Raw genomic sequence first — 113,867 nt, forward strand, 5'->3', positions numbered from 1 at the left:
CTTCGCATTTCTCTTCTTTCTCTTCTTTGATTTTTCATGCAGAAACGAATTGATAAAGTCAGATTTTTGACTGTGCGTCATGGTGCATGGCACAGAGGAGCCGTTACATTTGAATTTGCCCATGTGTGCTGTGGTGAATTGACTACACGTCGCGACATCTAGCACAGAGGGCAAACACTTGCTTTTTCTTCCTCTTTCCTTACCCTGGTGGCCCACCATCAATCCAGACCCACTTCTAGGGCTAAAGTTACAATAAATTACATAATTAGGCCCCTCTAGTTACACACCTCATTAACTCATTAATCATACTCATTAGCTTAACTAATAACACTTAATTTTTTCTCGGATGTTACAACTCTCCCTTCCTTTTAAGAATTTTATCCTCAAAATTCAGTATATCAAGTAAATATTACCTCACCAAAAAAGATGGGGATACTGTTGTCTCATTTTCTCCTTCATTTCTCAAGTAGCACCTCCAGGAGTCATTCCCTTTCATATCACCTTGACTAGGCGAATGGTTTTGTTTATTAGCTGCTTATCTTTCTAACTCAGTCCGATAAGTCAAATTCTCTCATAGCTCTACTTCTTCTGGTTTAATTACATGGGACAGATCTTATTGGTACTTCTTGAGTTGTGAGACATAAAACACGTCATGTACACCTAATAAATGTGGAGGTAATGCAATCCAGTACGCCAAAAGCCCAATTCTCTCTAGAATTTCAAATAGACCAATATATCTAGGAGTTAACTTCTTTACTCAGATAAACCTCCCAATACCAGTCATAGGTGATACCTTCAAAAATACATGGTTAGTGATCATAAACTCCAACAGCCTCCTTCTCTTATCTGCATAACTCTTTTGCCAACTTTAGGCAATCAACAACTTCTATCAAATTATCTATATCTTCTCTGTAATTTGATCCACCAAATCTAGACCTAAAATACTCCTTTCACTCAACCCGGTCTAGCAAAGAGGTGATTTACACTTTTGACCATACATAGCTTCATAAGGAGCCATTTAAATACTCACATAGAAGCTATTGTTGTAAGCAAACTCCATGAGTGGCAAGTGTTTATCCCAACTTTCACTAGACTCAATAGCACACGCCTGCAACATATCCTCAAGAGTTTAAATTATTTTCTTAGTCTGGCCATCAGCCTGGGGGTGATAGGCCATATTAAACTTCAACTCAGTACCCATAGCTTGGTGTTAAGCTCTCCAAAAGTTCGATGTGAACCTTAGATTGTAATCTAACATAATCTCTTTCAATACCCCATGCAACCATACTATCTGTTGGACATAGACCTCAACAAATTTCTCTAAGGTATAGTCTACTTTAACAGCTAGAAAATGAGCCAACTTCATCAGTCTGTCCATAATCACCCATATAGCATCATGATTTTCTTGAGTACGTGGCAATCCCATTATGAACTTTATAGACACACTGTCCCATTTCTATATTAGAGCCTCTAGTAGTTGTAGTAACCTAGGTGACTTCTGGTGTTTTATCTTGACTTTCTGACATGTCAAACATTTAGAGACGAACTCAATCACGTCTCATTTCATTCCATGCCACCACCATCACCACTTCATGTCTTGGCACATCTTAGTGGCACCAGGGTGGATAGTAAGCTTACTCTTTTGAGCTTCTAATAGAATAGTCTCTTTTATGTCCTTATCATCAAGAACACATATCCGGTCGTGATACAGCACAAAACCATCATCACTAAAGCTAAAAGCCGTCATCCAATTCTCTTTAATGTCTTCCCAAATCTCTAACAAGTACTCATCTTTTAACTATGCTTTTCTCAGCTCTTTCCAGAATTTACTTGTGATTATCGTAACATTCAAGTTGTAAGATGCAAAATCAGGAACATTCTTGTGCTTATTAGAGAAATTCTCTTGTATCCTTTACTCTTGTATCATCATGTAAGCCACGTGTAGCCTCTTTTGACTCAATGTGTTGGCTACTATATTAGCCTTGCCAGGATGGTACTTCAACTCAAAATTGTAGTCCTTCAAGAACTCTATCCGTCTCTGTTGTCTCATACTTAAACTCATTTTCTATAAAGAGTTGACACCCAAACCTATTTTCATAATTTTTCCACAAAAACTTGCAACAATGATGTTCAAACTCACACACAAGTGCCAAAAGCTTACCTCGACTACTCAACCACACTCAATAGACTCTAAAAGACTCTTGCTACATTCATATACTCAAACAAGTAGGACAGTCTCAAATCAACTATAGGATAATGGCTACCTCTCAATTCTAACGATTAATACTAAGGCAAGCTCCCGATTCCAACAATCGCCACCAGTACCCCATTGATTTACAAACTACTCCACTCCCTAGGCAAACTCTCACTAATAATCATGCTATGCATATTTTGACACATATTATGCACTTGTGATAAAATTCACAATCATCACTCACTTCTAATACTGTCCACATTATGCATATTGTATGTAGCATATTTTCGTGATACCATGTTGTCAATTATCATCATTAAACACAAATATACCTCATACATAAAATTCTTCATTTTTTAAAGTATTATCATGAATCAATAACACGTTGCCAACAATTGCATCAATAACTTTCCAAACAACAAACAAGTTCAAATCACAAATTTCAATAATTAACTAATTAACATACAACTATCCATATTAGGATTTCCCTGATTACCTTAAACCTTTGAGAGGTCAAGGATTTACCTCTAACAAAAACTACTTCTAAAGCTTCTTCCAAGCTTGAATGGTGCCAATTTGAATCATACTATAATCATATTACAAGAACATTATCATTGCCCTATCGTTGGTAATTTTCAATAATATAATTCCACATATCCTCTTTCATCCAAGTCATAAACTCACACCCAAACATACTCAATAGGTTCACTAGGTTTCATTGACCCATATTATCACTAATGAGTCATTAAACCACTATTAATGATTCACAAACACTCCCAACAACCTCATAATTACTAAATTTCACATATTAATGGCTACCAACAACTAATCACTCTTACAATTATTAATGTTAGGATTAAATACCCTAAACAAATTCTATTATATCCATTTTAACTAATGGGTTCATATCAAAACTCATATGGACCAAAAATGAATATCCCAACTTAAGCCCTAAGTTTACTCCTTGTAAATATGGTTGAGAAGGGAAGAGAAAGGCATAAATTACTTTACTTTGGGTGTTTGAAAGCTCTAAAAGATCACTAATGGTCTCAATATATGTGCCTTAGTAGAGCCAAGTCGCGTTCTTCATTTTCTCCTTTCCTCCTATTCTATTTTCACATAAAGACATGAACTGATAGTCTTATTTTTGGCCATGCGCCACGGCGGCTTGACCACAAGCTGCAGTGCATGGCACAACATCTTCTCATTCTATTTTCTTCTTCTTTTCACATTCAAGTGACCCGACTCGCCTTCGAACCCACGTTTAGGGTTGAAATCACAACCAAACATATCCATCAGACCTCTATAACCACATATCTCATCAATTCACCAATTACCTTGGTTAACTTAGTTAATCAAGTTTAGATTTTCATGATGTTACAATAACTATGTGCATGTATACTATTCTTTGAGTTTATCAAGAAGATGATTTTTAATGTGTCAGTCTTTGAAGTTGGTACTTGTGAAGTTGTTATTTTATAATCATCAATATATTCAAGATCAACTCTAGAGCTATAATTGATTTTTATATTCTCATATAATTAATTTTTATATAGCATAATGAATAAGGATAAAAAAAAGCTTCATAGGACCAAAAAAATACTAGAATATTTATTAACATATGTTTGGAACACAAAAATCACAAAGAAATGATAGTAGCTTTACCAAAGCAAGATGGCAAAATATAATTTCTATCTTCAATGAGAAGACTAAAAAAAATATGGCAAACAGCAATTTAAGAACAGATGGGATAATATGAGAAAAGAGTGAGTGCTTTGGGATAACTTGGTTTCAAATGAGACAAGATTGGGATGGGATTACACAAAAAATATGATGGATGCTCTAGATGATTGGTGAGAAAAAAAGATATTGGTATGATGTTATTATGTTAGGATATGCATTTATTTTATTTATTTGTGTATTCTGTAATATCATTGGTAATGTATGTGTAGGAAAATCCATCATATGAAAATTTCAAAGATAAAGGATTACCTTTTGTTAATGAATTAATCGAATTGTTTTAAGGTACCACAGCCAATGGACTTAGAGCATAGGCACCTGCAAGTAGAGTTTTACCTAATTTTTACACTAGGAATGAAGGTGAGGACGAAGATGTACATCGCCCAAGTTTGGAAAATAAGGATATTAACTTGAAAGAAGGTTTAGGAGATAGTGATGAGATTTCAGGAACTACTATTAGAGTAAGCAGTGAATTCAATAGAGTAATTCTAAAAACTTCTCAGGGAACCTTAAGTGGAGGTAATGGTAAGAGGAAGAGAAGTGAAAGTAGTAGTAGTAGGAAAAAGAACAAGGCACCTATTACAAGTCAAATAGTAGATGCAATGAGTGTGATAGCTCAAATAGCAAAGGAATAATCTCAAGAGGCCAAGCAAACATCAATTCCTCAAGTCATGTTTATAGTTAAACAAATGGAGGAAGTTGTAGCTAGCAAATGTTGGCTTTTATGATGCATGTTTCTCTTCATGTCCCGAGAGGCAAGGGTAATGTTTTTTATCATGAAGGATAATAGACAGACTATGTTAAAGTGGTTGAGATATGAGTGCTATAAAAATGGTTGAGTATGAGGGTTGTAAAACTTGTTATGAACATATTATCTTACTTAAAGATTAGTTTGACATATTTGTATTATATTGTTAAATTTGACTTATATAACTCTTTGAACTATTTATGTACTTTTTATATATACTATTAAAGTATTTTAATATTGTGGAAAAGTTATTGATATTTGTATAGTTAAATTATTTAGATATATCTATAATTGAAATTAAGTGCACATGTTATTTATGTGTTTGGTTACAGGTAGTAAGGAGTGTGGAAGAGTCCCATAAAAATAGGTTAAAGAGAGCCCAAAAAGTTAATGTTTTGATTGGGCAGTATGCAGCAAAACATTTGTGCAAAGAGCCATAAATAAATAGTGAATATATAGGTCATTTTATGGGTGAATGAAATTTTAAAAGGACATCTAATTTATTGCTATAAAATGTTTAAAATGAAACTACATGTGTTTCATCAATTATGCAATGAATTGATACATCACGGACTGAAGATGCTAGGCGAATGAGAGTACAAGAAATGGTTGCAATATTTTTAAATACAATTGGACATAAGTTAGGAAACAAGATGGCACAAGAAAGATTTCAACACTCAGGAGAGACTATTCACAGACATTTCCATAAAGTTTTAATAGCTTGCTCTAAACTTGCAATGTAATATATCAAATCACAAGACAGGTTCTTTCATCACGTATCAAACAAAAAACAAAATGATAAGTGATATTAGCCATTTTTCAAAAATGCAATTAGAGCAATTGATGGTACATATATTCCATGTGTAGTCCTTGCCGGTGAAAAATCAAAATATATTAAAAGAAAAGGAGTCCCAACGCAAAATGTAATGGATGTGTGTCATTGGGACATGTACTTTACTTTTGTCTTAGTTAGATGGGATGGTACTACACATGATGCTTGCATTTTTTAATGTGCTTTGGCAACTCAGTCAATGAACTTTCCACATCCGCCTTCAGGTATATTTGTTAGTTTAATTTATTTATATTGGACTTTTCAACTTACAACATTGATAATAATCTCTTTTTTTATAAGGTAAATATTATTTGGTGAATGCGCCTCTAACACCCAATAAATATCTTAGTTCATATAAAAGGGAATACGACCATCTTTTTAATTTTAAAAGATTCACTGAATTTGCAAATAATAATGAGGTTTTTAATTACTTTCATTCAAGTTTACAGTGCACAATAGAAAGAACATTTAAAGTTTAGAAGAAAATGTTTACAATTTTACATAATATGCCTAGCTACAACTATGATATACAAGTTCATATCATTGTTGCATCAATGACAATACATAATTTCATTAGAAGACAATCTAATTCTAATTTTGATTTTATGCATCATAAAAGAGAAGATCAAATAGAGTATGAAGATCAAGAAGATCATCACGTTGATGAATATTCATCTTTACCATCATTCATAACATCTTCATCAGATATAATTCATATCCACGATGTTATTAGAGATTAACTTGTATATTATCATCTTCATTAGTTATTATAAAATTAATGTTTGGCATTTAAGAATTAAATCTTTTTCTTTTATCAAAATCTAAACTAAGATATATTGAGTTATTTATTTACGTAAATTAAAATCTTATTATTATTATAATTTAAACTTTTATAATTAATCAAATATATAATGTAAATAATATATTTTACTTCTTAAATAAAATTTAACAAATTTAATAATATTATATAGAAATTTAATGATAATTTAATTTTAAAGAATAATGTTCTTTATGATAATTTATATAGTTAAAATTAATTTTGATTAAATTATCCAAAATATTTTTAATTATGTTAAAATTAATTTTAAAAAAATAATATCCAAACAAATTACGTTGTAACATAATTAATTATAATTAAAATTAATCATATTAATCAATTATTTTTATAATTAATTAATTATTTTATAATTAATTATATTTAACTGAAATTTAAATAAGTTAGTAGTACATGTATTTATACTTCGTTGAAAAAAATTATAAATTATTCCAAAAGAAATTTATAATAAAAAATTTGTAAACAACAATCCCGTCCATTTCTTTTTTTAAGAGATAATTTTATCTTTTCAAGAAAGGCCTCTCGACTTGCGATACTATTTTAGATTCTATTAAGCCTGTGATGCAAATAGGTTCCTTCTGGGCTGTAGTGCAATCCTCCCCAAGAAAAATAGGGTCGGCTTGTCTCCACTGACTTCTTTCTCCATTTCCTCTCCATTTCATTAAAACGCAGCATTTCACTTGTTAAAAAAAATCTGGGCTGTTTGCTTCTTCAGTTTTCCAAGTGGAACTTAGTCGTAGATCGCAAGCTTGTCTCCACTGACTTCTTTCTCCATTTGCTCTCATTTTAGGTAATCAGGTTGCAGGTTTTTTTGAAGCTAAGTCGAACAAGAACAAGAGACCGAAACAGAACAATTTCATGGCGTCATCTACATCGAGGATTGCTTTCCGTGTTGTCTTGATTGTTCTATTCTTTCTTCTTTTCTTCTATATGGGCTGCCCTCTCTACTGGAAAATCTCCTCCACCATACATGATATCCGACAGATCAAACTTGAGGTAGGCATTGTTGGCTGATGAGAGTTGTTAAGGGTAGAAAACAAAATTAAAAAGTAAAAAAAGGGCTTTGTCTTTTTTGGGATTTTGTGATCTGGTGGGATTTGAGGACATTATGTGTAAAATAAAATATCAATGTTTATTCATTGTTGATAGTTGAACAAAGGCTATTGGTTTTGAGATTTGTGCAGTGAAATAAACTAGGTGACTGCAAAATAAAACTTCTATGTGCATGTACAGACCTTTTTACTTGCTCTTCAAAATTGGTGCATATATGTAGATTGGAAAAGGATTAGAAGATGACTCAATCTTGTCTGTCAAAAATTCTCATTGCCTCTTCAATTCTTTCATCAGACTGCAATGATATATTTTAATTTGAAATGCATCCTTTAGTTTGGCAATTATGTCTATAGTAAGTGCAATATTTTGATACTGAATGTGACAGCCTCTTTTGGAGAGTATGAAGGACTATTTCTCACAGTTTTTTCATGTTTTGATAAGTTATTGGTGAAATTAGCTTGGTGCTCGGAGTTCTACCATTTGCCAAGTAGGATTCATTTTCTTAGATATTGATCTTATCTTTGCCTCAAAATGAAGTTATTGATCTTAGAGTTTTTTTATGGTCTCCACAGATTGATAATATTATGAATATTTATGATGTCCCAAACATTTGCACATTCCTCTCTTACTTAGGGTAGGCTTTCTCAAAACAATTTTTTTTTTCTTTTTGGGTTATAATAACTCTTGGCAGCATTATGTATATATCATCTGATTATCTCCTTTATGATGGGCTGATATTTTTAGAACTAAATGCACGCCATTCAATTCTAAGGCTGCTTGACCTACTCAAGTGAGTCTTGCTTTACCCTTTATGTCTAGTGATGTGAAAGCCAAAATAATATATCCTTGTCTGACATCTCATTGGTTAATCAGCATGAGATATATCCATAGTTGTGATTATGGTTGATTATACTATGGTATCTTATGCAAGATTTATGCTTAATAACTACATTGACTGTGAAAACCAAGGCTTTCTTTTCTTTGGGATATTAATTTGATGGCAGATAGCTTGTGCCACCAATTGTTCTTCAAAATAATGAAAAATACATCCAGCTTCACCATATGACATAGCTCGTTGTCTTTTTGAATTAAGATAATTCTTTACATCAGTTCTTGTATATCCCAGATTGGTTCTTCCTCCTGCATATTCACTCATCAACTTAAATGATGACTTTTGATTAATCCCAGCTTTCTCAACAGTTTCTAATTCAAAAGCTTGAGCCGATGTTAGTTCACGAAATGATGGAAACATGTGGACAGCTTCAGGGGGCTGGAGGTCATGATTATGATCAAGAAAAACTTCACTTACTTTGTATTTTCCATTTACTTGTACAACTTTCATTCTAGCTTGGCAACCTGATCTTGTCTCAGGTCTAGGATTCTTAGTGTATTTGTCTCGTTTGTCGAGTTTTTGCACCCCCTCTTTACGACAAACATATAGATAACTTAAATATGACTGATCCTTTTTACTTTTATTAAATCTCTCTTTGCGAACACCAAAACCTGTTCTCCTTCCATAATCTTGCCAAAATTTCCATGAGTCTTCTATGTTGTCAAATTCAAGATTAAGTCTAGGAGTCAAATTTATATCCATCATATAAGCCTGAAAAATAGACAAGTAGACACCCAATTTAAATTGATTGTAAATATAAATCTTATGCACAAATATTACACTAAAACTTGTAAAATAATTTAACAGAAGTTTATATAAACAATAAGAAAGAATAATATCACATACTTGAGTAGTACATTCCAAGCCACACAAAAGCAACATATATAGATTCCTACTCTTCCTATTTATCTAACTGGATACTGATGTACCATGTAATGCAAGGATTAAATCAGAGGCCTAAGAACAAGAGTCTTGTCATGAGAATTTCGTCACTAAATCCTGACCAAAAAGACTTCAATTTAAACATCCCACTCACGTTACCCGGAGGTTCTGTTGAACCCTGTCCTATGCTTTACGTATGTCTCTCACCTTTCTCCCCTCATTGTTCTTCCATTGACGTCATGCAGCTTTCAGTTTATCCTATTCTTCATATAAGCATATACAATTAACTATTTCAGTCTTCTGATTTGTAATGTATATTAAGAGCAAACTATGAAAACCAGCACCATTTAAATGAAGTATTAAAAACAGAGTTAAAGCAATTGACATATATAACTTAAGGAAGCATCTGTGCATGTGTATAGAGCCAAAGAAAAAATAATCAGCAAAGTGATGAAACCAATGAGCACGCTCGTCGACTATCTCTTCTTGATCGCACAGCACTTGTAAAGTTCTTGGTTTTGGAGGCAAATTGAGAAATTTCCTGCCCTGTTGGAGAAACATATGTAACCTAAAATGAAGTTGTAATGATGGATAATTTTCACTTGAAAAACTGAAGAAAGTGAACGGTTCAGATTTTTTTTTTTCAATAAATGAAACGCTGCGTTTTAACGAAATGGAGAGGAAATGGAGAAAGAAGTCAGTGGAGACAAGCCGATCCCAAGAAAAACGTAGTTCCGTCACATGCCCGAACGCACAGGTCGCGAACTCAGAAGTCGTTCTTCAGAAGCTCAATTTTGGTCTCTGCACCTGGGTTGCTGCTATTAACTCGAGAAATGATTTGTGATTTATGAACTGAAACACATGTAAGTTGAGAAGAATCGAAGATATGAGGAAGCGGGATTTGGCCATTCTTATGCTTTCAGCTTTCGCCATTTTCTTCTCTCTTCAGGTAACTTCTTTATTTTCTATTCCGCTGCTTCATCTGACTATAGTATAAACCCTCGTAACTCGAACCCTGCTCTCTAAAAGATGTAATTTTTTTTTGGTTCATTGTACCCATATTTTGTCAATTTCATTGGAGCGGATTTTAATTTTGTGTTTCGTTTATCGTGCTTCGCTTCCTCACTTGTCAGCACGAAGGTGGCGTATCATTTAAAGATGCGTGGATGCATCTATTTGATGAATACCCGATTAAATATGAAGCCGAACGCCTTCCGCCGCCGTTGGTTGCTGATTTAAACGGGGATGGGAAGAAGGAAGTTCTTGTGGCTACACATGACGCAAAAATTCAGGTAAATTGAGACTTGCTTGAGTTGCTTCCTCATTTCGCAGCCTCGTTAGTTCTGACAATCTTGTCCGTTGTCATATTTCTTGTTTTTCTACTTGGATTGTTAGTATTCTCCTATCTATCACTTTCAGACACTAATGAAATTTTTTCTCTATAATTTTGTTACAAGTGATATGACCAGCAACTGGGTTTAAACAATTATAATGTTTGTCTCAGGTTTTGGAACCCCATGGTAGGCGTATGGATGAAGGATTCAATGAGGCACGTCTACTTGCTGAGGTTTCTTTATTGCCTGACAAAATTCGGGTTATGTCTGGCAGACGCCCAGTTGCTATGGCTACTGGATATATTGATCGATATAAAGTTGGGCAACCACATAAACAAGTTCTTGTTGTAGTAACGTCTGGTTGGTCTGTTATGTGTTTTGATTCTAACCTCCAAAAGCTGTGGGAAAATAATTTACAGGTTAGCTCATCGTATGGTGGTCTTTTTTTTTTTTTTTGGCCGAACACCATATGGTATTCTAGCTTTACTATTTCCAAAGGCAGTTTTACAATAGTCTGTTTCAAATTATTTATTTTCTAGCTCACTAGTTCGTTTACTGGTTGATGGCAGGAGGACTTTCCGCATAACGCTCACCATAGGGAAGTTGCAATCTCTGTTAGCAATTATACTTTAAAGCATGGAGATACAGGATTGATCATTGTTGGCGGGAGGATGGAAATGCAATCTCATGTATGAGTTACTATCTTTCTTTGAAACTGTTTTTAGTTACCTGTTCTTTATTTGCTAAAAATGTATGCCCTTTTGTACTCTTTAATTGCATTATCTTTACTATCTAAAGCGGATGATGTCTTGTCATCCTCTTTCAAAACTATATATTTATTTATGTAGATCACAGCTATCTGTTCCTTTTAAATTCTGAAGTCAGACATGGAAGATTCTTAGAAATTGAGGTTGATGAAGTATGATGTATGTGTAGTTTTCCTGCTGCGTTTTGAATTTCACAATTTTCTTAGATCACGATGCATAGAGCTAGAGTAATAATGATATTGTATTTCTGCTTTTCCATTTATGAATTTATTACTATCGGTATTATCTTCCAATATAACCTTTTTGGCTTGGTAATTTTTGTAACATTGTACTGATGCTGTCTTTGTTAGTGAATCTAATTGTTTGAATGTAGGTCTGTATCGCTTCTTTATCAAGTAACTTTTTTCCGACTTTTAGATTTTTGTGGACCCTTTTGAAGAAATGGCAATGGGAGCCAGGTATGCTGAGCAGCATCGGAGAAGTGCTACTGAAAAGGAGGTATAGGCATCCTGCTGCTTGTGGATGCTAAAGTGCTTCTTTGTTTAGTAATCTAGAATAATAAGGGATGATGATATGTTTAAGCTCGGTGCAATTGTAATGGTTTTAACACTGGATTTACCTTCTGCTTTTCCCATTAAAAGGAGTTAAACTTTTGAAAGGTTATCCTCCATTTAAATTGAAAATAAAATTGTTATATGTTAGAAGACAGGCGGTAATAGTTATTAAAGATAGAGAATCAGGGTGAGAGATTTATCTGTGACTTCTCAAAATTTAGGAGTGGTTATTGTTGGGAATTAAATACATTTTGAATTAATTTTCTTCTATTTTATCATGTCAAGTTAGATCTAGTGAATTTAAGGGGAAAAAGGGAAAAAAATGAAAACTAATTCTATTATGCTGTGAATTACATAAGACTAAATTTCCCTGGAACAAGAATCCTTCAAGACCAAATTTTGTTATCAGGTTTTTGGTACTTGTATAGGAAACAGTTGATTGCTCATTTTTTGTGATTGGTGAACAAGTAAAGAACTAAGTACATAGGATAAGGAAGGAAGGCATGTATGCTTGAATTTTATTAAAATAGAAAAGGCAAACTTTTAGTTTGATATATTAGAGGCTATGGGCCTTCAGTAGTATCTGATTGTTTTGATGAATTTCAGTAATATCTCTTGTCCATCATTGATTTTTTTTTTTTGCCTTTTGATTTCAATCAAGTTCTGTGTTTTTGAATGTTTTGGTATTTTTGGTTTAATTTCTTTTCTTTTCTTTTTTTGTGTTCTTCCTTTCTTTTTAACAAATTGCTCTTTCTATTCAAAGAATGTGGCAGGTCAATTCTACTTCATTGTTCTATGCGTAGCTCTTAAACTTTAATTATTTGTTGTGTTTATCATCTTTGTAGGCTTCTGAAAACTCTGGAAATGTGGATTTGCGGCATTTTGCATTCTATGCATTTGCTGGACGATCTGGAGCTGAAAGATGGACCCGAAAAAATGAGGTATGTTTCCCCCCTTTCTGGATAGATTTAAGAGATACTAAAAATCCCATTCTGAGTGCGAGGACAAGACCTCCTAGAACAAATGCACCAGGAGAAACAACGAGAAAAGCATTAATTCAAATGAGTGGAAATGATCCCTTTGCAAATCTAAAACAGAAAACAACCCGAAAAGTTCAGGGCTGAAGCCCATAAAGTAGCCAAATGAACAAAACTGTCCAGAAGATGATGCACAGGAAGACAACTCTGTTTAAAATCACTTGCGTTTCTTCCTGGCTCATAAATCCTTCTAGCTATCAAAATTGGTTCATTGTCATGTCAAAACCTCTAAACAAAATTGCTAAAAGTGATCTAAATAGGCTGTGCACGAAACCTCTGCTCATTAGAATACCAAGAACAGTATTCCAAAGCTGCACAAAACTTCACGGAGGAAATAAAAGAGTTATTGTCTCTTATCTCAGAAAATTCCTAACAACCATCTGGAGAGACTGCATTATGAGGTGTACAATTTGGATTGTATTAATTATATACAGCGCTGCAGTCCAAACAAAGGTCATACCGGAGGAAACGGTGAACCATCAAAAAGCATCAGATATAGAGAATTTGTGGGCATTTGGATTGTGAATCAGAAAATGGAAGAAGCATGTACAAGGATACAAGTAAGTAGAATTCAAAGATCAAATCATTCCATTCAGCAAGTTGAAACACATAGTGAACAAAGGAAGTCTAGTGACCAAACAAAGTGTATCTTTTGCAACACTTAATGGTTTACAAGGAGTAAGTGAACTCATTATCATACTTAGGTTGGTGTGACAGTGCAGTCAAAAATGGCCGATGCAGCTGTCTATGTGCTGAGAAAGCATCTCAAACAGCCTCTGTGGTGCATCTGGGGAAGCCATGTATCTGATGTAGCTGCATCCTTTATTTCACTAAGATGACATTTTTCTTCGCTTACAGTGCAAACCAGCCAAAGTATATGCATGCTAAAGGGGATAGATGAGTCAAATCTGGCTGTTTGTGGCTTTTGCATAGAAAAAACCAACCATACCTTTTGACTTATTCTATGTGGTTATGTGGGAGCAGGATTGTTATGTGGGTAGGAAAGAAAAGTAAACCTGGAGGGAATTAGGGCCTTCTTCTGAGGTAGATTTTGCTGATAGACCCTCTGATATGATGATCTTATGTCTTTAGTTCTATTTTTTAGTCATTCCTCTTACTGTTTATCTCTGCTGAAGCTTTGTTGCCCTCTATTTTCCCCTTTTTTTTTCAATTGGTCATTTATTTGTAAATCCATCCTAGTATACAAAGGGAAGGGCAAAAGCCCTAATGAAGACTAACAAGGTCCAAACAAAGTAAATTTTTACAATTTTGAGGATGGTCCATCAAAACTGTAGATTCCATGTCTCCGTATTTTGTGAAGCACCTCCACGGCTCAGTCATGCAAACTACTTGGTTTCTAGCAAGTCCTTGGGACTATTAAATCTTAGGTTCTATGCCATGATAAATTTGCATTGAGGTTTTTATTTATACCCTTTATTTCTTAATAAAAGATGTTTGCCTCACACCAATGACAAAGTTACCTTACCTCACCATACCACCTTTTGGAGCTTTGGACTTTGCCACCTGTCACCTTGTGGCCACACTCTTTTGTACTGGTGACAGTTTGGTGTCATTGGTCTTTCTTACAGTTGAAACGGTATTGAATTGAGCAGCCAACATTTCTTATTTGCACCATCAATTGTCCTCTTAACTCCTTATGGAGTGATTGAGCTCAATTTTATTATGACCAGCAAACATTTTTTGTGTAGTTATTCTTATCACCCTCATAAAGGCAGTTTAGAGAAATGTTTAGATACTTAATAATTGTTTTTGCACTTTAATATCCTATTGTTATCATGAAATATGTTGGAAATTACCATCTTGCACAGGGCTGACTGAATTTGGGGTTGATTTTAATTTGGGCTGCATGACTAATAATATTAAACATTAGAGGCCAAAAAAAAATAATAAATATTAATAATTGACAGCGTTATCCTGTCCTTTGCTGTTTAGAACATTGAAGCACTATCTTCAGATGAATCACGTCTACTTCCACAACATAACTTCAAGCTTGATGTTCATGCTCTGAATAGTCGTCATCCTGGAGAGGTAGGCTCACTCTAGCTGTTCTTTCAAATCTTAAAATGTGTATGAAAGGTGCAGCATTGTCTATTGTCTGTGTTTCAAATATCCTAGACACTGTCATATGTTCATTTAAACTCCCCAGGATCAACCATTGCCAACCCCTATCCTTTGTCTGTTTGTGTGTGTGTGACACCAGACTTCATGTTGTGGTTAAGTTTTTGAGTAAATTATGTAGACTTCTCATGAGTTTTGTTTAAATTACACAAACCTGTGGTAAAACAAACCTCTTGTGTTTGTTTGTGTGTTTTTACACTTCAGTCCAATTTTAATTTTTGTTTTTTACTCTCTAAAAGATTGAAATTGGACTTAAGTGTAGGGTAGCATTTTGTTTCATGGGAGATTTGTGTATATTTTTAAAACGGAGAGGAGATATTTGTCATCTCTAATATATCTGTTATTCCCCCTCTCTCTTCAAATTTGATGTTATTGCAAATCAATGGTGTTGCCTATGTCTTGTCTTTAATAATTATTAAGTGCGTCTCCCTAAAAGATAGCTTCCGGTGACATTTGAAATTCTAGTTTGAATGTAGAGAGTTCAGAGAATCAATCCTGGGGGTCATGCCACATCACTGGGTACGATATGCTTTTCAACTTTTATCACTCTTATGTACTAAATCTTGAATTCAAATTTCCAAATAGAATTTACATTGCATTTATGCTTCAGGATAGGAGAGAGGATACTTTATTGAAGCTGGCACACTTCAAGCGGCACAAGAGGAAATCATCGAAGAGAATACCTGGAAAGACTGTGAATTATCCTTTTCACAAGCCTGAGGAAAACAATCCTCCTGGGAAGGACTCATCAAAAAAAATTTCAAACATAATTGGGAAAGCTGTAAACTATGCTGGTTCTGCAAAACCTAAAAAGGTGAAATATGCAAACGATGTGTTTGCATTTGATACTTGCTCAGAGATGCATGCCATTTAGGGATTGTTTGGTATACAGAATGGAATGGAATGAAAAAAGTGATATTTTGGATGTAAAATGCTTTTATGGCACTGAATTAAAAAAAGGGTAATAAGAAGAAATTGTTAAATAATTATGACAAGGTTATAATAGATATTGTATAATTTGTTTTGCGTGTCATGGGAAAAGAATCCTTTTCTGTAGATCTTGCAAGATGTGGCCTTGGTACAATGATAATTGTTAAGATGGCTGTAATTGGAAAATTCATTGCTTGAAACATTCTTTTTCAGCATTTTAATGTTGAGATTCTTCTCAAACATGTTCTGAGCTGGGAGCTATCATTTTGTTCATATGGTTATGTAGCTGCCTGTATGCTTGTCAACTATTGTAAATCTGTTATTTGTTTTATGTGATTTGGGTAGCATTGGCATTCATTTGGATCATCTATGGCTTTCATCTGTCGGCTTTATATTTTGTTGCAACATTATTGAGCTTTAGATTATTGATTACCAGCAATAGTGCAGTACTAGTATGACACCAATCTTTCTTTTCTCCTGTACTGTAACATGCTTCGTTCAGTTAAGATTAGGATAGTCTATTAAATATTTTGGCATGAGAATTGGAGAGAAAACATTCAGGCACATATATTCACAGTACCCTGTATTGATCCTTTTATTTGGGGTTTATTTATGCATGTGCTCATTGGTATTTAGGAGAGCAAGGTCGCTGCCAAATAAAATGTTGGCATTACGACAGATATAAGGGGCACCCCAACTTAGGATGTAGTTTTATTTTTTGTCATAATGTGTCTGCTCTTTGGATGCAGCTTCTACCTTATGTACCGACCATAACAAACTACACTCAAGTTTGGTGGGTCCCTAATGTTGTGGTGGCTCATCAAAAAGAGGGGATTGAAGCTCTTCATCTGGCATCTGGTCGAACTATTTGCAAGGTAATGTATTTGCACTAATCAATATGGACTTGGCAATTGAATTACCATACATATCTTTTCTTTTTGGCCAAAAAAAAAAAAATTGCCATGCATTTCTTTGATTTAGATAAAGTCATATATATCAAAACAACATATTATTCTGGGAGTATGGAAGGTTGTATCATAGCTTATTCCTTTTCCTTGTCTTCAAAACCTTTACTTGTTTGTCTGTATTTAATGTAATTATTTCACCGCTGCAATTTGTGTAACAATGAATTTGTCTATCCCAGCTTCATCTTCAGGAAGGTGGTCTTCATGCTGATGTTAATGGTGATGGAGTTCTAGATCATGTGCAGGTCCGCGCTCCCCACAAAAAAAAAAAAAAAAAAATTCCCTCTTTCTTGAATTCAAACAGCTAGATCATCATACTAAGCACTAAGCATTGTAGAATATGGATGTAATATATAGATTACAAGTTCCCTTTCAGGCTGTCGGAGGCAATGGTGCTGAGCAGACTGTAGTCAGTGGGTCAATGGAAGTGCTACGTCCTTGCTGGGCTGTTGCAACATCTGGTGTGCCAGTTCGGGAACAACTCTTTAATGTATCTATTTGTCATTTTACCCATTTTAACTTGTTCCAACATGGAGAATTTTCTAGAAGCTTTGGTCGAGCTTCAGATATATCCTCTTTAGAGGTGGCAACACCTATACTTATTCCAAGAAGTGATGGTCACAAGCATAGGAAAGGAAGCCACGGTGATGTTATCTTCTTGACTAATCGAGGAGAGGTATGTTATTGTCCAATTCCCTAGTGCGTGTACTGGTAATAGGGATCCGATAGAAGAATAATCCTAATGATAATGGAATTAATGACTTCGTAAACTGTGTTCCTTGCCCTTACCTATATGTTTGAAGGTGGTGGATGATGAGAGGAAGAATGTGTTGTATGTAGTTCTTTTCCACCTGTTGTGGTTTTTTAATCAGTAGTGTTTCCGTATTATTGAAAAAACAAAAAAAACAAAACTGTGTTCCTTGCAGATTACGTCATACTCTCCTGGCTTGCACGGCCATGGCGCTGTTTGGCAGTGGCAGCTCTCAACTGGTGTTACTTGGTCAAATCTGCCTTCCCCGTCAGGGATGATGGAAGGTGGTCTGGTGGTTCCTACCTTGAAGCCTCTCTCCTTGCGAGTGCATGACAATCAGGAAGTTATCCTTGCAGCTGGAGAACAAGAAGCCGTGCTAATATCTCCTGGAGGCAGTCTGTTGGCTACAATTGAACTTCCTGGTTCACCAACTCATGCCCTGATCTGTGAGGACTTCTCAAACGATGGGCTCATTGACCTCATTCTTGTAACCTCTAGTGGTATATACGGTTTTGTCCAGACCAGGCATCCCGGAGCGCTCTTCTTCAGCACTCTGGTTGGATGCCTCATAGTTGTGATGGGAGTTATATTTGTCACCCAGCATTTGAATTCTGCAAAGGCCAAGCCTCGTTCCTCATCTGGTCCTCGGTGAGAAGATTACGCACTAGGGTGCAAGTGTTTATGGCGCTATCAAAGAACATGGAAAAACTTTTGGATGAAATGAAATGTACTAGCGGAGATTCAAGAGTTTCGGGTGCTCATATTTGATGAGATTTCAAGGATGTATCTCGAGTGTTTCACTGTCGACTGTAAGATTTCTATGGAGTATGCCCGTGAATGTACGAAATTTTGGGGTCATTTTATACGATAACATACATCTTACCCTCGCTGACCGAGCTCCTCGTGACTGACGTGTTATGGTGGCTGTGGTATGGAAATGGCTAATCTCTATTTCAAGTATTTATGACTAGGGATTGAATGTCACATATTCTTATTCTAAAGCTTATGGGCTGGCTTACTTGGGCCTTCCAAAGATCCTTCCAAGCATCTTGAAACATTGTCTTATTTCAGGTCCAAAATATAAATCTCGTTGAATTCAGAGTCAGTGAATGAGCCACTTTGCGAACCCATAAGTTTATTGAGTTTCCGGATCTATAATTTACAAGGACACGGGATTAAATTCTACAGTCGATGCAAGGGCTATATTGATGTGCAAACCTCTTTAAGCACTCTAAGCTTGAAGGCGTGCTTTAATTTAAGTAAGTTCTTAGGATTTAACTCATTTTACTTTTTTTATATCAGAAAAAATTTGAAATGTGCTATAGGAAGGAAATAGAAAGTCGTGTCTGTCTAAAAGTAGAGTATAAATGACGACAACACGCGTTGAACGTGACATAATTTTGAAGTCTCATGGGGATCATTATTCTTATTTGTGAAGACCGAGTTTTGTTTTAATTCTCCTGCGGATATGATTGAAGCCGTAAAGTTGGCGTGGTTTATGGCAGAAAATCTGGATTGCCTTTTTATTTTATTTTGTTTGAAAAAAAAGAGTCGGTTTTCTTGGTTACATCAAAGGAGAAAAGGATAGGTAATGGAAGTGACCAGTGAGCCGAGGAAAACGTAAAATCAGGACGTCGTTATCAAATTGATTTCTGCGCAAGGCGTGCACCACTGAGTCCGGGTTGAGTCACACTTCCCTATCAGGGATGGTTAGAGTAGGAAAATCGGGCTGAATGTTAAATCCGTATAACAATAGGGTCAGATAGGGTCAGATTTGTAAATTGAACACTAAAATGATAAATTAAACAAGCTAGCTCATTTAAACCCATTTAATTTTGGGCTTGAGGGCTGAGGGCTGGCCCGTTCTTAAAGGCTAGCCCATTTAAGCTCACATATATTCTTTTTTTTATTTTTATAACTTTAACTCTTTATATTTGAAAAAAATTGAAATAAATTATACTCGACGTCATATGTGAGTCCATATTTGTTGAAGAAGGATGGCAAAAAAAAAAAATCTAAATCTATTAATTTATTTAGATCTCTCAATCTCATATTCCAATCCATTAATCTCATCTTATTTAGATTGTGTTTGTTGACTTAATCAATCCATTGCTTGGCGTCTTCTTGCCATTTTATTTGTGTTTTTAGTTTATTTAAATATTGTTTAGTTAGCTTTATCATTATTTTTTGATTGGGTATTATATTAAAATAAAATAATTTTTTGTTTGATAAAAAAATTTAAAAAAATAAAAATAATTAAAAGAGCTTGAAGTTCGTAGGGCCGACCCTGAGTCCATTATATTAAGGGTCGGGCTTCATATTTCAAGGTCATGAAGAGAACTCAAGTTTAAATGAACTGGTTCTTTTAAACTTGAGTTCATCAAAGGCTGGCCTGTAGGATCGAATCAGCTCGTTTTCTCAACTCTAGCGATGGTTCCTTGGGAACGGGATTTGTTTGGAGCTAATGCTTCATCTCCCAGAGCCCAGCATGGCAAAGAGCGATTTGGACTGACAGTGCCATGGCCGGATCTTCAGAATCATGGGAAAGGCCCAACTATGCCCCACACTGCCATGGCCATTCCCTTGTCTTGCATGCTCTTGCTGGTCACCCAGTCGAACAACCAATGACAAGTACGTCGTGTATTGTCATGGATCTCTGGGGGTAGAAAAACTGGGTAAAGAGCGGAACCAGAGGGCAATGATCAAGACAATCACGCAATCGTACAAGTCGGCTCAGTGATACGTGCACGTCTTACCACCTCATACTCATTCCTTCCTTCAATGACTTACCCACACTGTCTCATGCATCAAGGGCCATCCATCTCTAGCCGGCAAAGCAAAAGGCCCTGGCGGGACCACTACAATTATGCAACCACCTCGCTGAGATACGCCACCATTTTGGTTTGTTCAAGCTCTTCACGCTTTTTGTTTTAACCCCCTTCGTCAATTCAAAATCGATAACCCTAATCCTGCAATAAACCCTAATCTTCCTTTCTGTGCCTGTTTTCTTCATTGCATTGTAATTTGGACACCCTGATTCTCAAAGCTTGACAGTTTGAAAACCCAACGCCGCGTCGTCGATTAATGGTCTCTCCCTCTTCCATACCTAAATTTCATGTCGCTTCCTTCGATTAAATAAATTGTTTTACCAAGCAAACAGCGGCAGAAAGAAGGGCAACGACACGAAGGTGTGCGCGCAGTCCCTCAACAGCTCAACTTTAACAGTTCGACGATGACGCCATGTGACAGATCCTAGATTTGATTGAAGTTCCATTTTTTACTTTTTAAGAAAACAGCCAGGGCAGGTTTTCGTCGGAAGGTTTGGGCCTTTTTGGGAAATAGTTGAAAAAAGACGGGGTTCGAACAAAAGATGATTAATCAAGAGGTGCGCTGAGCTGCACGAGAGTAGGAGGAGCACTGAATTAACTAATTCGACTTGATTTTGATTGCTTTATCCTTAGAAGCTGTACAAGTCCAGCATAATTTTCCGCTTTTGGGAAGAATCCAAGAAAGGTGAAATTTTTTTTTAGGAGGGGAAGAACCGAACGACATTGAGATCGTCAGCACCATCCGCGTCTCCGGTAAGGTACTCCCAATAATTTCACCATCGGGAAAGCAGAAAATCCTAAACTGGATTCGTATTTACTTGACCTTCGTTCAGGATTTTATAATTCATGCTCTTATATCTCTTTTTTTTTTGGCATTTTCACGAAAACACAACCAAAAACTCAGCATCTGCAACATGAAATTTGCGAAGCATGATTTCCAACTGACATAACCCAGAAAAAAGTAGCTGTATCTGAAGGAATCAGCACGCATTTTTTTGGGGAAGTAATTGAAGTTAGATATTAATAAAACGAATAAAATATATTTAGTTTCAGTTATCATGATTTCATTACCAGCTGGATAATACATTTTGGGGGTTAAACCAGGAAGAAAAAACCGAGTTCAGGTTACATGGGATGGCAGGCATTGATTACAGCCCGAATCAAAGCGGGACCATGAAATTGCAGCAACTAAGCATTTGAGGATTTACAGTACAATTGCGAGAGATGTACGTAGTTAATCACACAAAGGAGGTTCTCCTTTCTGTGAGCTCGTTTTTTAAACTCTCATAGAGCAACCTTGACACACCCACACACGGTCCTTTCGGTTTGCATGATAAACTAAATATAAACGTGCCCTTGTGTACTTGATCATTAACAATTACGTAAAGGGCCGCATGCAATGCAACTCGTAAGCTCACCATGAAAATACGTTGTAAATGCATGAAGCCAATAATATCAAGGCTTGCTCTTCCAAGCAATTGACTGAATAGGAGCCGTTAAATCATATGGCCGGCAGCGTATCTCACATGTATATTCTCTCGGGTTACAATCTTGGAAGAGCGTGTTACAAGACAAGGGAAATTATGTTGTTTCCATTTCGTATTTTTATATTTAGAAGATTATTTTTTCCTGTCTGACCCAATATATGTAAGTTCTCAAACTATCCTCCGAGTAATAGATGTCAGAGTGGAAATCCACATAACCATATTTACTTTGGGGCGAAAAAAAAAAAAAAGGTCCATGCACCATAATTGTGAAGATTCTTTTGATCGTCGAAGACAACATTCAAAATACACAAAAGGGACAAACATATAACACACGCAGGCTTCCACGGCCTTATCATATGAGTGAATAACATTTACCTACGTACGAATCAGTCAGCATAATATTCACACATACACAGCATTTTCAAAACCAATCCATAGAGGGACCTATGCCATTAGAATGGTAATTAATTCAACATAACACAGAAAATGTAAAAAAGCAATTATGAAACCATACAGTGCAATAGAGTCGTTCAAGGTAGCAATGAACGAAGTCCCTGTATGATACGTACACTAGGGATATACTTGTCCAAAAGAACAATGGAGTGGCAAAATAATCCACGGCATGCCTGATGCCTCATTAACTACGGATATTCTGAGATGACATTAAGCAAACAGATTGTTTCCTCACCACACACCAAGACAGGAAAATTAATAAATAAAAGCAATAACAAAAACACGGGAAAATACAACAAAAGTAGTCAACTCTGGGTTCCAAAATGATCTTAGCGCGCTTTTCTACATTATGCATGTGGGTTTTTTCACATGCAGATATTACAGCCATGATGTCCTACTCTTTCGGATATTCATTTCTTTTCTTTCCGTGTCTACTTAAAATGTTTTATTTTTATCTTTATAACAAACACGATGGAACTTATAGAGAAATAAAAGTATTAAATAAAGACACAAAGTTAGGGTCTCCACTTCTAGCTACCAAGACAAGGTGACTTGCCTTCCTAATATCAATTTACACTTAAAAAAATTAAATTAATAGTGCCTCCGAATGATTAAATGAAGCCTAGTATCCCCAACATGAAGGTCACGATATGCTGTCTACATGTCATATAAGTGGAACATTAATTCCTTCTGAAAAATATATACCATTGGCAGGAATTAAAGGCAGTGAAATCGATAGAACAGCTATACTTTCTCCTCACCCCCTCAACCCAAACAAAAAAAATGAAGAAAGAAATCTATAAAGCTTCTCCTTAGACTATATTCGAAAAAGACCAGGTTCTGACCAAAGGAAAAAGCATAAAACTTCATATTTTTGATGCACTGTCCCTGATTTAATTTCATAATTTTTTTGTTTAAACAAAATGCTTCTCATGATAACACAAATCACAAAGTACGTTACTCATATAGACGTAAAATATATGTAACTCACATTAGTCATACAGCTCTTGACTTTAGCTGTATACATATTTGTACGTACTATGAAATGTAAAGGGTATGACGACAAATCTGTCTGTTGCTGTGTGTTTGCAGTGATATCATCACTGAAGATTAGGTATATAGAGTAGTGGGTCTCCATTCATGAGGTCGAGAGAGGACGTTGCATGGCTGCTGAAATTTCTGACATTTCAACCATTAACTTTGTTTTACTTCTTATAGTTTTTCCCCCAATAATCAGAGAACAATCTAGTATTATGCCTGCGATATGCAAAAAAAAAATATAGACCTACAGTGTTCCCCTAAATCTAGTATTACGCATGCATTGCTGCATGTGCATTAAAATATAAGGATTACATTCCTGTTTTAAATCAAACAGCATTATATTTAATAATAAAATTACAGCATCACATTTGAAGAGAATGGAAATCCATCAGCCATATGATTGGACCGCTCATATTCCGTCTTAGTGTGTGGTTAATTAGTCCCAAACCGTGTTTGCAATTGAATTTCAAACCGGCAAAGCAACCGGTAAACAGGGAAAAAGGAAGCTTCGAAATTCAAAACCAACCAGAAAGCATGATTAGTATTCAACATGAAGGATAAAAATCATTACTAAGAAATAAGTAAAATATTGTAGTCGCGTTGTGCTACCACGTTAGAATTCAGAACTAGAAATCCACCACGTCGTAGTCATACACATAGGTGTCGAGAAGGAGAAGAGGAATATCATTTTAAAATGAACAGACATTGAAATTTGCATAAAATCAAATATGGAGCAACCATCGTCCGCATTTTCTCTTTCTTTCATTCTTTCTTTGTCCCCTACTTGAATGGTTATGAAATTTACCACTACAATAATGGTATGATATTAGTTGTTCGAAGCTTGAAAGACAAAGTTGGTAATCTATCTTTATTTTATTTGGGTTTTTCAAGATCTTGGATGAGGAAAGAACTGCGTACCACTGCCAGACATGAAAGGGTTTAGTGGCGCCGCGTACATGGAAGGATCGAGGAGTGGGCCAGTGGAGGAAGCCCCGGCGGCACCACCGCTTGTCGCGGCAGCGGGAAGAGCGGAAGCGCCGGTGGCAGCGATGAGGTTGAGGGGCTGAACGGCTCCGCCGGGAGAAGTATCAGCGGTGGAGATGTAACTGGGATCGGGGCCTTGGTCATAGAGAATTCCTCTGAATACATGGCCTCCGATGTTCACGGCCGTCTGGTACGCGTATTGCTCCTCGGCCTCGTCCATCGAGCTAACCCGCACGCACCGGAACTCCGCCGAAGAACTGAACACTGCTGGAAAATTCCCAAGCTCTAACCCCTCTTTAATATGATACACGGGATAGAGATGAGCAAACAAAAAATATTATTATTGTTTGACAGCTGAATTGTATTAAGACTAAGAAACAAGGCTAATGATACAGCATCATTCGAGAGTAGGAGAACGATTTTTTAAAGGAAAAATAAACAACACAGATATCAACAAAGGAGGAATATGAGTGTGAGTGAGAATGAGGGAAGAAAGAGGAGAGTCACAGAGACACGAATAATTGAGACACACACAAAGAGAAGAAACAGTTTCTTCGCTGTCAATCCATCCGTCAGGGCTACTAAACAACAGTGTCTTTGGAAAAGGAAAAGGGAAAAGAAACAAAGAAAGGAAAAGCCTGGTGAATACGAATTTTTTTGGGGGGTGGGGGGGTGTTGGAGTTGCTTCACACGCAATCGATATACTTGAGAACTTTCTCAGTGGTGTGATAAATCTTTTCAGAGAATTTCTGGGAGATTCTGTAGTGTCTAAGAGTGGATCGCAGTCACAGAGACCGAGAGTAACAAGACAAAACATGAATGCCGAGGTACCTGCTGAGGAGGAGTGGGTGGGCATTTGGACATGAGCAGAAGTGCTGGGGTTATTATTAGAAGTATCTCTCAGCCTCTTGGGATTGTTGTCCCCTCGAAGCTCAAGCTGGTGCTGCAGTTGCTGCTGCTGGCGCTCGCGACGCTTAGCAGCGGGAACCCAAGTGCTCTTGACATGGGTCTCGCAGTCGTAGCCTCGGCTCTTGCAGCAAGTCCTGCACCGCATGTGCGGGCAGTCCTTCTTGGCCTGGTTCCCGCAGTCCTGGCAGCTTATTCCGCCACCGCTCGTCCCGGCTGAACGCATCATCATGACGCCCGATCTCGACGAGGACTGGTCATCGGAGCTCCTGCTGCTGGGCCCCACCCCTAGGGAGTAAAGATCTTGGGGGAGAAGCGGCCTGGCCTGAGGCGGCATGACATGCTGCTGCTGGTTCCAGAGCTCGAAGCCTCTGTAACAAGGCACGTCTTCATTGTTCTTGTACCAAAATAAGGCGTCCGGGTGAGGAACTCCCGTGGGTGGGTTGCCGTGGTGGGGCTGGTCCTCCTGGTTGCTCCCTCCTTCCCTACCCCCTCCGCCGCCTAGTGAGAATAAACCCGCCATTGCTTCGCGACCTCTATGCCTGACCTAGACCTCAATTGTGGCCGATAATCCATATCAGTGACAGCTCGATCTTTGAGGGTACAGTGTAGGGCAAGCAGGGAAGAAAAAGGGAAAGCCCAGGCGGAGGGGTAACTATTGGTTGAATTAATTCTCGGGTTCTGGCGAAGGTATGAGTCTGTAGTAAGTGGGGGTCTCTCGGGTTTTGTTTTAAGTAAGTATTCTCAAAGAGCGTGCTGGGCAGCTAATTGATGGGGATGATGTGGTTGGATTTTGGGGCGGGGAAGAGGATAAAATTGAAGCTGCTTGTTGGCTAAGGTCAGGCGTCCCACAGTCTTTCAATTCGCTCCTCCTCCTCCTCCGCTTTCTTCTTCTTCTCGTATCGCAGCGTGTCTGTGCATTAATACGAACAATTAAACGCCCCACCACCCCACAATTACACCTTTCCCTGCTCCTGCAACTGCAACGCCGCCATCCCCATCTTCTCTTTCTCCCTCCTCTCTTCCCTATTTAAGTCCCCCGGCTCATCTCTCTCTCTCTCTCTCTCTGATCTTCGGCAGAGTTTCTTTCTCAGTTTCTTTCTCTTTCCTTTTTTTTTTTTTTTTCAAGTTCTGAGCAGTTCCCCTTTTGTGTCTGTGGTCTGTAGCACAACAAAAACAAACTCACCCTCTCTTTCTCTCCCTCCCCATCAGGATGGATGTCAATGATCTCATCTCCGGAGGCGATCCTCATTCGCACAGCGATCCGACGGACGATCTGCAGTCCACGTGGCACAGGAGCAGCTTTCTGCGTCCTCCTCGTCCTTTTCCGCCGGAAAACCCGCTGCTTTTCCTCACACGTTGCCCTTTTTCTGCTTCATTAACTATAAACTATGTTGGATTTTTCTTTTTCCTTTCCACCATAATTGTTTTGTTCTCATTCATTCAAGGCATCCATCAGAGTCTCCGGTAGTTGATATTTTTATTTTTAGTTCAAAATTTATTAGATTTTGTACTAAAAAGGAATATCTTTTTATTTTTATTCAGCCATTAATCGGCACGCGTTTAATAATCATACATGAGAAATTATAATATGCTGAGTATTAGTTTAGAATAAAAATGAAATTCCTTGATAGTATATGTTAAATGGGTCAAGAGTATGGGGTATTAGCATTATGTTTGTCTTGCGAGTTGATTAATCTTCCTCATGTCTAATGTTGGCTTTCTAGTCAATGACATTTTCATAGGCAAGACGATGCTAACAAAATTCCCTTGTCCTTTGCGGGGGACATTTTCCGCAGCATACAGGGAAGCGAATGGCTCAGGGATCAAATGAAGAAACAACGAGACGAGCAGGATTATGAGTTTTATTTTTATATGGATAATAAAATGTCTTTTTTTCATTTGTTTAGTTTTTTTTTTTTTCCCTTTGGGGGAGGGGGAGTGAAAGGGGTTGAAGGGAGAGGGGAATGGGGATGTGGTAAATTGATGGGAAAGTGATTAATTTGGAGAAAATAAGTGGGAGAGGCAGGTAGCATGCGTATGCATGGATAAGTGGGGGATTATGTGGTGAAGTTAGAACTGAGAGGGAAGCAGACAGACGGAGGGTTTGTGAAAAAGAGGAGAAAGCAGCCGGGATCCGATAATTAGAGTGATGAATGTGGGGATTAATCATGTGGGATCCAGCATGATGTGGCCTTACCGGGGAACACAGCGCCACCACCTCCATCCTACCTGTTCATTTATTTATAATTTTTTGTTTGGTAGTATGTTGTGTAGGAGTAGAAGTTTGGATGAGTTGAATTTCAATCCCTTTTTAATTACTAGGACGGACTCTTACCGCACTACTTAAATGGCTAGGCTTAACAGTCCCAATTAATGCTCTCCGAGGGGACCATCTCTCCTGGTTTATTTCTCATCATTCCTCGTTTAAATCCCAAGTTGACTCTCTCTATCTCCACTCCTCCATCTCCTGTTTCTCTTGTTCTTGTTCTTTCTTCCTATAATACTCGTATCAACCACATTAATTAGTATTCACAATCCTATTCGGATCCTTTTTCTAAAATGGAACAGTCGATATTTAATAACTAATAAAGATATTATTATAATATTTTTTCAAAAAATTAATATTAAGCTTTGCATGAACTTTTTAGATCAAATTTTAGCAATTGAAATTTATTTTCTTGTTTAAAAATAGTAATTGAAGAATAGGAATATGATGAATATTAGAAAACTAAAAATAATAATCACAGTAAAGAAAGAAAGTAATTTAGAAGGAAGCAAAAGGAGGAGCGAGAAAGGGGCGGCGCTTGGAGGCGACTTGGTGGCGTACGGTAGGGGAAGGCGGCAGCAGCACGCCATTCACTGCCCCCTCCCCCTCCAGCGCCGCTAATGTCATTTCCATGTACCCCTCCACGTCATCTCCCTCTCCATATCTCCCTTCCCATCCAAATCGGTTACGTGACCCCTCGTCCACCCCTCCAAAAATGTCTCTAATCTGAACTAAAAAGACAAATCCAACCTTCCGATGCTTACGTGTTGTTCGTTGGACGACCACGTCACCTATGTTCGATTTTTTATAATATTAAATATCCTTAAAAATAACATACCCTAATAAAATAATTTAAACTATTTAATTAAATACTTTTTAAATTTATGTATTTATAATTATAACCTAGCTTATAATTTTTAGATGTAAAACTTTTTATATTCTAATATTTACTCTATTAATTTTATTTCCCTTTTTTTTGGCATTTTCTTCTTCTTCTTATCTAGCTTGTATTCTTTTTAGTCTTGAAGATGTTAAGTCAATTCAATTTTTTTCCTTCTCTTTTTTTAATTGCTTGTTTTTTTTATCTTTTATTTTTTTTCTTATCTCCAATCAAATAACTCATGATATGATGTTATATTTTTTATACTGAATATAAGAATAGTATACGTCACTGAAACAATGTAAGTCATTTAATTATATATTTCTTAAACTTATGCATTTATAATATATCTTTTAATTTTTAAATGTAAATTTTTTTGATATTTTAATTTCACCCCGCATTCCCTTTTCAATCATCTTCTTCTTTATTCAGGACAACAAATAAACAAACACTGTTATTCATCTCCCCTCCTTTTCCAGCTCAAAAAGAAAAATCTTCCCCCCCCCCTCCCAAAAAAAAACTTGTAAGCATTCATGTTCTTGTGTCCGATCCATCTTATATATAATGGTCAAGATATTACGACTCAAATCAAAGCACTGCAGATGCTTTGACTTGGTGGCAGCTTGATTCTTCTGTGACCCGTGACGCATCTTGGGGACAATTCCTAAAAATGACCAAATGATACAGATATATTAAACAAAAACAAAAAAAGGATCGGGAGATTTTCCCCTTTTTGCAGATTTTTCTTCAGTCCAAAGGAGTTCAACAGGTGTTCAAAGTCCCCGCACAAAAAATGAAATTGCAACCAGTTCCCCGTGTCTTGCATTACACGAGTAGTTTGTTTTCCTCTATTTTTTTTTCTAAAGTATACTATTATTTTTTTTAATTTTGTAAAAAATTTTAATTTCATCCTTTAATTTTATAAAGTATCTTTTTTATCATTTAATTCTAATATTATTAATTTTAAATAATTATTTTTTGTATCAATCATTGTTATTTTTTTAAAAAAAATAAACTTAATATGTTGGTATTTGATAATGTTTTGTCAATATTTAAAAATTCAATGTAAAAATTTGTCAAGGTAAAATTAATAGTGTTAGAATTAAATGTTTAAAAAAATATTTTTTAAAGTCAAGATTTAAGAGACTAAAATAAAATATTGTGTAAAATTAAAGAATTAAATATATATTTTATTATTTTTTTAAGTGTTTTTAGGCGGTCTTCCAATGAGAAATCTTGATTCTTTTTACCAGGTATCATTCGTACTTGGCTGTTTTAAGCAAGTTCCCCGGTATCCTAATCAAGCATGCGAAGTTAATTAAATAATACTGTTAATAAATAAAAACAATTCAACTGCTGGTCTGCTGCCCGTGCCATATTTTTCAACTTATTCCCCGACGATGCGTTTGCAGCTACGGCTTCTCGATCTGCACGCGTTTTTGGTTTTTCATTATAACAACAACAACAACGATAATAATTTCGAATCTTAGAACCGAGCGCTTGCCGGGGAATGAGTTTTATACCGTCAATATCTAGTAAAAAGTAATTTTCATATAGAACTTAGATGTGTTTGATTAACAGTTTTTTGAAGGGAGATAAAGGAAAGTGAGGAGAATTACTCCATTTCCATTGTTTAATTAATATTTAATAGAAGGAGAGAAGGAAAGTTCCTTATTTGGTTAAAAAATTGAAGCAACTCCCCTCCAATTTGGAATTTTTGGGGAGGGAGAAGAGAGATAAAATTTAAACTAAATTATTTATTTGTTATTTTAAAAATTTTAAATTATATTTGATATTGAAAAATTATGTAATATGTTTTCCCATTTCTCCTATAGTTAAATAAATTTAATTACTCCACAGAAATTAATATATAATTTTCATTGTCTAATATTTTAATATTTTTTCATTAAATATGCTGATAAAATATAATATTAATATACTTGTTTAAAAAAATGTTATTAATATAATCTCATATCTTTAAAACAATAAAGAAATATAATGTAATAATTTTAATAATAAATTAAAGAAAAAATAAAAATTAACTTAAAATTGATAAGAATAAAGTTATTAATTTATTACTATGTTACTTCTTCTTTCTTTCTAATCCAAACAAAGGTTTATTAAAACCTCCCTCCTTCTTTCTCTACTCCAATCAAACTCATCCTAAAACAAATACTGTATAATTAATCTCGCGCCCTAGGGCCTAGGCCGCCATCACGATATAGATTGGTCCGCTCAATAATTTATAGTTGGGATTCGACGCGGAGTTAAAATTATTAAGCCAGAGAGCTTGATAAATGGTCCTGGTGACGGTCAAAAATCGGTACTTACCTTAAATCCCAAGATTGGAACTTACCTTAGCACTCGCGGTGCGGAAAATGCAGTGCTAAAAAGGGTCTTGATTCCTTCCAAAGAGTGCCCCTTGGTGTCCATCTTGATCAAATATTTAAGCTGCATGTTCTTGTCGCTCTTAAATCATTTAGCAATTAAAGACATGCGATATTGAGGAATGAAATGCAATGGCTAGAACTAAACAATATGTACGGACAAAAGCAGGTGGTACTGGCTGGACCGCAATGAGTATCTGGCAGCAGAAAGCCATGTCATTAAATGACTTTGTTGGAGACCCGCGAAGACGAGAAGAAGGAGACACGCGTTGCGTTACGCTTGATTAAGAAGAGATTAAAGGAGAGGTACGTCACAGCCAGTGTCCAAAAAAAAAACCTGCTATATGGTGATTTTGGAAATTTTGAAGATGACAGAGAAAATTTTAGGGGAGTCCAAGATCTTAAAAGAAAAAAATCTGGTATGTTCTAAATTGTTTTAAAAACATTTGGAACAATATGAAAATATTTAAAAAAATTTAGAAAGACATAAAAAGTTATGGAAGAATGTGAAGATATTTATAATATTATATGATATTCTAAAACACTCCAATCATATATTGAAGATAGTCCCTAAAAATGTCTTTATAAATATTTAAAATAATATAATCTTAAACATTGACAAAAAATATTTGAAAAAAGTATTATATATCATTGAATTTGATTAATCTTCACAATCTATGAAGAAGGTCGGAGCTTTTTGAAAGATAAAAAAAATTATAAATGCCCAATCACCTCTTATCTATAGTTATTCTTCAAATAGTGGAGCTTTTAACCTCCCTCATCCAAACTCTCTGTTCTTTTGTGTGCTTCAAGTGTTCTAACCCCTGCCTTAATTTTGAGACTTTGACTGATTTAACTAAAATAATCAAGTTCAGGCTGGCACGTTTCCAAGAAGAGGAGTTCCCAAGACTGTGATAGGTAGGTACGAGATTGCTTTAGGGGAAGGCAATGATAAGGCTATGATATCCTTAAAATAAAAAAAATAATATATATTTTTATTTTTAAAGTATTTTTAAAAAAAATACTTAACACTCTAATATTTTTATTAAAATAATTTTATTTTTAAAATTATTGAAATAAAATATTTTTATTCTTACTGTCAAATTTTTAATACTGGCTTCAAGTGTTCACCTGTCAAAGATTTGACTAAAAGAAAAAAATATTTTATTTTATTAACTTTAAAAGTAAAATTATTTTAATAAAAATATTAAAATATTGGATGCTCTTAAAAAAAATATTTTAAAATAAAAATACAACTTTACTCAATAAAAAAAGGAGGAATGTAAAAACGGGCTTGATCAGAGCGTGTAATGTGTATGGCGTATATACTACTCTATATATACGTGGCGTAAAGTGAAAACTAGGGGGCAGCCGCAACCGGTCTCACCACCGCCTACAGTTATATTGCTGTCACGTGCTACAATTTATATAGCGTATCCTTTAAAAAAAAAAATCTAGTAACGTTTGGGACTAGTGCCACGTCCTCAGATTTCATTTGGAATTGATCGTTCCTGCCAGGTCCTCCCAACTTTATCGTGCTCATTGCGTGATATACACATGGGAGAATATTTTAAAGGAGAGTTTTGAAGTTGATGGTGATTTTTTATCTATGTATAAAGTCAAATGTTGATTTTATATATGTGCCAACAACAAGGAATCCATTTTGATCTTGATATCCCGTTATTCAAAAGAGTCTTCAGCTATGACCCACCTTTTTAGTGCTTCCAGAGATAGCTTGGCCGCGCTAACATGTTTACATCTCCCTTCCCTCTGTCCTACGTTCACCGGACACGAAAATAACATGATTCTATCATCATTTCATATAAATCAATGAAGTAAATTTACAGTCCGGTTCCGTTCAAATTTAAATATGCCTGTTTGGTCACCGAGGTCCGAGGATCCAACCACCCCCGCCCTTTTCCAGCGGCAATAGTCAACAGCGATTTGTTCTCTTATAGACATATACCAGAGAAACTATTTGTTGACCCGACAAACTCGCAAATTTGCAGTCACTCTTTGTCATTCAACTGTCTATTCATCAGTCTGTTCAATCAAGCATTTTGTGTGCACGCAAAGACGGACGTGAGCAAACGTGTCTGATGGGCACTCGATACGAAGGAATGCATGTCTTTAATTACTAGTTAATGAGACGTACAAATATTGTCAATAATCATCTTCAAATTTCTAAAAGTTTCATTAATTTAAAAATATCCGGCACTCTATAGATTCCCCCCCCCCCAAAAGAATGATTCCCGTGGTATTCAGAGTATCGTCTATGATCGATATTACTTTTTTTTTTGTTAAGTTTTTAACTTTTTCCAGAAGTATACTAAAATCAGCCCCACAAAAATGTATTAGACGTCTTCATTAACGCCTGAGCTTGATTATCCCCACACTTCAAATTGTGTGTGTGTGTTTGTGTCTCTCTCTCTCTATGGGTTCTGTCAGTCGTTACAGAAGTCATAGAAGTTGCTGAAGAAAGACCAGGACATGGATTGACAACACTCAGCTCATATAACAATTATTAAATGTAAAATAATTTTTAAAAATATTATTATATTATAATCACAAGTATTAAGCGTTTAAAATAACCACATAAAGTAGGGCAACAAACGCTGGGAGATATTAAAATTTTTTATTCCCTCCATTTTAAATTATAAAATATTTATAAAAAATTTTTTATTTTAAAATATAAAACATTTTAGATAGATTAATAATTTATTAAATACTTCAATTTTAATATTATTATTTTTTTATAATTAATTATCATCTCTTCTTTTTTTAATATATTAAATTATGAGTATTTTTAAAAGTTTATATTTTTATTTTGAAAGGATAATATTACTTAAGTATATTTAATGTGATTTATCAATATATGAGATTTTATCTAAAAATATCTTATAATTTATAATGAAAGGAATATTTTTTTTTTAAGATCATCAGGGCACGAAATGTTTAATAGAATATTATGAATTATCTTTTTATGGAACATCTTTTAAACGAGCAAAGAGGCAAACGTCACCCTTAAAATGCAACGCTAAAAGGTGTGATTATTCCAGATGCTGCAAATAAAGCAGGATTCGATCGAATTATAATGTCATGATGCCTCTCTCTATGATCACGCTAATGCCTTAATTATAATTATTAAATCTTATTAATACTTAAAAATTATTAATATACGTTTCTTTTCAAAAACATTTCTCATGCATATTATTCCTCTGAAAAATTGAGATTTGATATATTTTTTAAGTATTATATAATAAAAATTCTTACAATGATTTGATTAAATCAAACTATTATTATCGCATGACGTAGGAAATTTATCATGGAATGAGTAGATTTTAGTCACTTAAATATTGGTGCTAAATTTTAGTCATGGATGATAAACTCAATAATAACCGCAGTTCTTATAGTGCCACGAAAGAAATTAATCTAAGGAGCTTATTGGTCCAAATCCACGTTAAAGAGGTTAAGTATTGCTCGCCTATTTGCATTATTATTAAATAGAAATGATTAATTATAAAAAAAAGAAAGAAAAAAAAGGGAAAGCAGCACAACCTAAGGTAAGAATAGGCCAAGCCTCTAACAGAAATTTATAACTTGACTTATGTTAAATCTAACTTGACTTATTTATTAAATAGGCTTAAGTCACATTTAAGCTTTTAATTAAACTTATTTAGTTAAATAAATTATGCTTATTTTTTTTAAGTCTTAGCCTACAAGCTCAACAGACTGGTCTATATACATATATATAATATATAATATATCACAATTCACCATTTAATTTTTAATCAATCTACAATCTTTTTTATTTTTAGTTATATTTTCAATCATATTTGACTTGTATATTAATTTTAATGTTATTACTTTATTGTTAAATTATATTATAGTTGGTAAGTTTTTTTAATTATTATATATTGTAATTAATAAATCAGATTATATATTGTACATTATAATAATCTTAAAATATGTTTGAGATATTTAGAACTAAAATATGAACTAGCAAGTCTTTTAAATAATTTTTCAGGTTATGTCAGATTTTAAATAAACTCATACTTAAATTATAAAATAAATTTTATACAGACTTTAAGTTAGGCCGAGAATTCTGATTTATTATATAAATTCAAGTTTATTTCACTAAAACCTATTCAGTCAGGCCCATTTACACTCCTAAACAAGATTCATCACACGGCATCTAGTTACCCAACCACCGCTTTTTGTTGCTCGCTCAGACGCTCACCATCATATAGTATATTCCATCCCAGTGTCAACATAAGTTATTTTTTTAAAATTTTGTTTAATTCAAAATATAAAATATTGGTTACATGTTACTTTGTTAATTACATATCAATTTTATTGAGTAATTAATAAATATTTAGAATAAATCAAATGTTATATTTATTATATTTATAGGTATAGTTTACAAGATATGATTTTTTTAAATATTTCATCCTATTTATTTTTAAAAATATAAATTAATTAATATTGATTTATTATATTATGATCCTGAAAGAGTACAATACTCTGTCACAACAAAATTGTCCTTGTTCTTAATTACTCAATTATCGTTCCATCTTAAGCCAAACACCCCAGCAATGAAAGAAACCGAAGTAAATTTATATGTGTCGCTTTCAACTTTTCTTTTTCGGGCATCAAGTGCTCAGTAACAATGTATTGTAATTATAGAATCACAGCTGGCTGGCTACAGCGACAAAAAGGTTTTCGACTGTAGAAATCAAAGGGGGACGAATATCAAACTTTTCTTCAAAAAAAGACAAAAACAAAAAACACGCACACACGCGTACATTGATACATGGCGTACAACTATAATCAACATGCTTGCTGTCAAAGGGTGGTCATTTAATTTTGTACTGTAAATTCCTTTTAACGAGATTTCACCCACTGTTGCTTAATTAGTTTTTTTTTTTAAGGCACTGTTGCTCTCAAGTCTTTGAAGATCTCCTCGAATAGTAAAACCTCATTTGCCAATACCGATCCAAAAATTATTTGTGCTGCTCCAGAGCTTTTGTCTACAAAACCGGATAGGAAACATTTCACCAGACATAACAGAAGATGGGCAATGTTTAATTATTTATATTGCAGTTCAGAACAAAATTATGTTTATATACACACACATACTCGTATATGTTTCCTCTATCACCACTAAAAAAAAAAAAAGAGCAATTATTCAGGACCAGTGACTATTGTAGGGAAATGTTATGCTAAAATGGGAAATGGAGCTAGGGCCAGTTTGGCGCTTTGGGCGTTGCGTTTGAATGTAGCCGCCACAGTGAAGGACGGGATCGCGTCCTCCACTCGTGCTGGCATGCCGACGGGGCGGAGCTGCCGGCAAGTGATGAAACAAGAGAGGAATGGTGCTTGAATGGGTTAGGCATTTTCTATATTCATATATGGAAATGAGCCCTTTATCGGAGTTTGGTATTTTGCAACCAAACACAGTTGTTGACTAGTTATTTCTCCTCCGTTAACGTTATATTCTTCATCTTCGGATATTGCTGGCCAACCCTCTCATTCTCATAATCAACCTTCCAAAGGAAGTGATAGGCTGAGAAATTTGAGAGCATCATTTGGCTTTACCATTTAAATAGTACTCCTCTTGTCTTATTTACATGATAAAGAGATCTTTTTGAATCCCATTTATAAGTCATAATATTAATTTTTTATTATAATTTTTTTCTTTCTCCCTTCATTGAATGTTAGACAAAAAATATTATTAATATACACTTAATGGATGTAGAATTAAAAAATTATTAAATTTTTAAAAAGAGTTAATAAATTTTAAAATTTTTCTTAATTTCAATAAAATATATTAGAAGTAACTTATAAATAGAACTAGAGGAATAAATACTATAAATAAAAGAAGTACTCTACAAGTCATTTTTTAAAAACTTTGTTTAGTTCAAAATATAAAGTACTAAGTAGGTGTTATATATATATATATATATATATTTTCAATTATGTTCTTATTTCATTGAGCAAGTAATAAAGGTATTTTAAACAAGTCAAATGTTATATTTATGGTATTCAAAGACATGATTGAAATAAATATAAAAAATTAATATATTTTAATAAACTTTTTTTAAAATTAAAAATTAATTAACAATAATTTATATTGTGTTTGTTTAGTAGTACTCCGTCCGTTTCAAATGATAAGGTATTTTTTTTAAAAAAAATTTCATCACAAAGTATAAGATATTTTAAAAAGATAAAAGTTTTATTGAATAGACTTATTTCAGTATAACTATTTATTTTTCTCTATTTAATGATAATTAAGTGAAAATTTAAAGTTATTAAATAAAATATATTTTTAAAATTTAATATTTTAATTTTTTAAAAAATAAAATTATTAAATATATTTAATAAGATTTAATGATATATGAAATTTCATATAAATTTTTTTTATAATTTAAGAGAGAGAAAATAATTTACAAAAATATAAAACTATGAGGGAGAGAGAGAGTTAAGGGAGAGAGAAAGTACGGTACAAGAAGGAGTTAGCGTTAGAGGGGAGAGAAAGAGAGGGGAGAGTCCCAATAATTGAAGGACGGAGGAGGCGGTGCCATTCTCGAGCCCCGTGATTGTTCCCTTCTTCGTTATCACCCCAACGGCAACCAACACCAGACACCCACACAGATCTTCATTTGAAATCCAATGCCAATGCGGAGCTGAACGAGAGGCAACGAAACGCCCTCGTTTCACCCACTCCGATTCCATTCCATTAAATTAATCAAAACAATATAAGAGCAGCGATGGCAAGGGATTGATGCCACAAATCCCGAGGTTTACTAACCACAAGTCGTGCTTATTCACGCTCACACTCGCCCGCCAACAAGCCTACCTACTTACACATGCATTCTCAGTACGTACGTATGCGATACAAATCGGGGAATAGGTATAAGTATTGAGTGGAGGTCCCCTCAGAACCATCAATGAAGGAGGAACGTCCCCGAATGGCTCAGTTCAGTTCCACGATTCCAATTACAACCACCCATTTCCTCCCTCTAGTTCCTTCACAGACCATCTCCTCTCTTCATTCTTGTTTCTTCTTCTTCATCATCATCTTCCTCCATCTTACTGACCATCTCATTTCGCTATTCATTCATTCGTTACTCTCAACCTTCACCACGTCACACTTCGCCAGCATTAAAAAAATTCTAGGGTCCCAGCGACGGCTCTCATTTAACTACCTTTTGATATTTGCCCAAGTAACGTACTTTAATCTTGGGGCCACCTGTTAGGTCAGGTTACGTAATACTCTGTATACGCAAATTATCCTTATGATTCATGCCCCAAAAAAAATTAGCGGGTTGCGTGCGTGCGTGTGTATTTATCATCATATATAGAGTCATTGGTTTGCACATATATTCCGAGGTGTTAGTGTTATTAGCCGCTCGAGAAATTGCGTTGCGCATTACAGCTCGAGGGTAAAAGTTTTCCACCAGCCCCGAACATTTTCAGTGCTTTCGTTAAAAAAGTTATTGGATTCTCATTTATAATAACATATAACATATGCACTCGGCAGGAACTGCACTTGTCGTTTAACTTTAGAAACAGATAATATCCGAGACTGCATGTTGTCGTGTAAAGTAATGATTGCTGTGGACATCCACTTCTCGTCCGACTAGTATGGATATTGACTAGATATTGGGAGCTCCGAAATTAACTAAGTACGTAGATTAATAAAAAAGTAAAGAGATAAAAATATTTACAAAGTAATCAGCGACGGGCATTTAATATTTTAATGTGATAAAAATGGTAAAAATACTTATAATGTTATATGGATGGGTACAAAAGTAATCAAACCATTAACTTTAACTTAACACCGTTAACTTTGATCATTAAATGTTGACTGTGCATGCCACGTGTCAGTCTTTGCTGATATGGATTAAAAAAAGGGCAAAAATACCCATGAAATCATCAACTGAGAGCAAAAATACCCATAACGTTATCAGAATTAGTGCAAAAGTGATCAATACATTTAATCTCTTAAATGTTGACTGTTTAGTTGACACATAAGTAGAAATTGACTATTTTTTTATAGTAAACAAAAAAATTTCAAAATAAATTTTTACAAATGTTGATCGATCAATTATATAAATACCTATAATGTTACTTTAATATGTGCAATAGTAATCAATCTGTTAAAATCAATGCCATATGGTTTCTTTTTATTACCACGTATCTCGCTCCCTTCCTTTCTCCCTATCTACTCTTTTTTTTTGTCTGTAAAACTTGAGGTTTAATATAGTGAGATAGGTTGTTCAAAATTAAAGATCAAGACTGAGCACATCTAACTTAAGAACATTATCATAACCTTAAGTAATTGCATTCACAATAGATTCAAAATTTTAAATGATTTTTGCTACTGTTGCAAAAAACAAGCAATTTAATTTTATATTCAGTCAAAATGATATTTTCTCACATGATATTTATACAATAACCAAATAACTTCTAGAGAATTTCATCTAAGAATATTTTTTATCTACATTACTAAAAAAATAGTCAACTTTTACTTAGGTGTCAGCTAAACGATTAACATTTAAGTGATTGAATATATTAGTTACTTTTGCACCAATTCTGATAACGTTATGGATATTTTTACTCTTGGTTGATGACTTCGTGAGTATTTTTACCCTTTTCTTAGTCCATGTCAGCAAAGACTGACACGTGGCATGCACAATCAGCATTTAACGGTTAAAATTAATGGTGTTAAGTCAAAGTTAATAGTCTAATTATTTTTACACCCATATATATAATGTTATGGATATTTTTATCCTTTTTTGTCATTTTAAGATATTGGGTGCTAGTCGTTGACTATGTTATAAATATTTTTGCTCAGATATAACCTCTTAATTAACCTGAAAACATGAGTGGCCGCTATTGTCTCTGGTCAGCTCCGATGAACTGATTAGGATCTAAAGCCAGAATGTTGTTACCCGTAAAATAGAAAGAGACGTGCATGATGGGGAATTATACCTAGCTAGCTATAGCTAGCCGGCTAATAACTTAGACTGCTTCAATATCGTATTAATAAGAAGCTCTTTACCTGGATTTTTTCGGGATCTCCTTAATCCAGAAGCAGGGGAAATCCAATATTTCCTGTTCCAGAAAGAATTTTTGTAGTAATCATTGCTCCAGTATCAGTGACAATTTGAAAACACATAGTGGAATTTAAATTCCTGATTAATTAAAGTTTATCAAACAATACGCTTGGTTACTGACTTTCGCCTCGGGACTTAATTTCATTCATCTAGCTTTAATTTGTGTTATATTTTTCGTAATTATTGGGGGAAAATAGAATAACAGATTTGTTTTTCTTTTTACCTCAACAAACATAACGACATCCATAAGATCATTAGCCTCAGCTTTCGTAAGATGAAGTATATTTTAATTTTAATTATTTTCGGCTATTTAATTAATTGGATACAATTGGCTCTGAAGTTTGAAAATGTTTTGGAAGCAAGTTGTCTACTCAAGGATGCTAGGGACATATCCTTGGGCCGTGAGGGCTCGTAATTATTTTCCTTTTTACCTCCACACACATATGGAAAAAATTTAAAGCTTGATACTGTTATATATCATGTCTCAATCTATAGTTGACACCGCACCCAAACACCGATTTGATTTGTCATGCTAGGTATGGACCACATGTCTACATACCCACTTGACTTTGCCATGATGTTATTGCACACATAATGCAAGCATAATTCATTTTGCGTTTAAAAAGATGAATTGAGTAGCTAGCTAGTTTATTATCACCAACTTCAAAAGGGAGTTTTTTTTTATTGGTTTTGAAAACCCTATAACTAGATTTCAGCCATGTACTCATTCAAGTAGCTTGCAATAGAGTTCTGCTCAGTTGTTCAGAAGGGCCGGGATCTTAAATCCGACGAATACTTAGTTTTCTTTTGAAATTCTTTTGGTAAAAAGAAAAAACTACCAAAAGAACTTTATATTTGTTTGGTTTCGGAATTTGCAGCCACATGCATGACTTGTGGCGATGATATGTGTCATTATTGGTTTGGCGACTTAGTCGCTCGTCCATGCCCACCCTAAAAACCAAACTTTAAAAAGCTCTTTTGGGAGATCATTGACTTTCTAAAGCTGCCTAATTCACTAAATTGTGGCCTAATTAATGAACTATATGTCATTATGGTATTGTGGGCTCAAAGGGATTGATCTTTTATAACTCTTGATCATCTTTCGGCATACTACTTTTATGAAGACTATGTCATTATTGTAACGTCATGTAGGCAGCAAAAGTAAAGTCATTAACTCAATATTAAGCACTTCAATAACCAGCAGCCTCGTGTCAAAAGACGGACAGGAACTCACTTTGAAACGCTGTTATGTGCCCATCATCTTGCAAATAGAGTTGCACATTTGATTTGAAAACATTTATTGTCTGCGAAAATGATTAAAAAGAGCAAAATAAACAGAGAAGAAGCAGAAGCATGTGCATGTGAATATCATAAACAGTTCAAACATCATCTTGAAAATCTTTCGCAACTGTTGCAGATTATTCTCCAGACAAAGAAAAAGGGACATGCATACCATTCCCTGATCAGACTAAGGTAATAATCCATCCCCTCGAGCCTATCTCTGATGACTTTGTTTTCCTATTCTCAGTTAGTCATGTAATGCAAAATCATGCGCTCCTCCCAATATAAGATGGATCATGTCGTGCAGTACAATAATTCACCAAGTATTTTGAACAAGTTAATCCGCTGGAGGGGGCACATGATTGTCTCATTTTTTATATATATCTTAAAGGCTGTTGGTTTTATAACGAGCTGATATAAGGAACGAGATAATCGGGTTATGATAAGCAAATATTTAATTTAGTGACGACGACCAGATGGCCCATTGTTTGTTAAGATTAGAAATAAAGTCAGACCAAACCCACAAGGGGGTTTCCAAAAAGAGCATGGATTTGAGGGCGTTGTGTCTCATTACGTACTACCACTACCCACCCCACGACCTGATTTATTTTCCTTAAAGAAGAATCAACCGTAACCGAAGCATGTCAGTCTTTAAAAATTAAGATGAAGTCCCACTCCAGTGTCTACGATGAACATGCACTTTTCGTAGCACGCGTACGTACGCATACATCACATAACCAGTAATGCGGCCTTCCTGCACGAAAAAAGTTAGAGAATCTTTTAGATCATCAAAATTGATTATAATGGTTTCCCAAAAATTTATAATATCAGTCTCGTTATAAAATGTGTCTCTTGATGATTGTCTTCGACTTTGGGTAGGGTCCCTGTGATCTAGAATCATTCACGTACATATAGCTAGCCACTTCAACCTGTCCCAAGAAAGAATTTCCAAATCTTTCCAATCATAAAGTTTTGCTTATGTACTTAGGATCGTTAGATTAGTAAAAACCACTTAGTTAACAAACAAAGCGAATTTTTAAAAAAGTCAAGTACGTAGGGTTTGGCTGTGATGTGTAGCTTTGGAAATCCCCATCGATTTGAAGCTGCCGCGATTGTTCAAGTGGCTAATTACAAGTGCGATCCATATATACTTCGGTCTGAGTGCTTGGTGAAAGTGATGCACCGCCCAATATAGCAATAAGGCAACACCAAACTTTGCATGCAGTCCCTTTTCATTATTTAATGCCAATATGATATCCATTTTGATTGGTTCTTTGAACTTTTTTATACAATGTGCTGCGAGCTGTATGTTCTAAAATCTGCCCCTAAACCTGTTTAATTATTTGAGTGTACAGGATTGTACAAAGGCATATTTATGGGAACGCTTCAAGGACAAATCAATGTTCAGTTATAGAATCGTCAAAGCTACACTGCACTGTTGCAGCTGCCATTTTGGATCAAACGCTGAATTAAAAAAAGGGGTATAGTTAGTATGATCATGGTTCCTAATTAAGTTGATGGATGATGAAGATACTTTAGATCCCTGACCTATAATCAGACAAAATTGGGAATTTTAACACACTGTGGGTTCAATCATTCCAAAGAAGATCATGATACAAAGATAACATGACTACCAAAGGCCAAGAGCTTTCAAGCTGCCATGCACCCATCAAAATACATTATTCACAGCGACCATTGAGTGATGGCCCCAGGTGGCATAGGTCTCCATGTGTTTACCATTAGGTCACTAGCTTATTATTATTATTATTATTATTGAAAAGGAAAAAGGAAAAAAAAGGGAACTAAAGAGGGAATAGAATCTAAACAACCTTTGAATTGGATCAAGGTTGGAAACCAGTTTATCAGAGAGTCCATCAATTCAAAATGGCTATCACATCACAGTGAAAATACCTCTCTCTATTGGACGTGGGCCACTAGACAAGAACCTTTCTTCTGATTAATCAAAGGATGTGACCCTTGAAAAATGGATACCCTCCTAACCGTGGCTTTACATATGCCTCAGAATGTTATGATACGAGACTTCTACAAGTGATTTTTTTTTATTAGTATATTATAGAAAAGCTTGAGTTTTAGAACCGTTCATTGGGATTGGATGTACAAGTTTCCCATATTAGTATGGAGCAAGGGTCGCTATCCGTTGTCTTGCAATGGAGAAAATTTCATCACGTGACTACAGCACACTGGTACATGTGAATTTATATTATAATTCTGAAAACAGGCTTATGATTGTTACCCCATACCTGTTATGGCATGAATGAAAGGCGACCCACCGCTAAACCTTTGGAAAGTGAAAAGGGATGAGAATAGGAAGGGATGGTTCGTATTCAATTGGAGCCCTGAAAAGCTTCACCAAGACAAAGAACTTGATTGGCAGGTTAAATTTTTGAAGATTAACAAATGTAGGTAAGGTCATCAATCGGCTTCCTGTCTGCAACAAATTATACTCTCTTGTCCCCTTTTGTGCATATCCTTCTGTCCTCACCATAATTTTCAAAGATTCATTTTGTTCGAACGCCATAAAAATCTCGTTTGGTACCTAATTCAAGTCCTTTTGTATGCCCACTCACTCCGGTAAAGCATCCCTTTTTAAGATACTATCGTTCCCAACCACATCTCACATCCTTCCAAGTTTTCTCACGCACATTTTGGCCTTTATTGACCAATAATTATATCCGTCCGTCCGCCGATGCTGAAACTGATAACATTTTGTGTGTTAATGGTTTTATTTTGCATTTTAATTTGTGCTGTTATTTTAATGGCTTTAGCCAGGACCGTGATTTGGATTAAGTAGCGTGTTTTAAGTAGAAGATACATCATCCGCTTCCCAGGATACTTGGGTGTCGAGATATTAATATATATCATGAAAGGCCCTCTTGAAGGCTTTGACAAAGTAAAATAATACGCCAATCAAGAATCTAAGGGTCCACTTCTGAACTTTGGGCTTGTGGGTGATAAGTGGATGGGCCAACTTCTGTGCCATTATTGACTTGGGTCTTTGGACTTGTCTCTTGGCTGATCCCACGCGTACAGAAATCAATGAAATCCGCTAATCCAACTCTTCTGGATCTTTGAGCACTTTCCAATTTCTCATCGTGGTCGTCCCTTCATTTCCATCACCTTCCTCCTCCAAAAACTATCGGCCCACGCCTGTCTTCAAACACATTCTCCCTCCCTCTCCATGCAATGATCGTCTTCCTCAACAAACAATCAAACCCCATCTCAGTCCCTCTCTGAGCCCATAATCTCACGGCGTTGTCTAAATCCCGGAAGAAGAAGATGTACCCGTCTTCGTCTTACGCACCGCCCTTGATCGCCATAGTTGTAATTGCACTTTGTGTTCCGGGTATATGGAGGATAAACCCCAATTCCCAAGATCGACCTAAAACGCATACCGTTCATGCCTCTGAAACCCACAATGATTTCTCCTGCTCCACGGACTCGGTCGAAATCACCTCCAGAAGTCGTGACCAGGGCGTCAATCGTGTCTATGAAGGCAATACTAATAATCTCTCCAATGATGCCATCAAGCTTGATGACGGTATCCTCAATTCTGACGCCAGCAAAGATCCACATGATGACCTGAGTTTTACCAGGGAGGCTCAGCTGTCTGAGGAAGATATACCAAATAACAAACAAGCAGCCTCCGAGACAAATGGAGCTGATGCCCATAATGATTGCCAGCACGCTGGTACGGAAGTGTCTGAGTTTGAGAAAGTTCAGCAGAGTAGCATTACTGAAGCATCTGAAGGAAACCAGAAGGACGTAGTAGAGAATGCTGGGGTGCAAGATGAAAACTTGGATGTGAAGGAAAAACAAAATCAAAGAATATCAGAATGTAAATACCGGGGAACATCAAGAACTAAATGCTGAACAACAACCAGATATTAAGAATTTTGACGATCAAGATGAGAACTCGGATGCGAAGGAAAACAAAATTACAGGAGGTCAGGATGAAAATGCCAATGAAAACCAGGAACTAAATTGAGGACAGCGACAAGATGTAAATGGTTTTGATGATCAAGAATCTAAAAATGATGAAGATGAACAAAATGAGAAACAACTAAGAGAAGACAAAGGGGGGATTACAGAGGAAGATGTAAAGCGACTAGATAAGAAACAAGACAAAACCTCTAACTCTTACCTAGACTCTGAAATCCATAGCACGTCAAAGGCTTCACAGCTGGAATCCAATGCAGCACTTGAGAACGAAAGCTCTCGACAAGACAAAATTTGAACAGAAGGAAACCAAGAAGCCAGAATTAGGAGAAAAGAAGAAGATGAGTGGAAACAAAAATGCAAAACAGTCAAAGGAGAGCAAGTCTTTGCCCGAAGGGTTGAATAAGTCATGGTCAATCCAAGCAGATCAATCGCGGGGCGAAAGAGAGAGACAGAAGGATGAATCAAGAAGTATAGAATCAGAAAATTTTCAAGATTACACATGGCATCTCTGCAATGTCACAGCAGGTGCTGATTATATACCTTGTTTAGATAATGAAAAGGCTTTGAAGCAGTTGCGCAGTACTAAACACTGTGAACACAAAGAAAGACATTGCCCAGAGGATGCACCTTCTTGCTTGGTGCCTCTTCCAAAAGGTTACAAGACACCCATTGAATGGCCTAGTAGCAGAGACAAGGTGATGTGCTTCAAAATAATAGTTGAATCATTGAACAACTGGGAGAGCCTTTTCGTATAAAATTAAAAATATACTGATGTGTTTTAGCGGATATGGTGTTACAACGTGCCGCACACACTGCTGAGGTGAAGGGGCAAGAGAACTGGGTGAAGGCGACAGGCGAGTTTTTGACATTCCCTGGAGGTGACACTCAATTCATTCTTGGCGCTCTCCACTACATTGATTTTATTCAAGAGGTGACCAACGGGCATTTTTTTTCCCACTAGCACCCAGCAAAACGCATTTAAAAATTCATCCCATGCGCAAACTCTGAAATAATATTGCTTACCAAAATTTTAACTAGTTAAATTGAAATTTCTTGCCAATAAACCCACATCTCTTAAAATTTTGGGGGGATCAAATGGTTTGTGGTTGTAGGCTGAAGCTAGTATTGCATGGGGCAAGCGCACTCGTGTGGTTTTGGCGGTTATTTATTTGAGAGAGATGCTCTTACAATGTCTTTTGGGCCAAAAGATGAACACATAGCCCTAGTGCAATTTGCTATTGAGAGAGGAATACCTGCCATTTCCTCGGTAATGGGTTCTCAAAGGCTGCCATTCCCCAGCATGGTCTTTGATCTTGTGCACTGTGCACGTTGTAGAGTGCCGTTGCATGCAGATGGTTCTCAACAACACTGTTGATTTATTTAAAACTGATATTTCCGCTTTGATTATTTACAATTACTAACCAGTAAGGGCTTGTTGCTTTTAGAATTGAACCGTGTTCTAAGACCCCGGGGATATTTTGTCTGGTCTGCTACTCCAGTGTACCAAAAGCTCCAAGATGTCCAGATATGGAATGGTAGAAGAAAATACCAGTAATCTGCATTGAAAATGATGAGTAATATATAGATTTATACCAGGCTGACCTTTCCTAATTTTTTTCTAGAAATGTCCTCATTAACCAAGTCCATGTGTTAGGAGCTCGTGACTATCAGCAAGGATCAACTTAACAGCATAAGTGCAGCCATTTACCGCAAACCCACTTCCAATGAATGCGACAAGCAAAGGCAGCATAACATTCCTCCAATGTGCAACGATAATGAAGATCCAAATGCATCTTGGTAAAATCATTGCTTGAAGACGAAAACTTCTAGAGAAGTATCACACTTGCAGATTACAAATCGGAGTTCTAATCTTGATTAGCCATATCATATTTACAGGTATGTACCTTTGCAGGGATGCTTGCACAAGGCGCCGGTTAACAAGGATGAAAGAGGGGCCAGATGGCCTGAGGCTTGACCTAGTCGGCTGCGCAAAGTCCCTCACTGGTTAAACGACTTGCAAATGGGAATCTATGGGAAATCAGCTTCTCAAGATTTTGTGGCAGGTACTGAACGTTGGAAAAATGTCGTAGACTAGTTGAGCAACATCCGCGTTACTTGGTCTAATGTGAGGAATATCATGGACGTGCGAGCTGTCTATGGAGGGTATTGATACGGCTTGAACTGCAACCTTGAGTGTGTGTGTGTGTATATATATATATATAGTGTGTGTGTGTGTGTGTCTGTGTGTGTGTGTAGAAATCTAATTAGAACATGTATTTACGTGGATACTTTGTCTTGTTCATTTATCGGCTTGTCGTATAGTTCACAAAAAAAAAGTCATGTTTGTCTTTGCAAATTTGCAGCAGCATTGAGAGAACATCCGGTTTGGGTGTTGAATGTGGTGAGCATAGATTCTCCGGACACACTTCTTATAATCCATGAACGTGGTCCTTTTTGGGATATGCCATGATTGGTGTGAATCTTTTAGCACCTATCCACGAACTTATGATCTCCTCCATGCAGATAGCCTTTTCTCAAACTTGAAGAACAGGTATGTAAGGAAGGAGTGATGTTTTCAACCTTTTCTTCCTAGTGAAATTACTAATCCCGCTTTATTGTTTTGGCTCTTCAGATGCAGCCTTGTTCCTGTAATGGCAGAGGTTGATAGAATAGCAAGACCAGGAGCTAAATTGATCATCCGTGATGACTCTGACGCACTCGAGGAAGTGGAAAGCTAATTGAGATCTCTACATTGAGAAATAACCTCCTCCAAAAGCCAAGAGGCTTTGCTCTGCGCCAAGAAAGGCGTGGAGCGGCCGAACTCTGTAAAGGCATGATATGAAGCATACTTGCACCATTCAATTTATAATTTGCATTCAAAAAAGATATACTTGCAGTTTATATATAGTGCATCCACATGTTGTGGTTATTTTAAGCAGAGTTGGAAGATAATGCAATTCCCGGAAACTCAGATTCAGCAAATTTTCCTGGTCAGAGCAATTATCAGATAAATAACAAGAAGAAAAAAAAAACAAATTCATTGGGACAAAAGTGAATAGAATCATAGATAAGAAGGACTAGAGTCTTGAGACCTAACTGAAGCCAATTACATTTCATAGTTGTAAACAAGGCGCAGCAAATTATAACAAATCTGTCATCACAGTCGATGAACAAGCAATCAGAAATCGTACAAGAATGCTATGGTTTAGGGGTATGATTTTGTTTACAGAGCTTATTATATTCTTCAAGCTCTTCGTAGTACACATCCCAAACACAGCGGACGCATCCACTGCCACAACAATCACCGGGCAGAGGCTTTTCCGGCGGCGGAGGAGCTTCTTTAGGTGGCATCACGGAGTCTTTATCCTTCTTTCCATCGGCCTCCAATTCCGACCGAATCGGCAAGGAATCTGCCTTTTGGGCCATGAATTTAGGGTTGAAAATGGGTTGGGCAAAGAAAGGCCGTGGATCTCGTAGCCGATGATGGAGGACAATGAAATTGGAAGAGACGCGTCGAAGGGCACGACCGCCGCCGGCTCCGGCTCTCATGGCCGCCACATTCTCTTCTGCCTTTAATAAGCAATCGAAACGCGAACAGTTTCCAGATTTGGCGTGAGTTGACCAACAACACATACAAATTAAAGATTCTTCAATTCCCAAAGTTTGCTGTGTTATAATTTATGGATTTACATTCGGTGCTTGTGTGGGCCAGGATCAGTAACAATCATTTCAGTTTAAATTAATCTTTATCATTAATTTAAATTAATTTTTAAATATTTTAATATTATATTCATTAATATAAATTTTTTTAAAATTTTAATAAATTTTTTTATAATCAATCTAAATAATGTAGATTTAACCTCACAATTTAATTTAATATTAAATTTTTTTATAATTCTATAATTTAACTGTTTAAATAAATTTTAGACAGATCAAGTATAATTTAAATAACATAATTTAATATTAAAAAATTGTAAATTTTATAAATTAATAGTTTAAATAGATTGAATTTAATATTTTTTTAATAAATATAAAATTAAAAATATTTAAAAATTAATTTAAAAAAACAGTAGATATCATTTTAGGATGGAGGGTAAGAAGTGCTCGTCACAGAATGCAGGCGCATGATTTTAACTTTCTTATTGATTGCATTAAGCTTCAACTTGCTTGCGTCATCTGCTTCTTTATACTATTAAGGTTGAACGAGTCAAATTTGTGCTCTGACTTATCCCATCGAAATCATCATTCTCTTCTACCTGCAATTTCACTCTGCATCATCTCCTCATTTCTTCATCCAAAACCCTTGCCCTCCCCCATCCCTTTAGATAACAGAAAGAAAAGTACAGTCAGCATGAGTGAAGTGAATCACCAAAAAATCAAGACCAACGGGATATGGATGCACGTAGCTGAACAAGGGACAGGGCCGCTTGTTCTCCTGCTCCATGGCTTCCCAGAAATTTGGTATTCATGGCGCCACCAGCTCAATTACTTGGCACAACAAGGTTACCATGCAGTTGCTCCTGACCTGAGAGGCTATGGTGATTCTGACTGTCCTCTCAACCCCGAGTCCTACACAGCCTTTCACCTCGTGGGAGACCTTATTGGTCTCCTTGATCATTTCGGTGAACACCAGGTATTTGATGATTTGTCTCTCGGCCTACAAGCATGTATGAATAATTTGTGTAGGCTTGAACCTCCGCCACAACTTGATCAATTATCTTTTCTGCCTTTATAAAAGGCATTTGTAGTTGGACATGACTGGGGAGCAATGGTTGGATGGTATCTGAGTCTGTTTAGGCCTGACAGAGTCAAGGGGTTTGTTGCTCTATCAGTTCCATACTTTCCAAGATCTCCAATCATGAAGCCAGTGGAAGCTATCATTCAGAAATTTGGGGATCGGCAAATTCATGTCTCCCAGTTTCAGGTATTCTTATTTTTAGTGTTTTTACAGAGGATCATATACATAGGATTAAATTTCATTAATTAGTGTGTTTTGTGGGTTGGAGGAATAGAAGCCTGGTCGAGCAGAGAGAGCTTTCGCCAGATACGACTGTCTGACGGTGATGAAGAAGTTCTTGTTGACTAAAGCGGAGCTTCTAACAGCTCCTGAAGGCATGGAGCTTGTTGATTTCTTGCCAACGCCATCGGTTTTGCCTTCATGGATAAGTGAAGAGGAACTGCAGATCTTTGCTGACAAGTTTCAGGAATCAGGTTTCACTGGCCCTCTCAATTACTACCGTGCATTGGACCTGTAAGTACTTTCATGGCTTCCTCTAAATTACCTTGAAATTGACACCATTCATGACGTAAAATCTTTAAAACCTCTAAAACATTAGTCGTGCTGAGGTCCTTGAGATTTTTCCGGACCTATGTCTTACTTGGAAAGATTTTATTTTACATTTAATCTTTTCACAGTCAAACGAGGTCGTTTTACGTAAAGGAATCTAGGCCATCCATTTTTTCAATAATCTTGACCGTCAATGGCAAAAATACATCTTTCCCCCTTATATCATATCAGAAAACAAGGGAGTCATTAACGAAACTTGAGTTTAGTAGTAGGAGGTAATCCTTAATAACATAATGGATCAATATTTGAACTTTCATTATAAGAGATGTCCACATTTAATATCAGATTATGTCTCAAATATGATTGCTTACAATGAGAGGATACCTGTAAATAATTTAAAAAAAAAATTGGGGAGTTGCAAGAACAATGAAAGCAACCTTTTGGGGGTTTTAAATGCAACAATAGAATGAGAAGAAATAATTTAGGCTTGCATAGATGAAACGAAGGCACTTGAGACGAAGAAATCACGTTCAGAGGAACAAGAAAGCTCTTTTTTTTTTTTTTAAATGCTTTACATTTATGCTTGCATTGTATATCACAAAATAATAACAATGGGTTGAAAAAAAAAAAAAACTTTGAAGGGATTTCAATGCCTCCTGCTCGTTATATTATATGCACGTGTGTGTTTTACATATACTATATCAGGTGCGTGGGATTTATATTTTCTTTTCGAATCAAATCACCTGCTACTTGTGTTTGCACTGTATATTGTGTTTGTGTGTGTATATACAAGGCTTTTATAACAACGGTGCCACCTACTTATTACCTCCCACATTAGAAAGGTTTCGAGTAAATTCTAACCACATGCGTTTCACTAAATTAATTAGCTTTTTGAGAAAAGAATAATAGTGACATATTATTTTCCTTCTTTTTTTCTTTTCCTGCTATTAACATATTGTTTATATAACTTAGAGAGAGAGAGAGAGAGTGTGTGTGTGTGTGAGTGTTTTGTATGTACAGGGTTATCCGTGTGTGCATTTCAACCCCAATAGCTGTTGCAAAAGATTTTCAAGTGATTTTGAATCAAATTTTTTAAGACCTAGCAGTCAATTATTTATATATATATATATATATATATATATTTAAGACTATGCCAGCCTAACTTTTATTTGTTTATTGACACTTGGGTTCTCACAAATCGTACCCCTAAACATGATTCCTTTACCTCAATTGCAATTGAAGCCAGCAAAAGCTTGCCCTCATTGTCCTTGCGTCTCCCCTCCGGCATGTTTTTAGAGCTTCTTGTGATAATACAAGTAAATTTGTAAGGTTAAGGTGTTTTTAGAGACTTTTAGGGCGATGCAGAGAATCTTAGAAAAGCCTATGACATTTAAGAAGAATCTAATATATTTTAATATGTTCTAGACGTATCTAGAATGATATAGAAATATCTAGAATAATTTAAAAATATTTAGAAGTATTTAAAAGGTTCTAAAAACTTATGAAAGAATGTGAAGATGTCTAGAATATTATGACATATTTTAGGTTGTTTTAGAATGTTCCAGGCATATTTTAAAGTTAGTTTTTAGACATGTCTTTATAAATATCTATATATTTTACGTAAAATATTTTGGAGAAAGAATGTACACTAGAAGATTGAATTGATCTTTATCGTCCATTAAGAAGGTAAGAAAATTCTATAATAAGCAAAAAGTCTATAAATACCTCCCATAACCCTCATTTGTAACCATCAAACAAAGTAATAAAACCCTCAAGTTTCCTCATCCAAATTCTTTACTCTCTCTTACATTTTATTAGTCTAACTTCTTTGCCCACATTAGAGTTTGATTGGCTTAGCCAAAATAAAAAAAGTGATCAAGTTAGGTCTCACATGATTTAAGGCACAAGAGTTCCAAGGCCATGACATTTTGGTCTATAATGAGAAGATGTATTTTTGCCTTAGGTTAAGGGTCATTTTTGTTTCTGAATTATACACAAAAGCTCACAAATAACTCTTAATTCAATCATAGGTAATTTATATCCTTTAACTTTAAATATTTTTTATTTCATCACCAATTCATTTTTTTTGTTGACTTCCTCATTAGTGGGGCCCACTTTTTAATTTTAATATTTTTTGTTACAAAATATTTAAGTGGGTCTAACCAATCATTTATTTTAATATTTTTTTCTCTTCCTCTGTTCCCTCTCTCCCCCCTCACTCTTTCAAAAGATTATTCTTGTTTGAATCAAAGTCATGCTCTCTATAGACACCTCCTAACTAAACTAAAAGGTTTCATCCTCCTTGAAGGAAGCTGGAATCAATGGAGTGCCACCCTATTCACTCTTATTTTCTTGCTTGCCAGTTGCAGCAACAGTCCCTTTATAAATGCCACTATCACCCCCTTCATAATCATGTAATCTAATAGCTTCACATTCCCTTAGTACACTATCACTGATGTTGTGTTAATGATGTTACTTCCCTCCTTCATATGCTTCAACACATGCCTATATTCAAATACACATCATGTTGTTTGTAAATTATACCTAATAAATTAGATAACAAGCAAATATATTCCACATTCTATGACTTGGCCATGAAGAAATAAGCAAATATGTTGGTTTTAAACAACCTGTTCAGCCTCTTCTCATCGATCTCCTCTACTGACTAACCTCATACTGCTTGGCCACGTTGTTGATCGAGACATCAATCCTATTGTACCTATTTACCACCTCATCATGCAGTTCTCGTCGCAACCCACGTCGATCGATATGGCCATTGGCTCCTTCGCATTTGAAGCCTTAGCCCTGTTGATCATTTCAAGCGTGTCCTTTGCGTCTTTATCCTCTTGTCTGTTCACGTACGTAAAGGCCACAATGGCTCCTTCTAAGGAAAACAAGTCGCACACGGCTCTTCCTATCCTAAAGTCACCCCTTATAATTAGTACTATCTTCCCTTAAAAAACCACACAACAAGTATGGTTTCATCACAGCTTAGCACCAACCTTGGCCTTTGAAAACACTCTATTCTCCCCAATTTTTTCTATTGGAAATAGAGATCACCATGCCTACCAACTACTACCACGATACCATAAGAGCAGTGCTCCACCACCCTTCTAGTAAACGTACCTTAACCCTTCAAGTGCCATGCGTGGTCGAGGATGAGGGCTAGAGAGAGAGGACACCCATAAGCGATACGTGGTTTTGGGCTCGTGGCTTGTTGATGGTGATAAGGCTGCACTATTTGGCTCAAACCATTTCCCACTAGTTGCTTCTCTTTCCCATTACCATTGGAATATACTAGATGAAGCTTTCTTCCCCAGAACTTCTACTTGTTTCTTTAATACTGCAGGGATCATTTGAGATTCTTTGTTATTTGTTACAAACCCATCCATCAAGCTTGCTTCCATCTCCTCTTCGGTATTGTTATTATTAGGCCATAGTGATGCTCGTCATGATGGTGGGCTTGAGTTGGAGGAGTTGGAGGGGGGAGAGAGATGGAGAGTATGAGCCAAGAAGAAGAGGATAGATATAAGAGGGAGAGATAAAAATATTAAAAAAGTTATGCGAAACCCACTAAGAATATTTGATAATAGAAAAATATTAAAAAAATTTAAAGCTGGCCTACTAACAGAAAAACAAACAAAGGAAATGACTGGGTGATGAGACAAAAAAAATTTTGAAGTTAAAGAATAAAAATAATTTATATTTAAATTTAATATTATTTTTATCGTCATTTGTGAACTTTTATGTATAGTTTGAGAATAAAAATAATCTTTTAACTTTTTTGCCTTTCACGGTCAAGGTTTCTTGAAAAAAAAAGGATGGTTTAGATCCCTTTATTCAAAACGACGTGGTTTCATTAAGTAGAAATTTCAACTATTGGATCACATAGGACAAAATTGATGGTGAAGATTTGTACTAGGATATCCACTAGGGAACACCCACCGTAAAACATTCCAATCCCTATTTTGGAAAACTTTTATTTTTGGATTGAAGCATTTTACAAAGAGCACCCAACACCTTAAATTATTTGTTGGAGCAATTTAGCCCATAAACTAATTAAAACAGAGCATTTTTTTTCTTTCTATTAAATTTCCTAACGATCAATGTTGAAATCCTAGTTAATATTTTTAATGATCAACTTTAAAAATTTGACAGTAAGGATAAAAATACTTCGTTTTAATTATTTTAAGGGTAAAATTATTTTAATTAATAGTTTAGAGTGCTAGGCACTCCTTGATGAATACTTTAGGAACAAAAATGCTACTTTACCCTTTTACATTTAATCTTTTCAAAACCAAACTCATTTTATCATTCAAGATTCGCGTCCATAATAAAGATGAAGTGAGATATAAATAGATATTGATCCATATTCGAACTCCTCCAAAATTGATAAAAAAAATGTATTCGTTATTTATTAAGATGATATCAAAATTTTGCAAATAAAAAATTGTGCTTTTTGAAAAGCAAATTAGATTCCCCCATGCATTGCAATGGTTTATTATATAAAGTTGGAAGGACTCTATACTAGACAATATCCAACAATATAAAATTGCATTAGTTTACATTTTGGAGTAAAATAGCTCATATTTATTTTCCCCATATAATTAATAAAGAGTCAAATGGTAATATGGACTTTAAACTTACGCCCAAGGATGATTTGAATCAGAAACTCATATTTGATATATTTTGAATTTTGAATAATTAAGAGACAATTTCAGCCAAGGATTATGGAAGAGAAATATTCACTAATGGGTCTTAAAAAAATCTAAAATTTTTTTGCAAGATTTCTTGACTGAATTGAAATAAAATGGGTGGTTAAAAAGATTGAGATGCCGTTTTACAAAAGAAAGAAAAAAAGATTGACAATTGATATTGGTAAATTAACAAATAAAATTAGAGAATTAACAACTAATGATTCTATATTTAGGGCAAAATGATAGAACTAGTATGATTATTGGCAAGTCATATAATTTACAACTAATATAGATAAATTAATGAGTAAAAGTTAGATAATTAACAACTAATATTAGTATGATTATTGATAAGTCAAATCAAGTAATTTACAACTGATATTAGTAAATTAACAAATAAAAGTTGGATAATTAACAACTAATAATCTAATATTAATATGTATTGATAGGTGAAACAAGATAATTTATAACTGATATTGATAACTTAACAAATAAAGTAAGAAAATTAACAACTGATAATGGTGCTTTTTAGTCAAATTGAGTGAACAAGTCTTGTAAATGATTTACAAGTCAAGTTAAATAGTTAACAAGTCATATTGACAAATTAGTAAGTAAAGTTATGAAATTAACAAGTAATATTCTTAATATTATGGAGTTATAGAATTAATTAGTTAACTAGTTAACAACTATTGTTAATGAATTAACAAATACAAGTAAGGAATTAACAAGTAAATTTAGATAGTAATCAAGTACTTGTTAATTTTGTAGAAAAGCATTTCAGTCACCCATTTTATTTTAATTTAGTCTAGAAATCCTGCAAAGAATTTTTAGATTTTTTTTTAAAACCAACTGATAAATATTTCTCTTTTCTAATCCTTAGTTGAAATTCTCCTAACAATTAAATTTGGGACAATCTGACCTCTATCATTAATTTTAAGAAAAGTCCATTAACACACACACTCTCTCCTCTCACGTGCTCCTTCTTCCTTCTAACGACTTCATTTAACCCACCCCATGCATGTGCAACGACCATCTTCTCGCCCTTTCTCGCCGCTCCACTAGCTTTAATGAATCACAGACCACCAAGTCAACCATCACTTAGCTTGCCCCTCTTTCAAGCATGAGCCTTTCATTAGGGATGAGCAATAGGCTATCCATAGCCTGTCCTATTTTTTTTAAAAACGAGTTGGGCCAGCTCGTGCCCATGCTTAACTTATTTAAGTTCGTTCTAAAACAAGCTAGGCTAACCCAAGCTAGTTAATAAGAGCTAGTCTAACCTATTTTTTATAAAGAGAAGAAGCAAGAGCACTGATATAATGATTGGAGTCTTGGAGACTCGAAGAGATGAGGGACAACAAAGATGACTAGTGGGGGGAGATGATTGAATAAGAGTGAGCGGCCATAAGTTAAAGTCAAATAACAGCGAGAGCAATTGGAATAAGGGTTTTAGCTTTCATTTTCAAAGGAGGGATATAGAACATATTGTTTTGCAGTTTTTACATATGTTTAAATACTTACCTGTAAACGAGAGGAGGGCTGCTCGAGGGCTAGCTCATAGCCTATCCTGCCTATTTAAACTGAACATGGGCTAACCCATGAAAGTAGCCTACCCGTTTCATCCGGGTATGGGTGGGTTTGATGAGCTTTAGGTTATTTGCTTACCCCTACCTTTCATTGCTTGTCTTTGGGAAGCACTCCTCCAATGCCTCAAAATAAACCTGAAACCACCTCAAGCATTCCTCAAACCTATTCACAAATCAAGAAAGAGGATTTGCAATTTCACATACAACTAAAAATTAAATAATGGAAAGATAATGAGATCCTTGAAAGAGTACATCAAGTGTGTGTGTGTGTGTGTAATGGGAAAATATGATGCACGAGGTGCTATGAACATTAAAAATGTGTTCCACCTAGTACCCATGGAAACTACAAAATCTATGGCAAGTGCTACATTGATATGCTCTCCTATGGCAAGAGACCCAAGTGCCATGAGGGGAAGCATCCACATGAGTTGTTGGATATGGGTGCTATTCTTGTCGGCAAAGGCACAAGTTGTCTTGAGAAGGATATTGAAAGCCTACCTGGTGTTGCCAAAGAATTCCAAGTTGAAACCATGGTGGGTGAGAAGGAAAAATTGATGGTGGTATCAAGGGAAGGATGGGGATGATAGGGATAGCAGTGCTTAGAAGAAGACAAGGACAAGTCTTCTTCATCTATGAGAAAGTTGAAGCATTCTTCTTCATCCCTTGGGTCTTTAGATTGAAAATGTAGAGGTGGGATCTTCATAGTCAGGGAGAAGAAGGAGCAAGCTAGAGGATATAGAAATGAAGAGAGAGGAGAAACAGAGAGAGAGAAATGAAGATAGAGGAAGGACAGAGAAAATGAGTTAACAAACCTTTTTCTTAAAATTAATGGCATGAGTCAGGTTACCTCATATTTAATTATTCATGATTCAAAATGTATCAAATACAAGTTTAAAGTTCAAATCGCCCATAAATATATAGTTTATCATCCATATTGTCATTTAACTCCTTAATAAATAATAATATACCCATATTGTCGAACAAATAATAAAAGTCACATTTTTGTGCCTGTCACTCCTAAACCCTTGATTTTAGCCTATGCTTGAGTTCATCGATATACTTGTGTACTGAATTGTTGATAGATGATCTAGAAGTATCTCAATTAACGCATTTCAATCTCATAAAATTGATTCGTCAAAGCAAATGCTGTCTCAGACTGCTATCTTCTCTCACGTATAATCACTACATTCACAAGAATAATAAATAAATTAGCATGTCTTGTATTGAGAAGAAAAACCTTGATTATTGTTACAGGACGTGGGAGCTTCTCGCACCGTGGCAAGACGCAAAGATCACAGTTCCTACCAAGTTTATAACTGGAGATAAGGACATTGGTTTTGTTAGTGGCGGAACAAGAGAGTATGCGCAAGGGGAAATGTTCAAGAGCCTCGTCCCTGACCTTGAAGTGGCTATCATAGAAGGCCACCATTTTATCAATCAAGAACAGGCACAAGAAGTCTCCGCTGAAATCCTTTCTTTCATTCGTAAACAATCTTTGCAGAGCAATGCGTAGACTTTCCTTAATTTGAGCGAAGCGTTGCAGACAGAAAATTCATCAGTATGCCCTGTCATGCACAATAATTTAACTTTGATGGGTCTAGGCCCATTACGTAATATCAGTGGACAGTTTCATTAAACATGCAGTAATGTTATATCTTCAAAACCATAGCATTCATCCTGAACACATGATCATGAACTAAATTATCAACCTTGGTAAACCGTTCCCAGAGATTACAAATTGTGTGTAGAACCCCATCATTAAAAAGTAAGGGGAAAAATGTGATCAAACCTGCGGTCACAAATGTCAAAAGGGGCAGGATGTGTGATCCCAAAAACTTTTTTTTTTTTTAAGAAGAAAAGAAATACTAGTCATTCCTTCTAGTTAGTTTAAGCAATTTAAGCACATTTTCATAGACAATAAATGTTACTGATGAAGCAGGAACATTTTTCAATAGATTTGGGGTGATCCCTTTGTAAAAACCTCGAACACCTTCAAACCTGCAGGAACAACGGAGATTATAATACAATTTTGCAAGAGAATGATTTCTAAATTATTGACAAGTAGGTTTTCTTTTAGCGGATATGATACTTCTTTTCATTGTTTAAGAACCCCCATAACTGTGTTTTCAACGTTATACAAATTACAAAAGATTGTATGTGGATAATTCCCAACGCATCTAATTTATGCAAATCTAAGGTTCTAGTTGGTTGCTAGAAAAGATGGAAATTGAATGGATTAAAACAATAAAAATAAAAATGAACTAAATCACCCTACCCTTCACTATAAGTATAACAAAACTCAATATTATATATTACAAATGTGAGAATTATCACACCCTTCAAAACTTTTATGAACCATTATTTTCAATCTCATAAACTAGATTACCCTTCTTTCTTATGGACATGATTTATTTATTTCCCTTCACATTTTAATTATCTTATTTTTACTTTTATTTTTTAAAATTCATTCCATTCTACTCCCTTCTAACAACCAAATTGAACCTAAATTTGGATGATTTTTGTTTAACTCACCGTGCAGTTTCCTTCACGACATGCCAGCTATCCATATATCTTGGAATCCCACCAACACTAGGCCGTTGCTGCAGAGAGAAACTCAGTTATGCATCCAACCAGAACTTACGCAATATAATACAGAATTTCCCTTCATTTTTCAATCAAAATCCTATAATATGAAACTAGATGTTCGTTCTATGAAGTGAAAGAATTTAAGAAATAAGTCACGCTTTTTACAGTTTTATAAATAGTGCGGCTTGCTATAAATTTGAAATTTTATATTGATATTGATATGTATGAAGTCTTCAATTTTCAATCAGAATCCTATACCTGCAATCGAGACCGTAGAACCTGGAAAAAAGGCAAGCCAGTATGTCTCATCAGAAAGCAACTTTTGAATTTGATAAACAACATTCGAAAACTCTACAATCCATGCCTGTTAAAGAGGTGGGACACTACCTGAAATGGATAGCTTATAAGAGTGGCAGCAACTTTTGAGGTTGCTCCAAGAACAGCGTAATCCATAGAATTCTGGGGAGAAAATGAAATACAAAAAACAATATAATTAGGGAAAATTACATACAGGTCTCACAAAAAAAAATTAATTACTATAAAATCCTTTAATAATTGAACTAAGGCCATTTGTGACCTTAGTTCAATTGTTAATGACCCTTATAGTAATTAATTTCCTTGTGTGGGGCTTCAATGTAATTCTCCTGAATAATTATAAGGCTTGACAAGAAGTCTTCAGCCTGTGCAGACAAAAAACTTGGAACAAACTTTATATAACCTTACAGTTTGTAACAAATCAAATATAGAGGAAAAACCAAATTGATAGTGGGTATATTGTTGGAGTTATAGAGAGAAACAAAGTTAAATTTCTTTCATTAGCACATAGTCGATGCAATGTGATAAAGAGCAACACCGCGCATCTCTCAAATCTAATATTTTATATTAAGCTTCAATCACAATAATTTTCTTTATATTAAATGAATGGTAACAAGAAAAGAAGAGGGATAAGAAGGCATGCAATAAGTGGCGTACAAATAATGTTACTTACACCAATAAACAAACTTGATGTATTCAACATATTAAAAAAAAAAAATCGATGGTTTAAATGAAAATGCCAATATGCGATGCACTCATTATAACACGCATAAAAGGAATTCCAATGATTTTATTTTTTTTTTTGGGAATTTCACTTGAATCAAATAATGGATGTGCCCTCCTAGCCATAATAAGTCTCCAGGATCTAACTCATTCTAAACTTTTTACACTATAAAAAAAAAAAAAAAAAGCTGTGCCCTATGTCAAGACAACAAACATCAATCACGAACCAAGATTTTGTCTCAGTAGCAGGTTCAAGCAAGCTGAGGTAACAGATGCCAATATACATGCACTTTGACCAAAGCAGTCTAAATAGTTTCCCAAATTTATGCCACCCACTATCCACACAAAAGCAACAAACATTTACAGTGATTCTTAAGCTGAATCACTTTTGCCCTACCTACCTGGGATAATGCTTCCTAATTTGGTCTAGAAAATTTAGGAACAACCTTGGTCTAAAAGATCGACATTCAAACAAATTTAGTAAGAATCAAAATATGCAATAGTAAGTTAAGTGCATACAAGGTCCATCAGCTCACCAACAGCATATCAGGGTTTTGATGACGCATTTCACTTTCCGAGCTTTTCAAGTCTATAACCATTTTCCGAAACTCTTCATATACCATGAACTGCATAGCACCATGAGAGACCTGCTGAAGTGCACACATAATTTTTAATATATAATGCCAATGTAGGTATATATTTTATTTTCAATATACATTGCAACCTCAATAATAATTTCCCCAGATTAATATAAAAGCTCAGTGCACAATTAAAATGTACGACTGATTTTGAAGATCATGCATGAGTTAAATGGAAGCAGTATTTCAGCCATCAATTAAGTTGATATTCATAATCAGAATTCAACAAATCACATTCATCATTCAACCACACTTTCAGAGCTAAGGTTTACCAGAAAAAATATCAAAGAGAGCAACATACCAGAAAAAGACTAGGAACAAGTCCTCTGTACAGTGCCCTCAATCCTTCTTCTTTCAAAATGGTTTTAAACGCATCTGATAATTGATTTTATAGAAAAGAAAAATACAATATTTGTTAGCAAATCATATAATAATGAATATAATCGCAGTAAGCAACATATTCTCTAACCATCAAGTGTTAGGTGCTTAAAACAAGCAAACTCACCCCCTCCCATTTAATTCAAAAAATTAAAAGAGTAGTCAAGTTCTGTAGATGACTCATTAAAATTACATTCCCATCTGAAAGAAAATGAAATCATCTGAATAATTACAACAGTGGGCAAGAGGTTAAAAAAATATACCCCTCCAATCCTATTTGTAGAACACCTTTTAGAAGTATTTTTTGATTCAAAATGTAGAACGCTTTCTAATAATTAAACCACTTTATTCAATTTTATCCTTCTTGATTAACGAGAAGATATTTAATATAGTTTTATCATGATTTAAAGTCAAGGATAAAAATGAAAGTATATCTAATTATTTTATGACATCAAGAAAAAAACTAACTTTTCTTGAGATGTGTGAAATGGTTGAAAGTGTTCTACAATAAGGATCAGAGGGAGTATTAATTAACCAAACACCCTAAAAACCAACATCATGCAAAGTAATGCCCTAAAATAGCTTTGTATGACAAGAATGCATGATGTTAATGTCTGACTGTTCTTGCATTAAAAAAAGTGGGGGCAAGGCAATGCCATGACCACGTTCAAGTGGAAAGGCCAAATGCTTTACTACTGATTACTGAATACTATGTATCAAAGGCAAATCAATCTGACAAATGAAGCTATTTTCCAGATTCAAGATATGAATTTCGAACTCATCTTGAGTGAACATAGTTAAGACGAAGAAAGTTCTGGATTTAGAAAATAATAATAATTCTAAATTCAATAGCTCATATCTAGAATATGACTAATAGATATAAAAAGACAGAGAGAAACTCAAGCACATTCAAGGATAGGGCAAGGACATATCACCATAAATCCCATTATACGGTTGTGTTTGATGCAGAGGAGTCTGAAGCTGCATTCTTGTTTTTACTAGCCAAACAGGATTTGTGCATAAGCAAACCTGACAAACATCATGGGTCAATGAAAGCCCAACGAAGACAGCCAAGGTTGCTGGTATTACAAAAATGCAGGTTCAGTCTCCACAAAGTTCAGAAATGTGCAGATAAAAATTTGGCTGATTTTGAAGTTGACCTTCTAGCACTATAAAGTTAGCTAAGCAATATGGGAAGTTGCACTATAATTACAATCATGAAGGGTATATTTATAAATTCTATTTTCAAATGCCCTTCAGACAATAATTTTCATTGCAGAATCTAAACATTTATCTTTGGATGTACTTTGCTATATATAAAACAAGACTATATAAATACTTCATAAAAACCTGGGGAGAAACCCAACTCCAGGATGCCAGAACAAATAACAGTTGTTGAGTAATATGTCAAACATCTTACTAAACAGTAACGCATATGTTATAAATTTATGGGAGAATTAATACCCCAGTCCTTATAGTTTCATGTGATTTTTAATCAAGTCCTTTTAATTTTTTTCTTTCTTTTTATTGAAACCCTATAGTTTCCTCAGTTATAAAGGTTACTCAGGGCAGATATGGATGGTGATTAAGGACATGTAAGTTTCCATAAAATATAAAATAAAAGAGATTTTTTAAAAATATAAACAAGAACCAAAAAGAAAAAAAAGGTGTCTCTGGCATGGATCTAGAAATGAAATTTTCATATTTTGCAAGTTTACAGATGCACACATTTGTCCTCTTTTTGCTGGACTCCGAACCAAATCAATAGAAATTTGCAAACATCATAGATCTATTTGATTTCTTTCTTGTCACGCACTAAACCAGCAAACCAGCATCAGATCTCTCTTGCCAATTCGATCCAGAGGAGTGATTGGATTGAGTGATGGAATTGACACAATGCAGTTCTGCACATTGGTGAAGGGGATACAGAGAGTGATTGTAATACCAAACAGCAAAGGAGGAGCTGAAAAAGGATTGATGAAGACTTGTAGGCTATTGTGGCTGCAGCAGGAGGCTGCTAGATTTCCACTACCACTGTCTTGCCGTTGGAGCTATTGCTTGACATCATTTTCCATTTCTCTTTGTCAGAAAAATCACATTCTTGGCGCTCAAATCTGCTGCCACTTGCTTGAATCACGTCATTGGGGCCTAGTTTATTTTTATTTTTGCACATATGATGGGAAGAGGAAGAAGAAGAAAGGATACTTTTTTTTTTGTTTGTTTGTTAATTTTTGCATAGTCTATGCGGCAAAAGTAATACATGTGTACACCAAGTCAAAGCAATATTATCACCACCTCACCAACTACTAACACCATTAGTTTGCAAATTAACAGATCATGGGCATAAGGATCAATTGCTCTAAGGACCCAATAAAAAGATAAAAAACTGCAAGGACTTGATTAAAAATCAGGTAAAAGTTTAAGGACTGGGGAATTAACTTTTCCTAAATTTATATTATTAAGATTCTGCATACTCACCAAAGTCCCTGCTTCAGCAGCTGAAGCGAGATGATAACCAGGGCTCAACTTCTCCTCCCTGTTCCTTGCATACCTTTGTTTGGCTTTGTCATAGCTACAGTTTGGGTAAATAATTTGGTCTTTTAAGAAAGAAATCAAATAGACCATTCAACAAATAAAAATAAACAATCAAGTTGTAGGGCAAAAAGACACAGAATTCTAGTGAACAAATACACCCAAAAAAAAAAAAAAACTCCTGACAAGCTGAAGGGTGAAGAGTAAGCAGATATATCTTCCAAAAAAATATTTTAAATAAAGTTTCCAGGTTTTAATAATCAAGAATGCCCACTCCTTAACTACTAACAACTAAAGAATATTACGCATGATTTACTTAAGAGAATCAAATAATTCTTCCATTAACTACTGTCAAGTAGAAAATATCCCTCGTGACTCAACTATAAGAAAAGAAATTTAGATAAAAAAGTAATAAGTTTCAAGTTAAAACCTAGACATGAGTCACATGTGCTAAAAGTTTTGGAGGATACAAGATACATAAACATGCAGGCAAGATTAAAATGAAAAATTTTATAAAAAAAAAAAAGATTAAAATGAAAGGGGAAAAAAAAAAACCTAACACTCTACCATCCTGTATAAAATCATAACTTCCAATTGAACATCTGCTAGAGAAATGATATGCTGGATGTTGACTTCATACAAATATTTTCTCATCAATGGAAATTGGTACTCACAAATAGAAGTATAGACTCCACGAAATAGTTGACCCAAGGACTGCAGGAAGCAAGCCTGCATACAGACCTCTTAAGCCCTGCAACATAATAAAGCATGGCATTTATGGAGCATATTGATACATGGGAATTGGGAATGGGAAGGGTAATTAGGGGAATTAAGGATAAAAGGGTAGTGTTGTTATTTCTTTCTCTCTATTTCCCTTCAATCTCTATCAAATATTCATAGAATGACACACGCAAAGGTCTTAAATCTGAAGTTTGTCTCCCATAGTAATTGATCAGAATATTAAACCCCTCAATTACTACTGGAAGAATGATCCATACATATATCATCTGTAGCTGTAAACTTTTCATTGACAAGATCATGAATGCGACTACACACATGACAAAGAAAGAAGTATAGTGATTGAAGCAACCTTTCATTTACAAATAAGGAACTGAGCATTGAAAATACTCCGAGTGCAGTTTAATGCTGAAATTATCCAAGTTCTTTAAACTAATAACTTATGCTAGCCTGGCTCTCAAGAGAGAAAAAGGAAAATGCTTGATTGTCCGGAATCTTTTCTTAAGACCCGTGCATAGTTCAGCAACATAGGTAATTTGCCCTCCTCATATATGATACCACAAGGTAGATACTTAAAATCCTATAAAATGGCATAAATTCATATGGCAGTATCTAATCTAAATGTCATTGTAATAGCCGTCAACCTAATAATACAAGTCAGGTCACAGCTCCTCTATAATTATCAAAATTCACCCAGAATTGTTCGACACTCAAAAGCAGAAAATTAGGGAACCTTCTGAGTTAAGATGACGTCGATAGTTATACTAGGAGTAAAGGTACGTCAATCAGCAGTTAGATAATAGGGAGTAAAGATCAAAATCTACGAAGCACCATTAAGTGCGCCAAAAGTAATAGAAATCGAAGGTCACACAAGAACGAACGAAGAAGTAAATATATAACAAACAAAGTTAACAAGGGTGAAAAACTGGATGAACAAACCTCTGAGCGAGCAATGGTGAAAATGGCGTGAGCAGTATTCTTATAACTCGGAACAAGGGGAACTCGACCGTCATTAACTGCCAGAAAAATTACCAAAAATCATAACACCATTCGCAGGAGGGCTGGACTGCTGGCTGGCGTTTACAGTAATATAATGATTTCTTTTTTAGTTAGTGTTAACTAAAACCTTGGAACCTAGTTCGGACAACGTCCAGGGGATGCATGACAGCGACGGTGGCAAACCCTGCAACGGCGCCGGCCGTGGCGTTTTCCCATTGCCATTGCTCCAGCTTCGTGTTTGACATGAGAACTTTTCTTCGGAATTCAATGTCTAAAGAAATTAGGAACAGGCATTTTTAGCGGAACGTCAATGGAGACTTTGATCAGGCCTATATGGCCCTTTATCGGGGGCTCAATGGCGGTGGCTTCAGTGCGTAAACAATATTAGACCTGCAAATTGTCCCATGAATCTATCCTCCGATAAGAAAATGCCTATATAAATGGCATCACAATTAGGATATCGAATCTTCGCCTACTTTACCATAGGCTAAATATTAGAACCCTAATTTACAAACATGCCGGATGAAAAATAGAAGATGACGATCTTTATTTTCCTTTTTTCTTTTTTGGTGCTGCACTGCTGATACGATTCTTATTTTCTTTTGACTAGTTGCTCCACATGTCTTCCTTTGAACATAGTCGAAGATTTTATGACCCCTTACTTAAGAAGGAATTGTTGTTTCTCGGTATCTGAACTGGAGATTTGTCCGGAGGGGGGAGGGGATGACGGTAAATTGGTGATAATGAGATGAGATAAGATTTGCGTAAAAAAAAAGGAAAGCGTAATACTGAGAATTTAAAGTTGTAAACCCTTTTAAAATTAAACGGCAAAAAAGGGCCCCTTTTTATTACTAAATTGCATACACTGCGGGCCATACTCTTTTTTATTAGATTTTAGATTTAGATTTACTTCGTCAATTAAGTATTGAATATCTACTATTGAATTTTCTTCTCATGCATGAAACTCTTCTTGGATGTTTATTTAAAAAAAAAAAAAATCTCCTTGGATAGCTCTTCTTTGATTGGCTCATTAGAAGAATTCTTTCAAGTTGATATTGTTGCCGTCTCTATTCTTTTTATCGTTCTAGCTTTTCAGTGTTGTTCCCTGTTTCTATATTTTATGGACTAAGAGGATAGTTTAACACTTTAACTATTTTTCTTGGATCCTTGTAATCATTTTATTGTGTTTAATATATTTGACATTTTGTTAAAAAAATTCAAAATATAATAATTAATTCTTAAACAGTCGCAATATTTGCTGAGTGAAAAAAATTTATGATCCGAGACTTCAAATTCCATAAATATCAATTAAATGACATTTAAAGTCCTCTAAAAAAATTATTATCATGAGAGCCTATCAATTTTGCATCGGATATTATCGTGTAAAAATACATATATATTGTTAAAATTGAATATTAACTTATAATCTTAACAAAAAATATAAGTTAATATTCAACTTTTAATAATATATACTCCTTCCGTTAAAAAATATAAAACATTTTTTAAGAGGTTAAATGTTCAAAAATATAAGGCATTTTTAATTTTTTAAAGTGTAATCATTATTCTTTTTTTAAAAGTGACTCTATTGATAAATGATTTTAAGTTTGTTGTAAAGTGTTTTATAGAAATAAATATAAAAAGATAGGATTAGTTATAAAGTAGGTAATTACTTTATTAAGGTAAAATTCAGTTAAAAATGCCTTACATTTTTAGATGAAGGGAATACATATTTTCACAAGATAATATCTTATGCAAAATAAATTAGACTTTATTGTGACAAATTCCCTAGACACTTACATAAGCATAATGTCCATCTAGAACACTTCACACATAACTCTATTGTGGTGAATAGAATTATATTAAATCCATAAAATTGGATTGTGATGATAGAAAGAGGGTTGAAAATTAGTGTAAAGGATAAGTAGTTTAAAAATTACGATCCCATGAAAATCTTTTTTGAAAAGTGTTTGGTTCAAATAATAAGATGAAATACCAAACATTGTGGAAACATGAAAAGATAAAAAGATCAGATAAAAGGTTGCACTGTGGGGCAAAATGGGCATTTCCTATCCGCCGTGACACATAGAAGGGTGAGTCCCTCCTCGGTGATACACATCATGGAGCACATCTCATGATAGCATTCCAAAGCTAATTTTTGAAGTGCATCGTTTGATCTGAGCAATTCAAGTGTTTATACATAACTAATTAAAACATCTAACCAATAACATTGTATTCATAACAAAATAATACACCAATTATGAATTGGACACTTAAAGTACAAAATAACTACTTTTTTCTTTAAAATAGACCCATAGGTATCCAAACTCACCAATCAACTACTAAAGGCCTTAGGATCAAAACTCACCTATTGAAATAGTCACAAACTCAACCAAACACATTAATTACAAAATGGCTGCTAAACCCCACTTAGCACCATTATCAGGTTCAACAAAAGTACACCCTAATGGCATAATTACCATCAACAATACATGTCAAAGTATTAATCCCACACTTATACTAGTGTTTCAATCCATAACAAACACAACACATAAATAACATTCTAGGTCGAAATATAAAAAATATATTCCACCTAATGCAAGTGCAACTTGTTAACATCTCAAACTCACATATATGTGCCAAAAGCCTACACCAACCTTTATACCACACTCAAAGAACTATTTTAGACTCATACAACACATCACACCCATTCAAACACCCACATATCATAATTTCACCACTCAACCCTAAATTCATAAAATACAAGGGGGAGGAAATCTTTGTACAAATTCATTAATATTCATTTATAACACCTCAAAATACACTTTTTCCTACTTACATAAGGATTTTGACCCTATACAAGTTTTACAATCATAGCTTACTAATCCAGGCATAAAATACACACGATTTCCACAACACTAATGCAAGTAGTTCAAAATAATAGAATGTATCCTAGTTGATAAATTAACAACATTCAATACACATATAACATAAAACAAGAAGGCCTATAAGTAGGATTGACACCCAAAATTCTAAGCGTCAGAACGTTTTCCTTAATCTTGGTTCAATGAGTTAGGCCTTGAAAATATTAAAGAATGTGGGGTGAGTATAACCACTAGTAACCAAGATCCACCTAGTTTATATAGTTGCACATCAATTAGAAATAGATGCAAATGGTAATAAATTCACATATAACGCACATATGACAAATATAATCTCGACCACAACAATAACAACCATGTGACCGACCATACAATACATATCATCATATACATCAATTATGCATGTCCTGGGGTTGCAAAACTAACAACCATGTGCCCCTACAACACATCGGATCACAATAATAATAACCATGTGGTTGAGACTAAATATATGATCAATGCCAACTTTATATCCTCCTGCTACCTCTGACATGAAACCAGTTGCTATCAAGTGGCTACATCCATAACTCAAACTAACTCAGCCTTTTAATTGTGAGGAGCTATCAGGTCAAGGTTAACTCACTCATTTGTGTACCATGATTTCTCCTAATACTGACAATCATAGGGTATCGTACCCCTAATCTAGCCTTCTTATGAATTGGTAAAAACTAGTTAGGTTTGAATCCCTCAAAAAACACATAAGAAAGTCCCAAATCAATCATAGGACAATGGCTGCCTTTCAATTCCAATGGTCAATACTAAGGCAAGCTTTTAATTCCAGTAGTAAGCCACCAGTACCATGTGGATTTAATAAGCTGCTCCTTTCCTTATGCGAACTCCCACCATGATCATGTTATACACATCTTGACACTTAACATGTCATTTTGACACAAATCATTTCATTGTGTTCATTATCTAATAGTCTTGTTCAATCATTTCTATTTGCATCGCATCACTTCATCACACTGTTAAAATTAAAAAAATAAAAAAAATTATTTCATTATGTTTGTTATCCAATAGTCTCGCATTTAGTCACATCTTGTTGTGTCAGGGGCAATTAGGTCATTTCATAGATATTGCATGGCCGATCAAAATATATGTTCTATCTTTACTTGTCACTTATGTAAGAATTTAAAAACACACTTTTTCATATACTTACATAAAAAATAAGTAAAGAGGGACAATTGTGAACATTGTATTTTGTTTGGGTATTTTTTTAATTTAATAAAAATAATAATGAATTCAACTAAAAAAATATAAAAATATAAAAATAAAATTTAATCTCTTTTACGATTATATTTTCAAAAAAATAATCTAATAAAAGAAGGGTATTCTTGCTTAATTCAAAATTAAATTTTTCTCTCTTAATCTGATTTTTAAAATTATGATTAACATAATATGAAAAACAAAAAAAGAAAGCATTAAAAAAAGAAAAGAAAAAAAGGCATTAAAATTTATATATATATATATATATATATATATATATATAAACTGAAAAAACACAGCACGTACACACGCATAAAGAAGCAGAGACAAAACACAGAAAGGAAGGGGAGAGAGAGAGAAAGAGAGAGAGCAGAAGATACATGAAAGCACACAAAAAATAGAAAGAGAGAAAGACATGCACGTTACAGGAGAAAAGAAAAGCAAAAGTGAGAGAGGGAGAGTAGACTCGCAGATGGAAAACATAAAACATGCACACGAACGAAATAGACCTGAACTTTTGGCTAGAGATGCAGAAACAGATAGCAGAAAAGAAACCAAAAAAAAAAAAAAGCTTCACGTACGAAAAAGTAAAGCAAACAGAGCTAGAGACACACGCATGCACGTTGCAACACAAAAAGAAGAGAAAAAGAGAGAAGAACAGAGCAGAAAGGAAGCACGCAAACAGCTCTCACATGCAAGCTTCATCTGCTTTAAAAGAAAGACTAGAGACAAAGAAAAGGAAGACCGAGTGAGAGATACATGAGAAGTAAAAAACAGAGCATGGAGATGAGAAAAATCGAGAAGAAAAAATAGATAAAAAAGATCGAGTAAGAGATACACTGGAGAATGATAGAAAACTGGAGAGGAGACGGACGTGAAAATGAAAGAAAAACAGAGCACAGAGGGAGAGAAACAAAAATGTAGAAAAATACAGAAAAACAGAGCACGAGAGTGAGAGCAAAAAATCGAGAAAGGAGAGAGCGATAAAGCACAAAAGAAGCCTGAACAAAGAAGAGGAAAGCTTCAGCGAAAAAGCACAAGAGAACCAGACAAAAAAAGGGAGAAAAAACATAGACCGAGGAAGAGAAGAGGGAAACCAAGGAAGAGAAAAACAGAGCACCGAGGAAAGAGAGAGCACTATCCAAAACTAAAAAAAGAGAGCTAGAGATGCAGAAGAGAGAAGGAGATAGAGGAAACACAGCGATACAAAAAGGGCACGTCAAAATAGAGAATGAGAGAGAGAAGAGAAGCTAAAAAAATGGAGGACAAAGAGAGAGAGAGAGAGAGAGAGAGAGAGAGAATTGAGAAGAGGAGGACGAGAGAAGAGATAGTGAAGTGGAGGAAAAAAGGCCTGGCATTTGCTTCGGATCTTTGAGAGGAGACCGAGAAGCTTCGAAGAATGAAAAGAAAGAGATCGAAGACTTGAGGGAGATTAGACATTCAAGCCAAAGTCCTTGGTGACTTTGATCAAGAAAAGAATATTAACACAGTAGTGAAAAAAAGCTTCATATAACTTCACCCTCAAAAAATACATCAAACTTACATTAACAGTTTTGGATAAAATATTTTTCTTGAAAATTTGCTAATATGATTATGGCTATGACAAATTTTATGTGCATATATATTGTGGAAGGGTTGGGTGAAATTTGGTTTAATTTTACATGGGCGTATATTGAATGAATGTTTGTTTTAACTTGGTGATTAATGCATGTTTAAATTCATTTAAATGCTTAAAGATGTATTAGTAATCTAGTTCTTCAAAATTTTGATTTCATGATCTTACTACTTGCGTTATGAAAGCTATCCAAATTTAAGTGTTTGATGATATATTAATAAATATAAGAGCATACTCTCAAGTTTTAAAGCATCAATTAAAAGTTATGAGTTTGAATCACATTTTTTTTATTTCAAGTTTTCATGGGTCACTGTCCAACTAAAATGATTCTATACCGTGAAGATCAATAAAATTTTGCAAATATGAGAATCAATTTTGTATAATAATATGGGTTTCAAAGACTCATCATCAAAATTAATTCTCTTTTTATAATTAATAAAGTATTTAAGTCTCATGAGAAATTTCAAGAATCTTCATAGAGAATTAAATTAAGTGCATTATCATGCGAGATAATAAATTCTCATAGATTTTGTGATTCTTAATTTATATGGTAAATAAATAAATAAATTTTGTAAATAAAATTATAAATGTTTTTTAATAATAAAATTAATTAATTAAATTAATGTATTAAATTTTTTGGTCATATAAAATTTTTGAATGTCTATAGACCTCTAAAATAATCATTTTACCGTGAAAGTCAATAAGACTTCGCAAGTATAGTGATTAAGATTTTTATGTTTAGAAATATAAATTGTATAATTATGCATTTAAAATATATATTATTTAATCCTTTATTGTGTGAGGATTTTTGAATCTCTGCAAATATTTAGGATAATCGTATTACCATAAAAGTCAATAATGCTTTGCAGGTATGATGATTAAGAGTCTTTAAAAAAAAAGTATATATGTATGAACGTACTAAAATATAATGATATTATTAATATTTAAAAATTTAAGTAAATAAACTAAGTTGTTAAACTCTTTTATCGTGTGAGAGTTTGGATTCTCCGCAGATATAGAATAATTATATTACCGTATGAGTCAATAAAGCTCTGCAGGTATAACAGTTAAATTTTCAATCATAGAATATAAAAAAAATTTTAAATCCTTTACCTTTTTCTTATTCAAAAAAATTTTAAAAAATAGAGAAAATAATTGAAATTAAATCACTTTTTACAATTTAAAACACACATATCAAAATTTTAAAAAATTATTTCATTTGCAAAATGGTAAATTATTTCTAATTAATTTGTCTTCAAAAAAAAATATTTTCACCAACAAACTTATAAGCCAGAACTACGTGAATTTTGATCCTCATCACAAGGTACGTAGGTCTCAGAGTTGGATTCTGAGTCAAGTCCTCTCTCATAAATAAATAAATATTTTTCACTTAATTCTTATCATTTTTTTAAAACACATGAATATAAAAGAGATAATTAAAATAGTTATAAAACCATATTAATAGAGCACAACAAACTTCAAGTAACCGTTCTCACGAACAGGTGTTGTAGGGTACCTAACGCCTTTCCTACACTCAACCAACTCCCAAACTTATTTTCTTTCGCAGGCTATCTTTATCCTCCTTTAATTGGTTTTCCAAGATTTTTCTCAAAATTTTAGTGGCGACTCCCATTTCTTCGGTCTTCTTTTTGAAGGCCAGAACCTCTACTCTCACGCCATTCCTGTCACATTTTCGGGTATGACAATAGATAATCATGTGCCCTTTTTATTACTATATGCATGATTACACCTCTCTTATATTCTCTTTATGCCTTTGATATAAAATCGTGGTCTAAAACACACCGGGCTCATCTTAGAGATGAAACTACCCTAGCCATTCACGTGTGAGAGGCTACTCAGCTAAGGTTGCCTAACTTACTTGTGAGTCACAGTTTTTACCAAATCTCATACTGTGGGTTATCATTCTCCCTAAACTAGTTTCCTCATCAAACAAGTGAAAAATTAGTTAGGTTTGAAATCCCTCATTGAACCAATAAGATAGTCCCTCATCAAACAAGTAGGATAATATGAATAATAAATCCAAGAAAACCATCGAGCTTTGATAGAAGCCTTACCATATGAATTCTATCTCACTACTCTTCTTCTTAGGCGAAATCCCACCTCTCATGATCATGCAATGCATAATAACGCAACATTTTAAGGCATGGAATTACTCAAGGTACAAACATGCATAATATCATCATTATACTCAACTTATACATGAACATCACATAAACACACATAATCAAGTCATTGAACTTTACTTTACTTTATATCGTCAAACTCCTTAAATACACATTTTGTTGAACTTCACAAACATCACATCATTGAACTTCACTATACAAACATTTATGGAACTTCATATTTTTCACATTCATCAAACTCCACATTATACATACATCATGGGACTTTACAAACCATATGATTGTTGTAAAGTCTCCAAATACTAATCTCATTTGTGACCATAATTTAAGGTAATTAAGGGTCTAACCCTAACAAGGATTATTGAGTTTGTAATTTGTAGAAATAAGATCTCAAGTTTTTATAGCTTAAAATAGATCAAAATTACTTATTAAACTTTTAATCAAAGTAAAATAATAAGTCAGAAGTATGAGATACCTTAGAGGAGTGAGTTGATTCAAAAATAGTTGAAAAACATCCAAAGATGAAAAACATATTAGTGTGTTGCAACTTGTGCATATACACCATTGTGGCTTTTTTCTGTGCTACATGCTGTGGCGTATTGCACATTTCTGACAACAACTTTGCTGTCATTTGATAGCAATTTCGGGCAACTTTTAATGTACCTCATGTCCTTGTCTAACATTCAAATGAGGTAATTTGAGTGTCTATAAAAAGTTCTTTTCATAAACTAGCTAATGACATAGGTTTTACTTTCAAATTAAGTCACACAAGGAAGTTCGATACTCAAAAACATTTTCACAACTTGTCTCACCTTATCACAATTCAAGGGTGTTCAAAACCTTATATAAGTGCCAAAAAGTCACTCTTAACACTCAGACCATACTCAATAAACTTATGACTACATGTACAACATACCATATGCACTTAATTGCTATCATAAAAAATTTTCACTCCTCAACCCTTATATATCAAAAATAGTAAGGGGAGGTTATGACATTGCATCTTTACCATCAACATTCACAATTAAAGTTAAATTAATAACCCTATACTTGCACGAGTATTTTGACCTTATTAAACACTTAAGCAACTTACAAACAACCACCTAAGACTCAAAATACATTCCTAGAATCATAAATATTAAAAGTACAAGTGTATGCAAAATGTATCCTAATTAGCATTATTTAAACTATTACTCAAAATAAAATGATGTCAATAGGCTATACAAAAGGAATCCTAGATTCCTAAGCCTCAGTAGTCATTCCCTTTTTTACACCAAAGTTAAAGCCTGTAAAATATTGAAAGAGAGAGTTAAGTCTAGCCATTTAGTAACTAAGGTATACTTACCTTATGTAATTGTATATCAATTGAAATAAATACATAAAATATGAGTTGATTGCTTAAATATATCAAATTACATATGGCACAAGTTATAACTTCATAATTAAATTCATTTTCATATTTCTCATCTTAATCACGGAACATATTGCCACAAGACACACAGACATGTGACAATGGCCTAATTCATTTGTTCCCTGCTTATTGCCACAGTTCAGGCAACCATGTGATAATGACATATTCATTATCATGACTTACCATAAACTTAACAACCATGTGACACGTCGGATAAACACATATGCATGATCAAACCATCCTTATACCCTCTTTATTTCTTTTGACTAAAGTCATAAGCTATAATATCAAACAGGGCTCCATCCATGTGATTGGACTACCCAAGCTCATCAATTATGAGATGTAACCCAACTAAAGATTATGTTACTCACTCTTGAACCATTATTTCCCTTATGCTCGAATCTTTGGGAAGTCATATACTCTAAGCTAGTCTCTTCAATAAATAGGTGGAGATAGCTAGGTTTTAGTCCCTCAACAAACTATGGAACAGTTCCTTAACAAATAATGGGACAAGGCTATGCCTTCATGCACTGAAAGCTAGTCATATATATCAAATATATTTTATCTACTTCTCTTTTTAGGTGAACTCTCGCCAATTGATCATATAATGTATGATACTTACTCATTTTACAATCTCATTAACTCAACGACAACATATTAGGCTCACGCTATAACACTACCTAAGTGAGTATCAATGTCATATTCACGAACTTTCTTCACTTTAATTCTCAATTTTATAACACAATTCAATTACTCATTTAGCCATGCATACCATGTTCACATATTAATGTAACCACATTATCATCATATCACATATCGTACACTTCGCATTCTAGGATATAGTTATAGCTTTGCAAATCACTTAGAATTTAATTTCACTTTTCAATTTGAATAGGATTCATACAATATCATAGGGCTTATGGAATGCTTGTACATTCACAAATTCAATCACGCATGTAATTAACACATTTTTACATTCAAACTCAATTAACAAACTACTATCCAAGATAGGGTTCCTTCAGTTACCTCAAACCTTTGAGAGGCCAAAGGTTTACCCATCAATAACTTGCTTTAAAGCTTGTTTTTCAAGCCAGGTATAGTGCCCAAATGATTAATCTATAATTAATCAAGTCTAACTCATCAATATTGTTAAACACACACTTCTAAGCTCTTATTGTCCACTTTTAAAATACCCAATATCCTTATTTTCCACATATAGGCTTACCTATTTAGTAAATTAAATCTCTTTAGATCCTAATAGCTTTATTAAATTCTCACATTATCATTAATAGCTCAACAACCTTCATAATTTTTAGATTTAAAGCTCATTTTCAAACATTAATGGCTCTTAACTACCATTAATGTCTAAAACCCCTCCTTAATGGTTTCAACCACTAAAATAACTTCCATTAATTCCATTTAAGTCAATGAATTTGGACCTATAACTTATATAAAAAAATGATCTCCTGCTATCAAACCTAAAATAAAAACTTCAAGAAAATGAGTTGGGAAGGGAGGAGAAGAGGTTAGAAAACTTATTATTAGGGTTTGGTAGCTTCAAAACATCTCCAATTTGTTTAAGAATAAAGTCCTAGCAGAGCTCTCTTCATCCTCTTTGTTTCTCTCTCAATCCCTCTTTTCTTTCTTTTGTTTTTTACATCAGATTCGTGACTAAATTCTATGAAAAATGGATTATGTGCTGTGGCGTGTGACACAGAAAGGTTCTTCCTCTCTGTTTTAGTCCATTGCGCCACGGTGAACCATGCACATGTCGCGGTGTGTGGTACAAAACCACACATCTTCATTTTCTCTCTCTTTTTAACATATATGGCCCTTATTCAGCCTCAGACCCACCTCTTAAGGTCATTATTAAGCTTAAAAGGTTCTTTAATCCTCTTAAATCATTCCCTGCATCAATTTTACCAAATTAAACTTGATTAATTCATTAATAATCCAAGTATTAAATTTTAAGATGTTACAATTGCACTTTACACAATTTGTCATTAAACTCCACAAAATCATAATATTTGATTCACAAATAATTTATGCCACACTTGCATTTTAATTACTTCACACACTTCAATTTTAATATATAATTCAATAAATCAATTAACAAATAAAAACACACAAAAGAATTCTTAGGTACCCATAGGTTTCTTAGCTTTCTATAACTCCCATTAATTTCATTAAACTCTTAAATAGCCATTAATGGAGCCACATTTCTTCAAACACCTCATTTATGGTGGAATTTTAAGTATTTATCATCTACATCTATCAAAACTCACAACACCATAAATATTAGGTTTAAATAACTTAAACAACTTCCATTAACTCTATTTAAGTCAATAGGTTTGGACCCATAGCCTTTATGGACCGAAAATTATCTTTCTCAACCAAACTCTAACTTCCAACTTCAAGAAAAATAAAAGAGAAAGAGAGATTAAAGCTTAGAGAACTTACCACTAGTTTTTAAAAGCTCTAAAACACTCTTAATGCTTTAGTCCTTTAAGCCCTAGCAAAGATATTTTGTTTTCTCTCTATTTCTTTTTTGCTTCCTCTCTATTTTTCACATTTGATACACTCTTATTTCCATAGAATTTATACCATGCACCATGGCATATATACCACGCCTCGTGACATGTGATATAGAGAAGGATCTTCGTGCTTTGATAGCCCGTGCGCCATGATATCTTGTACATACATCGCGGCATGCAGCACAAGGCCATTTCTCTCTTTTTTTTTCACTTTTTGATGCTTAGGTGGCTTAACTGTGTTCCAGACTCAATCATAAGGTTAAAACCACAACTTATAACACTCGTTGACTCTCTATAACCACACATTACATTAATTTACTTGATAAATCTTTATTTATTCAACTAATTAGGGGTTAAATTCTCCAGGATGTTACAAAAAAATTCTCTTCATAAATATCAATAACATTTACAATATTGGACAGGTTAGGAGGCTATAGTCCATTATTGGCTTTATTTTTGAGTCTTTGTAAATCTTTATGGTTTTAAATTTAAAAAGCTGGAACCCAGAGGTATGCATATTCATTTACTATATGTGAAGGAATAGAAGCAGACAGAAAAAAAAGGAATCAAAATGTTAATTTTGACAAGACTATTGCTTGAATTGATCAAGTGAGTTAAATCAATTTATCACATAGTTTCGAGTTTAAATTTTAAAATATACAGTTGCATTAAATAAATATGTTGGGATCTCTTGAGGTTGTCATTGGAAATAATAATTATATACAACTGAGATTGAATTAATCAAAAGGTAATGATATTTCAAGTTTCTCAAAATAGTAATTGATAAAATAAAAAATGTTAACTTTCTTTATTTCTTTACTTCATTTTTTTGAAAAAAAAATTCTTCCTTCATGTTTTATGCACTTCTCAATTGAAATCTTTTATCTTCTATCTTCCATGGAAATAGAAATAATCAATGTAGCACAAATGTGGCACTTCTATCGAGCCATGCAGAGTCCGCAAAACAAGGACAGCATGCCATGTGGATAATATAATTTTTGACAATTAATAAGGGTTGAGTGTAATGGAAAAAGTTAATTTTTTATAATGTGATAAATCAATGTTTGAATTTTTGTTAAAAGAAGTACCCATATTTACAACTCAACCGTGCTTGAAAGGAATTGCCTCCAATAAGATGATAATTGCGAGCAATAAAAATATAAATTTCAATATTATCTATGCATCTTGAAAAAAAAATGTGTTTACTCGATGTAAAGACTTCTTACATGTTTCTTAAATTTTAACGTCATGATTTGTTTGAAGTATTAAACTTTTGCCTCATATTCTTACCTAATTATAAAACTTCCTGGCCGGCAAAAAAGAATTATAAAACTTCTTGACTAATTAAACAAACTCCAATAATAACTAATCATTTTTATTAAAGGTCATTTTATAATTTTTCAAGAAATATCTCATTTTAAATAAATTCTTTAATTTACAGAGATTACAACGCACATCATACGAGTGACCATTTAATTAGCCATTGGTTCAACTAGTCAAGCAAGTTGAATCAACTTATTATGTGGCCTTGAGTTTGAATCTTTATATATACAATCACGATAAGTAAATATGACAAAAGTATCCTCAAGATACTATTAAGGTTGCCATTGGTAATAATAATCCTACATAGTAGGGTCGGATTAGTCTGAACAGAGGGTAGCCTCATGTTTTTCAAAATACTAAATGATGTAATAAAAAGATGTTTTTTTATTTCTTTACTTCATTATATTTTTCAAAAACATTATTCCTTCATGATTTATGTGCTTTTCAGTCGAAATTAGTTATCTTCTATCTTCCATGAAACTAGAGATTATTAGCACAGAACAAATGTGACAATTCTATCAAGTTATGTAGAATTTGTTAAAAAAAAAAAATAGGGACAACATGCCAAGTGGGTGACATAATTTTCAAGAACTAATCAGGGTTGGTTATAGTGAAAAAGGTTAACTCTTCAAAACATGATAAGCTAATCTTTGACTTTCTACAAGAATAAATTCAATAATTAATGCTTGATTGTGGTCGAATGGGATCCAAAAACCAAAAACAATTTTCAATATTACCTATTCATTTTGAAAAAAAAATACTCTCTCCATTTTAAATTATAGGATACTTTTAAAAAAGTTTTTCTATTTTAAAATATAAGACACTTTAAGTAGATTAAGATTTCATTAAATGCACTAATTCTAATATTATCCTTTTTCTCTCTATAATTAATTTCTATCACTTTTCTTTTTAATATATCAAATGATTGGTATTTTTAAAAGTTTATATTTTTATTAAAAAATAAGATTGTTAAGTGTATTGAATAAGGTTTATCGGTATATGAAATTTTATCTAAAAATGTCTTATAATTTGGGATGGAGGGGGTAACAATTAATGTGTTTACTTATTACAATGACCTCCATTAAAATATTCTTACCTAATTATAAAACTTCCTGACTAATTACTAACTAATCATTTTTATTGGAGGTCATTTTATAATTTTTCAAGAAATATCTAGCTTTAAATAATTTCTTTGATTTACAGTGACTACGTGGCACGTCAAAACCTCTATGGGCCGCTTGTAATCCTTTTAGTTGATAAATCCATTGTTGTTAAAGAAAAAGCTATGGGCCCGCTGGCAGATCTATTGGGGTGGTCCACGTGGAATCTTTATATAGGGCTTTAAAAAACATTAAATTAATTAATTTTAAATAGATAATTAATTTAATTGAACCATATTTGATTCCTGATTCATTTAGCCCATCATAATGCAACGAAATGTAACTTGCCTACCTACCTCTATATGCATTGTACCGTTTTTTTTCCAATTGAATCATGACTGACAAATTAAAAGGTCACTGTTACTGTTCACCAACAAAAAAAAGGGGGGGGTCACCAATTACTCAAAAGTCAAAACCCTTGGGCAGCAACCCTATTGATACCAGTCAGTTACGATTTTGTCCCTTTACTCAAGTTCTTCATTTTTTCTGGTTCTTCCTGTACTACCCCCTTCAAAGATCTTGTAAGCAAGAAAATGAGTAACTGTTCGGTCAAAAAACAAAAGAAAGAAAGAAAATTAGTCACTGACTGTTTGGAGCCGAAACTCGCGTTTTAAAGGCCACTCTCACCCAATCAATTTCTTGAATTTCCTTTTTCTGTGAGGCAAGGAGTCGCTCTGTCCTTGGATACAAAGAAATGATTAAAAAAACGATCATAAAACAGAATGATATAACTTGTGTGGTTGCTAGGATTCGAGCACAGGCGTCCACGACCACAACATGGAATTCTTGCCACTAAACTACAGTCACCGTTGTGATTACTGTATGATTTATATAGACTGATTCACGGAAAAAGATTGAATTGAAATTGAACCATTAATCAATTAACTTCTACAAATCGCATAGAATCAATTCCATTGGTCCAAAAAAGCTTCAATTTGATTGGTCAATCAACTTTGGTTATATTTTAATTGTCCCTTCCATTGGTCAATTACATTTTCAACTATCCGACCTATACACTTCTAATTTCAATATTCAGTATATGAATGTTCTTATTTGGCCTTGATTTCAAATTTTGAATGAAGAGGGAGAAATTTTTGGGCTCATTAACTTTGAACATATTTCTCAATTACAAATGTTGACCCATGCACTTCCTAGCGGCGTTTCAACTCCTTTATTCTCCATTGATCATACCGTACGTTCTTGAAGGAAGTAACTTCTCGTTCGTTTATTTTCCCTCGATTTGTATCACTTGCTTTTCTCATTTTTGTGTTTCTACTTCAATATTTCATTTTATTCCTTCCCCTTGGAGCTTTCCATTTATACATCGTTTACATTGCAGCTCTTTGAGAGATGCAGTTATAGTTCTTTCAATAAGTTTCTTTCGTATATTCGTCATCTTATTTTTCCATTATCATTATTGTTTCAAACTTTTTTGTTTTTGTGGTCCCTATTTTTTGACTATTTCTTCCCTGCACTCTTTGCCTTTTGCAATTACAATTTTTATCAGTGTTATTAAAATTGGATCGGATTGGACCGGCCGGTCCAACCAGTTCAACTGAGAACCGATCTCAAGTCCAGTCTGGTCATCATAAAAAATTCAAAATTTTGAGAATCGGCCACGAATTGGTAGAACCAGCTAAAACTGGGCAAGAACTGGTTATATTATTTTTAAATTTTTTATTTTTAATTCATATTTTTAAATTATAATTTATACATATTTATACCTAATAAGCATTATGAAATAAAAAATGTATGAAATATGTATAAATTATGTATATGTGTATATATTTTAAAGTTATAAATTATGAATTATGAAACACTTGTTTATGTTTTGGATGAAAATGATGTAATATTGATGGATGTTATATTTTTTTTATCGTATATTATTTTGTTTGAAATTTAAATATTCATTTTTGTTATTATATATAATTATTTTTTTCTATTTTAAATATATAATATTTAAAATATAATAATTTTTTTATGATCGATTGGACCACGGTTCAAACCACGGTCCGACCATTGAACTGCGAACCAGTACCTCGACCGGTTTAATAGCCTATCCGGTTTTCATAACATTGATTCTTATTCTAACTTCTCCCATCACACAAAAAGTAAGATAACATGTTTCTTCTCATGGATTGGATCATTATTTCCTTATTCTTCATCCACTAATCCTCTGAGATTGTTGGTATGAGCAACATCCTTGAAGTTCCTATTCATCTGTTCTGGAACCACTCATTTCATTTACTGTAATTTTAGCCACAAAAAATTACAACATACCTTGGTGAATAATGAAAAACCAGTAATCAAGATTACGCATTGTATTCTGTTTTGATTTACTTGATAGTTTTTATCTTACCAAATATTCCACTTTTTCCTGTTTCTGGTCTTCAAGCATGATATTGAATGTTGTGAGCGACTATAATTTGTAGACATCGTTTATATTATTCTGTGTTTAGAATTTTTTAAATGTGAGTATCTTTTTTTTTCCTTGGCTAGGAGTAGTACTTTGAAAAGGTATTAAAGACAGAGTGGGAAATATTAACCTGTTTGATTGAAGAAATAATTTCTTATTTGTGGCATGTTTAACCCCAGTGGAAGTGGATACCCTAACCCCGACACATCACTATTAAGTTAGTGAGTTAGAACTTTTTTTTTTTTTTTGACATTCAAAATGGATTCTTGAAATAATTGACTAACACGTTTTAATAGGTTTGTAAGGTTTTCTACTATGTCCAGAAGACTATTCTTCATTTAACTCCGTTATTTGATCAGGAATCACAGACTCTGAAGCCTTGATATGTACAGGCCTTGAAGTGAATATTTGTCCTATGTGACCATGACAGAGATGGTGCCCATGGTGATGCTGAACTAAATAATTTGTTTAATATCATTTTAATATCATATTAGTTTTCTAATCTTTAGTTTAATTTTTTATTAAAAAAATTCCTCTTATATTTATATGACCAGTTGCATGGGCATTTTAAAGACACGGGTTTGATTTAAGAAAATTGATTAGGATGAACAATTTTCTTATATCAACTGTTCAATTTAAAGAAAACCATTTTATCCATTACAAGAATGTGTAATTACTATATTATGCCTTAATAATAATCACTATACTCAGATCAGCAACACACATAGTTTAAGTCTCTCATATTTAAGTTATAAGACATAATTATATACAATTTCAATGAAAAAAATTAGTATGATAATTTTTCTAAAAACACGCTATCAACATGAAATCAAAATAATAAATATATAATTATGTTCAATATATTACAAATACTTTAAAAAAGTACATTATTTTCCGCATTAATTTTTTTTTCAAAAAATGAATCTTAATGTTCATAAGTTTATTTAACGAAGGAACATTAGAATTTTTATTGATATATTGTACATGTTAATGTTTAAGGTTATTCACTCAATTATCTTACATATAATTTGTGCAACGCTTGGGAGGCAGTCTAGTTCAGTAATAGGAGAGAAATTGTAGTTCCTATGTACTTCCTTTATTTTTATATATAAAAAATCTTTTAATTTTTTTTAATATTTAAATATAAGAGGTTGTTAGTATTTTTTTAATGAATGAATTATTATATCTTTATTAAATTAAAAAGAGAAAAAAATTAACACTCTCATTAATTTATTTTAAAAAATAAATTTATTTTTTATTTATAATAATTAAAGATAAAATTAGAATGTCATTATATTTTTAATTAGATAAAAAAATAAATTTATTTTTTATTATAATAATTAAAGATAAAATTAGAATGTAATTGTACTTTTAATTAAATAATTAAATTTTATTAATTTATATGATTTGATTAAAAATATTTTATATATAAAGAGAATGGAGTAATTATATAGATAGCTTCATAGACACATAGCACAAGAAAATTTAGAGATTCCACCCTACGTGCCAAGATTTGCGTGTAGAAACTCCAAATAGTGCCGGACTGTTTGTGAAGCCGATAGTAAAATAACTAATAAAGTACCAGTAATTAGCAAAAGAAAGAATTAATTAATTAATAGACAGATCGTAGGTGAATCATTGAGTGAACAAGGCCCCAATATCAAATTGATTTTGCGCAGCCGTGTGCTGCTTTTGTCTTGTTTTCCCCACTTTGATCCCTGCTGCGCTCGGCCTCTCCTTTTGTTCCCCACCCCCCATTTCTTAATTAATTAAATCCTGTCATAATCTGTGATACCCAATGGGGTAATTGCAATTGCACTTTGAATAGCATAATAAAGGTGATGACAAGTTAATAAAAAACAATCACTCCGCAAATGCGAAGGGAATATTGTCCTTTACATGCCAATGGGCATTGGCTATTTATATTATATTGCCATAAACTTTAGCGCTTTTCCTTTTATTACCGATTCATGTCTATTTTTCATGCTTTCCATGTTTATATTTTATTTTACAGTATATGATGTTATCTCTTTCTACAAAAATTATAATGAATAATTTTTTTCTTAATTATCCAATTAATAATACTCCCTCCGCTTTATAAGGCTTTTTTGGCAAGATTGTGAAAACAAATAAAAATAATTTAATACAATTTATAATCTTAATTATTTCTTAATAAAATATAATTTGTAAAATATCCTTCATCTAGTAAGGAAAGGAGAGAAATAAATATATTTAAAAAATATAATAATGTGAGTTAATTTTAAAAAATAAATTTTATTAATAGATCATTGTTTTTTTTTTTTAATGTCTTACACTGTGAAAGTGAAACATGAAATCAAATGAAACGGAGGGAGTAACAAATGATGATTCGGGGGCGTAAGCTTTTGTAAATTACGGGAACACATAAACGAGTCAAATATGTGCTAACAATAATTGAATACTTATTATTATGGGTAGAGGCCACTTCGACCCAGCTAGTTAATTATATTCTTTAATATAATTATCAGTATTTGATATATATTATTAATTATTAATATTAATTGAATGCATCCAACGTGGATCCCATATTGTGTACCGAATTATTTTATGACAAGGCTCGGCCAACCCACCCTAACTTATGCTGCTTTAATAATTTATCAAAATAATGTTGTAAGTTTTCTTCCACTTCTTAATCATCAAATATCAGCACTACGAGAATCGTCATGTGATATTAGTACATGCTGTTCACTTCCTATGGGACAGCGCGAGAGCAAACTTTTGGCCTCTATAAGACTAATCTCATAAAAATAAAAGAAAATTAATCTTATGCTTTTGATCATCAGTTTCACTTTTATGCCAGGTAATTAACAATGATGTTTTACCGTGGCCATTAAAAAAACACGCAAAGGGCACGAAGACAAAGGTAAAGACGGTGGGAGGCCATCCTAACTTTTTAATTTTCTTTTAATAAAATATAAAAATTATATATTTTTTCAACTCTTTAGATTGGCATATTGTCACAGAAGCCTTAAGATAATAGATATAATTTTTATTTTAATATTCCATTTATACATGTAGTCTTTTCTTTATATATAATGCAACTATTTTATTAGCTTGAAGATATATAATTGTTGTAGGATTTATTTATTTTCAACAAGATAATGTTACACATGTTCTTAAAGCATTAATGTTACTTGATTTTATTTTTATTTTATATTTGATAAAATAAGTTATGAGAATTATTACTAATAAACTTTGTCTATTATAGCAACAAAAATTTCAAGATATATATTGAATGTTACATGCATGCTATTTATCATAAAATTACTTATTCAAATGCTAAGAGGTTATATTTGATCTCATTAACGTGTTGATATATTTATTTACTTAAATTATTAATTGAAAGAATTAAATAGTAAATTCAGCAAGTAAGTAATAGAGTTTTTTAGATCCAGTAAAATTTTAAATTTTAAGGATGCATTTAAATCATTTAATATTTGTAGAGAAGATAAAATTTTCATCAATTTAATGATAGTTTATATGAAAAAGGAATTTGCTAAAAATTTATCGTGAATATGATAATTAATGATTTTTATACCATGAAAAATCAATAAGTGAAATTTAAAAAATGAAGGTACATATATTTATAAAATTGAGTATATATATTGAAATAATTATATTATGTTAGTAATATGCATACATTCATACACATATGTATGTATTTTTATTTAACTTTCTTTTAATTATCATGTCTGTTTTGCCATATCTCCTGATAAAAATTTTCAGCTTCGCCCCTACACGAAGAGGCGAAGGAAGTATAGATCAGTTATTTCTAATTAACTAAAGCAACAGTACAGGACTACAAGTAATGTTTCTAAATTCTATTCATGCATACTTGGTCGGTAATTAAAGTAGTTAGTTAATTCTAGATGAATAGTCAAATGGCTCCTTCTTTTTTTAAATATTATGCCACCAAAAATTAGTTACTCCAAACTTATTACTCTCCCCCCCAAATTATAAGACACTTTTAGATAAAATCTCATATACTAATAAATCTCATTAGGTACATTTAACAACCTTATCTTTCTAAAATAAAAATATAAACTTTTCAAAATGCTCATTATTTAACATATTCAAAAAAAGTGATGAAAATTAATTATAAAAAGAGAAAGAATAATATTAAAATTGAAACATTTAATAAAATTTTAATTTAATTAAATTATTTTATATTTGGGGAGAGAAAATTTTTTTTAAAAGTATTTTATAATTTAAAATTTTGGCACGGAGGGAGTATATTACATACGCATGAAAACGGGCCCACTCAATGAAGAGAAATGAGCGCGGTTTTGTTTTTTCGGGAGTTGCAAATGTCTAGCCGAAGCTGTAAAATGAGCATGTTATTCATGAGCTTTCTTTCCTGACATCCCAATCTTAATTATATATAAAGCCCATTCGACGGTAGAGTGATCTAGAGAAAACTGTGCAATCACAAAGCCCTCCCCACGTGGTCGTCAGGGCGTGTTTCTAGGATTATGTTCAGTTGCTTTTGGGTTTCTCAAAAGAGAGTATTTCTCCAGTAAGAGCAAGCGAGACGTTGCTGGGGTTTATTTCTCAGTTGTTACGGATCTTGTGCAAAGTGAAACATTTCTCAAGCCTGCCAGCTAGCCTTTTCAGTTCAAAATTTTCATTCCATCGTCTCCGCATCTTTGATAGTTCTGAAACTATATGGACTATAGGGATTTCCGCCTTCAGCATCAGCTTCAAGAACACGCTCGCTACAATAAACCTTCCATTGCTTGCGAAGCATGGAACTCGAGCAACTCATGGTAAGTAGAAATCGTGTCATTATCTATTGCACCTTTAACTTGCACAGAAAAAAATCTCTTCTTCCTTTTGCAAGTGCATTATGGTTCGCCAAATAATTTCTCGGTCACTCGTTTTCATTGGCTCATATGTATCTCTCTGTATGTGCGGGCTTTTCTGTTTTCTTTTCTTTTCTTTTCTTTTCTTTTGCAGCAATGGTTATGGCAGTTCGTTTGCCGAAAGCAGGCAAAGCACTGAAATATATTTAAGAGAAAAAGGGCAAGAAGATTATTTCGATCGTCCTCAACGTTCATCCGGCGACGGCGTGCTTAATGTTGTAAGAATAAAAGACGAGGTGTCTAAGAATTATTTACCCAGACTCTGTGAAATGATGATAAGCAGCCTATCTAGTGCTTGTGCGAACAACGATTCACCAGTCTCATCACCAATCAGTAAACATTCTCATGTGACTGCAAAAGAGATTTGGCCTGCAGGGAATTATGATCTGCTGTGTCACCTTCAGAAGAGACCGATTGATGGAGGGGCAGCCCTATCCAATAAGACAACGTCGTACAACACCTTCGGTGCAGCGTCTTCGTCGTCAAGCTCCAATTTATCAGCCCCCGAGATGTCTCCTTCTTCACTGCTGTCATGCTCTCTCGATTCAAGTTCACAAATGTTGCTGGGCGGCAGTTCTCGTGGCCTTGGTCTTTCCTGCGATGCTTTAGGTCTCGACGACGACGTGCAACGGCGAGAAAATAGTCCATCGAACAGCTCAAACAAAGTGAGTGAGTGTGTGTGTGTTTCTTCCTCTTCATTTAAACCTTGTGCCCTAAATTATATTGCCAGAGAAGAGGGTGCTGATGAAACTAACTAGCAGACTTCCTCTCTCGGTTAATCAGTACTAATTCTGACGATATAGCTAATTAAATCATTAATTGTTAATTAACCGGCCTCCTAGCTAGTAGCTTACAATAATTATATATAGATATATATACCTAATTAACGTTTGAAGTAAAATGATAGTTTTCAGCATCAGTGAGCGGGGTTGCAGGGGCGAAAACGTCTCGCAGTTGCTCTCAGCTGAAGGAATACGAAGCAAAAGCCAAGTCGAGACCTTCGTGCCCTCCCCTAAAGGTGGTGGCAATATGTTAATAGTGATTATTCGTATAACTGAAGAATTCAAATGACTGTTGCTTTGAATTCCATTATAGAATGATGAGATGGTGTAAGATTGAGCAGGTGAGAAAGGAAAGGCTAGGAGACAGGATTCAAGCACTTCAGAAGTTAGTGGCACCTTCTGGGAAGGTACGTGCGCCGTCCGTTCGTCGTCTCTGAATGTTTGTGGTTAAAGAAATTACAAGTGGTAACAAATTAATTTTTTCTACCAAGAAAATATAACTTCACTTTTAAGAATCTAATGCCTGTTTGATCATTTTTACATTTGTCTATTTTATTTGCAGACCAATACTGCCTCCGTATTGGATGAAACTGTAGGCTACATCCACTTCCTTCATGGCCAGATACAGGTTTTCAACATCTTCACTTTTTTCCCTCCGCAATAACCAAGATGACAGTGGTATCTGGAAAATAATATCCAATCGCTAAAATTAAAACAAGGTGGTTACACTGTATTTTTATTCTCTAATTTTATATAAAATTTCATTTTAATTTTAATATCATTAATTTTAAATGATTCTTCGTTATACCAAACATTTTTACTGTGAAAAAGAAAACTTAATTATGTAAATATTTGAGAATGTTTTATTAATATCTAAAAATTTAATAAATGAATTTTTTCTTAATAAAACTAACGATATTAGAATTAAATGAGTGAAAACATTATATAATTACAATAAAATATTATATAAAGCTATAAAGAATAAAGTATACTTTAGCCAAATAGAGTAATTAACTTTCATAAATTAGGAATTAGTAACAAACGCGTGTGTGACGAATTGATCAAGAACAAAGTCTTCTTTAATTTTAATATTCAGAAATGTTGCCTAATTTGAAATGGTAGTAATTCATATGTACGCGAGTGTATATATTTAGAGTAAAATATTTATTTTATTTTTTAATTTTACACCGCGTTTCATTTTAATCCCTTAATTTTATAAATTATTTTTTAATTCTTTAATCCTAACGCTATTAATTTTATTCCAACAAATTTTTATATTAAATTTTTAAATATTGACAAAATATTTTTAAATATTAACATATTAAGTTTAATTTTTTATAAAATAATAATGATTGATATAAAAAGTAATTATTTAAAACTAATGATGTTGGGGTTAAAGGATCAAAAAAATATTTTATAAAATTAAAGGATTAAATTGAAACTTTATATAAAATTACATGATTAAAAGTATATTTTAGTCTATATTTTAATCTTTTTTTTCTTATGTCATTTTTTATAACTTAGAAACAAGATTCCAATCGAGGAGTGCCTCAAGTAATTGAAACTAACTCATTAGTTAATCACGGTGTTGCGTGTTAACGTGCCAATAGATCTGAGAGGGGGAAAGTTATCAGTACTTTCTTCGGGGATTTTTTTTTTTTTTTTGGGTTGGGGGGGCGGGAATAACTGGGGTCTTGTGGAGAGTGAGGCAAGCAAAGAATCGTCTAATTTATCGATGGTGTTTGTTTGTTTTTTTTTTTGGCCAATATTTATTGAGCTGTTGAGACTAGTCTAAAGCTATTTCATCGCTGCAGACTCTGAGCATATCTTATATGAAGTCATCGAAGACCAAGCGCCTCCGAACGGTACAGTTTGTAATACGTTGTGTGCATATTTAGCCGCCAAGTATGAAAAGCCTTTATAATCTGAGATAGCTATTATCTTCAAACAAAGAAATAAAATTAAAGGCGGTTTGGTTAGGGCTGAGAAAATCATAGCTAAATGACATTATGGGATGGGATTATCATTATTGATTGAAGTTCGTCATCACGTTGCAAGATGGATCTAAAATTGTTTAGTTTGGCCACAGTTACAGGATTTTAGAGAGGAAAAGAGCAGAGAATCGAAGCCAGACCTCAGAAGCAGAGGCCTCTGCCTTGTTCCCCTTTCCTACGCTTCATATATCCATAACTTGGACTAGTTATTGATTCATTTTCTGTGTGTATATCAATAAGCAGATTTGTTTTCTTCACCACCATTTGCCCTCCTATAAGCAGATTTGTTTTTCTGAACATTTCAAGTTAGTGTATAGATTTGAATTAGACGCACTTTCTCGCCCAAGCTTGAAGTGAGTTGCATTATTCATATCTTATAAATAACGTAACTGATATAAATTGAATGTTATATATGGATATTTTAACATATACAGTTATACACTACTGAAAAAAAGTTACTCGGCAAATGAACATGGGCATTTGGATGTTTATATATGTTTATTTGAAACATCCTAAGATATGATTACCACTGCAGCCGCTGTCTAGCAACAAAATTGACAGGCTTTGCAAGGTTTTTTACGACTAGAAAAGTAAAAGACAATAATATTTGAGGTCAAAATTTTCATTATGTATATAAGTATATATAGAGAGGCATCACTTTCACAGTAGTAGTCCGCTTGATGAAAATTAAACAGACCAGACGGGAAATCTCTACCAAGTACAAATTAATTCCCTTCCCGGTGCACGTCGCATCTATGAAAATTTACCATTTCTCCCTCACCAGGCGAACTGCAGCATTAGAGAACCAAATATTAATATTGCCAACCAAAAAAAAATAAAAAATCCAATGAATATTCAATTCACGAATGACAGTACAGAAAAGTTAAGGCATTGCCGTATTGATAGCTCGTCAAGAAAAAAGTGAAGGTATTGGTAGTGTACCAATTTCTTCTTCTTCTTCTTCTTCTCAACATAAGCCGAAAGCTCCTCTTGTCGTGCAAGGGAACTCTCCAAAGCCTGAGAAAATAGTGCTATCAAACCAGAACCTTTGGTGGGTCCCTGTTTTTGGGGTTTTTTTTTTGGGGGGGGGTTGTGGGGGAGGTTGGCACAGAAGATATGTTTCCATGATTCAGTTATTTCAGTTCTTCTGAATCTACTTTATTCGGACTAACACAAGAGCAGTTTATTGCTGTTTCAATTCCGCTTATCCGTTTGGATTTCAATTTAGCAGGGCCGTAGCAAAATAATGTAGTTGAGGGGCTTGCTTGATCCAAAATGTGAGATCCCAATCTATTTTGTCATCCAAATTTATAATTTTCTTCCTAAATTATACCTATTGATTTCATGACACATTAAAAGGGATTTCATCAAAAGGGGTAGTTTCCAATATAAATTATTAAAGGTATATTTTAGAGAAACCAACACATTTTTTCAGAAATAACTAATTTCCTCAATCTTGGTAAATTAGGACTGGAGGGAGTACATACAACGTTTCATGGAATTCAGCTATACTGACCTTCTTTGTGGCATTAAGTTCTTGCTCCAAAATATCAGCTCGGGATATAGCGGCATTCAGCATTTCCTCCTTCTCGGGCGGCAATGAAGCGGGTTTGTTCATAGTGCTCATTTTCGCTTCCAACTCAGCCATGCGTTTCATCACAGCCATAAACTCTGCAGTTGAGAGGGTAGGGGCAGGCAATTGGTCAGAAGGGACCTGCCTTTTAAACATTGAGCTAGCAGAGTAAACGGAATTGGAGCAGAACTTGGCATCAGTGAGCTTCTTGTGCATGTCACGTTTCGTTCTGACCATGGTGACGGTACCCACAACAGGCCATAAGGCCAGACAAAATCTGGGAATTTACTTTTTCGCAATTCTTGCACGAATCAGCCATGGCGTAAACATCTTCTCCAGCCATAATTTAAAGAAAGGTATAGGCAATTCAAATTACAAATGGCAAGGAAAGAGGAAGATATGAGGATTGCCCACACAAATACTTCGACAAAGACAATGTATACTTCAGAATTTTGGGATCACGAGTGGGATATCCAAAAGATCAGTTAGATAGGTACTGTCTGGGGAACTAACCGAACAGTGGGACAATGGATAGCTCCACAGAAAATCGGGTTAATGTTCATCAAAGGCAGAGAAAATTGGAAGAGGCAAGATAAAAAGTTGACCACATTAACATAGCACGACAAGTTATTTTCCAGCCTAAATATTTTTTCTGACACCTACCTAACAATTTCTCTAAATCCTTAAGTGTTTGATTGCACTCAATAGTTTATACATAAACAATACGCGTATATATATTTACATGTCATATAATTGTGTTAGTGTTATAAAGGCGTTCACTATGAAGAGAATAGGCTATAGAATTATATTTCTCCTTCCTAGAAAGAATGAGGTGACTAGACTAATAAAATGTATCGAACAAACAAATCACTCCCAGCAGGTCAAAAAGATACTGCGTCTTAATTCCTCTTCCCCATGCCAGTCATGTATACTAAAAAATGATGTGGCTTGTCACTGACTGTTTAACTTACAGCAAATTAAATCCAGATAACCTTAAACCCGAGGAAAACAAGCCCAGCTGGGGGGAGGTGTGGATTGCGAAGGGAAGTAAGCATGCATTTACAAGGTTTCTTAAATATTCAATCATTTAAGTCTTAACAAGGCACGTGTGTAATCAAATAGAGTTGAAAAAGAAATGTGTAACTATCCAGATGTACCTCTAGATGCTTCAAATTTAACATTATCTTCTACTTTCTTCCCAGCAGTTTTATCACTCACTGGGATAATGTCCTCTTTCTTGCTGGCTCGCTTAGCGGGGACCTGAGGAGGTTATGCATTTTTTCGGTAAGTTAAAATCTGAGGGGTACCAAAGAAAATAAATACAAGGAGGACAACTAATGACAAAGGAACTCCAAAGACCTACAAACTGCGTAGGTTCGGAGCCAGAAACAACTTCCTGTGTAAACCTAAAAGTTACCAAAACTTACAGTTCAAATCTAAAACCTAATTACTTGAAATATATAACACAGATTTTTATAAACTAAGTATCAATTCAGGGGAAAATACTAAATTGGTTTATTTTTGGTGATTTACAAGGACATCCTCGGATGTCAACAACCAACATGAAAACTTTGTCTGAAGTGTTCAGATTCATGCTTACCCATTAGCACATTATTTAAGCAAGTACCATTTTTTGTAAAATGTTAGAGCTCAACAAAGGACTGAAATAAAATCACGATATTTTTGTATTATAGTAAAATTAAACATGGACAATAGCATACCTCATCACGAGCAGGAGATGGTTGTGGGCGATCAGAGTGGTCCGTGATGGAAGACTTCTGCATATATGTAATAAATAGTTAGAAAGTCAATCAATGATGAAAAGCAGCACAGGTCATAAAGGAAAATTAATATAAGATGGAGACAACCACAGCATTTACAAAAGCAAGACAAAATGAAGGGCAAGTGAATCATCAAAGATTAGTAAAGACCTTAGGAGAAGCTGTCTTCTCTTCCACAGAATGAGACTCACTTTTCCTTGAGCATTTATGATCGCCATTCTGAACCATCTGCAAGTCCATATATAACATATGAAAGCTTGCTAAATCCTATTGGCTGAAACCACATAAAGAGAAGCAAGGAAAAAAAGAGTGAAAACAAAAAAAGCTTAAAAGCCTACTTTCATTATTTCTGGATCTTTCCATGGACCCTTATCAGAATTCATACAGCCTCCTTGATCAGCACATGTACAAGTACCTCCTAAGAACTCTGGTAACTCACTGGCAACCAAGTTTTGGAGTAAAATTTAGACACAATGAAAGTAGGCATCAAATACTCGTGAAAAAAGGAAAAAAAATTACTACTAAAAAATAACCTGTTCATGAGCTCACCTGGCATCAATTAGTTCAAGCAATTTGCCCTGGAACTTGTTGCCCAGAACCTGATTAATTAAAGGTTTCAAATGATTAAATTTAGTTTAGTTGCCTGAAATACCTATCAGGTTTTGGACAAAAGTGTATGCTCACATTGATTTTTGCTGTGGTCTTAGGATCAAGGAAGGACTTCACAGTGTTCCACAACATTCTGAATCCAGAACCTGCATTGATGATGAACATGCGATTCAAGGTCTGCAGTGAAGCAACCAATTTAATGACAATATGACATGTTCAGAATAACATTGTTTGGTAAATATAGATAAAAAAGAGGGAAAGCTTACCTCTGGATAATTGTCGCCGTCAACCTTTTGAAGGCAAGTAACAAGTTCCCTGGCTGCCTTACTAAAGTTTTTAAGCCCCTGCATTTTAATACATGACTATAAGTCTGATTTTCCCTCCCTATTTTCCAAAGCGCTCTTTCTCATGGAAACGAGAATTCATTTTGTCACTCAAATAATATCTTTAGCACGCTGCCAAAAAGGTGAACTAAATAAACATTGGCATTTTATCATATACTGTTGATTTACAATCAATTGTATGAATGCTTAAAATTGCATCAATGATGACATAATTTCTCATTCATACCACTCCTTGCACATCTAAAATGGTAGTGCTTTGATCAATGTGCTTCTTTGCAGCAATCGAACAAGCCGGGAACTTTATATCAAATGTCTTTTCAAACTCCTGTACATGGTATTTGATGTAGCGATCCATGGTTGTAACTTGCATCAGCTTAGTGGCATCTACCAGGCCCAATCTCTCAATGTACACAGGTCTTCCATCTTTATCTATTCCATGATGTCCCTGAGGATAATATTTCAAGACTTCACTGTGTTCTTTGAAATCAAAATCCTGGCATAAAGGATTCCCACAAAATTAAATTAAAATTCAGTAAGAAGTGCGTGGTAAAAATATTCCGCACGCAATAAGGGTGCTAAGAAAGCAAGGGTGTTAATGATGTGCGACTATTTAAAATATTAATAATTCCCATTAAGCCTCAGAAAATGTTGGTGCAACAAATACCTGCAGGATTGTGTCAGCACCAAACTCCTTCCTCCAATTGAGCATGTCGGACCACATTTGCTTTGATTTATCAGTTTCAAATTTCCTGGCCTTCAGGAATCTGTACAGAAAAATACAAGCATATAACTAAATTAAGTACGCACACTCCCGAGAGTCCGGGCAGAGTGTGGAAGCTATTTTGCGGCAATTAAATGGCACATGTGAAAATTTTTTTAACTCTTACGAGATATATTCTAGCTAACACCATTTACTTACAAGAAAAGTTTTAGGAAGGAAGAAAAATCCAGTTCTTATTAATATTAGTGCAAAGGAACTGCTATTAACAAAATTGGAAACATGTACGAAAAATTAAGGTCAGAGCAAGAGAGTAACCTGAGCATCATGTGATAATCATCGTGCTTCGCAGGGAGTAGTTCATCCAACACAAGAGCTTGACGAAAATTTTCAACAGCCTTCAGCTCCTCAGCATCATGGACATCTTCTATTTCCACAGACATGACCTTGCTACTTCGCTTGCCCTTTCTTGTCAAAGAATTCCTGAGCATGTTCGAGGCGCTCATGGCTTTCTTCTCGAAAGACCTAGAATCAGAATTTTCAAGAGCTGCAAGCATAATAATACGATTATTATCTACCATCAGAGATCGATTAGTTCTTTAAATGATTGAATGATTGCGGAGTGCTGGCAACAAACCTGGGGGGAAAATTATATGTGAATGCAATGAGCAGCACTTTCTGCAATGCAGGATGAAAAAACAATTCCCGAATGATTGAGTTTCTAAAGAGCGGGTACATTCTGCTCTTGTCATAAAATTGTACATTTCTACTAGCTAAGCAGGGGTACCAGATGCCTCCTCGATTACTTTACCTGATTTGGGAGACAGAGGTCCAGACATTACGTCGCGTAAATAGATAGCTTCAGCTCTGCTGGCTTTACAGTAGGGCAGAAGAACAAGCACTCATATCATGCAAGGAGGAAAACAAAGGGCCTCACATCCTCCACTGCAATCCCACCAATAGTCGATCAACACACAATATTCTAAGAACTTCCAAGAACACATCATAAACACATGGTTTCAGGAGCCAACAACTAAAAAATCGACGTAATTAAAAAAATAATAATGTATACATGTATTAGCACCAAAAATTTACAGAACTCCTATGAATAAAAAAAAAAACAGAGCTCTTTAAAATCACTCTCAAGGTCCCCTGATAAATCCAATTGATGCCCAATGAGGTATATAATCAGAAACAGAAATTTGAAAGTAAAAAAAAAGGGAAGAAAGAAGTGGCACATATACGTCATTGGGTTGATTTAACAAACTAAATGGGAAGCAGGGGAGAAATGAAGAATTTACCTCTTGCAAAAGAAGAAAAGCGGAGAGAGAGAGAGAGGGGTACTTATATTTGTGAAATGAGAAAATGGCGGAGAGAGAGGAAGGCTCCCAGGAGGGGCAATAAGAGAAAAGAGAGTGAATGAGGAGGGATGCAAAATATAAGAGAGGGGGAGAGAGGGAGAAGGGAAAGGAGTTTCCGTTTAAAAAACAAATTAAAATGTTGACGAAGCCTCAGCATCACTCCGCATTGTGGAATTTGCTAATTCGAGAATAACAGAGAGAGAAGGACGGAGAAGTTGGCAGTGGCCTTGCCGAGACGTGTGGCTACTTCGTTTGCAGCTTTGCTCTACCCAGTTTCCCTGCACTGCGTGTCCGTCTGCGTTACTCAAGCCACGTGGAACTTTTTTCAACTAAGCTCCTCCCTCGTTGATTCGGACGTTTGTTCCGTCTACCTGCCTATACGCCAATCCCATGCACATCTCAACCCTGTCAATAATATAATGTTTCTATGCACTTTCTTTTCTTTTCTTTTTTTTCTTTTTTGCCAACATGCACTTCTAGTGATGATTTGAGGCATGCGGTTCGATAAACTATAAACCTTTGAAACAATTATATTAAAATCTCATATAAAACAAATTAATTATTATAAAATTTATTAACAATTAAATTATACTGTACTAACAACACAATCAAATTATATTGATAATTAATTATATTATCAATACAGTTTAATTCAGTTATTAATAAACTTTACAGTAATTAATTTTTTTATGTGGAACTTAATTATAATTCTCCCTAAACCTTTTAAGATATTCTACTTATAATTATGATTTAGTCTGTGTAATCACATGAGGCCATCGGAGCGTGGATCAAACTGCGAAATAAGCGATTCAACCGTTAGAGAATGGGCAACTTCGGCCCTTTGATAAATTACACGTGGGCTTTAGGCCATAAGCCGACTCAAAATATCGTAAGACTGTTGGGAGAAACAGAAGTAAGAACCACAGTCATGAGGTCAATGCCACTGGCATCCAAATTAAACCAATATACCCCCTCCCATTCATAATATAATCAGTTCTTTTAGCAAAAAACTGCATACTAATAAAAATTTTATTTTTACGGAAATATATACTTTTTTTACCTTTAGTTTCAATTAACAAAGTATTTTAGGATGAGTGAAAGGTAACTTTATACAAAAATTAGGGGTGCAAGGAATAAAATGAGAAAAATAATTTTTACACGTATTAAGACAATTTTGAACCAAGATTAATTAAAAAAATTCTTATGTTTTAAATAGGAGAGAGTACACCTTTTCCATCAATTTACAAACACTTTTTTTCCTTTTCATTTACTAGTCACTACATCATTCACAGAAGGGGAGCTTTGTTATCTAAATTTAATTCTCACTGAAGGAAAACAGAACAGAGGGTGACAAAATCCTGGTTCTTCCTCCTTATAGATGAGTTCCAGGCCACGACTTTTCTTTTTTTTGGGAGTGGGGTTTCTTTCCTTGTCGGTTGATATTCTTGCAGAACGACTTTGGGATTCTGATTGTATTATTAATGTTATTTTATATTAGTTCATAGCTTTGGTAGTTGGACCTCTTTTATACACAGCAAACCTTTCATTCTCCTCTTGCTTTGCTTCAATATACTCATCCGTTTGAGGAAACATGCAGGTAGAGACGCAGATGGATGAGATGAGATTATCAAATTGCAAAAGAAAGGAACTTCCCTTGGAATTAAGCGGGACGGCTCATGGAATAGGCGAGAACTTGATGATGGTGCGCACATGATCCCTGATGCTTGCAGGATCTTGCTGCAGAATGACTGTGATTAGTTAATTTACTCTGTTGGGTTTATTTTCTATCTTTGTCCGTGACGTAACTTTCTTCAAGCATTAAGCTTGCCTTCTTGAAATTAAAAAAAAAAAAAAAGAAAGCAGGGTGTGCGTGTCTGTTTGGACGACCACATAAGGAAGCGAGGATCTGACGCGTTCTATTACTCTAAATAGCCAATTCTTGACACTTTCTTTTGCTGTGACTCGTGCGTTGTGACCATAGCATATAAACCTGAAACACGAATGTGAAAGAAAAGAAGGCCGCACAGCAAAGCATCCAGCGAAAAGCCGACACCTACATGCTACATCACCAATTTTTATTATTGGAAAACACTGGTCCATGATTATTGCTTTCCATCTACCTAAATGTTTACAAGCTAGTTCCTCTTCTTGTCCTTCTCGGTGTACTCCCACCATTCCTCTTGCCCAGGCCCACGGTTTTGCCCTGCTTGCAATTAACTCTTCTCTTCTTGGTTTCCCGTATCAATGATTTCTCTGGGACATCATTCTCACACACATCGCCTTCCATTTTCTTGCGCTTAAGCAACTTCACTAACCCTTCAAGCGCGTCTTTAGAGTCTTCACTCTTCATCAGCTCCTCTGCTACTTGAGCAGGGGTTATGTGGGTGTCCTCTATGAGCCCTTCTATTTCTGCAAACAGATGCTGGTGCTGGTCACTGGAAATTCCCAGGTAATTTGAGGCCAACAGCTTGAAGCCATGGTAGCAGCAGTAGGACATGTGAATGTGCATGTCCATTCTACCCGGACGCAGCAGAGCTGGGTCTAGTCTTTCCTTGTGGTTGGTGGTGAATATAATGATCCTCTCATCTCCACAACTTGACCAAAGCCCGTCTATAAAGTTCAGTAACCCAGACAACGTCAACTGCACACACACACACACAGACAGGCTGCGTTGTCAGCATTTAGATTCTAAAGCAGTGATAGTGGCGTTATATTTTTGGGAGTGAAGGGTTTTAGTATTTTATGGGAAAGCATGGTCACATTCGTTGCTTTACACAAAGGACGGTCCTTTTTGTGGCGTCCACCATCCAACAAAACAACAGCGACCCTCGAACCAAACGCCTATTCATTCTCTCACCAATGATAGCCAAAGGATGTCTATTGCACGGTGATGCTATATATGGTTATCTCTTTTCATAAAAATTCAATCAATGGGGGCATGCAACTAATTAATTAATAAATTCCACCGAAAACCAAAACTCTCTCGCCCCCATTATGCCTCGTACGGGAATTCACCGTGCCCCCCCACGCACCACCCTTTGATGCTTCCACTTGCCCGAGGAAGAGGAAAAAAGGTTTGATAGCAAAGGAGCGCAAGCTTTCAAAATCAGAATTCAGAACCCATCACGTGCCTGGGTTTTGTTGGATTTCGGGGAACGAAGAAGAACCACCCGTTTCAGGCCAAGAATTCTTTACCCTGGACTACAATAATTCAGTGAACTCTAATATAAGCGAGTTGTGTAAGTGTGTAATTAAATTTCAGTTCAGTTTTCTTTGATAATTCGGTAGTAAGTAGTAATTAACAACCAACCTGTGCTTCGCCGGTGTGCTTACGTCCTTCTCCGTGGCGGCGCTCTGGCAGATCCACGCTACAATCAATGTCTTCGATCACTAGAATGGACCTATTAGCAGTGGCCAGAAGCAGCTTTCTGAGGTCCGAATCTCTCGCGATGTTTTCAAGCTGAAGGTCATAGATATCAAACTTCAAGTAATTAGCCATGGCAGCGATCAAGCTCGATTTCCCGGTACCCGGAGGTCCATACAGCAAGTAGCCGCGTTTCCACGCCCTCCCGACTCTCTTGTAAAACTCCTTCCTCTTCACGAACCTATTCAGATCCTCTATCACAGCATTCTTCAGCTCCGGCTCCATAGCCAGGGTCTCGAAGGTGGAGGGGTGTTCGAGGTTGACAGAATCCCACTTGACCCCCGGATAACAGTAGGAGGTGTTTAAAGTATGCATCTTCAATATCCTTTCGTTGTCTCGCATCGTCTTGGCTGTCTCGAGGATGAAGGGAAGATAAGATTTCAACACCGTGTCCTTGTGCTTCTTGTGGAAACTCAACTCGAAGTATCGCCTTTCCGTTCTAGAAGCGATGTCTAAATCATGGCGGTTGTTGTTGTTAGACTCTGCGCAGACGAATCTCCATTTGAGCTCAATCCCATTGTGCGAATCCACCAGCTTCTCACCCTTCTCCAGGCGAATCTTCAAGTTCTTTTCTTTGGGACTCTTGCTGATCTTGAGCCTCTCGTTATTGGCACTAACTATGGTGGATAAGTAAACTTCTGCAGCTTCGTAGACTTGGTTGCGAGTAATTCCGGTGGATTCTTCGATGACGAGAGTGAGAGCGGTGGAGGAAGACTTGATGAAATAGCGAAAAGCGGAAAGGAGGTAACCTCGAAGGGGATGAGGTATGAGGTCGTTGGCCAGGGAACGGAACAGCATGACGGAGGCAGTCATGGAGGCATAGGCCGAGAAAATTGAGGACGGAGAAGGCATGTCTCTGGCGGAAAACATGATGAACAGAGGGAGGGAGAGGGGGAGAATCCTAATTCTAAGTTTCATTCACTCGCATACCAAAAACAATAACATGAGGTGTTATATTTATGCTCCTGCATGTGTGAGTGGGATCCTCCCAGTGATCCCATGCGCTAGGGTGCGCACTTTTTTTCCGCTAATGCGTTAAAACTGGACGTAATGCGCGGATCTAATATCTCCCACTTTTTCTATTTATCATTTTATCTAGTAGTTTAAAAAATAAAATTTATTTCTTCGGCATGATTTAAACCCTTTAAGTATTATTACTTATTCACATCTTACTCTCTTTTGAGCTAATCTCAACTGAAGTAAAAAGATTAGTTTTAAATCTAAATTTATTTATTTATAATTATAAAAATGATTTATTATTTAATAAATTTTCATGATTTTGCTATGCCAGATATATATCTTCGTATTTTCATCAACATTATTTTTAAAAACTACTCAAAATAATTTGGTTATTTTTGAAAGTCAAAAGAACAAGCATTCTCAAGTTTTTTTAATTAAAAGAAGTAATTTTCTCTTTAAAAATTTAATTATTTTGGGTGAGAAAATTCGTTTACATTGAATTTGAAACAAAATTCAGGTACACTTGAAAGAACGTTAAAACTTTCAGGCTGTCTTATGTTTTTAATAAAATATTAGATTCGATTAGTTTGGTTGGTAAAAAACTTCACACTAGATAGAACATAATACCGATGACACGTTTGAAATAAATAAATAAATATAAGAGCCACGTTAATTATTATGCTGACTTGCTATAAGTTTTATTTATCTATCATGGATTGGGGATGGACGCTGGCATGGTTATGAAACACCAAGAGAACAAGGCTCCTTTTTTGCTACAAATGGTAACATGTGGCGTGCAAGTGACCGCACAAGTGGAGAATAACCGGTGTCCTCGAGTGAGAACAGTGCATTCGATCATGGCTTCGTTTACTGTACGTAGGATAAGCGTTACAGAACCCACGAACACGACGCACGATTCAGTTTCCCAATGTTCGAGCAACACGTGCATATGAAATTTAAGCTAGTGGATGTTGAGCCCGTCATTTGATGAGTAATCTTGACCGTTTAAATTAGATGAGCAACATCACTTGATGAGCAATGTAGATGGTTCAAATTTTAAGATTTTATTTTTATATTTATTATAAAAGTTATAAAAATTTAATAAATCTATCTTATCATAATCTGGATAATATTTAATATGTATAGCTTAATTTAATATTAATTTTTTTATAATTTTTATAAATTAATTATTCAAATGTATTCTAAATAGTGTAAATTTAAAATTTTTAAATTACAAATTTTTTTATTTTTTTAAAAATGTCAGTTTAAATATTATCTTTATATTTACTTTTTAATGTTATATTCACTAAAATAAGAATTATAAAATTCTAAAAAAATTTATTATTAAATTCAAACAATTCAAAATACATCTAAATAGATAATTTATAAAATTATAAAAAAATTAATATTAAATTGAACCATCTAAATTAAATTTATATTGTTCAGATTAATAATATGATAAATTTACTGAATTTTTTTCATTTTTTAATAATAAATATAAAAAATAAAATTTTAAAATATAGAAATCAAGACGGTTCAATTGCTTATTATGTGATCTGCACCATGATGGGCACCAAAACCGGATTGGACATCCAACTGGGACAAAACAACAGCCACACTGATCCTGACACCAGTCTATTATTGAGGCATAAACTTCTCACTCTGACTCGATTTCTTCCTATCTTTAAAGCTCCTCCTCCCTGGTGAATGAAAATCCAATCCAGTTGTGTGCTAATGGAGGTGCGATGGTCAATTCATTCTCAAAAGCCGAGCGTTGGAAAGTCTCCACTAATCACATGTGTAATTCTATGCTTCGGGGGCACGGAAATAAATGACTAATCAACAACACTTGCCTGTTCAACTTGTTTCTTTCTTTTGAATTTTCGGGGAAGCCTCAGACTTTTTATGGACTAAACTAGTTGCATTTGTCACTTCCGAAATTTGAAGGAAGCTTCCCCCTTCCTATTGCGGTCACTTCAGTTCATTCTGCATTGTTGTTTTGACGGGGATTGATTTTCTAGCCGCAAGATTTGGCTGTAAATTTTGGAACTTTAGCTTCCGCGATGACTATGCATCTGAACTCTTACGTTCAGTTTCACATAAAAAGCAGAAAAATGCAAGCAACGGTTTTGTTTTGTTTTGGTTACTTGAGGAGAAAACACTGATGGAACAATGAACGCCCGGATTATTTGAAAGAAAAGTGAGACGACGAATCCACAAAGTAGTTAGTTTCCGTGAAAGCACATGTGTTTTCAATAGGATTGATATTTTCACCTTCTTGTTTCGATTCATTGATTCGGGCTCAGAACAGAACAAAGTTTTTCTGATGCGCTGTGCAGAACTTCCTGATGTGCCTCAGAATATTCCGTGATCCCACATAACTTTACTAAGCCAAACCCGAGCCCTGACAGTATTTTCTGCACGGCACGCCCTCAAAAAAAGATTGCTTGATTAATAATTAGAAATCAGAGAAATAAAACTCAAGTTCCTTTTTTCAAAGAGATGGAAGGAATCTCCGGGGAGAACTCAAGCGCTTAACAAAAGTTCTCAGAAAGCCTCCAGCCTGTAATGGAATATATCATAGAGCGTTACCGTCTTACCGACACTATGGTGGCACCGGAGAATCCAAACCTCCTGCTTCATCATATGACACTGAATGAGAAGTCGACATCAATATCTAGCAAACTTTTTTTAAGAAAATTTTGGGAACGAAAGCACTTGTCATTAGTTGACACCTCCAGCCCACTTTTCTAGTTTTCTTTATCATAAGAAAGGAGAGAAACGAATAATATCGCGCATGACTTTTACGGGTAGGCTTTAGCTTTGCCCGAATAAATTAGTCGGTCGACGCCGGGTGCATTAAGCCATGGACAAACACAGACTAAAATAATATTTTTCTGACTCGCATGATTTTACTTGCGCTGTCAAATGGCCCACGACAACGTGGAGTAGCTTTCGCGTCCCGAATTATTAAAGACCCGAGGAAAGTTGGTGGCCTATTTTACCCGATTGTCTAGCCGTAGAAATAAGAATGATTCCATTGTCAATTCGTCCTCGTGTCAATTCCGCACAAGTGCCACATGAATAGGGAGGCAAAAGAAACTCGGGGATTATTTCACGTCTTGTGTCTTCTTGCTACCAACATGAACGCTGCTTGGTTAGGGATGTATAGACTACGCTATCAAGAGATTAAAATTATTTAACGTCCTTGTTAAGTGTACCGTTTGAATTCTTAATTGGAGGCCACAGAGGACGAATCGCTTTTGGGTTTCCCTTGCATTTTGACAGTGAGTTGGAACGCAGAAATCTATGCTCGCAAGAAAACCCAGAATTTACCATCCACCCTAATAAATCAGCACAAAATGATCGCGCTGATAGAGGGAAAAAAGTAGAAGCACGAGGATCTTGAACTTTGACCGAATTTTGCTTGTACTCTGACACGATATACAAGAAACTCGCCTGCTTTGATACAAGGGAAAATCAAGTTTGATATACAGCAGAATTCGAAAAAAAGGTCCTCTTTCCCTATGCCATCAATTAATCTGGCTTCGATCGGTTTGTTAAACAACACTCCGTCCCCTCCCTCCATTAAAGAGAAATCCAGGACCTACTCAATAAAAAATACAAGCTCATAGTTCAATGGTTTGCTGAACTGCTACATCCCTTTCTCTTTTGTCCTTATCCACTAGTTTGTCGTGATCATCAGCTGGTTGCTTTTCTTTATCATTCGACAGAAGTTCTTCTTCCTTCTTTTTAGCCTCAAGCTCTTCATTCTCCATCTTTTTCTGCGCAAGAAAGTGCAGAAGGTCTTGAAGAAGAGAGTGATGATCGCTGCTCTTCAAGAGTTGCTCAGCCACTTCAGCAGGAGTGACGTGGGTGGCAAGAATGGCTTCTTCGACTTGAGAGAAAAGAGAGTGGTGCTTAAGTCCAAGGTAATTAGAAGCAAGCTGCCTAAACACAGAGGGAGTGCAGTAGGACATGTGGATGTGAACGTCCATACGACCGGGACGCAGCAATGCAGGGTCAAGCTTCTCTTTGTGGTTGGTTGTGAACACTATAATCCTCTCGTCCCCACAGCTTGACCACAGCCCGTCAATGAAGTTCAATAGCCCCGACAGTGTCACCTGCTACATCCAAAAGACACAAGAACAAGTCAAGAAGCGTGTCATTACAGTATAATTAGTTAAACCCAGCGAATCTTGGCCTAGAGTGTTCAGAATATTTTCAAGAAGTAAAAACGGCAAATTGACGATTCTGCTACCAAAAAAAATAAAAAAATTATCCACCCAAATACTGCACTTTTAAAAATATATCTCTACATACTATAAATTTAAAATTTAGTTCATATCAAATTAAATTTTAATTTTTTTTTTAATCTTGCAATACAGAACTCGGTCCATGCTAAACCGAGTTTTATACTTATATATATAAAAAATAAAAGATAAAATGTAGATGTAGGCTACTTTGCACCTTACTTTTCTTATCTTTGCACGTTTTTCAGTGATAAGCATTAACATGTAGTTGTTTGCTTTCGGTGTACGGTTTTTCTTTCTTTTTTTTTTTTCTGGCAAAAGAGGACCCAACAATGTATATGTATGTATGTATATATGTATAATATAAATAATATTTTATGTATCAAAAAATAATATATTATTTTTTTAATTATAATTATAATAATTATATACTTCAAAAATTATAAAAATTATAAAATAACTACATAATCAATAACAACATAAAATTACATAAATTTAAATCATAATAAATAATTTTAGGGTTAGATTGTTAAAGATTATTTCTCCCTTCATTGTTTTTCTAGCAACGTCCTATACAATGAGGCAATATCATATGTAAATACTTTATCTGTTAAAAAATACAAGATATTTTTAATTTTTTAAAGTATAATCATTATTTCTTACCAAAAGTACCATTATTGAATAAATCACTTTATATTTATTTTAGGAATAAACACCTTATTAAATAAAAATAAATATAAAAAAATGTTAATTTAAAGACGAGTAATTATGTTATTAGGAAGTGAGATTCGATTGAAAAAAAATTAGACTCTTAAAATACACATATAGTGATTTATTCAATGAGGATACTTTTGGTAAGAAATAATGATTATACTTCAAAAGATTAAAAATACCTTCTATTTTTAAACAAATAAAGTGTTTAAAAATGATATTGCTTCACTGTATAGGACGTTGCTAGAAAAACAGTGAAGGAAAAAATAATCTTTAACAATCTAACTTTAAAATTATTTATTATGATTTAAATTTATATAATTTTATGTTGTTACTAATTATTTAGTTATTATATTATATATACACATATATATTTAATTACATTGTTGGGTCCTCTTTACCCCAAAAAAAGAAAAAAAGAAAAAACATATGTTGAAAGTAAAAGAGACAACCATATATTAATGTTTATCATTAGAGAACGTGCAGAAATAAGGGAAGTGAGGTACGAAGTAGCCTAAACTTACATTTTGCTTTTTTGTTTATATACATATAAATACAAAACTTAATTTAGTATAGACCGAGTTCTGTATTGCAATATTAAAAAAATTTAAAATTTGGTTTGATATAAATCGAGTTTTAAATTTATAGTATATAAAAAAATATTTTTAAAAGTGTAGTATTTGGATATATATATATATATATATATATATATTTTTTTTTTTTTTTGCAGCATTAGCGTCAATTTCCTAGTAAAAACAGAGACTCTCCGGGGAACTCAATAACAAATCTCAAAGCGCAAGTTCGGATTTCCTACATATTGGCCCTAAACCTCGTCATAAACCAAATGGAAAAGACAAGGGTAGATTATTAAATAACCTGTGGTTGTGAGGATCCAGATCCTGAAGCGGCCGTTGATTCTGCCATGCGATTCTGGAGCTCAATGGTGCAGTCAATGTCTTCCACAACTAGAATGGACCGATTTGCCATAGCAATCAGTAACCGTCGGAGCTCCGAGTTGCATCTTAGTTCCGTCAGCTCCAAGTCGTATATGTCAAAATGCAAGTAATTGGCCATTGCAGCGATCAAGCTCGATTTCCCAGTTCCAGGTGGCCCATACAGCAAATACCCTCTCTTCCACGCCTTCCCTACCTTCCTGTAATATTCTTTCCTCCTCACAAACCTCTCCAGATCCTCCAGCACGAATTTATTGATTTCCGGGTCCAATGCCACCGTCTCAAACGTTGCCGGATGGTCCAGGTTCGTTGGGATCCACGCGTCGTTCAGATTCCCGTACATACCCTCGTAGTCCACCGTAAAGATCCTCAGGGCCCTCGCTTCTTGCTTCATTAATTGCGCTTCTTGCATAATAAAGGGAAGGTACGACGTTAACACCAACTCCTTGTGCTTCTTGTGGAAACTCAATTCCAAAGATCGGACTTCAGACCGCAGCGTCGAATTCAAGTCTCTCGGATTGCGAAAAGACTCAACCTCCCTGCATATAAAGACCCATTTGAATTTGACGCCATCGAACACGTCTTCGATGACCTCGTCGCGTTCCACGGTGATCGCGAAGCCCTTCTCAACATCAGGCTTGCTAACTTTGAGTCTACGCGTGGAGGGGGAGATTTTTTTGCCCAAGTAAGTGTGTGCCGCGTCGTAGATTCGGTTGCTCACGAGACCATCGAACTCGTCGATGACGATGGTAAGTTGAGAAGAGAATCGATGAAAGATTCCACGGATACCGCCGAAGAAATAGTCCTGAATTTCAGCGGGCAAGAAGTCCCGCGCCACTGATCGGACAAGCATTGCGGTGGCCACGACGGAGGCGGCCGTTGAAAAGAACGTCTTGGCGGTGGCAAGGTTGGTTTCAGCGGAAGAGGAAGAGAAGAAGGCCATTTCTGGGATAATGAAGCGAGCAGGGAAGAAAATCGTGGAATGGATTTGGATGCACGGGAGGCGTTGTGCTTCTTTAAAAAGGGAGAGAATGAGGAAGAATATTCAAACGAAAGGGACAAGAACTCGTTAAAAAAAAAAAAATTCAAGGAACTGGAAGCAATGACCAATTTTTTTTTTTTTTTTTAACTAAAGGAAGCAATGACCAATTAGTTTGGTTGAGTTGAACGTCGACGAAGTATGCTGTTTTAGAAAATGGGAACGGAATAGGAGTGTCACTCCACAGTCCACACCCGAGAACCAACCCGGGAATTTCCTGAACCATTGACCTCGTTGACCTGACCGGACGCGGTTGAGTAGATAGCCTCGCAATCACAAAAGTACCCTCCTTGGTCACTTAGAACCGAGGATGGTCTCGTCTTTTTGTCTTTCTTTGGCGTATTCATTGGTACATATCTGCAGAAATTATATTATGTATTTGTATTATAATAGAAAAATTCTTGCATGGCATTGTCATGAGTCAAATTGGTACTTTTTTAAGACTATCCACCACCGATCCCCAATAAACTAATATGCTTGTTGATCAAGTAAAACTCGCATTTATATTTATTCAGATTCAGATTTCATCTTAAAGTCCTGTTAATTAATAAATGTGCTCGAGCCAAACAAAATTAATAAATGTGCTTTTTCATTACATATTTTTGTTTTCCCTTAATCCTTTGGTTTTATATAAAGATATGTTATATATATATATATATACAGAGGATGTTAACATAATATCTCAATTCATGTATCATATAAGATTGATTAGAGTAATATGTGCATACTTGAAAAATCTATAATCACTTGAGATAGGTCAATTATCTCAAGTATAGACAGATGCACAATTCACTGGATCCTTGTAGTTTTACAGAGAGTTTAAAGATAATAGAGATAAATGAAAACTATTGTGTGTTTATAGTTATTGACTGATTAGCTTATATGAATCAGATCAGTAACAATTATATTAAATTAATTAATTAATTATATTTTATTATCCCTGACTTAGTCAGTTAAGAGATAGAGAATAATTGATGGCTATAAAGTTATAGGTTGAGACTCTATCCATTAGGCTTACTTGTATGGCCCATTTATCATGATTCATATAAAATCATAAAGATTAATCTGTTTGGATTTATTAATTAATGTAAATTTATAAATAAATATCACAATATAGGAAACTTCATGCATACGTTTTCAAAGAACGTGGCAAATTAAAGAAGCAAGCAAAAGGAATAAACTGAACTCTGGTTCGTCTTACTTGACCTAAGCCCCAGACAAAAGATTCATGCCATAACATAATTGGTTAGTGTTCGTGGCAAAATAATAAATATCAGATGTACCAGAGATATTGAGTCTCAATTGATAATAAAAAGTTTTGAGTTTTTTTACCATAGTTTACTCGGATGTAAAAAGATACAAGGCTTTTGGCGTAATAAGTGTATAATTTTTTATTAAAATGTGAAAATATTACAAACTGAAAATTGAAAACTAAAAAAGGCTAACGAATGTAAATTTTGTGAGTCTTTGATAGAGTGTTGACTAGTTTTTTTTATATTTTCTTCTTTTATTTATAATGTCAGAATAGCATTAGCTTTTTTTTTTTTTAAATCTAGCACGTTTTGCCAAAAAATCAAGGATCCTACAAAACTCATGGCATGATTTTTATTTCATACTCTCCATTTTGATAACCAACTTGTTTCATCGAAATACTTGGGCATAGATTTTGGCATTATTTAAGATCATGTCTTTGTGCCAATAATCTAATATTTGTAATTGATGGGATTTCGGCATATTTACTTATTGTGGCTTTTATTGAACCTTAGGGCCGACCTCTTTCGTTTATACTGAGCCTGATACTTCAATCACTCAACCCAACTAACCATGTAACTTATTTGAACGATGTTTCATATTTAGTCCAAACAGCTAGCTTATCCATTTTTTATCAAGTTTACATTATAAAAAACGTAGAAATGGGATATTTATTTTTCAGGTTATGCCTTTACATAAAATAGTTATAGTTATTCTTCTTTCATCTCCAGTTTAGGAAAAAGAAACGAAAATGTGCAGGTCAAAATAGATTTACCGTCTTAAGTCAGAAATAGCATTGCAATCAGGTTACATTTACATGGGCATAGGCACAGCTGGTTCCCATCCCATGCATTGGCTCAATTTGATTGGAAACAAATTTTGATTTTTGTGACGTTTTCAGATGATTCCGGGGGGGCAAAATATGCATGTCACGGGCCCACGTTAATTTTCATGCCCATGAGTGCAGTGTATCTTTTTACCTCCATCTAGTTTCATTTGATACTCCAATTTTAGGGCCAGCAACAGAGATTTCGTGTTTCCTGGGCCCCAAGCAACAAGATGTGAACCTGGTTGCGGAAGATTGTCTCCTTTCCCGCATTTATAAAGTTCAATCTCTCACTTAGGGGTGTTCAGCCTAGACCCGTCTCGATTGGTCCGGTATCATCCCGATCATATCGGGACGGGTCTTGTCCCGACCCGAAAATAATCGGGACGGGACTTTACGGGACGGGACAGAAAAGGGGTTCGGGACGGGACCCGTCCCGTCCTGAATATTATATATATTATTTTTTATTTTAAATATATTAATTATATTAATATAATTTATACTTATATTAATTATATCAATTATAATTTTAATACTTACAATTCTTATTTAAAACTAAAGTTTTTTATATTGATAATTTTAATGGCATGGAGTAAATATGGCGATATCTTTCTTTATAATATATTAATTATATTAATATAATTTATTCTTATATCTATCTATTTAATAACTTTTATTTATAACATATTTCTTGCTTATTTTTAGAAGAGTAATTAGCTTAGTACACCTTCACTAAAATAGAAGAATAATGATTTGATGTTGTGTTTGACTTGCCTGTTGCTAATCTTATAGCATAAAAATCACTTGTATTTGTTATTATAATATGTAGTTACGATTAATATAATTCAATAATTAATTTTAAATTATTATTATTTATGTGCTTGTGTTGTTTTGATTTTAAACTTAATAAATTATATGATTTAAAATTTTAATGAACATTATTATTCAGATCTTTTTTCGATGTTATTCCATTTATCGGGACGGCGGGACGTCCTGATCTTGTCCCGGTCCCGTCCCGACTCTTAACGGGATGGGACGACTTTCGGGACGGGACGGGACACGGGATCAAAATTCAGTCCCGATCTTTTTTTCAGGACGGGACACGGGACGGGGGTGTCCCGATTCTGTCCCGTCCCGTGAACACCCCTACTCGCACTTTCAGCTTTTTCATGGATCGATTTATCCTTTAAAAATGGGAAAACCAAGTTGCAAAAGCAAAGCGCAGAGTCGTTTGGCGCACTTTGCCTCCTCGCTTTCTGGGTATGGAACTGCGCCACGCGCGGACTTGAAACTTGTCATCAGGCAGCTGGTTGTCCAGTACTTTTCTTTTTCCTCTGAGGCCGAAGCGACATGATCTAAAAAGATGGCTATCAAAGAACATGTCTTCGAATTTATAAAATTCAACCTCTCAACTTTTTCTCGAATTTATAAGAGTTCAATCTCTCATTTTGACTGATCTATATGAGGTTTCCATTTCTTGTGCTGGTTTTAGTTTTTTTCGTTTATTCTTAATTACATAATAAATAAAACGTGTCCCAATAATTTCTACCGTCTTGTATCATGAACGTAATTCTTTCTCCTCTATGGTACATCAATTATTTGTTATTGACGTAATGCTAAAAATACAATATTAAGCATGCATAAATAGAGAAGAAGAACCACAGTCTCCAAAATGTAATTAAAGGGCTCATTCCTATACGGCTATACCTTCGGTTTTTGAAATATCAATCCGATCTCTGCCCGTCGCTCGCGCTTATTACACAGTAGACTGAAGTATATTGAAGTCATAAGAGCATGGTCTTAAATCCATGTGTTCAAACTTGAAAGCCAAGCTGCGTGGATGCAAAAGTATTGATCGAAGAACTGTACGGCCCATAATTCACCACACCTATCGATGAAGTATAAGGTTGTGGGGTCCTCCCCTACGGTTTTAATGAGGCTCATGGAGCATGGCATCTGCGTAACTATGAGCTCATGACAGCCTCTCGTCATGCAAATTTAAACTGTTATTTTAATTTTAGGTCTCTGCATCAACCCCAGTCATCATTTGAGTTCAAGTAATCAAGTGACTTTTCATCATATCAACTCAATTTGTGGTCCAAACAACCAACTCTCATGGCACCACCAAGCTCGACAATACGCGCCACCCTATCCAAGTGAAAAATTTCAGTCCTCAAGGTAATTCTTGGAGCGTGGTTTTGGTTGCAGGATGCAACGACTTAATGAAATATGTCTAGGTGTGTTTTGCTATTTCATTTTTGCTTTTTTTGTTTTAAATGCCAAAGCCGAGAAAGCAACCCAGCAAATGAAACAGTAAGCATGTTAGACAGATCATGCCTCGTAATATTTCTTTGCTTTGTTTTAAGTTTCAACAACACACAATGAGCGCTGTTCCCCATTACACCCATAACTTTTCAGGCAACAGAGCATGAGAAAGCAGCTGCATGTGAGCACGGGCCACAACCTGCAGTGGGTGTTGGGTCTTTGAACTCGAACAAAGAATATTAAATCATGACGTGTTGAATGCAATGAATTGGGTTGGCAACTTGCGGGTCCACCCAATATCTCCATGTGTGGGTGGTTCGTTGGGGGAGATATCCATCGGTTTTTGGTAAAGTTGGCGTGGGCCATAGTTTAATGAAGATGGAGTACACTAAGTTGGAGAAGAATGATTTTTTTTTTTTTGGCCTTACTCTTCATTTCTCTCATTTTATTCTCATGTTAGATTAAAATTTTAACAGTTCATATTTAATATGTGATAATATTATTATTTTAATTTTATATAAGATCTATAAATACATTTGAACCATTAAAATTTGATTTAAATAATTTAAAACTATAATATTTTATTTATATATTCCATGTAAAATTAATAATTTTACAAAAAAATCAATTTGAACCATTGAAATGTTTGATGAATAAAAAATGAAAAGTTGGAGAAAAGGAGATGCTCCTCTCCTTAAAACAAATAAGATTTTTTAATATAATTTTATTTTTAATAAATTAATTAATTATCTTTAAACTAATACCGTCTTTTTATATTTACTTTTATTTAATAGGACGTTTTTTCTTAAACATAAATATAAAATAATTTATTTATTAAAAATATTTTTAAAAAAACACATTAAAACAATAAAAGTCTTACATTTTTTAACAATATTCGTATGTTATCTGTTTTTTATATTAAGTTACTTATTCTGTAGATTAAATTTCAAAAGTCAATGATAAATTCATCAAATTTTTTGGCCAACTTGTCAACAAATATATATATATATATATATATTAGTTTTTTTTAAAAAAAACTTCAATATATCTCAAATTTTTATACAAATCATCTACTCTTCCATTCTTTATTATAAAACATCTTTAATCATCTTACTCGAACTAAGAAGATATGATTACGTTATTAATTTTGTTTGAAATATAGTAATAATTTTACCCATGTTTAAATTAAATATTTTTAAATTTGCATTTCATTTTTCTCATAAATAATAAGTTTAAATAGAGATAATAGTAAAAAAAATAATTAATATTTTATTAAATATCTTATATTAAGACTCAAATAATTTTTTTAGGGAGCTCCTTAATTACAAGAGTGCTAGAGACAGTACCTAATATAATGACATTAAAATGCATCGAATCCATTCCCATATAAAAAAAAAAAAATGAATTGAATCTGGATGGACGCTTATTAATTGTACTGTGGTCCCATATTTATATGCAATTGATTATTTTTTATTTTTTATTTTTTGGAGGCATGAATGTGTAAATGAATTCTTTCTTTCTTTTCTTTTCTTTTCTTTTCTTTTTTTTTTTTGGGCCTAAGTAAATGCTTTGACATTTTGTCCTCAGCTATCCCGCCAGTGTGCCGTCATCGACAGCAGACTGCGGCTGTCTATCGTGGGACCGAAGCTCTGCTTCTCTCATTTTAGCCTC

General features: G+C 34.5%; 12 protein-coding genes across 23 annotated transcripts; 5 read left to right on the forward strand and 7 right to left on the reverse strand.

Annotated features, from left to right (window-relative positions):
* Positions 1 to 7,255: 7,255 nt before the first annotated feature.
* On the reverse strand, positions 7,256 to 8,996 carry LOC129321958 (protein FAR1-RELATED SEQUENCE 5-like). Its single transcript, XM_054967970.1, has 2 exons — positions 8,450 to 8,996; positions 7,256 to 7,359 (listed from the first exon to the last, which is right to left on the reverse strand). The coding sequence occupies exons 1-2, from the start codon at positions 8,994 to 8,996 to the stop codon at positions 7,256 to 7,258; spliced, it is 651 nt and encodes a 216-aa protein (XP_054823945.1).
* Positions 8,997 to 9,897: 901 nt separating this feature from the next.
* Positions 9,898 to 18,758, forward strand: LOC129322214 (uncharacterized). The gene is made up of 13 exons (XM_054968375.1): positions 9,898 to 10,125; positions 10,310 to 10,468; positions 10,681 to 10,929; positions 11,080 to 11,199; positions 11,695 to 11,775; positions 12,677 to 12,772; positions 14,822 to 14,917; positions 15,473 to 15,526; positions 15,618 to 15,821; positions 16,687 to 16,812; positions 17,082 to 17,147; positions 17,279 to 17,578; positions 17,829 to 18,758. The coding sequence occupies exons 1-13, from the start codon at positions 10,063 to 10,065 to the stop codon at positions 18,303 to 18,305; spliced, it is 2,091 nt and encodes a 696-aa protein (XP_054824350.1). The 5' UTR covers positions 9,898 to 10,062; the 3' UTR covers positions 18,306 to 18,758.
* A 5,286-nt stretch (positions 18,759 to 24,044) lies between these two features.
* On the reverse strand, positions 24,045 to 26,503 carry LOC129321572 (protein SHI RELATED SEQUENCE 1-like). The gene is made up of 2 exons (XM_054967380.1): positions 25,278 to 26,503; positions 24,045 to 24,740 (listed from the first exon to the last, which is right to left on the reverse strand). The coding sequence occupies exons 1-2, from the start codon at positions 25,873 to 25,875 to the stop codon at positions 24,349 to 24,351; spliced, it is 990 nt and encodes a 329-aa protein (XP_054823355.1). The 5' UTR covers positions 25,876 to 26,503; the 3' UTR covers positions 24,045 to 24,348.
* Positions 26,504 to 44,135: 17,632 nt separating this feature from the next.
* Positions 44,136 to 46,237, forward strand: LOC129321596 (uncharacterized). The gene has a single exon (XM_054967430.1). The coding sequence runs from the start codon at positions 44,589 to 44,591 to the stop codon at positions 45,180 to 45,182; it is 594 nt and encodes a 197-aa protein (XP_054823405.1). The 5' UTR covers positions 44,136 to 44,588; the 3' UTR covers positions 45,183 to 46,237.
* On the forward strand, positions 45,503 to 48,201 carry LOC129321595 (probable methyltransferase PMT27). The gene is given in 9 exon segments (XM_054967429.1): positions 45,503 to 45,946; positions 46,034 to 46,061; positions 46,064 to 46,182; positions 46,364 to 46,400; positions 46,403 to 46,786; positions 46,906 to 47,048; positions 47,148 to 47,414; positions 47,615 to 47,802; positions 47,884 to 48,201. Coding segments are annotated over 6 exon segments (1,044 nt in total). The 3' UTR covers positions 46,938 to 47,048; positions 47,148 to 47,414; positions 47,615 to 47,802; positions 47,884 to 48,201.
* Positions 48,202 to 48,291: 90 nt separating this feature from the next.
* Positions 48,292 to 48,897, reverse strand: LOC129321597 (UPF0651 protein P31B10.02, mitochondrial). The gene has a single exon (XM_054967431.1). The coding sequence runs from the start codon at positions 48,882 to 48,884 to the stop codon at positions 48,450 to 48,452; it is 435 nt and encodes a 144-aa protein (XP_054823406.1). The 5' UTR covers positions 48,885 to 48,897; the 3' UTR covers positions 48,292 to 48,449.
* Positions 48,898 to 49,471: 574 nt separating this feature from the next.
* LOC129322078 (uncharacterized) lies at positions 49,472 to 58,452 on the forward strand. Of its 2 annotated transcripts, none has more exons than XM_054968113.1 (4): positions 49,472 to 49,884; positions 49,990 to 50,175; positions 50,264 to 50,502; positions 58,070 to 58,452. In XM_054968113.1, the coding sequence occupies exons 1-4, from the start codon at positions 49,603 to 49,605 to the stop codon at positions 58,326 to 58,328; spliced, it is 966 nt and encodes a 321-aa protein (XP_054824088.1). In that variant the 5' UTR covers positions 49,472 to 49,602; the 3' UTR covers positions 58,329 to 58,452. The 2 variants fall into 2 exon arrangements, with proteins under 2 accessions (XP_054824088.1, XP_054824087.1); XM_054968112.1 differs by having other exon boundaries at positions 50,267 to 50,502.
* Positions 58,453 to 58,507: 55 nt separating this feature from the next.
* LOC129322079 (folate transporter 1, chloroplastic) lies at positions 58,508 to 66,488 on the reverse strand. 2 transcript variants are annotated; one of them, XM_054968115.1, is made up of 11 exons: positions 65,852 to 66,488; positions 65,665 to 65,741; positions 64,662 to 64,738; positions 63,934 to 64,027; positions 62,391 to 62,484; positions 61,379 to 61,452; positions 60,976 to 61,086; positions 59,789 to 59,860; positions 59,660 to 59,680; positions 59,348 to 59,415; positions 58,508 to 58,813 (listed from the first exon to the last, which is right to left on the reverse strand). In XM_054968115.1, the coding sequence occupies exons 1-11, from the start codon at positions 65,967 to 65,969 to the stop codon at positions 58,681 to 58,683; spliced, it is 939 nt and encodes a 312-aa protein (XP_054824090.1). In that variant the 5' UTR covers positions 65,970 to 66,488; the 3' UTR covers positions 58,508 to 58,680. The 2 variants fall into 2 exon arrangements, with proteins under 2 accessions (XP_054824090.1, XP_054824089.1); XM_054968114.1 differs by having other exon boundaries at positions 60,976 to 61,089.
* Positions 66,489 to 86,908: 20,420 nt separating this feature from the next.
* LOC129322669 (transcription factor bHLH110-like) lies at positions 86,909 to 90,461 on the forward strand. 5 transcript variants are annotated; one of them, XM_054968993.1, is made up of 7 exons: positions 86,909 to 87,256; positions 87,447 to 88,017; positions 88,260 to 88,370; positions 88,476 to 88,541; positions 88,697 to 88,762; positions 89,949 to 89,999; positions 90,224 to 90,461. In XM_054968993.1, the coding sequence occupies exons 1-7, from the start codon at positions 87,156 to 87,158 to the stop codon at positions 90,332 to 90,334; spliced, it is 1,077 nt and encodes a 358-aa protein (XP_054824968.1). In that variant the 5' UTR covers positions 86,909 to 87,155; the 3' UTR covers positions 90,335 to 90,461. The 5 variants fall into 5 exon arrangements, 2 of the variants coding, with proteins under 2 accessions (XP_054824968.1, XP_054824967.1); XR_008596274.1 differs by lacking the exon at positions 86,909 to 87,256 and having other exon boundaries at positions 87,267 to 88,017; positions 88,697 to 88,853; positions 90,224 to 90,385; XM_054968992.1 differs by lacking the exon at positions 86,909 to 87,256 and having other exon boundaries at positions 87,267 to 88,017.
* A 138-nt stretch (positions 90,462 to 90,599) lies between these two features.
* On the reverse strand, positions 90,600 to 97,034 carry LOC129322667 (phosphatidylinositol/phosphatidylcholine transfer protein SFH12-like). 3 transcript variants are annotated; one of them, XM_054968991.1, is made up of 16 exons: positions 96,455 to 97,030; positions 95,965 to 96,098; positions 95,791 to 95,831; positions 95,472 to 95,700; positions 95,100 to 95,199; positions 94,662 to 94,928; positions 94,358 to 94,435; positions 94,167 to 94,268; positions 94,032 to 94,081; positions 93,821 to 93,920; positions 93,633 to 93,710; positions 93,423 to 93,479; positions 92,859 to 92,961; positions 91,645 to 91,799; positions 91,071 to 91,145; positions 90,600 to 90,917 (listed from the first exon to the last, which is right to left on the reverse strand). In XM_054968991.1, exons 4-16 carry the CDS (start codon positions 95,657 to 95,659, stop codon positions 90,906 to 90,908), a joined length of 1,365 nt encoding a protein of 454 aa, XP_054824966.1. In that variant the 5' UTR covers positions 95,660 to 95,700; positions 95,791 to 95,831; positions 95,965 to 96,098; positions 96,455 to 97,030; the 3' UTR covers positions 90,600 to 90,905. The 3 variants fall into 3 exon arrangements, with proteins under 3 accessions (XP_054824966.1, XP_054824964.1, XP_054824965.1); XM_054968989.1 differs by having other exon boundaries at positions 95,791 to 96,098; positions 96,455 to 97,032; XM_054968990.1 differs by lacking the exon at positions 91,071 to 91,145 and having other exon boundaries at positions 95,791 to 96,098; positions 96,455 to 97,034.
* Positions 97,035 to 98,405: 1,371 nt separating this feature from the next.
* LOC129323214 (AAA-ATPase At5g17730-like) lies at positions 98,406 to 100,932 on the reverse strand. Of its 3 annotated transcripts, none has more exons than XM_054969821.1 (2): positions 99,825 to 100,918; positions 98,406 to 99,155 (listed from the first exon to the last, which is right to left on the reverse strand). In XM_054969821.1, exons 1-2 carry the CDS (start codon positions 100,854 to 100,856, stop codon positions 98,643 to 98,645), a joined length of 1,545 nt encoding a protein of 514 aa, XP_054825796.1. In that variant the 5' UTR covers positions 100,857 to 100,918; the 3' UTR covers positions 98,406 to 98,642. The 3 variants fall into 3 exon arrangements, with proteins under 3 accessions (XP_054825796.1, XP_054825797.1, XP_054825798.1); XM_054969822.1 differs by lacking the exon at positions 98,406 to 99,155 and adding an exon at positions 99,343 to 99,715 and having other exon boundaries at positions 99,825 to 100,932; XM_054969823.1 differs by lacking the exon at positions 98,406 to 99,155 and adding an exon at positions 99,343 to 99,710 and having other exon boundaries at positions 99,825 to 100,931.
* A 3,274-nt stretch (positions 100,933 to 104,206) lies between these two features.
* Positions 104,207 to 107,858, reverse strand: LOC129321570 (AAA-ATPase At3g50940-like). Of its 2 annotated transcripts, none has more exons than XM_054967373.1 (2): positions 106,739 to 107,858; positions 104,207 to 105,025 (listed from the first exon to the last, which is right to left on the reverse strand). In XM_054967373.1, exons 1-2 carry the CDS (start codon positions 107,756 to 107,758, stop codon positions 104,528 to 104,530), a joined length of 1,518 nt encoding a protein of 505 aa, XP_054823348.1. In that variant the 5' UTR covers positions 107,759 to 107,858; the 3' UTR covers positions 104,207 to 104,527. The 2 variants fall into 2 exon arrangements, with proteins under 2 accessions (XP_054823348.1, XP_054823349.1); XM_054967374.1 differs by having other exon boundaries at positions 104,207 to 105,022; positions 106,739 to 107,852.
* Positions 107,859 to 113,867: the final 6,009 nt, after the last annotated feature.

The sequence above is a fragment of the Prosopis cineraria genome, unplaced genomic scaffold, assembly GCF_029017545.1.
Source record: "Prosopis cineraria cultivar Desert tree isolate PC_DT_omini unplaced genomic scaffold, ASM2901754v1 PC10, whole genome shotgun sequence".
Lineage (NCBI taxonomy): Eukaryota > Viridiplantae > Streptophyta > Magnoliopsida > Fabales > Fabaceae > Prosopis > Prosopis cineraria.

Excerpts from the sequence above, each read along its gene's own strand:
- LOC129321958 (XM_054967970.1), bottom strand. The coding sequence starts at position 8,996 with ATGGATATAAATTTGACTCCTAGACTTAATCTTGAATTTGACAACATA. Across the intron at positions 7,360-8,449 it reads GTCATATGGTGAAGCTGGAT|CCAACAATGCCTACCTCAAG; the intron begins GTATTTTTCATT and ends AACTCTCATCAG.
- LOC129322214 (XM_054968375.1), top strand. The coding sequence starts at position 10,063 with ATGAGGAAGCGGGATTTGGCCATTCTTATGCTTTCAGCTTTCGCCATT. Across the intron at positions 10,930-11,079 it reads TGTGGGAAAATAATTTACAG|GAGGACTTTCCGCATAACGC; the intron begins GTTAGCTCATCG and ends GGTTGATGGCAG. Across the intron at positions 15,527-15,617 it reads GGGTCATGCCACATCACTGG|GATAGGAGAGAGGATACTTT; the intron begins GTACGATATGCT and ends TTTATGCTTCAG.
- LOC129321572 (XM_054967380.1), bottom strand. The coding sequence starts at position 25,875 with ATGGCGGGTTTATTCTCACTAGGCGGCGGAGGGGGTAGGGAAGGAGGG. Across the intron at positions 24,741-25,277 it reads CACCCACTCCTCCTCAGCAG|AGGGGTTAGAGCTTGGGAAT; the intron begins GTACCTCGGCAT and ends ATCATATTAAAG.
- LOC129321596 (XM_054967430.1), top strand. The coding sequence starts at position 44,589 with ATGTACCCGTCTTCGTCTTACGCACCGCCCTTGATCGCCATAGTTGTA.
- LOC129321597 (XM_054967431.1), bottom strand. The coding sequence starts at position 48,884 with ATGTGTTGTTGGTCAACTCACGCCAAATCTGGAAACTGTTCGCGTTTC.
- LOC129322078 (XM_054968113.1), top strand. The coding sequence starts at position 49,603 with ATGAGTGAAGTGAATCACCAAAAAATCAAGACCAACGGGATATGGATG. Across the intron at positions 50,176-50,263 it reads TTCATGTCTCCCAGTTTCAG|AAGCCTGGTCGAGCAGAGAG; the intron begins GTATTCTTATTT and ends TTGGAGGAATAG. Across the intron at positions 50,503-58,069 it reads TACTACCGTGCATTGGACCT|GACGTGGGAGCTTCTCGCAC; the intron begins GTAAGTACTTTC and ends TTATTGTTACAG.
- LOC129322079 (XM_054968114.1), bottom strand. The coding sequence starts at position 65,969 with ATGTCAAACACGAAGCTGGAGCAATGGCAATGGGAAAACGCCACGGCC. Across the intron at positions 62,485-63,933 it reads CTGCTGAAGCAGGGACTTTG|GTTTGCTTATGCACAAATCC; the intron begins GTGAGTATGCAG and ends GATGTTTGTCAG. Across the intron at positions 59,416-59,659 it reads TTCTACGGTCTCGATTGCAG|CAACGGCCTAGTGTTGGTGG; the intron begins GTATAGGATTCT and ends TTCTCTCTGCAG.
- LOC129322669 (XM_054968992.1), top strand. The coding sequence starts at position 87,337 with ATGGTTCGCCAAATAATTTCTCGGTCACTCGTTTTCATTGGCTCATAT. Across the intron at positions 88,542-88,696 it reads TAGTGGCACCTTCTGGGAAG|ACCAATACTGCCTCCGTATT; the intron begins GTACGTGCGCCG and ends TTTTATTTGCAG. Across the intron at positions 88,763-89,948 it reads TCCTTCATGGCCAGATACAG|ACTCTGAGCATATCTTATAT; the intron begins GTTTTCAACATC and ends TCATCGCTGCAG.
- LOC129322667 (XM_054968989.1), bottom strand. The coding sequence starts at position 95,917 with ATGTACAATTTTATGACAAGAGCAGAATGTACCCGCTCTTTAGAAACT. Across the intron at positions 95,200-95,471 it reads GATTATCACATGATGCTCAG|ATTCCTGAAGGCCAGGAAAT; the intron begins GTTACTCTCTTG and ends TTTTCTGTACAG. Across the intron at positions 94,082-94,166 it reads AGACCACAGCAAAAATCAAT|GTTCTGGGCAACAAGTTCCA; the intron begins GTGAGCATACAC and ends TTAATTAATCAG.
- LOC129323214 (XM_054969821.1), bottom strand. The coding sequence starts at position 100,856 with ATGAAACTTAGAATTAGGATTCTCCCCCTCTCCCTCCCTCTGTTCATC. Across the intron at positions 99,156-99,824 it reads AGCACACCGGCGAAGCACAG|TTGACGTTGTCTGGGTTACT; the intron begins GTTGGTTGTTAA and ends GTGTGTGTGCAG.
- LOC129321570 (XM_054967373.1), bottom strand. The coding sequence starts at position 107,758 with ATGGCCTTCTTCTCTTCCTCTTCCGCTGAAACCAACCTTGCCACCGCC. Across the intron at positions 105,026-106,738 it reads CTGGATCCTCACAACCACAG|CAGGTGACACTGTCGGGGCT; the intron begins GTTATTTAATAA and ends TTTTGGATGTAG.